General features: G+C 39.1%; 13 protein-coding genes and 1 pseudogene across 19 annotated transcripts in view; 8 read left to right on the plus strand and 6 right to left on the minus strand.

The window, feature by feature from the left end:
- Positions 1–4819: 4819 nt before the first annotated feature.
- LOC102778610 (uncharacterized) lies at positions 4820–15015 on the minus strand. The gene is made up of 5 exons (XM_006792198.3): positions 14870–15015; positions 12534–12872; positions 11328–11453; positions 8468–8800; positions 4820–7813 (listed from the first exon to the last, which is right to left on the minus strand). Exons 1-5 carry the CDS (start codon positions 14904–14906, stop codon positions 7749–7751), a joined length of 900 nt encoding a protein of 299 aa, XP_006792261.1. The 5' UTR covers positions 14907–15015; the 3' UTR covers positions 4820–7748.
- A 10931-nt stretch (positions 15016–25946) lies between these two features.
- On the plus strand, positions 25947–29213 carry LOC102778416 (uncharacterized). Its single transcript, XM_087831562.1, has 6 exons — positions 25947–26027; positions 27756–27797; positions 27880–28149; positions 28249–28488; positions 28677–28892; positions 28975–29213. The coding sequence occupies exons 1-5, from the start codon at positions 25997–25999 to the stop codon at positions 28889–28891; spliced, it is 798 nt and encodes a 265-aa protein (XP_087687688.1). The 5' UTR covers positions 25947–25996; the 3' UTR covers position 28892; positions 28975–29213.
- A 1407-nt stretch (positions 29214–30620) lies between these two features.
- LOC102784910 (tumor necrosis factor receptor superfamily member 5-like) lies at positions 30621–37066 on the minus strand. The gene is made up of 7 exons (XM_087831563.1): positions 36869–37066; positions 36649–36741; positions 35560–35685; positions 35278–35436; positions 35095–35179; positions 34173–34328; positions 30621–34087 (listed from the first exon to the last, which is right to left on the minus strand). The coding sequence occupies exons 1-7, from the start codon at positions 36891–36893 to the stop codon at positions 34063–34065; spliced, it is 669 nt and encodes a 222-aa protein (XP_087687689.1). The 5' UTR covers positions 36894–37066; the 3' UTR covers positions 30621–34062.
- Positions 37067–38202: 1136 nt separating this feature from the next.
- On the plus strand, positions 38203–39454 carry LOC148097710 (uncharacterized). The gene is made up of 4 exons (XM_087831320.1): positions 38203–38530; positions 38864–38905; positions 38993–39042; positions 39151–39454. Exons 1-4 carry the CDS (start codon positions 38306–38308, stop codon positions 39260–39262), a joined length of 429 nt encoding a protein of 142 aa, XP_087687446.1. The 5' UTR covers positions 38203–38305; the 3' UTR covers positions 39263–39454.
- A 2218-nt stretch (positions 39455–41672) lies between these two features.
- On the minus strand, positions 41673–49925 carry LOC102778131 (tumor necrosis factor receptor superfamily member 14-like). The gene is made up of 6 exons (XM_087831608.1): positions 49604–49925; positions 49385–49477; positions 48233–48358; positions 47961–48119; positions 47792–47876; positions 41673–44337 (listed from the first exon to the last, which is right to left on the minus strand). The coding sequence occupies exons 1-6, from the start codon at positions 49653–49655 to the stop codon at positions 44199–44201; spliced, it is 654 nt and encodes a 217-aa protein (XP_087687734.1). The 5' UTR covers positions 49656–49925; the 3' UTR covers positions 41673–44198.
- A 1630-nt stretch (positions 49926–51555) lies between these two features.
- Positions 51556–58427, minus strand: LOC102777837 (tumor necrosis factor receptor superfamily member 5-like). Of its 4 annotated transcripts, none has more exons than XM_087831607.1 (8): positions 58041–58427; positions 57827–57919; positions 56390–56515; positions 56149–56307; positions 55977–56061; positions 53841–53974; positions 52349–52421; positions 51556–51704 (listed from the first exon to the last, which is right to left on the minus strand). In XM_087831607.1, exons 1-8 carry the CDS (start codon positions 58081–58083, stop codon positions 51656–51658), a joined length of 762 nt encoding a protein of 253 aa, XP_087687733.1. In that variant the 5' UTR covers positions 58084–58427; the 3' UTR covers positions 51556–51655. The 4 variants fall into 4 exon arrangements, 3 of the variants coding, with proteins under 3 accessions (XP_087687733.1, XP_087687732.1, XP_006792259.1); XM_087831606.1 differs by having other exon boundaries at positions 51556–52261; XR_015716765.1 differs by lacking the exon at positions 51556–51704 and having other exon boundaries at positions 52358–52421; positions 53548–53974; positions 58041–58423.
- An 8428-nt stretch (positions 58428–66855) lies between these two features.
- LOC148097711 (uncharacterized) lies at positions 66856–70520 on the plus strand. The gene has a single exon (XM_087832490.1). It carries the CDS (start codon positions 67154–67156, stop codon positions 69617–69619), a length of 2466 nt encoding a protein of 821 aa, XP_087688616.1. The 5' UTR covers positions 66856–67153; the 3' UTR covers positions 69620–70520.
- Positions 70521–72259: 1739 nt separating this feature from the next.
- On the plus strand, positions 72260–73819 carry LOC148097712 (uncharacterized). Its single transcript, XM_087831980.1, has 2 exons — positions 72260–72848; positions 73305–73819. Exons 1-2 carry the CDS (start codon positions 72347–72349, stop codon positions 73817–73819), a joined length of 1017 nt encoding a protein of 338 aa, XP_087688106.1. The 5' UTR covers positions 72260–72346.
- A 319-nt stretch (positions 73820–74138) lies between these two features.
- LOC148097713 (uncharacterized) lies at positions 74139–76082 on the plus strand. Its single transcript, XM_087831321.1, has 3 exons — positions 74139–74157; positions 74265–74318; positions 74674–76082. Exons 1-3 carry the CDS (start codon positions 74139–74141, stop codon positions 76080–76082), a joined length of 1482 nt encoding a protein of 493 aa, XP_087687447.1.
- Positions 76083–83594: 7512 nt separating this feature from the next.
- Positions 83595–92341, plus strand: LOC118454275 (uncharacterized). The gene is made up of 3 exons (XM_087832012.1): positions 83595–83860; positions 84416–92154; positions 92274–92341. The coding sequence occupies exons 1-2, from the start codon at positions 83595–83597 to the stop codon at positions 92145–92147; spliced, it is 7998 nt and encodes a 2665-aa protein (XP_087688138.1). The 3' UTR covers positions 92148–92154; positions 92274–92341.
- LOC148097714 (uncharacterized) lies at positions 92194–95226 on the plus strand (annotated as a pseudogene).
- Positions 95227–97407: 2181 nt separating this feature from the next.
- On the minus strand, positions 97408–101083 carry LOC102777553 (peptidyl-prolyl cis-trans isomerase FKBP1A-like). Its single transcript, XM_006792195.3, has 4 exons — positions 100943–101083; positions 100793–100840; positions 100116–100228; positions 97408–98955 (listed from the first exon to the last, which is right to left on the minus strand). Exons 1-4 carry the CDS (start codon positions 100977–100979, stop codon positions 98830–98832), a joined length of 324 nt encoding a protein of 107 aa, XP_006792258.1. The 5' UTR covers positions 100980–101083; the 3' UTR covers positions 97408–98829.
- Positions 101084–105105: 4022 nt separating this feature from the next.
- Positions 105106–117456, minus strand: LOC102777367 (apical endosomal glycoprotein). Its single transcript, XM_087831786.1, has 24 exons — positions 117339–117456; positions 117018–117233; positions 116802–116921; positions 116524–116685; positions 116344–116435; positions 115652–115819; positions 115171–115368; positions 114952–115060; positions 113600–113722; positions 113414–113513; positions 113069–113228; positions 112843–112939; positions 112554–112697; positions 111729–111916; positions 111161–111326; positions 110299–110517; positions 110016–110194; positions 108667–108904; positions 107621–107780; positions 107404–107518; positions 106182–106299; positions 105489–105582; positions 105312–105390; positions 105106–105236 (listed from the first exon to the last, which is right to left on the minus strand). The coding sequence occupies exons 1-24, from the start codon at positions 117454–117456 to the stop codon at positions 105135–105137; spliced, it is 3465 nt and encodes a 1154-aa protein (XP_087687912.1). The 3' UTR covers positions 105106–105134.
- A 15041-nt stretch (positions 117457–132497) lies between these two features.
- The window catches only part of LOC148097715 (macrophage mannose receptor 1-like), a 14239-nt gene continuing 5399 nt past the window's right edge, over positions 132498–141337 (plus strand). For 2 of the 4 annotated variants that reach the window (XM_087831431.1, XM_087831433.1), the window contains exons 1-20: positions 132547–132672; positions 132881–133237; positions 133328–133498; positions 133580–133735; positions 133983–134093; positions 134551–134688; positions 134805–134981; positions 135812–135966; positions 136602–136715; positions 136853–136968; positions 137109–137257; positions 137352–137551; positions 137908–138023; positions 138506–138578; positions 138702–138855; positions 139150–139188; positions 140454–140617; positions 140744–140805; positions 141139–141239; positions 141328–141337. The exon at positions 141328–141337 is cut by the window's right edge and continues 133 nt beyond it. In XM_087831431.1, coding sequence (XP_087687557.1) covers positions 132600–132672; positions 132881–133237; positions 133328–133498; positions 133580–133735; positions 133983–134093; positions 134551–134688; positions 134805–134981; positions 135812–135966; positions 136602–136715; positions 136853–136968; positions 137109–137257; positions 137352–137551; positions 137908–138023; positions 138506–138578; positions 138702–138855; positions 139150–139188; positions 140454–140617; positions 140744–140805; positions 141139–141239; positions 141328–141337 — 2636 coding nt within the window. In that variant the 5' untranslated portion in view covers positions 132547–132599. Of the gene's footprint in view, positions 132673–132880; positions 133238–133327; positions 133499–133579; positions 133736–133982; positions 134094–134550; positions 134689–134804; positions 134982–135811; positions 135967–136601; positions 136716–136852; positions 136969–137108; positions 137258–137351; positions 137552–137907; positions 138024–138502; positions 138579–138701; positions 138856–139149; positions 139189–140453; positions 140618–140743; positions 140806–141138; positions 141240–141327 lie in introns of all 4 variants that reach the window. The other 2 variants (XM_087831430.1, XM_087831432.1) reach the window with 2 other exon arrangements.

Raw genomic sequence — 141337 nt, forward strand, 5'->3', positions numbered from 1 at the left:
GGATTGGCAAATCAGGCTACAATGATCAAAATGAGCCATACAGGAACGAAGTCACCAACCTTCTCAGATCAAAAGGTATAATCACATTTAAAATGACATTTAAATAAATCACATATACAAAACTTATGTGTGATTCTTAATAAAAGGGAATGGAAGTGCTTAGAGTGGCATTCATTTGAGTGGATTTGTGTTTTCAGTTTGAGAATCTGACTTACAAGCAGATCACACAGGACACTAGATCTTCCACCTGGCTGATCATCATCAATAGGGCTCTCTGTGTTGTGACTAATAACGACTATTTTCCTATTCAGAATGGTCATCACAGAAAAACATCCTAACTGCTTGTTTAGCCATACTAGCATAACTTCAATAGTAAATTTACTGTTTTTTTTAACTGTTTTTATTTTGTTTATTTTTGATGTTTTAATAATTTTGTAATATGGCACATTATGTGGATATGAAACAAATTTGAATGTTGTTCGAATTTTGTAAAAAAGCTCATGGTTTGTAAACTCAGAAACATAACATTTTTTGTATGGTCATATAAGATTTTATGTTTTTTTAAAATAATCAAAACCAATGCTGACAGTTACCAACTTTTGACTCATGTTCAAGTATATGAGCAGCTGAAATTGATCACATATCTTCTCACTCCCCAGCCAGAGCATAAAGAGCATATAAAAAGCAATGTGTTTCTTAGAGAACATTAACAATCAGTCTCATAGGCATCTGAATTCATGAACTTTACAGAGTACCTGAGTGACCTCCAGTGTTCAGAAAGGCAAAACACACATCCCTTGCATTTAGATCTAAGCAATGCTTATTTGTCATTCTTTTCTGGTGGCAGCTGGTGTTATTCTGCAAGAGCTAGACAGAGGGAGCTAATAAAATGCTAACTTTGAATCATAAAAGCCAGAAAGATGTACAGTGAAAGAATTAGTAACATAATTATAGCATGTAGCTATAAATGAAGCTGGGACATTATGTAAATATAGATATTGATATAATGCAGGTAAATAATGTAATGATTGATTATGTAATGCAGGGAAAAATATGTGTATTACAGGTTAAATGTTGAGATGTCCCTGTGCAGTGGATGATTTGTTGGAGGGCTGCTGATTAGCTGGAGAGATTGATGTGGGGTTTATGAGACAGGCCTCAGGAAACACCACACAGTTTGGATGATGGGGAGCATTTCAGCAAGGATAACTTTACTTGGTGAATTTTTCAACCATAAAGTATTCTTGCTCTCTTCAGATTCACCAGGTTGCACCCACTTGATGTGTATGTATTACTGGCTGGTTTACATGAATGAAGTGTAACTCTCTGTGGGTGATGCAAACCATTGCTATGGGTTACTTGTTGCAGGTCAAGCTGCCTCATTTCCTGTTGGGTTTTTTCATCAGAGAGAAGACAAATATGCTCAAAGTGTATTTTCTTAAATGTATTAATCAGTTCAAGATTCAAGTTAAAAACGGTAGCCGTGTCTCTTACCTCACTCAGGAGACCCAAACGAACAATGAGCACCACACCCAGGCAGCAAACACTTTTATTAGGCCACAGAAACAGAATATTGGCTCACGTTTCTTTTTCTGGACCTCTCTGGACATCTCTGTATATAGAGATGGCCCTTTTACAGGTAACATTTGCATTACCATGGCAACCACCTCTTGCCTTTGGCTTAGGGCTGTAGAGTTAAAGAAGAGGGAAGGATTGGAAGACCATTTCCTAACACCAGAATTTATGGCCCTCTTTTGTAGGGGTGCAACAGTACTCGTATCGATATTGAACCGTTCGATACAGTGCTTTCGGTTCGGTACGCATATGTATCTAACAATACAAATTTTTTTATTTATTTTATCAACTTTCCTTCTGACCATGCTGTCTGTGTTGAGCGCTCAGTGGATCTGTGCTCGACAGTGCAGCCTAGGCGGAGTAGTCGAATGCAGATTCACTGAGCGCAGGGCAAGCTAGCTAGACAGAAGTTAAGCTCTTGTTGCAACATGGCAAATTAAACCTCCCCCACCCTCATTCAGATCTGGCGTTTGGAACTATTTTGGTTTTCATGTGACGTATGACCCTGAAGGTAAGCACGTCATGGACTAAAGTAACGCAATGCTCAATTACATTGGTGGGAACTAGTGCGTTAGCGCAGTTAGCTCGTTAACGTGTTGGCCGTCCAGCCCCACGCACGGGGCGATCCGCGGTAGCTCGTTAACGGAGATTTGCCGTGTTGTGGCGTTAACGTCATTTCAACGAGATTAACGCTGACAGCACTAGTGGGAACACAACGAATATGACTGCACATTTACTCCGACATCATCCTAGTGCAAAGACAAGTGGAAGCAGACAAAAACAACAAGCACGCTTTTTACAAACTTTACCGGAGTCATTTAGACAGCCGTTAGCACATGATTCTCCTCATGGGGACCTGATATGTTTAATATGCTGCTGAGAATATAGCCCAGAAGAAGTGTATAGTATAGCTTTTATTTTGGAAAGAGCCATTTCTCTGTAATAAACTCTCTTTTCCAAAGATGAGTGATTTCTCGACCAGATAGATTTACTTATTTTTATGACTTTGTTGTTTCAGCATTATTAAATTTAAAAACTGTACTTTTGAGTTAAAATATATATTTATAATTTTAATAAATGACAAATTAAAAAGGCATGAACATTTTTTTTTTGTATCGAAAAAATATCGAACCGTGACCTCAAAGTATCAAACCGAACCGAACCGTGAATTTTGTGTATCGTTGCACCCCTACTCTTTTGGTGTAGGAGAGTCAGCCTTAAAGATTTGTACCTTCTGGTGCCATCACCAATCCAGGCAGACCATCCCCCCTCACACATTCCTCAAAAAAGAAGGCTTCTCTGTCTATGCCTGTTAGTATCTGAGTGTAGCAGTCTAAATCCAAAATTATACTAAAATGCAAATCAGTATGCAATAAAGGCCAAAACACAAATCTGTGCCACAAACCACGAAGCAACATAAAATAATGGGATACATGAACCTTAAAGATAAAAAAATAAATTCCGACATTCCACAGAATTGGAAACACCGCTCTTTGCAAGGAGAAAGCAGTGAGGGAGGAAATAGGTTCCATAATAATAGCCACTTCCATACTGATTCTGCAGCAGTTTTCATTGCCGTCACACAACCTTTGTGTTGTTGGATATATTATTAGTTCCTAAATTATCATCAATAAAAATGAATGTATCTATTTTTGTTCATTCATTCAGATATTATAGCTTATCTGCAGTAGTTTTGACAAAGTAGACAAAGTGAATCTGTGAACTAAGGTGTAGGTCTATTAGGTTATGTTGTGGCGATCCTCGAGTTGGGGGATTTGTGTTCATACTGGAGTGCAAAATTAAAACCAATGTATGATGGACAAGAAAAGTTCAAAGCCATCAGGTGCTCAGTTTAGAAAAAAGAGAAAAGAAGAGGAAGAGAAACAAGCAAAAGATACAGGTAAGCAGATGTGTCATTGGATTATAGCAGGTCATCCTGAAACAATCAGAGTCCGAATACTTTTTTAATCCCTAAGGAAATAATGTGGATTACAGTTGCTCCAAAAAGAAATGGTAAAAATAGTAACAGTAACAGACTAAACTCCAAACAATACATTATGTTACAGATTTTAATATTAAATAGTCATTGTCAGTTGTTGATTTGTCCTGTTCTCATTGTATGACGAATTATGATGGCTGTTTGGTAGCCGTTTGCATACAATACTCTCTCTCTCTCCATATGTGTGTGTGTACAACAGTTTTATGTTAATGTATAATCCTTAATATGTTTTATGTGTGTGTGTGTGTGTGTGTGGTGGTGGTGGTGGTGGGGGGGGGGGGGGGGGGGGGGCAGAGGGAGTGTTCGCCAAGCAGGCTAGGACCGCCACTGCTGTGCAGCTGTATGATATTATATCTTTACCAGGTACACTTTGGTTCAAATTTTTTGTTTTACTTTCACGGCTCAACCACCATTAGCTGTGGAAATAAAGTCCACATTTGGATGACTATGGTGCAGTTTTCACAGTTGAACCATGATAATGATGTAATGATGTTATTTGCATTACTTTGCAATGTTCTCGGTGTTATTAATCTACTTCTGCTCATTTCTGGTAATGTTACCAATTTTCTCCTACTTATTTCCATTAATGGTATAAATTTTCTACTGCTGATTTACATGAGCGACATACTGGGTCACAAAGAGGAGGGGTTGGTTCTTGTTATAAGGTGCTGTTTGAAAGACCAAAGCATGTCATCTGCTCTACTTTTGGGGTAAGAAATCTGTCTGTTGGCGACGTGTGGCACTGTTGCTGAATTTTGGAAAGAGACTCAGGTCAAGGGTTAGGTTTTTGTGCTGATGTTTAAACAATGGGAATTCATATCAATGGGAACTCATATCAATTCAATTGGCAGTCCTGAGTTGAGGTAATAGTCATATTAGTTATGTAGTAATAGGTATGTAATAGTTATATATAATAGTATAATTGCTATTCGAAGAGCAAAATAAGGAAATAATTTTGAAAATGAGGAGTGGAATCACCATTTTAAATAAATCTTTGATTTTTGAAATAATTTACTAATTTTTAAAATGTATTTTAAAACAAAATTATGAACATTTCTTTTTTAAAAAGGTGATTTTTATAGAAAGTTTAATCAATAATCATTAATGGATTAGTAATTTATTTTGAAATATTTATTTATAAATATTTATTTTAAATTAAATTATTAAAGGTGAAGGAAAATCTTAACCTTGTTCAGGACATCTAAAATAAATTGAAATGCGCACAAACAATTTGACTTTGTGGGGTTTTATTTTCCTTTGCAAAGGTTTCAATCAATACAGAGTAATACAGAGTCAGAAAGGCTTTTGACCAAGAAGAAGTACAAACAGAAATACCCACTATGGTCACAGAGTACAATCAGAACATTTCGTACAAAAGATAACTTGTACAGTTGAGGATATTCTGTATTAAAAGAGTATATAGAGATTGTTGTAAATAAACATTGTGCAAGAGTCTTAAATCACACTTATTTGTTCATATTTTGCTACCCAGGAGAAAGACTGTCGTATAGTTTTATAAAGTAGTTTGGAGCAATACCTCTCTAGGCTCTGTGTAGCTCTTTCATTGCCTTGGAAATGAATGCATGGCCTTATATTGGCATTTTCGTGCACTTTCAATCCAGTTATTGTACCTGACTGCTTTCAGAATTATGTTTTTCATTTGTTTAAAACTTAACACTGACCTATGAATCAACTTAGCAAATCTGTATCTTTAGGCACTTTACTACAATGGCAGCATGTTGCAAAAGTACACAATTTGTTCCCATTTCTGAATCTATATTACAAAAACTAACAATACAACTGGACTGACATAAAATATATTTGCACCTAAATTGTTATTCTCAAGGAGCTATTAGCTGAAAACCAATAAGAACACAATACACACCATGCACGTTGCATGAAAAATAAAGGTCATGGTCCCGGTTCCGACGCCATTACCGCAAGCACTTTTGCAGTGTTGTGTTACATATTTTTACTTAAAGGTCAACAAGAGCCCATGTGAATTTAATGAAGAACTAGATGCATCTGATGCAGAGACATGAGTGGGGTGTTCACAGTTTTTTGTAAAATTCCATATTCTTGTGCCTTTTTTCAATCACTGTCTAAACTAATCAGAGTGTAACTAGTAAATGGGATTCCCAAGTGCAGCATCATCTTCAACACTACCATAGACATTGGTCTGTGGTAGTGTTGATACTTGAATAGCTCTACTCAGGACTGCAGACCAAAGCAAACATCACCTTAGGACCATGGCCTGTACCTATGACTCTGGTAATAGAGTTTGGTTGTCCTCAAAAGATATTCCATTAAAAATGGAATACACTGTGCACAACATGGGATCTGTCAATGTCTGGGATACACGTTACTGTTTCAGTTTAAGTATCATGCCATAGCTGATAGCAAATGTTAACATAAAAAGCTAGCTAGTAAGTGAGGATGAGCAGATTTAGGATTAAAGAAAGGTGAGATAGAGTCAACATTACATTGTTATAGTTTTTTTCTGTAACAGTTCCTCTCATTGAATTCACAGAGTTGGTTTCAGTTTCCTGTTTATACCACTGTTATGGCACAAATAATCAGAATCAACAGGGACAACTTCAGCTCTACAAAAAAATACTTGTAACAGGCACTTTTAGTTACTTTGTTGTGACTGCTGAAAAATGAAAAAAGGAACTGTACCAGTTCTCTTTTTAAGGAATGACAATAAAATCCACACCAAGACCTAATGCGTGCGAGCATCGGCAGAGAGCACTGCATTGTTCCTGACAACAAATAAAGGTACAATCCTGGTTTCAAATTCAATGTTTTGCAGGCTCAGACAGGCACATACTTTTCTGCCACTCCTTACTTCCTCATTCATTAGTTCCTCAGTTAGCACATGTTTTCTGTAGATCCACCACAGCACAGTGCAACAGTGCAACAGTCCTGGGTTTCAGGAGTTGCACAAATTGGACATACAAATTGGACTCTCTATAGAAAGCAGAGTCCAATTTGTATGTTTCCCTGAGAGTCTCCCCATTGACAAACAGTCTGAACACACACAAGCATATTTTATGTATGATCTACAACAGCTCTGAAACTCCAGAACACCCTAACTAACCCTAACATACATCTTTTTTTTTCTAGGAAAACAAAACCAAAGTCAAAAATAACAAAAACAACCAAGAGATGCTATAACAATAAATAAATGACAAAAAATGAACTGAACTGGAGATTTTAGTCTTAAAGCTGAAAGCTGAAGCTCTAGCATGTTCCAACTACACTTTTCACATGCAGTATATTCTAAATAAACGAAACTAAGACCAAAGGAAAACATAATAAAAAAAAAAGTAAAATAATTTTGAAAGAATAAATAACAATAAACATACAGAAATAAAATATTCTTTTTTTTTATAAACAATGAAAGTCTTGATTCACTTTCATATTTTTTAGCACCATGTTTTTAAAACTTACATAGTGGTACACACTCTTAATAATTTATAACAGCTGTTATTGACTAGTTACTAATTATTATACATTTTACTTTGCTGTAATTTAGTGATGATGTATCTGTCGCAACATTTTTTTCCACTGCATTCAGGCACTGTTCTAAACTTTTCCCAGAGAGAAATAAATGACTATACCTGATGATACATTACAGCAAATAAGGTTTTAGTAATTTAGATACGATTCATGCATGCCCAGTATAAACTGGGGTCCAGCACTGAACCCTGTTGAACCCCACAGGTAACCTTCAGTAAATCGAAATCAAAGTTAAAATAGTTAAATACTACAATATCAATTAGTACAGACATCTGTCATCAAAGTAACTGTTTACCTTTGTAAATGTTAGATAGCTAACATTTTTTGAATTTTTCTATTTTATTCCTAAATAAATGAAATAAATCTTGAATTTATTTACAAATGTACTAAAAAACACTTTACTGCTATGCAGAACTTTAGTTTAAAGTGTGCACAGACGATCTGAATATTAGTTCAGGTTGTGCTGAGTGCATGTGTCAAGTGTTCAAACTGACTGAAACAGACATTTGAGAGCTCACAAACACACAGTAGTTGTAATGTGACTTTTCATTTGGTAATGACACTAATTACTGTGAGTTTCATTTGGAAAAGCTTCATCAAGAGATGAATCACATTGACTGAACAGTGAACAGATTCACCTTTGCCTTTTCATTCAGATCACCCCATTGTTCTTTCTGGCACACGGGAAGAAGCTTCTGATGGTTTTCAGCCAGCCCTCTGTAAAAGAGAAACACAGCATCAGGTCAGATCGGAGTCCTGACCAAGACCAAGATCACGTGACTGCGTATAGTTAGTATGAAGGACAGAGGATAATAGACACTCACATTCAGAGCTGTTCTTCCTGTTTCCTGAAAACATCTTTGCTGAAAACAATTACTTTGTACTAAATATAGTTATTACTTAGGACTGTAGTTTTATTCTCTATGATTTCATCTCCAAAAAAAAAACCTCTTCCCACTTCTTGACTATTACTGGAGATTAATGCTTCAGTGGGAAATCTGCACAATTGCAACTGCAAACCATTCTGAAATGCTATGAGGTAACCCATTTTGTAACCTGATGTGCTCTTCCCTACAAATGTAACTGCCTGTTGCATCAACACAGCTCACAACTGCTGTCACTTTACACTTTTGTAGTTTACTACACAGGTTCTAAGATTCATGATAGCCTGCATCCTTCTGTCTCTCACACTGCTTTTCATTTCCTGTATAACTCATCAGTTCTTCAGAGTTTTTTTTATGTGAAGACAGACCTTCATAGACAACTTAGTAATATGCTTAAATGTGACTGTAGATGTTTCTTTGAAACAAAGCAAGTTAACACACTAAGACATCATCAGGATCTTACAAGCTCACATCCTCTAATACTGACCTTTGACCCAGAGTGCCACTACTTTCTGTTTCAGGGCCTTTCCATGCGTGTCATACATGGTGCATATGTAAACACCTCCATCTTCAGAGCGAGGACCTAACAAAGTTAGGCTGGCGTTTCCTGTCTTCCATGGATCTTTTCTCATCTCTGTGCGGTCTGTGTGAGTTGTGTCTGTACTTTTCTGATCCTTCTCATACACGACCTTTATTTCGTCTTCTTGGATATGTTTCCACTCCACTTTGGCGGTCTCCGTATTCCTCAGTTTTTTGGATATGAAGGGTAGCAGGACAGACTCTGCTCCCTCTGTCACATCAACAACTTTGAGCTGGCAGACTGAGGGAACAGAGCAGAACATGAGCTGTGCTAAACAGAAACTGTAAATCACATTAAAAACAAACATTTGAAGTATAGTTGAGACGAAAATCAGTGTTCAAATGTTTTTAAAAATCTGATTGAGGAATGGCTTGATGCATTTTCAATCATCCAGGAAAGTAAATCTCCAAAAGTTGATTCAAGTTGATTGTGGGAGAAACGTTTCGTCACTCATCCAAGTGACTTCTTCAGTCTCAGCTGACTGCAGGTTTACCCAAATCTTATAAACAGTACATTTGCATAATGACCATTGATCAACAACCACTGACCAAAAGCCACTGATCAATGGCCATGAGTACCATTCACAGAGAGTTGGGGAATGGCTGCAAGTCATGAGAATTTGCATGATTATGATTAAGGAACTGACCTCCCAGCCCATTGTTCCTTCAGTGGGCTGGTTTCAGTCATTATGCAAATGTACTGTTTATACGATTTGGGGAAACCTGCAGTCAGCTGAGACTGAAGAAGTCACTTGGATGAGTGACGAAACATTTCCCCCACAATATGCTACGTCCAAATGAACAGAATCAACTTTTGGAGACTGATTGAGGAATAATTGTCATTAAGTCAAGTTATTTTGTGTTCCACTATTCAGACAAAAGATAATTGAGAGGTTTCACAGAGGTATATAAAGAGGAAACTGCACAAGACATCAACACTAATTTAAAAACATTAGAAATGAGATGAGGCTACTTCTGGATATTCTCTCACTCACAAGGGGTTGCTTTTAATTTTTCATTTGGCAGGTTTGAGATGCCAGGAATATCCACACAGAGAACTCAGATAGCACAACAAGAATATACAAACTCCACTCAGGTGTTTCCACTCTACCCTAATTAGTCCTCATTGTATCTGTATGTATACATAGCTCCAGCATACCTTTTGTCTTTTGTCAGAGTTTCTGTATTGTCCTCCTCGGGTTTCTAATCCTTGTTTTGTTCATTGTTTTTTTTTTTTACCCTTGTGTTCTTTTGGACTTCTTTTGGCTTTTTGGATTTCAATGCTCTTTGAATTTGACTTTAATAAAGGTTACAATACCTTTCTTTTTGTTCTTTTGAAATGAGGTTTAAATCCTGCATTGGGGGTCTTCGTTGAGAGAAATGTGATTTAATGACACTGAGAGGTCAGTAGCTCTTTTCTGGTTGATTGCACACATGTTTTGGGTCTTTACGGGGAGCCTGATGGAGGAGAAGTGTTTGAGGCAACCTGGCTCTTTCGCTTCTCTGTTACCGTCTCAGCAACACTGTTTAATAAAACTGGTAAGTTGAACAGATGCAGGCTCCATCTTTCAAAAAAACATCTATTAGGAATCACTTATTTCCATGATGTACAGAGTTTAAGCCATAGTACATTTACTTTTGATAATTGATGTCCTTTTTATACAATTTTATGTGTATTGGGGTGTTTTCATGGTGTTTTATTGTTACTTTTCCAAAAGAAATGGTTTTAAATAAATCAAAATTAAATAAATAATTACATTCAATTCAATTCAATTCAATTTTATTTATATAGCGCCATGACATGACATGACAACTATAAAGGTAATAATATTTTACAATTCAGCAGCCAAGAAGAAGTGCAGAAAGCATAATTTCTGGCAGTCTTCCTATAAGTGTCACCACACACTGCTGCTGGACAGGCAGAAGGAACGCTGCTCAGGCTGATTCAGCTCTGCTGCCGAAGGACAGATACAGATACCACACATTTTTATAACACACCTGTCCAACAGAGACAGGTGTGTTATAGGTTTACTCTATCAAGTTATCAATAATAATTTTCCAAAAGTATTTCTGGGGAAAATAGAAAAAATTTTATCTTATTTTTTATATCCAGTCAGAACATGTAGTAGTTGTGTTATGGAACGGCTGTGTGCAGGCAGGAATGGTGGACCCAAAGTGCAGACGCTCGGAGGCACAATGTAAACTCAAAAACAGCTTTAATGCTGAACTCAAAAAGGTAACAAAACTGAGACTCAACAGACAGAACACACAGCATAGAAAACGGTAGATCACGACACAGACAAACTGAAACACAGGGCTTAAATACACAGAGGGAGCAATTAGGGAATGGGTAACAGGAGGGAAACACAGCTGGGGCAAATCAGGCCTAACGAAACAGGGGAAGCAAAACCAGATACATTAACATGGACCTTCAAAATAAAACAGGAAACAACACAGACTGAACTAAAGACACAGACTCACACGCAGGCACTGCAACAGAGGGAACTGAGACGTAAACCATAAGACAGAACACAGACAAATAAACCAAAGACTAGAAATGATAAATAATATAATAAACTCAAACCTCTGGGTCAACGACCCAGGCATCCTAACAAGTTGGGGCTTCTGTAGAAACTTTGCTCGGTGACATCAAATGTAAAACTGAAACTGTAAGCACCGTTCCTTTAGGAGCAGGCCAGGTATGCAGCATTTGTTACTATGGTGATCTATAAAGGGCCACCCACCCACTCACACACTACTACACCCACCTGCTGTTTTCTTCATCCTTTGATATACAAGACACATGAAAATACTAATGCCAATAGCCAGGACAAGCACCGGAACCAGGACCGCTGGGAGAACTTTGGGCCAGATTGGAGGAGGAGGAGGACGCTCTGTAATGAACACAAACACAACCTGAACATGATGCTGAATGTTTTGAAGAATTCATTTATAATTAATATAAATTAATTGTTAATAACAATGCTAATTGAAATGAATTTTAGTATGACCTCTCCTTCAAATGGATTTAAGATTTTTAAATCTTATTTTGATTGTTTTTATAATGATTTCTGCTGATGAAATCACAGTTATATGTTGGTTTATGCTTTTTAAACAGAAGTCTGACTTTGGCTGTGTTCACACTGCAGGCGAAACCGCATCAAATTCGACTTTTCTGACCCCATGCGATCCATGTCTGATCATGGTATGACAGTTTGAACAACAAAAATTCGATATTTTCAAATCTGATCTGGGTCACTTTCATATGTGGTACTGAATCCGATACATATCTGATGTTTTAGAAAGTGACTGCTGTTTGAATGGCCATGTCGCATTAAATCCGCCTTTTACATCACTGACAGAAGACAGACGCCAATTATCTGCGCCTGGCAAGACATCATGATCGCTTCCTGGCCATCCAGTGTAGCTGTTAGTGAAACTGTTGGGAAGACAACGTTGGAGAAAAGTGAACATTTTATTTGTATTGTATAATCTGCAGATTCTGACAGAAATCTGCAACTATCCTTTGAAGCACCGCTCCTCTCTAAAACAGCAATAAGGATAATTATTAGGCCATATGTAAATAACAAAATAACTTTATTACTTAAAGCAAAATTGGGAAACGTAAAGTCCGAAACAAGTCTTTATATGAAGTGCCATCAGTCAAACAATACTGTTTGGTCTGGGTCTAAACAGAGCACATTGTGTGTGACGTCTTCTTTTGCGCTTTGAGGGCCGTGAATGGTTCACACTAGAGCGTGTTTGCTGTCGCATTTTATTTGTAGTGTGAACAACCAGACAAAAAAATCAGATTTGATCAAAAAATTGGAATTGAGCATTAAGACCTGCATTGTGAACGTAGCCTTTGATCTTCTCTGGTTATGTTGACCGTTCCTGAAAGCCTTTCATCTTTGTAATGTTGGATGGCCACTTTTCTCTCTGGTCACTCTCTAAGGGGAATCTACGGCACTGACCTTTGACCTTTAGTTGCACTTCAGTTTGGTTCTGTTTTTGTCCATGCTTGCGTACGGTGCAGGTGTAGATTCCGCTGTCAGAGAATGTAGGTTTTCTCAGAGTGAGGCTGAGGTCTCCGGTCTTCAGGGCGTCCTTTTGAATGGATGTTCTGTCGACGTATTGTTTATTTTGCTCTGTAGGATCATCACCTTCCTCTGTGCGAACATGGATGATTGAAGGATTCAGGTCATCGCGTCCCCACACAACTACACCCTCTTCAGCTGGAACGGGAAGCTGGCAGAGCAGAACGACAGACTCCTCCCCCTCATACACCTCGACTCCTGAGACATACTGGGAAACTGAGGACACAGAAAAAGGTTAAATCAATCTGAGTTCCATACTAAACAAACAATGTGAGCCGGTGTAGAGTTATCTGTAGCTCAATTGTGCATACACATGAAAAGAAAGTCCAGCTTTCCTGTTTCTATTCTGAAATTTAAGAAACTACAAAACGAAAACGGTAGTGGGTGAACTTCTGTCCTGAGTTCCTGAGGCTAAAAAACAGACTGGAGATTAGTTTCTGAAAGCAGATCTGAGTTTTGTCATAGTTAGGGGTGGATCAGGTGACACTGACTCATTCCTTAGTTATGAGGTCAGGCTGCTGGAGGCTTCCCATGATGCATTTTTTCTCCTTTCCCATTATTTTAATTCCCTGTGCATTTATACACCACTACAGGATGTCATTACCCTTGTCTTTTCTCTCCCTTTTTTGTTGTTGTTTTTCCTCCTTCACACAGTCACCAAGTGCTGGTCATAGGGGATCATCTGACTGTTGAGGTTTTGATTCTAATACTGTAGGTTCTTTACAATATTAAGCTCCTTGACGTGACTGTTGTTCTGAACTAGTGCTATATAAATAGGACAGAATTTAAATGAATTATCTTAATGTTTAAAAAACAAGTGGAAAAGTAGATACAGCCGAACTGAACCAGAATTGCAAAACTAGATTACAAAACTAAGACAGAACCTATAGAAATAAGCTAGAAAATATCTACTAAAAACAAAACTGAAAAAACATAACAATATACTAACTATGAATCAAGCAGGAATTAGTCAACAACAAACAGAACTCTTAGGTCCATAACTCAAAGATGGAGGACCATGACAATGTCACTTATTCAATATAACTATAGTATAAATCCTCAGAGGTATACACACTGTGTGAAAACTCTGTCAGCACATGTAAAAACATGCAGGGGGAGCACAGGTGTGTAAATCGAGTAAAATAAGGAAATTTCCTGCCTCAGAGCCGCAGCATGACATGACAGTAACTACTATTAGTCAATATACAGCGATTCTCTGATGTTCATGCATTTTCTTTTGTGACCTTTAGATGAACAGAAATGTTAGTTATTGATTATTAATATAAATACAATTAATTTAATAAACATTAATAAACTAATGCTATGCTTTATACTGACATATAGAGAACACAGTCTGTCCAGGACCAAGTCTTCTGCCTAATATCATAATGTTCCACATGCATTGTAATTTAATGAAATATATTTTCAAGTAGCCTAATAAATGTGTCACTGCATGCACATCATCATCATCTGTCAAGTAAGAGAAGCAAAGTACAATTCAGTAGGCCAGGTTTCAACAGCATTGATGCTTATTGATGACCTGGGGTCGCCAGTTTCACAACGGCAGGGGAAACCCAGTACAAAATGCATGCACGCAGTCAAGCAGTGGACTGGCAGGGTTTTAATAGGCTACCGACTTTAATAAATACCCAGTATGACACTGCACAATACCAGTACATTGGCATGTGCGTATTTACCCAAATGACCCAGTTACTGTGTAATGCGGATGCGTGCGATGCAGATCATGTTTTGTTCTTCTGCACTCTGCGCCAGTAAACAACCCATATTTGAACGCAGAGGAGTCCTGCTTCCACCTGAGCTATCAGTTATATCTGTGTTGATATCTCTGTGAAAATTTGAATTTTCTGAATTTAAATATTTACCCAACTGTAAGTGAGGGAGAGGGATGACAGAGAGACAGAGAGGTTTTGAGGAAAGAATGAAAAACGTAAGAAAACACGCACACGGGAGAGAGCCGGAAGCAGCGATTAAGAACTGATACAGATGCTCACACAGACGACTTCATGTTCTTAACTTCATACTGGCATTTTAACAAGTTATATCTGAGTAATCTTAAATTGTTACTGTGGTGAAATAACTTGAACTGGACGTGAAGAATCGCCACACTCGGTGCGTGTGTGCGCCAAGTGAGTATTTCAACTGTTGACTGATCAAACTGACAGAAACAGAAAGAGGAATAAAGGTGATGTTACCGAGCAGAAGGGAGACAAGCAGCACGGTTATCCTCATCCTCCTGGACGACTCCAGTTTAATCTGACAGACCGAAGAACCAGATTAAAGTGACCGAGAGGAAGAAAACAGATGAACAGACCTCCCTCACCTTGCACTAGTTCGCCCTTCCCACAATGAATCCACCTTTACTTTCGGATGGAACCGGAAGTCTGATGCTTTCACAATACAATACATTTTTTAAATTATGTATTAAGTAATTTCACTAAAGAATGTTCTGGGCTTTTATAAAGCCAGTGAATTCACCGCATCATTATATTTGACCGATTCTTAGTATTGTTATTCTAACTGTTTGATGTTTAGTAAAGACGCTGGATTCGTGATTCTTTGTAAGCATTTACTGTAACTGAGGAGACATTGCATGCAAACAGCATGACTCAGGGCTGTCTTAGACATTTTTACTGGCGCATGCGCAGTGCACTATTCGCTTCGAACAGGTATGGGAAACCCCCGTTTTACAATAACACTGGTGAGATGTTCTTTCTTTAGCTAGGACTGTATAAATGACTAACAACATCTTCAGCATAATGCATTAACAATAGATTCTAGTTTATAGCATTATAGCTTGAAAATAATCATTCACTTCAAACCTGAAACTCTTTCACTGGTAAGAACATAATCAGCATTTCACTTTGTCATCATCAAGTTACATGTAGTTTCCATGAATAGCAATAGCATTTTTAAACAGTCCATCTTCTACGCCCTAGTGTTCATATGTGAAGTTTTGGCTTGCAAACTCTCCCCAGATCATCTAATGTAAGAACTGCCAGCCAGCTGACAGGACTGTTCAGCCATCTACAAGCCTTTTTTGTACACCATCTGGAAGTTGTACCTTTGCAGTCTCAGCATCATACGCTGCAGTCTGGCTGGAGCTGACTGTATGGGCTTGTTTAGGATTGTGACTTATGGCTGATGATCAGTTTAGATTTGGAGCTGTGACGTTTTCTAATGTGTGGGCATCTCATTAATTGCTTTGGTCTTCACTGGATCAGGCTTTAAGCCTTTGCCTGTGAAAACATGTCCAACATAACAGACTTCTTTGAGTAGGATTTGCACTTTAGGGGTTTAAGTCCCAGTTTGACTTCCCTCGCACGGTTGAGTACCATTCTGAGATTCTGTTAATGCTCTTTCATATCTCTTCCACCAGTGATTATGTCGTCAACGATGACAGCACAGGGGTATCCAGCAAAGATCTGCTCTACTGCACTCTGGAACACCTCACTGGCTGAGTTGATTCCATACGGCATTCTGAGAAAGCAGAATCTGCCAAATGGAGAGTTGAAAGTTGTGAGCATGGATGACTTGAAGTCAAGCGTTATCTGCCAAGACGAGCATTTCACATCCAGGACAGAAAAGACTGTGAAGTTAGGCATTTGTGCGCCCACTGCCTCTATGGTACGCATAGGGTGATGCAGGCATTTCAGAGCTTTATTTAAATCTCTTTGATCAATGCAATCTAATGTCATCTGAATTTTAGAGTAGAGGTTGTACAGCTTGATCCACTACAAAGAATTGCAGAGGGTATTCCTTGCCTCCAGAGTGACACGAGCGTTTAGCTGTGCCAGCTGTGCCAGCTGTTTGATTTCCTTACCTCCATATGCCTCCAGTTTGGTTTTCTGTGATGGCAGGAGTTTTCCATCTTGTTTCAGTTGTACAAAAAGAACGGCTGGAATGTCATTACATTTAGCGCCGCTCTATTGGTTTTCTATTAATATGCACAGCGGTGAATATGTCATTCCTATACAGAAAACAGGGATTCACAGAGTCTACATTGACCCCATTCACAAAGAACATTTCCTCATCACTGCTGGGCGCTTGCATCTCAACACTGTTTACAGATCTCTTTTTGAATCCCCTTGTTTGTGATGACTTGCAGCATTTCTGGAAGTGATGCCATTTTTTGCATTTATGACATTACTGCCATATGCTGGGCATTTATCTCTTTTTGCCATGTGGCTTCCTCCACAGTTGTTACAGTTAGTTATTGCATGTGCAGCACTCTGTTCAGATTGTGTTGAATGCTATTCCTTTCCTTACACAGTTTCCGGGTCTACACTAACCATACATTTACTTACATACAGAAATACATCTTTATCGTATGTATTTCTCCTCTTTGTTATTTATTCCTGCACAGCTGGCTTGGATCACCCATAATTTCGTTGCACATGTACAATGACAATAAAAGTCTATTCTATTCTATTCTACATTTAACATTTAAATATGAATAAACGTATACTGATATGGAGTCAGTTCATTAAAAGTCACTTATTTTCTCCTTCATAGTTTCAGTCGAGTGTTTAACGGTGGGTTAAAAGTTGCCTCTTTCAGTTCCGTGATCACACTTACAGAAAACAGGGTCACAATGACACAGATGTGTTATTAGGAGTCATTCTTTATTCCCACTACACTTCATAAACACTTTTTCTTTCCAGTTTTATACTGAACACTGAAATGTCTGCATTTGTTGAAACCATGACTCATTCAACCAGTAGAGGCTTGATTTTAACATTTACTGAGCAGCAACCTTCAAAATATATGCTGGGTGTTCACAGTAGAATTAAAGTTATATTGGTGGTACTGGATTCAGCTGCAGGTTGTGCTGTGCAAACACTGACCTTCTGTGAATGTTTTTATAGTCAAAGTTTTTTATATCTACTATTTATTGTGTTATTGTGTTCTCCTCATTCTCCCAAATAATTGATAAGTACTGAAAAAACCGTGAGAGTGACACAACAGTTTCTTGTTTGAAGCTGATGGTCAGTTGAGTTCTTCCGCTGTGGAGTTTCCCATCTTCTTCTTCCTGGTCCTGTGTGTGTGTGGGTTCCCTCAAGATACTCAGTCTTTCTCCCCCAGTCCAAAGACATGTATATAATGATAACTGCATGAATGGCGAAGAAGAAAAAAGAAAAGAAGAAGAAGAAGAAAATGGCAGCTGACAAACCGTATCCATGCAAACGCTACACATATGCAGGTGTAAACATAGCAAGTTACAGAAACAACAGAAGTAAGATCCAAAGTGTGAGTAACACTGTTTGTGTGGACTGAATAACGTCACCACACCATGAATATGAAACTGAGCCGAGCAACAACTTCTGCACCTCATTTCTGCTTTTCAGATCTTCACATCTGTTTTAGGAACCCATCATCACACTGAGCCACTTCAGTGCACATCATCACTGAACACATTGTGATGTTTTTTAAACCCACCTGAACCAAAGAACCTGGTTTGTTATGTTCAGAAAAAGAGATCCTGTCAATTAAGACAGAGGCAGACAGTGAAAGTAACAGACTGACACTGGACCAACTACAGCAAAATGAAAGCAAACACTGAAAAAAGGAGCAATGAGGAGAATCAGAAGTGGCGAGGACGTTGATTTTAGTGGCTTTAAAAACAAAGGGTGTTAGCAGTCGTTACCAGTGATTTTGTGGTTCTGTGGTTCCACCTCTGCTGCTTCCATGAATAGCAGAGCGGGTTTGTGGCTTTCTCTTGTGTTGATGTTGTTCTGTAAGTGGGCCATGACTATCAGGTTCAGAGCTAACGGGTGATAGTCATTCATGCTTTTTACTGCTGCACTCATCGTACATGTCTTAAGGCACACTGGCACCAAAGCCTGGGAGAGTGAAATGTTATCTGAGTTTATGAGCACACTCTCTTATATTATTCTGGCCTGCTGCTTCATGGGGGCTGCTGCACTTCAGTGGCCTCGTCTTCACACCCTCCAAAGCTATTAGCCTGCTATTTGTTGTATTTAGTGTGAAAATAAGATCCTTTTAATTTAATTCATTCGAACAAACAGATTTCACACTTTTGTGTTATGAGTTTCACGAAGTCCTCCAAATTTGGTGTTTCAAGTAAATGTGTACCACTGTGGACAGTAGAGGGCAGCAGAGTGCCTACCATGGGACTGCAATAATGATATGACTGTATAAGCTTGCCTTTCAGACGCCACCTCTCTAGGGACATCTCAGGCCCTCTAAGGTATGGAGGCCTATCTCCCCCACCACTTTCCCTACCAGTGGTAGACACCCTCAGACATCGGTGCGTTGGTGGTTCTTTGTGTCTGGGGATGGGCGTCCGGGTACCCACTGGCTCACTCCTTGGTGGCTGCTTGTCGGGGCCTGGAGCATGGAGCTCGCTCGGGCCACTTCGTGGGTGGGGTGCCCTCGGCCTCTCGGCCTGGGGCTCGGTCACTCTGGCACAGCTGGCTGCCGGCGGAGCTCACAGGCACGTCACTGCAACCCCCCTGGCTTCTGCTCCGTGGCTGCCGAGTGACCCCTCATCTGGGGCTCTCCTCAGCTCTTTCTGGGATAGTGGCGCGGCTGCCCCCACTGTTGGTCTTCCTTGGTCTCTTGTGTTCTGAGGGTCTCTGGATGTCTGGAGTCTTGATCTCCTCCATACCTGCTTCATGCCCTGGAGGACGGGGCTGTGGCTCCTCACACCCTCTAGCAGATCATTACATGAAGGAACCTTTTACATACAAGCGCGCTCATGCTCACAGGTGTACACACGGGTGCTCACACACACAAACTACACCCTTTTTGGCTCCTACCTCAAAGCGCACTGTGCGCTGTCGATCTTACGTGCTGCATAATAATGTTTAATATTTAGTTTTTACTGTTATATTCCGATAGATCATCGTGATGTTGTTTATTATGTTGCTCTTTTTTCTTTCTTCTGCTTGTTTTCTCTTTTTTCTTTCTCAACAGGTGATCCAGGTGATTGATATATGTATTTTTTTGTCTGCTTATTTTCTCTTTATCCCCGTCCCTCTTCCCCGCTGTTTTTCTTTCCCTTTCTTTTCCCCAGTCAAATCTGTCCCGTATTTAACAAGTGAAAATAAAATAAAATAAACAATAAAAGGTGAATCAAATAGACCATTACAGCAAGGCTGGGATGGTCCATTTGGTAAAGTAAATCCGTTGGGCATCTTTCTTCGCCTTTAATTCTGATGGCAAAAGAGCCAAACGGGACAGGCAAAAAAAAAAAAAAAAAAAAAAAAAAAAAAAGGTTGCCTTTCTGACCAAACTGATCAGCTGATTGGCAGCACGTTTCATCTACTCATTATTTCTCCTTTTTTAAGGGACCTTAATCGTTTTTCATATCCACTGTTATATGTGCACTGAACTGTTTCCAATATGCTGGATTATAGTCTCTATTAGGTATGTCCTTATGAAGTTATATTGGTTATTCATTTTATCTATTTATTTTAATTTTTTGACTTATTGTCATGACAGGTTATTGTCATGCACGTGAGTAGATGGACAAAGTTTGCTGACCTCAGCTGGCCAGTGGCTTCAAACCCAGGACTTTCTTGCTGTGAGGCAATGGTGCTAACCACACACCATTGTTAAGGCCTGTGAGCTGGTTGTAACAGTGCAAAGAGAAAATATTCAGTCAATGATCATGAGTAGAACAAAATGCAGATTTAGGGCAGAGACATGGACACAAGCTTCAAAACAAACAGTTTTGGAGGAAATCGCAATATTTACTTTGTATTTGTATTTCTGTAATACCTTTAATCCCAGTGCTGCAGAAAACCTAAAATGAGAGGGTTCTGCACCCTTGTTGAGAGGTGACTGGGAGGTCTTAAACTCTCTGCTCAAAGCTGTTCGCTCCCAAAGAGGATGATACTGGTGTAAGAATACTGGACATTTCTTTAAATTAGTGCTAAACTCAACACAACTCATTGAAACATGTTATGTTTTATCTGCACGACAATGTCGTTTTGTGACTTTTCTGTAGTTTTGTGTTCCTGGTTTTGGAAGAATACAAAAGTTTCTAAAACAGATGGACGGCTTCTGTAAAATATTTTTTCATTTGTGATCGACTAATTAACTTTTTGTTCTTTTTGTTCTTTTTTATTTTTATTTTCAATTAATTATTTAATAAGAACCTTAATTCTGAAACTTGGTGGGAGACGTTTAGGAGACCTAAAAGAAAATGGATTTCTTCCAAAACCACAAAATTACAGGTTATCGTTGCTAACATCCTTTATTTTTACAGCAACTACAATACATGTCCCCAGCACTATTTACTCTCCTTATTTTGACAGTTAAAGACATCAAAAAGTATCACCATCTGTAGTCTTGTTAGTCTGTTCAGTGATGTTCTCTGCAATCTCGCTTTATGGAAAACTGAATTAAGCCGATGACCTGAACCAAAGCATTTGTTTTTTCCTTTTTTAAATTGATATTTCTGTAAATATTTGCTTTTATTTGCTGTGGATGACCCCGTGTCAGTCTGTTAGTCTCACTGTCCACCTGTGTTTTTATACTCTGTATAGAACAAATACAGATGCGCAGGGTCACCTGATGCTGTCTGACTGTTACCCAGCTTTTTAATGTTAAAGAGGGATCACAGAGTGAGTATATGATATCCTGATGTGGTTTAAAAACGCTGCAGTGTGTTTTTGAAGGTTCAGTGTTGATGGTGTTGAAGTGACTATGAGTGAGTGCGGTCAAAACAGATGACGATCTGAAAAGCAGAAGTGAGGATGAGGAGCCCGTCCTCAGGTCAGCTGCTTTTTTTGGCTTTTCCAGTAGAAACGTGAGATTGAGGAATTCAGAGACTGAGCTATGGGAAAGTTGGGGAGCACTCAGAAAAACTAGTCAATCTGAATGAGGATTTTCATTTTCTTTCTTTTCTTTTTTTAATCATCTTTCTATTTCTTTTCTTGTTCTTTCTTCCCATTTACCCTTTTCTTACTCAAGTAAAGGTAATATGTATCACTAATAGATGGTTTATCACCTGTTTGTCTGACATAAGACATTGTTCTGATTGGATATTATTCCTATTGGTCATGTGATCTATCACAGTTGATTTAAGATGGTACTGCCCTGTGCTTCATGATGGCTGCAGCCCCTGGATTTTGACAAACCTTATTACTGATGAAGAGTAGGTGTGCTCGAAATGTCTGAGAAGATGCAATAAATAAGGAAACTGGAGTTCTGCAGTGAGTGAACTGTTATTTCTTTTCTATTCCCACAAACTTAACGACCCGTTTCAGCCACAAATATGATACTTTATGGAAAAAAAGATTAAATAACAATTCAGTTTGATTTATATGACAACAATACTCTTCTCAAGGTGTTTTCATGGTAAGGTAAAGACTCTACAGCACACAGTGATAAGCCAATCTCCTTTTAACAGCACTCCTTTTAAAGTGGGGAAGAAGAACTTTGAGCAGAAGTTTAACAGCACGAGACTCAAACGATCATCTAGGGGGTGAAAGAGAATCTAGAAAGTTGCATTTGCTTCCTGGTAGTCAGATATCGGTGGAATCTGTGTCTCCAGATGCACTGTAGAAATGAGCAGCTGTGTCACAACTTTATTAAATGCTGCCTGTAAATGTTAAACTGGGGAACCAAATGTCAGATTCACACAGCCTCCTCCAGCAAATGTTGAAATGTGTCTGAAAACCATTTAAAGTGACAACATCATGAAGCTGGTTAAGATTCTGCAGAACAAGTCAGCCTCCTTTCAGGAAATATGAAACAAATGCACGTTTACGTAAAAGGGTTAGTTTTTAAACCCTGAAAGAGAAAGTATTCCTAAATCCTAAATGATGACCCCTTATAAATATTAAAGGGTTTGAATTTATGAATTAATGAGATATATTTTCATGTATTGAAACTTTACATTCATATAATGTCTTTATACTACATACTGACACAGGTGATCATAAATACAATAACCATACAGTATGAACTTCAGTTTCTTGTAAAGCATTTAAAGTCTTGTAAAGTTAAAAGTTGTGATGGACTCAAAGCATTTAAAGGTCTGTTGTCTTCTCCTCACAGATGTTCACGGATGGCAGCAGAAAATCTTTTTGTGTTTCAGTGTAAAAAAGTGTTTATGTGCTAAAGAAATAAATATTAAAAATAACACATAATGCAGTTTGTTTTTCTCAGAGGTTATTAAAGCAGTGATGAGTGAGCCTGTTGTTTTACCCACACTGAGGTCACACAGGAAGCTGTGTTAGTGTGGTGCTGATTTCTGATGCTGCAGATATTTGAAGCTTTAAACTGCACTCAGAGGTGACGTGAACGGGTTTCCTGACAGTTTCTGAGCTCTGACAGTGAAACAGAAGCATGGAGCTCAACCTAAGGACCTTCATCTTCTTCATTGGTAACTATTTTGTGAACATGACTGATGTTATCTGCTCACAGAAAATAAAAGGTTAGCTTCAGTGTGGGTGCGGTTTTAGAGCCTCAGCAAATAAACGTGAGCAGAGCTCTTACTGAGGGAATCGTGTTGGTGCTTCATCGAGGACAGACACAGAAATGGACTTAAAAAGCTTTATGTGATGGGTTCTCGATGATATCAAGTTATATGCTTGTGATTAGTTCCAGGTAAAAAGATAATTGATTAGAATGAGGTAGTGCGGTTCAGCCTTCAGCTAAACTTACTCGTGTTTATTGCTGAAACAATATGGTGGACGGGTTGAGTTTCATACCTGTACCCTCACACAACCTGCTCGCATTCACACATGTAGCAGAGGAGCGGCGTCTTCATGAACACACGGAGGGCTGACGCTAAATAATGTTCTGTGTTCTGCTGTGTGTCCCACACAGACGCCAGGGTTATACAGAACATTAGTTTATGATTACCATCATTATACGATATATGGTTTTATCTACATTACATAGATGCAAGAAGGAAATTCTCATATCTGTTAATGTGCATGTTAGCTGAAGCTGAAGCACTCAAGGCCAAAATAATTAAAATCTTTAAAAGAGAAACATGGTGCAAAGTAAGCACAAACCTTCAAAATGAATTAAATAGCTTTATGTGAGTGCATCCAGATAAATTATAATGAAAAACATTGCACATTGACTAAAAGTGAACGAAAGCTTCAACAATACCAATACTTTGTGTTTGTGGCTGACCTGCACCCAAACGAGCTGCTCACTCTTCGACATCTTTTCAATCCTCTCCTGTTTATCCTCCTGTTGGACTTTCTTTCTCTTACCGAGAGAGCCTGTCTTTATTTCCACCAAAGAGTTTAAGCTCATTGAAATTTAGGAACAACAATCTATAAGCAAGGCTGGTATGTTTGCATTAAGTGACTGCTTGACTGCTTGACACATAATGCTCAGATATGTAACAGAGTTTTGAGGGGATACATGTCTTCTCTCTGCATTTTGGAAATGAATGTGTGGTTTGTGATGGTTTATTTCTCTTAGGGGTTTTGTGTAAAAGATAAGTTAGTGTTTATCTGGTCTGCTCATTGATATTCTAAAATAAAGCTTCAAAGAGAAAGATTTTATTCCAAATTTAAAAAAAAAAAAACAGTCAGTGGATTTAAATGCTTCCTGGAACAGTATCTCTTCTACAGTTGTTTTACAGTTTTGGTGGGCATTGGTGTTGACCTCAGCTCTGTCTGAAATGAGCCATGTTACTTCCTCTTCTTTTAAGATTACGTGTTCATTTTCTGGTTAGTTGCTCCTTGTAAGCAGAAGCTTTGTGTGCCTGAGACGACCACAGTGGATAACCACTCTCTGAAATTTTGAGTTGTTGTATTATTGACTAATTTTAATACAAGGGAAACTGCTGAAGCTTAACAATTAATTTGCTTATGTTTTAAGGAATAAAACATTTTTTGGTTAAAGTATAATAATGCATTTGATGCTGACTTCTTTCTTTTACTTTTTCTTTTATTTGTTCTTTTTTGCTTGTCCTCTCCGGCAGCGTAGCGATCAGAATTGTTGTCTGAAGGTTAAACAAAATGTCCAAGTGGAGCATTATTGCTTTTGCTATACTAGTCCACTTGATATGCGTACTTTATTAGACTTTTACAAACATTTTTTTTTATTTTGAGTTATTACAGCCCGAATAGACAATACCGGGAAAAGGAAAGAAGAGAGAAAGAGAAGAAGAGGAATAGAGAGAGAGAGAGAGAGAGAGAAAGAGAGAGAGAGAGAGAGAAACACTGATAAAAAAAGCAAGCAAAAAAAACAAAACAGCAGGGAAACCACAGAGACAACCAACATATGCATACGTAGCAGTAAATAATAAATATTAAATGTTACTAAGCAGCACACAGTATAAATGACACATGACATGTTTAGAGGCAGCAGCCGACCGAGATACTGTGCATTTGTAAGTACCTGTTTAGACAGCTGCGTGAATACTTGTGCAAATGTGCAAATCTGTGTGTGTGCTAATAAGGTTTCTCCAAGTATTTAATGGTAGGTGTGGGAAGCCCCAGCCCTGCTCCCCAGGACATAAAGCAGGCACGGAGGAGACCCAGACCCCAGACTTCCATAGGTCCCCCAGAGCACAAGAGCCCCAGGAGGACCTGGAAGGGGGTCACCAATAGTGCAGAAACTACAGGGGGCCCGCAACAACCCTGCAGGCTCTGCAGGCAGCCGGCTATGCCCTAGCAGACTAAACCCCGGGCTGGCTCCTAAAGTCTGCATGCCAAATATCCTAACAAGATACTAACCCCAAGTTGCTCTCTGATGCATCCGTCGGAGTATGAATGTGTGTGAATGTTAGCTAGAAAGCATTTAAAGCATAGAACAAAATGCTTGTGTGAATGTGGCAGGTTGCATAAAGCACTTTGAGTGCTCAGTTAGAGTAGACTTTATGTAAGAATCAGTCCATCTACCAAATCAGTCCGAGGTGGGTGGGGGCACAGGCAACTAGCAGGTAGTGTGGTGGGGGTAAATAGGCCTGACAACAACTACTATAACAAGAGAGAGATTGATCTAATGGGGCAGCAGAGGCTGTATCAAGACTAATATGGTCCAACAAAGGATTTTAATTTTGATGGTTGATAGTGGGAGATTTCTCCAGTGTTTCACATCATCTTCTATTGTTCTCTGGACTGGAAGGAGAATAAATCTGACAGCCTGGGGGAAATGATAACACAGATGAATGCGATGCTTCCCACTTCTAAAGGATAGCGCTGTCCTCCTGAGACATTTAAGGAACTGAGAGAACCTTTAACATGGAGCACTGATACTGAGGTCACAGAGAGGAGGAAATAAAAGTCCCAGTAAATCCCTAGATGTGCTAACAGGGAAGTGGGGAAGCTGAAGTTGTTTATCTGCTCAGTGTGGAGTTAAATCTTCATTAAGACATCATGAAAACTTCATCTGTCTCTCTGCTACTCGGTGAGTCAAACACAGAGCTTCTATCTTAGTCATTTATTAATTAATTCAGTATAGATCCAGCACATATGAATAATGGAAAACACATAATTTCAGAGACAGATTAAAGTCTCCTTGAGATTAGTTGAACTTCTCTCTCATACTATCTGTTTGAGTTTGAGGGTCACTCTGTCTCTAAAACACAGAAATATGTTTGTTTTTAGTTAATACTGCTTTGAAAAACATCTAACATTCACTATAACTTTAAGAGGCACATTTTATCTTCTATTTCCTACATTTCTGTTACTGTTATACTGTTGCCTCACAGCAAGAAGGTCATGCATTTGAATCAGCCATTTGACGGGGTCTTTCTGTGTGGAGTCTGTATGTTCTCCATGTTTTGTGGGTTCTCTCCGAGTACTCCAGATTGTCCCACCATCAAAGGGCATGCATGGGGTTAACTGGTGATTCTAAATTGCCTGTATAGGCTGGTATAGGCTCCAGCACTCCCACAACCCTGAAATGGATAAGTCGATTAGAATGAATAGATGGATAAAATTTTCCAGCACCTAGTGACATGGTGATGTCATCAATTAGGCTGCTGTGTTAAGTCATACTTTACCTGACTCACATGTTATAGGAAGGTGAAAGAAACGACTTTGTTGTTGGAATATATAAAGTTGTGTTTGTATTTGTTTTAGTTGTATTTGTATGAGCAAAATTATGTAAGAATTCAGTTAAGTATTAAACCGAAGTTAGACGAAAGACAGTTTTTGTTAAGACAAATGTTGTAACTTTGGTCATTACAGTCACAAGGAAAGATGTAAGGGCTGAAAAAAATGAAGTGAAAGTTTGGCCTTAAGGAAAAAAACAGAAAACATGTGAATCGAACCAAACCTTGCTATGTTAAGGTAATAATAAAATAATATTAGTAGATGGGAATCCAAACTTTATTTTAGTCTAAATTTTAATTCTAATAAATATTCTCAGCTTAAGTCAGTTAAGGTGAACATGAAAATAAAGATTTGCTCTGTTTTCTGTTCCTACTTTGTAGAGGGTGACTTTGCCTCTAAACAGAAATTGTGTACAGTCAGCGGTTAAAGTGAGATACAGCAGGTGGGAAAACCCCAAAATCAGTTAAAATGTCTTAGTGTGCAGAAAAGAATCATAACTTACAATAATTTCTATTGCGAATTGCGGTAGATTTTATAAATGTACAGGCTGTGATCAGCTGACCTGCTGCTGCTCTGAGGTTTACTGCTCTTTGTGGATTTACACAACTAAATTTATCAAGATGAAAGCAGATGTTTCCTGAGGAGTTCTTGTGAAATTATTACTAAATGTCAATACAGTTCAATAAAATCTAATGTAGACAGCTCCAAAACACAAGAATCAAGGTGCTTTACATTGTAAGATGAAGATTCTTCAATTATACTGAGAAAACATCAGATGACCGTCTATGAGCAAGTGTGGGGAAGGAGACGGGACCAAAGACATGCTGTAGTAGTAATAACTAATGAATAAATAAACGAGGGGAAAAAAGATGACTCGAGAAGAAAACCTCACCATGATCGTTGGGGTTTTCTCTGTCAGTAGGTGACTGTTTTGGTATTATATAAATAAAATGTAACTGAATTGAATAGTCATCCCACAGCTGTATTATTACCCACAGCAATTTTAATAACTACTAAAATTTACTTAGACTCCTCTCTCTCTGACCTTTGACCTTTATTGACTGTCTTCATGTTGCAGGTGTGTGTGTGCTGCTGCTGTCTGCACTGACTGTTTCTGCAGGTGAGTTTATGGAAGTGAAATTATTCACTCGACCAATAATACAAATACATTTAGTCCGTCTGTGTTTCTGTCTGTCCTCCAGTCTCTCTGTATGTCAGCCCAAACCATCAGCAGTTCTTCAAAGGAGACCGTTATGTCTCCCTGAGTTGTGTCGATGATGGTCAGACAGCTGATGGATGGAGAGTAAAGAGGACCAGAGGAGTATCCACTGAGGGCTGTAATACAGCTGCAGACTTTAGAAGGTTTAATAATTCCTTCTGTGTTCTGGATCTCTCCGTCTCATCTGGTGGAAGTTTCTGGTGTGAAAATTTATCTGGACAGAAGAGCGATGAAGTCTCCATCGCTGTTTCAGGTACAGAAAGCGATCTGTTCCCATCTGTCTTGCTGTCACTGTATGACTCTGCTTTGTGGACCTCTGTCTCTAAATGACTCTGTTTGTCTTGCTGGTCAGAAAAACAGTTGATCCTGGAGATCCCGGCACTTCCAGTGAACACAGGAAGTAATGTCACTCTGCTCTGCAAACCCAGAAACGGTTCAGCAAAAAAATCGTATTTCTTCAGAGATAAAGTCAAACTTGGACATGGACCTGAAGGAGAACTGATTCTCCATAATGTGCAGCAGTCTGATGAAGGGCTCTACTCATGTTCTACTCTTATTCATCAGTCTCCTCAAAGCAGGCTGAAGGTCAAAGGTCAGAGCAGCGACATCACTCCTGCTGTAAAGATATGAGTCGGGGGCAAAAAAAATCTAAAACTAATCCCTCTCTCTCTTTACTCCAGGAAGTGAGAAACTTAAAATAAGAAAAGCATTCATTCACAAGCATAAACTAAACTGCTGACCTGATAATAAACTGAACCATCTTCATCATATCTCCTGCAGAGCCTCCTCCTCCCCCTCACACAACCATAATGTACACTCCTTCACCTTCACCCTCACCCTCGCCCTCTGGTAATACTGAGCCTTCGGCCTCTTCCTCTCTTCGTCCTCGTTCACCCTCTGTGTCTGTACTAAGACTCTTCTGCCACCTGCTGGTTTTCTGTCCATACTTCATCTCTACCATCCTGCTGCTGTTGATCTGCTGCAGCAGGAAGTGAGGTACACTCTCTTATCTTATTTCAACACATACGCCAATCACCCACTTCAGTTCAACATCCTGATTTCTTAACTCTGCCCACAGGTAACAAACATGATGTATCCATGGAGACGACCGAGGAAGAGGATTGAAGCTGCAATATTTTCAGTGTTTCAGTGATTTCTTTTTGAATCTGTTGCATTGATGTGTGTGGGGTTTTTTAAGGGTCATGATTACACTAAAAAAATCAAACATTTGTGAAATATGAAAATACTGGGCTAATATAAGTGTATTTATGTTTGTTAAATGATTTATAATTATTGGTTGTATTTGTATTAAAGGAAATTCAGATCAGCACATCTTTTTTTAAACACCTGCCATATGAAACACTTGTAGTTTAAAGAATCATGATCTGATTGCTTTGTTGTGCAAAACACATTCACTTTTCCGAGAGAAGCACTATGGACTCTCTGTAGGCTCCTTTTATTAATATTTTTATTGTATTTATTGATTATTTTTATGTTATCTGTGTGGATATTATGCTGGAGCAGACAGGAGGAGGAGGCCATGTTGGCAAAAGATAGAAGGAAAAAGAGGAACAGACAAAAAAAAGGGACAGAAAGAAAGAGAAAAGAAGTGGGGTGGGGGATGAAACAAGCAGACATGCTGGTCTCCAATTGCTGCATCTGTAGCAAAGCACACTTATACGCAGTGCCTGAAAGAGAAAACAGGGAGAGCCAGAGAAGAAAGAACCAGGAGACTCCGGCCATCCGGAGTCCCCCATGAGTGCTGAAAACCCAAGGCCACACATCGCTATCACAACTGTGCCTCCACCCCAGCAGGGGGAGATGGAGGCACCAGACAGAGCTCCCACAGCCAAGAGCAGGAGAGGCAGGGCAGTGATGACCAACGAGGAGCAACAGAACACAGGTAAACTGTTAATTTGGTGATAAATTCAGCTTTTATAGTTCAGAAACAGTGCTCATACATTATATTATATGACTACTGTTTTGAACTGTGAATGTTAAATACACTATTTTTATATCTCATAAACCCATATTTTATTTATATTTTAAGAAAAAAAATTCAATGACAACAAGAGCTCTGAAAAACATTGCGATTAGCGCAACAGAAGGCTGAAGAAATAAGTAGCAACAAACGGAAACAGCTGGAGGAACATTTTGCATCTAGCAACAGGTAAGTATCATTGCATTGTTTTTATTTATATTTTGAACATCTTGTATGGAATTGTGGTTGTAGTTGTTTGTGACTCTTATGTTCATATTTGAGCTCGTCTTGTTGTAAAATGAATACGGGACCAATGAGGTGCTTTCTCGAGAAGAATAAAAATGACCTAAAATTAATGGTGAAGTCTGTAGTTCACCATAAATATCTCTGAACATTTGGACTCCACAGTATAATACATGTACTTAGCGTGAGGCATGTGCAGGAAATCATGTATATTATGTCAGGGCTTCAAAACAAACAGAACAGCAAAAAACAAACAAACAAAAAACAGAACAGATGGACTGACACCTCCACGTCCTCTAAAGTCATCATAAAGGCTGATTTTTAAATGCACAGTAAGCAAAGCGAGGAAGAAGTTTGGGATTAGACAAAGTCATTACAAGTTTTCTTTAATCTGAACTGTAAATTTCAAGGAGTCTGAAAACTAATACCTTACTTATGTTAGTACTTTACAGTTCAATTCTTCAATTATTCTTGTAAAACAAGGACACAGTATAGTGGAGAGGAGAGTAAGTAAAATTTATTTACATTTTGTAACTTTTTACAAATAAACTGCCTCACAATTATACAAGAAAGAAAAGGATAACATATCATAAAGATATAATACAACATAAAATACCAAGCTTTGAACAAAAATGTGTTCTGCTGCTCTTTTAAACGGTTAGCACAGGGCTCGGCAACCTGCGGCTCTTTTGTCCTTATACTGCGGCTCCCGGTGGTTTGGGAAAATAAATTAGAAGTATTTAGCTGAAGTGTATTTTATTTGTGTTTAGTTCTTTTTTTAACTTGTAGTTCTAAATTGGAAGATTATTGTGATTTTGAAATATAAAAATAAAATTATATCTTATTATTTTTTCACCGTTCAAAATAAGCGTCACACTCGCGGAAGCCGGTGTACCCGCCGAAACGCCGTGCATTTATCGAGACTTTCGACCCCAGGTAGGCCAATTATGGATCTTCGGATCCACATTATGTCAGCAGCTCCACCGTGAACTATGTTAAAACAAACACCGTTCACGCCTCACAGATGACAGCTTACAGTCCTGCGTAAAGATGAAAGCCCCGATTTGCAGATGCTGTGCACAGAGGTTCGGGACCATAAGTCTTATTGTAAACATATCACGTCAGACTCGACGATGTTTGCATGAACACGCTTTTCAGCATCTCTTTACTGACCACTTTTCACACACGGTTGCTGTACGCATACAGCCGGCTGTAGCTTTTCAGCTCACAGCCCGACAACACAACAGCAGAGAGAGCACAGACTTTAAGGCGGCGAGGCGTGATTGCGGGTGCCGCTCAGGTGCGTCCGCCTCCCCTGCAGCGGCGCTGCAGACCACGCCCCGCCACACACATTAACCAGGTAAAATACATATTTAGGCAGAATTTTGCAAATATCTATTTTTTTCAGCAGCATAGTGCTTTTTTTCCAATTACTTTTTAAAAGTCAGGTCAAGGCTCCAAAAGCCCAAAGGCGATATAAGGGTGGCGGCTCACAGCAGTTTTTGTTTGCTACATGGATCATTTTAGTTCAGCTGGGTGTCTTTCCTTTTGTTATATTTCTTTAAGAGTTCAAAATGTGTTAATTACATAAATAAAATGTAATTTTCTCTGTAGCACTTCATGGATTTCATATAAGCAACACACCTTAGTTGCTCTGTGGATTCTTTTAAAAAGCAGTTAAAAACTTTTCTGTTCAAACAAGCCTTTTGTTGATCTACGTATTTTATATTCTTTACATTATTTACATTTGATCTTTTACATTGTGTATAATGTCTATTGATTGTATTGTTTATTTTAATATTTGTGTACAGCGCTTTGTGACTGCCTGTCTGTGAAAAGCGCTTAATAAATAAACTTTACTTACTTACTTTAGTTGTTCACACAAAGCATAAAAGTAACAATATATAAAACAATATATACAGTATTATCTTCATTTTAGATTTCAAAAAGTATTTGCGGCTCCGAGTGTTTTCCTTTGCGTGGAAACCGGGTCCAAGTGGCTCTTTGGGTGTTAAAGGTTGCAGACCCCTGGGTTAGCAGAATCTGTACAGCATGAATGAGTTCTAATATTTCGGTCCAGAGGAATCACATGAAGCAAACAAGGAATCTGACCCAAAACAGATCCCTGCGGTATCCCAGAAGGAACAACTGTTGTTTCAGAGATAACTGAATTCATAAAAACACTAAAAGATCTCCCAGACAGATATGACATGAGCCATTTTAAAACATCACCAGTAAACCCAAACATGTCCTTAAGCCTGTTTATCATTAGCTTAATTACAAAACAGTGCAAAAACTTATTGCACTCAGACTTTAAAAACACTGGCACGTGAGGAATATTGTGAGAGAAAAAATTGTTAATTGTATCAAACAAGACTTTAAGAGTTTTCTTTTCTGAAGCAATAAGATGTGAAAAATATTCTATTCTGGCATTTTTTGACCTGTCATTTAGTGATGAAACTGATTCTTTAACATGTAACTCATGAAGCTGGAGCTTGGACACCTTCCACAAATGTTCCAACTTCTACAAATACCTCCTAAAATAATAAATATGTTCATTTTTAGTAGTACAAGTACAAAAACTTGAATATTGGACAATTCTTTGTTTTAGGGGTCCTAGTGGGTCAAAAGTAGACCTACATTCATTGTTAAAGGACAAAATAAATGTATGAACGTCACTATGAGTCATGTTGGCACCAAAAAAGGCAGGGACCCTCTCAGCAGGATTGTGATTTATAATCCACCTTTGAATCATCAATTTATGAAGTGAAGGATCCAGAACAAATGACAGACTAAAAAATATACAGCTACAATATACACACTACATTCAGTCTGTCACATGTACATTTTTCACACATACATCGTTTGTTTTTAAACCCAGGGAGAAAGCAAGATGCAGCGTGTGGCCTTTTATATGTGTGGAGCCAGAAACATGGTGCTTAAAGTTCAAAGACTCAGCAGCTGAGTTACCAGATCCATCGATATGAAGGTTAAAATATCTCAGTATTACAATCTTCCCCAATGTAATGATAAATGATGAAAGGTTGCCGAATTCAGCTGAAAATACTCTGGCAACACCAGGAAGTCGGTAGACTGAAATACAATAAAAGGTTTTCAAAGAACCGACCCTAATCATCTGTAACTTAAATGAAGAAATAGAGTCTGACTTCATCAGCCTGCATGTGAGTCTGCGCTGGTACACAGCAGAAAGTCCTCTGCCACATCCCCAAAGACACCCAGTTACAATGACGGAAATGCCAGCTGTGCAGATCTCCTCAAAATAAACATGATCCATGTCCTGCTGCGATGTCTCAGTCAGGAGCATGAAGTCTGGAGACTCCTTGATGAAGAGATCATTTAGAATAAGTGGTTTGTCTATAATGGAGCGAGCATCAAGCAGAGAAAACCAGATTGGTGATGGCTGGTTAGCACCCTCAACAGATGACTGCAGCATCACTTTGATTAAACAGCTGTGAATGGTAAATGGTAAATGGCCTGCATTTGTATAGCGCTTTTCTAGTCCCTAAGGACCCCAAAGCGCTTCACACTACATTCAGTCATTCACCCATTCACACATTGAATGTGACTGGCAAGCTACATTGTAGCCACAGCTGCCCTGGGGCGCACTGACAGAGGTGAGGCTGCCGGACACTGGCGCCACCGGTAGGCAAACATGGGGTTAGTATCTTGCCCAAGGATATTTGACATGCAGCCAGGAGACAGCCTGGGATCGAACCACCGACCTTCTGATTAGTGGCTGACCTGCTCTGCCACCTGAGCTACAGCTACAGCATCAATCTGTGTAAGTGCCACGTTGGATGTGAGTCCCGAACCAGGTGAAGCCATCATCGATGTCAGGACATCAATCCTGCTAGCCAAATGGAGGAGAGATGGCGAACATGAGGTCCGCATTCTCAGGCATCATCGGTAGTCCCTGAGCAATTATTTTTTGCTCTTATCTGGTTTCCTTAAAAAACAGAGTTATTAACATGTTAGTGACTGTAGGTGCTGTGCAGAGGGAGCAGATTTGACACTGGTTAGATGGCACTTACCTTGCTTTCACAAATCCTGTTGTCACAAGGCAAATTGCTATTATTAGTAAAAGCACAACAGATGAAATAAAAAAATAACGATGTCTTGATGCGCTTTCACAGACAACGTCACTGGTTGAGCTTCCTTCTTCAACTTTAATCTGGCTCTCAGAGCAACTGTGGCAAAAAAGAAATAAAATATAAATAAATCATTATTATCAGTGTTTATTTGTGTTTGCACTGTAAAGATGTTTGTAACAATGTGACCATCAATATTAACTGTTTAACTGTCCTGTCGTCTGTCTGTGGCTCAGATATGCAGGTTCCACTTTAATATCTAGTTACCTGTAACTACCCAGTACTCTATCTGCGATTACCCAGTTCTCATCATTTTACTAACATTTTATTGGCATGTCATAATTCAATTTTCACACAAATCATGTAAATAATCATTATTGCAATATCTATAGAAACACAGTCAACAATCAACGTTTTTTAAACCTTTACTTTGTCTTTGTAGCAAAATAATTAAACTAAAAAAAAGAGAGAGTATAAGAATGTAGCAAGACTCTGTAAAACAAATAATTAGACAATTATTTATCACTATGTGACTTTCACACTATAGAAAGTCACATAGTGATATTTTTATTAAAATCATGATTATCATCAGTACGTAGTTACATACATCTATTTTAGTCAAGGGTAATTAATAATTGATAATATACGACTGTATATACAGACAAGAGAACATGACCACATGGTGTTGCTATAGCAATGATATTCTGGTATGACACTAAATCACATGGAAATTTATGTTGGTATTACTGCAGGCAATGTGATGTGACACAGCCCAGGATATTGGAGATTCCATTAAGACACTGATGATCAATAGCTGAGTATATAATACACCTTTAGAGGGATTTGAATATAAATCATGACCCACGTTTTCCAACCTGTGCAGTTCACACCGTCCTTGGAAAAAAAGCCTGGCTGACAGTCTTCACACACTGTGTCACTTCTGCTGGTTCCTGAAAGAGACACATTCGTTGTTACACACAATCCAGAAAAAAAAACTAAAATCACAGTTTATCAGTTCATCTAAAAAATAGACTTTAAACTTTCTTACCAGGTTCTTTTATCCTCTGACCAGCTGCACACTGTGAATGTTTCTCTGCCAAACTACATCCGTTACTGTCTGTCAAACCTTTGCAGTGATATCCATTTAAAACGTCACACACTGTGTCAGTTGTTGCTGTACAGTTCTGCTTGACAAAGAGACCATGGCCTAAAAAAACAAAACAAAAAACATTAGTGTAAAATGATGTTTCTGTAATTTACTTTTAAATGAAAGCTTTATTATTTTTTTTTTCAATCTAAATTTGACAAAGGATTTCTCATCTGACTGTACCTGTGTCACAGGCAGTGCAGGGGAAACAGTTATACAGGCCATTGGGTTGGTTCATAAAGGTCCCCAGCTCACAAGAACGGCACTGAGTTCCTGAATATGCTGTGCAGTCTCTCAGAACAACTCTACCTGCAACATAACACAACATTTATGTCAGACGTTTAGCATTTAACACAGAGTGAATCTACAGTTGTGCAGTTGTAGTGTTGGGTGTTATATACAGTAAGTCAAGCAGCTACAACATTACAGATCTACAAATTCAATGTGGCCCAGTTTCCTGATCCAGTGTCACAGCAAAACGTGTAACAGACACATCGGTCCACTGTGTCCCTTTCATGCTTTACCTCTCCAAAGTGTGAAATGGACACTTATGCAGAAGCTGCAGTAACAGCAGAGGGAGATATTTTATTTCAAGCCAACATGAAAATAATCATGGTAAATAATCATGTTTAAACAGACATTACTAACACATTTACATGTAAATCTTTCTTAATTTTTTTAAGAACCATGGATTGTACTTCATAGGTTTCTTGGTCACTACCGACTTCTTGCCTTTACATATATTGTCTCCCGTTGCTGGTGATGCAACTTGTGCTTCATTTTACTGCTTGTGACAAATAATAATAAAAATAATAAAACACATATTTCTTCTTTTAAATTTAACTGAGATGCAGGAAGTCAATATTAATTACCTGAATGCAACAAAAAATATCTAATAATAGACGGGCGGCTCTACACTGGGGCAAGAGGGGGCTTAAACAAATGTCCTGCCCCATTAAATCAAACTTTCAGAAACTGAGAAAGAAAAAAAATAGATTACCCACAAACTGAATATGGACAAGATTTACTACAGCATCTGAAAAATGCACTGGAAAAGGCACAAATGTCATGGTTTCACCTCTCGTTCGCTCTTTCCCTTCGTGCTCTTTTTTTGCACAGGCTCACACAAAACTCAGCAGAAAACCCCCTCTCACCCTCCCCCCAGCTAAACATCCAATCACTGTTAGTATATAAATGATAGGTTTCTCAGTAGGCAGAGCAAAATGGTTTCCTTGGTTTGTGCACATTTGCAGTCATCGCTTTTCTTCCTACCTTTGTTGCACATCGGGCAGCACTGTCCATCATTTGTTTTATATTCCTTTAGTTGACACGATAACACGGGCACCATGAAGACGGCAGCATATCCTACAGGAAAACACAAGAATATTAATATCCTGGGATAGACATATAGCTCAGTTAGCTCACAACCTAAGCTAAAGGTTAGCTTAAGCTAAAGGTTGTGTCGTATACACAAAAATGTTGCTGTACTTACCAAAGATAAGCAACGCAGACAGCATGATATCACATCCTAACACGCTGCTCTGTAATACATTTGTAGGCTTTATTTCAATAAAGTACTATACAAATCTAACAGAAACAACTCGAACTTTCGTTACGCTTTCGGTTGTGATTGGGCGTAACAGGAAGAAAACTTAGGGAACAAAGAGCCAAAGTCAGTTGTTCTGACAAAACGTCCTACCCATCAAGCTGCCCTACTTGTTGTTACTGCGCATGCGCACAATTCAAAACGGCCATGTTTCCGGTGTAAATAGTACACGCCTATTATTTCATCCTACCCCGATCTTGTGCCGATCTCGTTGCTTTCGAAAAAAGGTTTGTATTATAAGTTTTACTTCTTTATTACAGGTGATAATTTTTTACCTTAAGCTGCTCATTCGAAGTCATATTCCAAGTGTTTATTTTGTGCTTTTAAACTCCTGCAAACCTTCTCAATTTATTTTAGTCCTCCTGCAGTTACTGGACACCACGCTCCGTTGTTATGTCGAAGAAAGTACTATTGCACCACATACTTGTTAATTGCGTGATAACGTTGTGTAGTCGTTTTATTTGCTTTATGGATTCCGAAGCCATGTTGAAATTGTCCGATTTTCTCCTTAGTTATGGAGAACAAATACGAGGAACTGCTCATGTTTCTGTCTGCTGGGTCCTACCCATCGGAATATGATAAGTCCCAGAGGCAAACCCTTAGGACAGGGGTGTCAAACTCAAACACACAGTGGGCCAAAATTCAAAACTGGAACAAAGTCGCGGGCTAACATTAATATTTATTGAAATATATTTATTCCTCCAGATATAAGAATGAATCTTTTCTTATGGACTGAAACACGTTTTGCTGAAAAACTGAATATGGAACAAGCAAAGCTTAATACTAAACAATATATATATTAGCTGTGTAATACCAGTAGGCCAGCTCTGATAGTAATTTTGTATGGCTTTGCGGGCCAAATGTAATTAGGCTGCGGGCCAAATTTGGCCCGCGGGCCAGAGTTTGACACCTATGCCTTAGGAGATACGCCGCAAAATTCAGGCTGAAGGGTCAGTATTGTAATGTAAATAAATAACTAAATGTAAATATTGGTTAAATACATGTTATAATTAATTTACATTTTTTAAATATAGGCGGAGTGCTCTTGTTTGGAAACAGGAGAGTGATAAAAACAAAAGAAGAAGCCATGGGACTATTCCAAGAGTTTTATTCAAGTCCCATCGGTGGACACACTGGTGTATTCAAGACTCGAACTGCAATTTGTTCCAGATTTTACTGGTATGGCATGTCGGTTGACATTGGGAATTGGGTATGTATTTTTAAAGTTAGGGTTAGGGTTAGTCTGGAAATGGATCTGCCTGTCAGTAATTTTCTCTTTTTCCCCACCCGCTGTACCTTTCCTATTTCTCTGCGTGAAAATGCATGTTTATTGTGTTGACTTTTTTCCTCTTGTGGCCCGTCGGCCTTTACCCAGCTTATCCACTAAAAATCTCATGCATGCCTGAGCTAACTTATCATATTTTTCTTTTAGTAAAGAGGCTATGGCGTGCAAAGGATACTGGGCGCTTGGAGTCAGTTGTTGGACCATACAAGTTATTTGATTCCTCTTTTCGAACACTGCAGGGGTCACGGTGGCTTTCTGATGAGGTAAGAGAACTTATCATTATTGATTCTGATTTTGAAGTGCTGCTCCTTCTGAAGCATCTGCAGTGCAGACACCATTAATAGTTTAAAATGTGCAGGTAGGTCGGGGGTTTTATATTGCAAAACTCTGATAAAGTTTCACCCATTCACTTCAATAGGAAAGATTGTTATCAACAACAACACAGATGTTGTGACATCTGTGACATCACAATTACCAGTTCCAGTACATGCAGAAAGAACCTTTATCAGCAATTATATTCCTTTCCAAATTTTTGTGTACAGCACTCAAGCAGTTACCTCAGAACTTGTTGTATAAACTCTGACTTTTCAAAACAGGTCATTGATGCATACCTGCACCGTGTCATTGAGAGACGAAAGGTAAGTAAGAAATGTCCTTTGCCCACTTATTTTGAAGTAAAAAAAAATGTATTTACTGTTCTATAACATTTTTGTATACTTATACAGAATGCTGCACACCTGCTCTGTTCAGTAGTTGCAAGCTCGTTGTTTTCTGGGCAAAACAAAACAAAAGAAACACATAAGTCTTAGTATCATTACTTGCTAATCATGTTTAAAATGTTGACTAATAGTATTCACCAAACATAATATGAGCTATTTATTTTTCCTTTCCAGGTGCAGTGTGAATCTTGCCAAAGATGGGCACATTTTGCATGTGCAAAATATAAAGAGAGCAACCAAGAATATAAATGCAAAAAATGTAAGGAAAACACATAACAACTTCTAATAAAAACAGCTGTCCCCTCCATGTCTCTTTGCATTCTTTGTCAACATTAGATGATTGTGTGCTGGAAGCATGTTTTGATAGTGTGATTTGGCCATCTGAACATGCTACCTAAATAAATCCATGCAGGAAGCATGTTTTGATAGTGTGATTTGGCCATCTGAACATGCTACCTAAATAAAACCATGCTGGAAGCATGTTTTGATAGTGTGATTTGGCCATCTGAACATACTACCTAAATAAAACCATGCTGGAAGCATGTTTTGATAGTGTGATTTGGCCATCTGAACATGCTACCTAAATAAATCCATGCAGGAAGCATGTTTTGATATTGTGATTTGGCCATCTGAACATGCTACCTAAATAAAACCATGCTGGAAGCATGTTTTGATAGTGTGATTTGGCCATCTGAACATACTACCTAAATAAAACCATGCTGGAAGCATGTTTTGATAGTGTGATTTGGCCATCTGAACATGCTACCTAAATAAATCCATGCAGGAAGCATGTTTTGATAGTGTGATTTGGCCATCTGAACATACTACCTAAATAAAACCATGCTGGAAGCATGTTTTGATAGTGTGATTTGGCCATCTGAACATGCTACCTAAATAAAACCATGCTGGAAGCATGTTTTAATAGTGTGATTTGGCCATCTGAACATACTACCTAAATAAAACCATGCAGGAAGCATGTTTTGATAGTGTGATTTGGCCATCTGAACATACTACCTAAATAAAACCATGCTGGAAGCATGTTTTGATAGTGTGATTTGGCCATCTGAACATGCTACCTAAATAAAACCATGCTGGAAGCATGTTTTAATAGTGTGATTTGGCCATCTGAACATGCTACCTAAATAAAACCATGCAGGAAGCATGTTTTGATAGTGTGATTTGGCCATCTGAACATGCTACCTAAATAAAACCATGCTGGAAACATGTTTTAATAGTGTGATTTGGCCATCTGAACATGCTACCTAAATAAATCCATGCAGGAAGCATGTTTTGATAGTGTGATTTGGCCATCTGAACATGCTACCTAAATAAATCCATGCAGGAAGCATGTTATTAACGTCCTAGCGACATAACTCAAAGTATTGAAGTGTGGTTTGGCCATCTGAACGTCCAACCTATACGACGGAGCCATTAACCACTTAAGGTAGCATATTCTGATAAGGTAGCACGGATTGATAGACAAGACTATAAATTTACGCTACGGTAGGATGTTTTGACAAGGTAGGACGTTTTGTCAGAACACCGTCCCACACTGACGATTCGCATGACTTTTGTCGACAAACTGAAGATATTTTACTTATGTTTTATAAGGATCATCTTCGTTTAAACAGAGACAATAAAACAGAGAGTTTGAAGGAAATCGTAGGATTTAATGTTTAATTTGTACACATTCCAGCGATTGTTTTACTCCTGAACCCGATGAATATGTATGAGTAACACGAGACAGACTGAGGATCGCGGAAGTATTCGTAGCCGAAGATTTTACTAATGAATAATGAAGCTGGGATTTTTATTTGAACCTGTACCCCGATTCGTATTTGCCACTGTGAAATAAAAAGTAAATAATTTATAGCCACATAGAGGGTTACCATTAATTAATATTTAGGTTTTAAGAGTAATTATTTAAGAGGGAGTGTGGTGGTTAGTTTGGTGAAACGTAATCTCCAGATGATGAGACGTCGTGGTGTATTCACTGCAAAGAGTTGAAAATCCAGTGATGGATTGGATAAAAGAGCACAAGAAGTATAAAACAATTCAGTACTATCATTACTTCAAGTATAAATAGATAAGACAAGTAAAAACAAACAAACAAAGAACAAGTGAGTGTCTTTATATAAAATTGACAGTCACCTCTTCACTGGTATTATTAAGCAGCATCAGTACAAAGCAGTGATTGGAGAAAACCAGCAGTTTCAACAGCTACGTTATCTTTCAGGACATCCTGATGTCTCCCTGTCTCCATCCTCACAGTCTCCTCTTCCATTTGATTAATCTTTTTTGTATGTAGACTCAAATAATTTGTGACCTCATAATGATCAACACGGCAGTAGCTTCACTTACACTGAATCTTGGAAATGTGAGGATGCAAGAAATGAAATAAAACCAGCTGTCTGTGATACCAACTAACATGTTAACTTTTTAAAATGATGTAAACTTTTTAGAAAACGTGTCCGTGAATCTGATGAAGAACTACTGTACGTCTGCTGTACACAAGTTTGTTGAAGGTTTTCTTTATTGTCTCTATTCAGTCAACCTGTTTATGAAATATTCCCCATAAATACATTACAAGGATAAATATAAACTTGTATCTACACAAACATCTACAATGAATTCCACAGAAAATGTGTATAGCAAAGATAAAAACATTACAAACTGCTCCCCTCATTTGTTCCATAATGCTGCAGTAAAGGTCTGATCATCTCATAAATATCGCAAAGTGCTTCACTACAGGATGCTGTCATGGTTCTCAAGATCTGGAGAGGTTGTGGTGTGTTTGTCTTTTCTCCCACCAGGGCAGAACTGGACCTTGCTTCCCCGCCTCTGAGCCCGCCCTCAACACATACCTGTGGCTTGTTTACACTGATGCTGCTCTGGCTTCTCATCACATGTATTATTACTGGTAAACTACTTAAGACGGCAGGAGAGGCTGCTTCCTCACGGTATTGTCACACTACCTAGCGTCAGTGTAGCCTAGCCCTTTGAGCATTCTTTGTGATTTCCTAGAGCTTCCTCCTAACATTGTTTCCCTCTGTGTACAGGCCTTCTGGATTCCCTGCCCATCTTCCCTGCTGTCTGGATTCCTGTGGATGTGTGTGAGTGAGCATGAGCATTTTGGATCAGACTATCTGAGTGAGTTGTGGATTCAGTAGAAGAGGAGCGTGTGTGCGCCTTCCTTGGACCTTCCCTCCCCTTCGGAACCCCCTCCACCCCCCCTGTAGTCCCATGTTATTTGTCTCACTGTATATATGCATATATCCTCACTTGGTGCCACATTGTAAATAAATCCTTCACCTTCTCTCTAAACTTAAGAGTCCTGCGAGTGAGTTCGCTGCTTAATAATCTGTGACAGATACGAAGAAATTAAAACACAAATTTACCCAAAAGCAAGTTTAAAAAGTTGAGTTTTTAGCTGCTTTTTTTTTTTTTTTAAATATTCCACAACAAACACCTCACTGTTGTCTTACCTGCTCCTTTGACCCATTCAGTACCTCTGTTTCTTTTCCTTCCTTCACAGAAATAATAAAAAAAGACATAAAAAATGTCATTTCCTGTGTTGTTTTGAGTTCCATTTTTGTCTGAGGAAAAAGTTATTGACAGAAAATATAATATAAATCATGATGTCAGTGTTCTTTGTCATCCTCACATTGCTTTTAGATTCCAAATTTAATCACTCCGAGTGCAGCTTCAGGTTAAAATCACACCACAGAAGGCGAATCAGCTTCTATTGGACAGAACACTGAACTTGGCCAACAGATTATTTCATCCAGCTTGTTTTCACTGTAACTTTTACTCTTATTGCAGTTCTTTTCCTCAACTGCTTCTCCCACAGTCTTTGCTTCTTTTCATCAGGTTTGCTTTGAGCTGTTTGCCTGTAAGCTGTGACTTAAAGGGCCGTGAATGAAAAGTGAACCAGCAGGTCACTAGTTTGTTATGGTCCTTTCCATTTTACTTCAAATTAACACAATATTCAGAGTTTATGAAACATTAATTAAAGTATGTTCCACAGTTTCAGCATCAACCAAATACATCATAACAGCCATCAAATCTGTTAGTTTGATTTTAAAAACTTTATACAAGACTGAACAGAATTGTATATGATTTATGAATATTTATATTTACATTACATGTTTGTATCAATCTGGTACTCTGGTATGTCTTATAGCAAGAGAATCAACCACGCTGGCTGATGTGTCCTGGTTTACAGCTCCTGTGTTTCTGTCTTCATGCAGTGAACACCTTTAGATTCAGTCAAGTCCCTCCACAGACTTATCTGATGTTGCTGTACATGAACTCTTTTCCTTCAGCCCAAAGCCCATCAGCACACACAGTACAGAGGATAAACTACATTTCTGCACTGTTTAATGTGATACTCTACATCTTAGTCCTTTGTGACTAAATACAGCCTCTGACTTTGGACACATCTGTTTTCTATGGTTAGTTGTGGTGCCAAAAAAGTGATTTTCAGTATTTTAGCCTATAATGTATAAAAAAAAAATATGTCAAACGTTTCCATCATGAATGATATCGAGTCATTTTGAACCACAAACAACATTGTTTCCACAAGGTAGAAGCTGCAATCAGTTTTTGACAAAGTGTCTTTTTTATATGCTTCATGGATCCAGCTAAAAAGCCTCATAGACATTAAAAATGTCTTTTTAAAGAGAAGTTGGGTCAAGAGGCTAATAGAAATTGCAACAAATATAACATAATAGTTTTTTAGACATTTTAAGTGGTCAACAACCAGACTGATTATAATTTGGGTACAATAATGCAGTCATAAAGATATTTGCAAAACAGGTAATTTCTTTATTTTATATACAACTCCTTCATAAACCGTTTTGACTGCAGTCTACCTTCCAGTATAAACAAAGACATTACACATACATACACAAACACCAGAAATCGCCTTTTGGAACAACACCGTGATCCAACTGCACCTGTTCAGTTGTCAATGCTGGGTCTTCTGGCCTTCCCAGCTAAAAGTCTACTAATGGTATAAATAAATTGCTCATGGTTAGTGAGTTCAATTTTCTTTGTAAAAAGATTTTTTTTCCTTCCTTCCTTTTCTTTGGTTTATTATCACACAAAGAAAATTAGTGTTACAGCAGGAAAAAACCCCCAAGCAATAATAAAAAGGCAACACTGTTGTTAAGGCTTTAAACTGAAAAGTCAACACAATGCAGACGATGCACTAACCTGTCACAAGGCTAGCAAATGCTACTGAGCAAAGCAAAAAAGGTAAAAACACAGAGTAATGTTGACTAGATGTTCTCCCACAGACAACGTCACTGGTTGAGCTTCCTTTGACCTTTATCTGTGTGTTTGAGCAACTGTTGGAAAGGAGAAGTGAAAGAGAAAGAAAATCCAAATAAATCCACGTGACGGAGCAGGACCATAGAGAATTATCAAGATAATAATAGTTATAATATTTTAATATCCTGTCATATGTTTATGAAAAACTGAATTATGCAGGTCTAAATATCACATCAGTACTGCCAACTTTTAAGTTCTATGTTAATTATTATTTTATTTTAGGAGCCTGACATCAAGTGTAACAGTGTACTGAAATCTGTAACGTGCATTGTACAAGTACATGGACTACAGTTAGTGTTCCTTCTGACAAACATCTTGTGTTTTCACTCTAAACACAAGGAGTTTATGATAAAGCAGAGCTCCTGTTTACATCTGTAATGTGTTTGAATGTGGCCATCAGGATTAACTGATGCCACATCTGTGCTGTCATCTGTCTCAGTCTATTGAAGGAGAGGTCAGAGGTCAAATGTGACATGGTGTTTTACATTTGTGGCAGTTGGCAACTCATTTAATTAGAGCATATAGTTGTACTGCCCCCTAGTGGAAGAGAATGTAATTGTTCTGCCCGTGACTCATGCCGGACGCTTCGAGTACTAATCAGGTGGAACCAGATAATCTTCCATAGCACACCTGATCATTTCTCATGGCACACTTATGTGCTGCGGCACAGTGGTTGGGAAACACTGCTCTAAGTTATGAGGATTTTTGTCAGTTCTACACTCCAACAAGGTTTTATCAGAACTCATTCGAAACCTTTCAAGCTATCATGTTTACAGACAGAACGGCACACATGCACACACACCCTATTAAAAACATGACCTCCTTTCCAGAGGTAATCATGTTTATCTTCTATACACAGTAACTGAGACACCACGCTGTTACTATTAATTAATCTCTGATAATATATGACTGTATTTTAAATTATACAAACTTTATTTTCAACAAATTCAAAGTATTTATTCTACAATTACAACATTAAAATCAAAAGTTGGCTAATTTTCTGTTTAATCAGCTAAATCACTGGTTCTCAGGTTACTAAAGGGGGGCAAATCCCAAAGTCTCGTGTGGAGGTGGGTAATATATCACTGAGATATGAAAATATAGAAAAAAAAGCATTGAGTTTTAAAATGGTTGCAGGTAGCAGCATTTATAACTGTAGTGCTACCGTCATCAATGTCAGACTACTTAAACTGAAGTGTGAATCTAACAAAAGAAGACGTAAGTTCAAAAGTAGCGCAGGTAGTATTTTCCCTGGAATTTTCAAATAAAGTATAAAAAACTTTTAAAACTGTTATTAATAAATCAAAAAATATAAAAATAAAAAATATTTTCTATCTGGGGCAATTTATCGTGTCAGGATTTTAACCAACTACTTAAAGTCCTGCTTTTCCATCATGTTACTGCATCATTAATTTCCACACATTGTTTGCTCCTCCTGTTATATACAGTCTAACTAGCAAGTGCAGCTAGTGACTGCTCCTGTCTCCTCATGTGTCTTCATAGCCTCGTTCTACTCAACGGAGTGTTTTCCACTTTTTACAAACAGATTTCCTGCATGTTTTCTCCTGTGTTTGCTGGAGGCTGCTGAAGTAGCTCCATTTTTAGTTACTAAATCATCATTGAAACACTGCTCTTACATTTAGACATGCATGGTTTTGACTCCTTGTCATAAACACTAGGAAACAAACACATAATGTTGCTATAGCAACACACAGTATATACAGTGGGGCAAAAAAGTATTTAGTCAGCCACCGATTGTGCAAGTTCCCCCACTTAAAATGATGACAGAGGTCAGTAATTTGCACCAGAGGTACACTTCAACTGTGAGAGACAGAATGTGAAAAAAAAATCCATGAATTCACATGGTAGGATTTGTAAAGAATTTATTCGTAAATCAGGGTGGAAAATAAGTATTTGGTCACCTCAAACAAGGAAAATCCCTGGCTCTCACAGACCTGTAACGTCTTCTGTAAGAAGCTTTTCTGCCCCCCACTCGTTACCTGTATGAATGGAACCTGTTTGACCTCATCATCTGTATAAAAGACACCTGTCCACAGCCTCAACCAGTCAGACTCCAAACTCCGCCATGGCCAAGACCAAAGAGCTTTCGAAGGACACCAGGAAAAGAATTGTAGACCTGCACCAGACTGGGAAGAGTGAATCTACAACAGGCAAGCAGCTTGGTGTGAAAAAATCAACTGTGAGAGCAATCATCAGAAAATGGAAGACATACAAGACCACTGATAATCTCCCTCCATCTGGGGCTCCACGCAAGATCTCATCCCGTGGGGTCAAAATGATCATGAGAACGGTGAGCAAAGATCCCAGAACCACACGGGGATACCTGGTGAATGACCTGCAGAGAGCTGGGACCAAAGTAACAAAGGTCACCATCAGTAACACACTACAACGGCAGGGAATCAAATCCCGCAGTGCCAGACGTGTTCCGCTGCTGAAGCCAGTGCATGTCCAGGCCCGTCTGAAGTTTGCCAGAGAGCACATGGATGATACAGCAGAGGATTGGGAGAATGTCATGTGGTCAGATGAAACCAAAGTAGAACTTTTTGGTATAAACTCAACTCGTCGTGTTTGGAGGAAGAAGAATACTGAGTTGCATCCCAAGAACACCATACCTACTGTGAAGCATGGGGGTGGAAACATCATGCTATGGGGCTGTTTTTCTGCCAAGGGGACAGGACGACTGATCCGTGTTAAGGACAGAATGAATGGGGCCAAGTATCGTGAGATTTTGAGCCAAAACCTCCTTCCATCAGTGAGAACTTTGAAGATGAAACGAGGCTGGGTCTTCCAACATGACAATGATCCAAAACACACCGCCCGGGCAACAAAGGAGTGGCTCCGTAAGAAGCATTTGAAAGTCCTGGAGTGGCCTAGCCAGTCTCCAGACCTCAACCCCATAGAAAATCTGTGGCGGGAGTTGAAAGTCCGTGTTGCTCGGCGACAGCCCCAAAACATCACTGCTCTTGAGAAGATCTGCATGGAGGAATGGGCCAAAATACCAGCTACTGTGTGTGCAAACCTGGTAAAGACCTATAGTAAATGTTTGACCTCTGTTATTGCCAACAAAGGTTATGTTACAAAGTATTGAGTTGTATTTTTGTTATTGACCAAATACTTATTTTCCACCCTGATTTACGAATAAATTCTTTACAAATCCTACCATGTGAATTCATGGATTTTTTTTTCACATTCTGTCTCTCACAGTTGAAGTGTACCTCTGGTGCAAATTACTGACCTCTGTCATCATTTTAAGTGGGGGAACTTGCACAATCGGTGGCTGACTAAATACTTTTTTGCCCCACTGTAGTGTAATACCGGTATTATTGCAGATGATATGATGTGGCACAGCCCTAGTCCCAAGTATATGAGAGATTCCATTAAGACATTGATGATCAATAACTGAATATATTAAACACTTTTAGAGTGATTTTATTATAAATTATGACCTACACTTTCCAAGCCGTGCAGTTCACACCGTCCTTGGAAAAGAAGCCTGGCTGACAGTCTTCACAAACTGTGTCACTTCTGCTGGTCCCTGAAAGAAACACATTCATTGTTACACAAAAAAAATCTAATTTATCAGCTCATCTAAATAGTCTTAGACTTTAATTTTTCTTACCAGGTTCTTTTATCCTCTGACCAGCTGCACACTGTGAATGTTTCTCTGTCAAACTACATCCGTTACTGTCTATCAAATCTTTACAGTGATATCCATTTAAAACGTCACACACTGTGTCAGTTGTTGCTGTACAGTCCCGCTTGACAAAAAGACCATGGCCTAAAAAAAACAAAACAAAAACATTAGTGTAAAAATATTCTGTAATTTACTTTTAAATGAAAGATTTATTTTTTTAATTTAAAATTTACAAAGGATTTCCCATCTCACTGTACCTGTGTCACAGGATGTGCAGGGGAAACAGGTAGACAGGCCGTTGGGTTGGTTCATGAAAGTCCCCAGGTCACAGAAACGGCACTGAGTTCCTGAATTTACTGTGCAGTCTTTCTGAACAACTCTACCTGTTCAACACAGCACAACATTTATGTCAGACTTTCACCATTTATCCCAGAGTGAACCTAAAGTAGTGTTGTAGTGTTGGGGTGTCTTTACGATAGGTCAAGCAGCTTGGAAATCACAAGTGAACTGAGCGATACAACATTACTGATCTGAAAATTCAATGTGCCCCTTTTTCCTGACCCAGTACAGTAAAACATGTAATAAACACATTGGTCCACTGTGTCCATTTCATGCTTGGCCTCTCCAAAGTGTGAAATGGACACATGCAGTTCCAGCAACCTGAAGTAACAGCATAGGGATATTTCACTTCAAGCCAACAAGGAAACAATCACAGGAAAGTGGGTAAACAGACATTGTTAACACATTTACATGTAAAGACATACTATCCATCTTGCTTAATTGTTTTAAGAACCCTGGAATGTACTTCATATGTTGCTTGCTCACTACCGACTTCTTGCCTTTACATATTTTGTCTCCCGTTGCTGGTAATGCAACTTGTGCTTCATTTTACTGCTTCTGGAAAACATTTTGTGAACTGTGTCAGTTCTAAGTATCAATAAATTTATCTGACTGTTGGAAGAAAAAAAAATGAAGACAACAGGTTTTCTGGGTCAATAACACATAAAACACACATATTTCTCCTTTTATGTTTGACTGAGATGCAGGAAGTAATTATTAATTACTTAAATGCAACATAAAATATCTAATGATAGATTGTGTTTTCATTTAACACAAATGTTTAAAACTTTTACAAAAAAAACAAGGTTGTCATCTGTATAAGCAAACCCTTCATTTCATGTTAGAAACACTTCTGTCTATCGTGTCATTTCAAAAACGAAATCAAGCAAAGATCAAATATTAAAGTCAGGTCCTCTTTATTTATCTGTGGTTTGTTTAGTTTTTTTTCTTTCTTCTATAAAGATATTATGTTTCAGAATGATCTGCTTTTAGCTTTGTACACATTTCTGTCAAAACAATAGTTTAAATACTACAAAGAGTTTCATTGCTGTCATCGCTTTTCTTCGTACCTTCGTTGCACATTGGGCAGCACTGTCCGTCATTTGTTTTATACTCATTTGGTCGACAGGATAACACGGGCACTATGAAGACAGCGGCGTATCCTACAGGAAAACACATGAGTTTTAATATCGTGGGATAGATATATAGCTCAGTTAGCTCACAAGCTAAGCTAAGGTTAGCTTAAGCTAAAAGCTGTGTCGTATACACGAAACTGCTGCTGTACTTACCGTAGACAAACAACGCAGAAACCATGACATCACATCCTAACACGCTACACATTTGTAGGCTCTATTTCACCAAATTTCTATATAAATCTAACAGCAATGATCGCTTTTGATATGGGTGTAAACAGGAAATCAATAGTGATGTGCGGATCGATTCTGAAATATCGATTCCTCCGATACCAATCATTTATGTTCTAGAATCGATTCTCACATTAAAATATCGATATTTTAGTAATTTAGGGTAAATTTGTAGTTTATCATTAACAGGAACACAGTGGAAAGAAACTATATCATTCAGATTGTCTACATTCAAAGGAACTACTTCCTCTTCCGCCTTTCATAGTCATTTGCGAAATTACGGCTGTATAAATGTCTTGCAGCCGCTGGCATGCGCACTCACAACAATGGCTGAGCGTAATTGGAGTCATATGTGGACTTATTTTACCTCCACAAACAGCTGAGACGTGGTTTGCGATACATGTGGCAAAAAAGTGAGGTGTTGTGGACATACTAGGGAGACATTCAAAAAGGCTGTTTGGGGGGGGGGGATAAATTCATTTTACAGTGTTTATTTATTGGATAAAATACGTTAAATGTCACCGTTATTATTGGCCGGCCCGGAAACAGCGGGGTTTCCAAATTCAGAGGCTGCTTCCACCTGATGACGTCACGAGCTCCCTCGGTGGAGTGAAACGCCGCCGTCTGCTCCTTGCTATCTAAAATATAACCTGGCGCTGGCGTGAACTCTCTACCATCTCACACTTCTGTTTAATCAGTTTTCTGTTTGACGTTTATTCAGCTGTGTGAAAACCCCAGAGGAACCCACCCAATGGATTAATAAAGTTAAATTTAATTTAATCTAATAACTTTAATCTCAGCCAAACCGATTTCCTCACGAACAAATCAAAAACTGGAAAAGCCAAACAACAACATTTTTAAGTTATCAAAGTGACTTATATATCATGTTTAACCCGAGTAACGAAAGACCGCGGGGGTCTGAAAACAATGTGTCAGATATTTCAAGTTTACACAGCTACATTCTCACCTGAAAATATATTAAAATTCGGGATTCTCCCGGAAAAATCGGGAGGGTTGGCATGTATGGTTGTGGCAACATCACTAACCTTGTCAAACACCTCAGAGTAAATCATATCACAGAATATGACAAGCGTATATTGAGGCAAACTGAAGAGGAGTAGAGGGACAGGTGCTGCTAGGGCGAGATCAGACGTCTCTCACAGAGTCCTTTAGTGCTGCAGGCAGGCAACGTGTTCAAATAGCGCATAACTTCAGTTTTTTTTATTTCTATTTCTATATTTTCATTTCTATATGATTAACTCTGCATTATTAAGTGATGAGAACAAGTAATCTGATATTTGGCGAAAATTTGAGATACAATAAATAAAATACGTTTTTGTACAAAGTATCGGTATCGGATCAGTATCGTCGATACCACCCTGAATATTACTTGGTATCGGATCGGAAAGGAAATCAGTGGTATCGCACATCACTAGAAATCAATTCAGTGTTGGAAAGAATGAGCATCAACGGTTTTTGTGGCTTAAAACAGAAACCGAAAACAAGCCATTTTATGACGTTTGAGGGCAGATGGGGATCAACTTCGCTTAGATAAATACAAAAAAGGGGAGAGGGCTTGAAGGAAATCGTAGGATCTAATAGCTGTGTCCCAAAACCAGGTATCCCCGACAGACACCGCCCTTCGCGGTCTACGTGGGCCGGGTCATTCGAAGACCGAGAAGGCCGGAAGTGCATGGCTGTGAAACTGGAGATGTGAGGGTGCAGGAAATGAAATAAAACCAGCTGTCTGTGATACCGACTAACATGTTGGCTCCTTAACTTCATAAAAAGATGCAAACTTTTTAGTGTCCATGAATCTGAAGAACTACAGTCTGCTTTACACAAGTTTGTTGAAGGTTTTCTTTATTGTCTCTGTGCAGTCAACCTTTTTTTTTTATGAAATATTCCCCATAAATACATTACAAGGATAACTATGGCAACGTAAAATGTTACGCTTTGGGATTGAGAACGTGTTGACTATGAACTTTCATCTACACAAACATCCACAACCAGTTCCAAGGAAAATCTGTATATGAAAGATAAAAACATTAGAAACTGCTCTTCTTTGTTCCATAATGCTGCAGTAAAAATCTGATCGTCTCTAAATATCGCAAAGTGCTTCATTACAAAATTCTAAGACATTAAAACAAAACTTCACACAAATACAAGTTTAAAAAGTTGAGTTTTTAGCTGCTTTTTGAAAAAGATCACAGAGTCCACAGTGAACATTTCACTGTTGTCTTGCCTGCTGCTTTGACCCATTCAGTGCTTCATTTTCTTTTCTTTCCTTCTCAGAAATAAAATAAAAAATATAAATACTTTCATTTCCTATATTGTTTTGAGTTTTATTTTTGTCTAAAAAAGTTATTACTTGACAGAAAATATCATCTAAATCATGATATCAGTGATCTTTGACATCCTCACATATATACATCTTTTAAAAATGACAATAATTAAAATCACTACAGCTATGGCAATCATAACTAAAACCACCACACAGCCAGTGATGGTAACAATTTTTCCCCTTTGTTTCAAACATTGAGCATAAGCCCTGGAGTTATCATTTGGTTTAGTGACTCACATCTGGAAGGTACAGAGGGGGAAAAAAATTAAAAAGTTGTTGCACTGGAAGAAATCACGTGTCCATGTCTGCTCTGAAGTGTCACTTACTTAGTGCGTGAGTGACAAGGTGTTAATGTTCCACTGCTGCAGTCAGAGCATCCACTGTCTGTGGAGGCTGTTCCTGCAAAACCACAAATATACACCGTTTTATACTTACAGGTCATCTTATGAAGGAGTGTCTGTTATGACCTCATCTGAGTCATTCTTTCATTCTGATATAAAAAAAACTCTGAAACATCTAAAAACATTTCTTTGTTTTTCTTAAGCTGTAAAAGAATGAGCGAGTGCAGCTTCAGGTTAAAATCACACCACAGAAGGCGAAACGGCTTCTATTGGACAGAACACAACAGATTATTTCATCCATCTTATTTTCACTGTAACTTTTACTCTTATTGCAGTTCTTCTTTTCCAACTGCTTCTCCCACAGTCTTTGCTTCTTTTCATCAGATTTGCTTTGAGCTGTTTGCCTGTAAGCTGTGACTTAAAGGGCCGCGAATGAAAAGTGAACCAGTAGGTCACTAGTTAGTTACCATTATACTTCAAATTAACACCATATTCATATTTATGACACATTAATTAAGGTATGTTCCACAGTTTCAGCATCAACAAAATACATCATAACAGACATCAAATCTGTTAGTTTGATTTTAATAACTTTATACAAGTTCAGTTATTCAGTAAAGTCCCTCCACAGACTTTATCTGATGTTGTTGTACATGAACTCCTTCAGACCAAAGCCCATCAGCACACACAGTACAGAGGATACATTACATTTCTGCAATGTTTAATGTGATTTGATACTCTACATGTTAGTCCTTTGTGACTAAATTACACTTTTAGTGAATATATGACTTTGGACACATGTTTTCTATAATTAGCTGTGGTGCCAGAAAAGTGATTTCCGGTATTTTCCAAAAAGTGATTGCCCCCATTTAAACCGTAATAAATGACCTTTTGGCCTAAAATGTGTAAAAAGTATGTCAAACATTTCTGTTATGAATGATATCGAGTCATTTTGAACCACAAACAACATTTTTTCCCACAAGGTAGAAGCTGCAATCAGTTTTTGACAAAGTGACTTTTATATGTGCTTCATGGATTCAGTTAAAAAGCCTCATAGACATTAAAAATGTCTTTTTAAAGAGATGTTGGGCCAAGAGGCAGAAATTGCAACTACTTACCAATATAAGCAAAGACATTACACATTAAAAACAAAACAAAAAACATACAGAAACACCAGAAATCACCTTTTGGAACAACACCGTGATCCAAATGCACCTGTTCAGTTGTCAATGCTGGGTCTTCTGGCCTTCCCAGCTAAAAGTCTATTAATGATATAAATAAACTTCTCATGGTTAGTGAGTTCAATTTTCTTTTTAAAAGGACATTTTTTTCCTTCCTTCTTCTTCTTTGCTTTATTGGTACACAAAGAAAATTAGTGTTACAGCAGGAAAAAAAACCCCTAAGCAATAACAAAAAGGCAACACTGTTGTTAAGGCTTTAAACTGAAAAGTCAACACAATGCAGACGATGCACTAACCTGTCACAAGGCTAGTAAATGCTACTGAGCAAAGCAAAAACGGTAAAAACACAAAGTAATGTTGACTTGATGTTCTCCCACAGACAACGTCACTGGTTGAGCTTCCTCTGACCTTTATCTGTGTGTTTGAGCAACTGTTGGGAAGGAGAAGTGAAAGAGAAAGAAAATCCAAATAAATCCACGTGACGGAGCAGGACCACAGAGAATTTTCAAGATAATAATTTTATGTAAATTGTTATAATATTTTGATATCCTGTCAAATGTTGATGAAAAACTGAATTATGCAGGTCTAAATATCACATCAGTACTGCCAACTTTTAAGTTCTAAGTTAATTATTATTTTATTTTATGAGCCTGACATAAAAATGTAACAGTGTATTAATATCTGTAAAGTGCATTCTATATGGGCTCCAGTTAGTATTCCTGCTGACAAGCATCTTGTGTTTTCACTCTAAAAACAAGATGTTTGTGATAAAGCAGAGCTCATGTTTATGTGTCCTAATGTGGCCATCAGGATTAACTGATGCCTCAACTGTGCTGTCATCTGTCTCGATCTATTGAAGGAGAGGTCAGAGGTCAAATGTGACATGCTGTTTTACATTTGTATAGGGTGCTTTCTATGTGTTGATAGTACGCACAATGTTTGTAAGAATTATACACTCTTAAGTCATGAGGATTTTTGTCAGTTCTACACTCCAACAAGTGTAGAACTGACAAAACATTTCAAGCTATCATGTTTACAGACAGAACGGGACACATGCAGAGGTTTCCAGAGGTACTCGTGTTTATCTTCAATACACAGTAACTGAGACACCACCATGTTATTATTAATGAATCTCTAATAATCTATGACTGTAGTTTAAACTATTCAAAACTTTATTTTAAACAAATTCAAAGTTTTTCTTGTACCATTACAATATTTTTAAAATAAAAGTTGGCTAATTTTCTGTTTAATCAGCTGAATCACTGGTCCTCAGGTTACTAAAGGAGGGCAATTCCCAAAGTTCTGTGTGGAGGTGGGTAATATATGACAACTGAGATATGAAGATATTGAAAAAAATACTGTATGTTTTTTAAATGCTTACAGGCAGCAGCATTAATAACTGTAAGTAGATGAAGCATCCTTCTTTTCCAGGGAGCTAGTCTCACCAATGTCAGACTACTTAAACTGAAGTGTGAATCTAATGAAAGAAAATGTAAGCACAAAAGTAGCCTAGGTAGTATTTTCCCTGGAATTTTCAAGTGAAAGTATAAAATAATTTTTAAAACTTGAGTTTGAAATTAATTAAATGGCCTTACTCTTGTAAAAAGTTAGGAGCTGCACAATATTGTCATATTGTTACGACCCGGCTCAAAAGCCGCAACATAAAAAAGGAAACGAATACCAGAGTGTAGGTGAACAGAGGTTTTATCTTAAAATGGAATATCAGGTTGGTTAAAATGGCTAGTGCCACCAAAGCAAAGACTAGTGAGCTCCCTGGGAAGCTTGCCTCAGGTATGCTTTTATCCACACCTGACTAGGTATGGCCAATTAGCACCAGCTGAACACACTGAGCAGATTAGAGGCTGCAGAGGGACGTAACAGATATATTAATATTAAAAAATATTTTCTGCCTTGGTCAGTCTATGCTTAAAGTGTATGCTTAAAGTCCTGCTTTTCCATCATGTGACTGCATCACTAATTTCCATCCACTGTTTGCTCCTCCTGTTATATAGAGCCTAACTAGCGAGTGCAGCTAGTGACTGCTCATGTCCCATGTGTCTCGTTCTACTCAAAGGTGTGTTTTCACCCTCTTCTACCAGTTTGTTGTTTTCACTTTTTTCCAAACAGTTTTTCTGCATGTTTTTGTCCTGTGTTCACTGGAAGCTGCTGAAGTAGCTCCATTTTTAGTTGCACACTGCTCTTACATTCAGACATGCATGGTTTTGACTCCTTGTCATAAACACTAGGATACAAACACATATTCTTGCTATAGCGACACACAGTGTATAGTGTAATAACGATATTATTGCAGATGATATGATGTGGCACAGCCCTAGTGCGAAGTATATGAGAGATTCCATTAAGACATTGATGATCAATAACTGACAATAAAATAAACACTTAGAGTGATTTTGTTATAAATTATGACCTACGTTTTCCAAGCAGTGCAGTTCACACCGTCTTTGGAAAAGAAGCCTGGCTGACAGTCTTCACACACTATGTCACTTCTGCTGGTTCCTGAAAGAAACACATTCATTGTTACACAAAAACATCACAATTTATGTATTCATCTAAAAAATAGACTTAGACTTTAAACTTTCTTACCAGGTTCTTTTATCCTCTGACCAGCTTCACACTGTGAATGTTTCTCTGCCAAACTACATCCGTTACTCTCAATCAAATCTTTACAGTGATATCCATTTAAAACATCACACACTGTGTCCGTTTTTGGTGTACAGTTCCGCTTGACAAAGAGACCATGACCTAAAAAAAACATTGGTGCAATTTGAAAACCTTTTTATTTTTTAAATTAAAAATTGACAAAGAAGTTTCCATCTTACTGTACCTGTATCACAGGTATTGCAGGGGAAACAGTTAGACAGACCATTGAGTTGGTTCATGAAAGTCCCCAGTTCACATGAACGGCACCGAGTTCCTGAATATGCTGTGCAGTCTCTCTGAACAACTGTACCTGTTCAACACAGCACAACATTTATGTGAACATTAAAGCCACATTAAAGGTCAAGAACACAAACGCACAGTGAATGCACAGTGTATTAAATCTGGGGTGAATCTTTTTAGAGACACATTTTAGAAAACTTTAAACACCACAACAGACTGTGTAAAGTTACTAAGCAACCACCAGCTGGTACTGGCAAAATAACTGCCAGAATATAATAGTTTCCTCTGTACTCCTACTATATTTTGAAATTTTTTATATTTCAAGAACAATTGGTGTGCGCAATTATTGCAAAATACAAAACTGCGTGCATGTGCTGTGGAGCAGATAACAGTATGCACCACTTACAACTTTTTCTGATAGTGGAGGAGCCTCTGCTCTGTGAACCATCTGCATATTTCACGTAATTATTACAACAACAAGATAACACAGACTAGTAGCTTACCTAGTCATCTTTTGGGCATTATGAAGAACTAATTGTTGATAGATAGAGAAATGTTTCATCACCGTTTCAAATGTACGTGTAGATGAAAAGAATCAACTTTTTTCAGGTACTAATAGATGGGTATAAGAAATTGCCTTGTTTAGAATTGTACAATCCTTGTGTGCATCATTATTTTTTCACACAGTAGCAGTTTCAAGATGTGACCAAAAGAGGTCATTGTGTGTCTCTTGTATGTATTACTGTTGGGTCTACCTTACAGTATAAACTGCTTTGAGGCGACTGTAGTTGTGATTTGGCGCTATATAAATAACATGTGAATTGAACTGTGAATATGGGGATCAAGTTATTTTTAAACCTCTACAGCTCTGGTACATTTGAAATGGTTATAGTGTGCCACAAAGCCTTGCATTACCCCACATTTCACCCTGTGCCAACAGTGCTGTAGAGGCACATGCTCAACACATATGATCATATGAAATGACGTTTCAGTATGTGTAAGATGAACTGAGTCGAGGTGGACTGGAGGTATGAAAAAAAGGTTTATCTCATCTGAAAGCGCAGCTTAATAACTTGTTTGTGTGCTGCCCCCTCAGACAAACAGTTACAATTTATTTACAATACTTGTGATGTTTCCTGAAAGCTATTATTTGAACTGTGTCAATTCTAACTATTTATGAAGGTTAGTTGACAGTTTCAGGGGAAAAATGATTTAAAAAAAAGAGCAGATTTTCTGGTTTATTAACTTAAAGAATTATGAGATAAAAGAAGCAGCTGTAACATCAACTAAAATAGACGGCTCTTTATTTACTCTTTATTCTCACAGTGGGAACTCACATAATGTGGGCGAGTTTACTTCTAGAAAGGTTTTCTTATCGTACCTTCTTGGCACATCGGGCAGCACTGCCCATCCCTTGTTGCATACTCCTTTGTGTGACAAGACACCGCAGAAACCACGGAGGCAGCGCGACATGCTGCAGGCAAGCACAGGATCAAGACGCTGTGATAAGTATCCTCCACACAGGCTACAAGCTAAGCTAAGGTTAGCTTTACATAAAAGGCGTACTGCAAACACGGAGCTGTTGTTTGACTTACCAAATACGAGGAACACAGAAACCATGATATCACAGGCTAACATGCTGCCTTATATCGCGACTAAAGCAATTCTTTTTTAAATAACAGTAACGCTTTAAAATTCTGTAGTGAAAGTTAGCTTAAACGTTGCTCTTCGTTTAGTGTGGGCGTTCATGCTGAAAAGCTATCAGTGTTCTGAATGGTTAACTCTGGGATTGTGAGGCTGCTCCTACGTTTGCGAAATTTCTATTGAGGGACCATTTCTAATAAAAATTCCGAGCAGTGTTGCCAACTCCTCAGTAAGGAAAGCTGTCCTAAAAGTCGCTAGAAGTCGCTAAATGACGTCATCGCCTAATTTGCATAATTGGTCATGTTAACGTAATTGTAACCTACGCTGTTGGAAAGAGAAATAACATTGTGGAAGAGACATAAAGTGAGCAAAAAACGTCCTAAATACATTTAGAATTTATTTACAACTACAAATTAAATTTCTTTTAGCAATTATTTTTTTTTAATGTCACAATTCCAACCCTGCTCCTTTAACCGGGCTTCGACTGGCAAAAGTGACACAAAATAGGCACTCTGGTGGAGTTACTTTGTGTGTGTGTGTGTGTTTATAAGTAGTTTTAAACCTTGTGATCCACAAAACAGCATAACGGTAAAAGAAGAACTGCAGTCAGTGCGGGAGCAGCGGCTTCGCTCATGCACGGTTCATTTGCAGTTTGGACGCGTAGGTGTGAACATCTCCTGCAGCTGGGGGAGGACTATCCTCCGCCCGTGAGCGCTTTAGCACGGGTGAGGTGCCCACGGCAGCACCGCTGCTTGTTGAGAGTAAGAGCAACGCGCCCTTTCACGTCAAAAAGTCGTCATAAATAAGTCTCCAATAACACCAGAAAAAGTCGCCAGATTTGTCGCTAGTCGCTTTTTAGAAAAAAAAAGTCGCTAAGGGGGTCTGAAAACCCGCTAAATATAGCGACAAAGTCGCTAAGTTGGCAACACTGATTCCGAGAGTAAAAAACTGGAAGAAACTTTAAACGTAATCTGGAACGCACCGGTTGTGACGTACTGGATGGAGCACGACGACGTGAATTCATAGTGCGTTTTTGATTAAATCAGAATTATTGAACTAGGGCGTATTCCGACTTCCAAGATGAGTGGATGACGGTTTGTAGTGGGACAGGGCCAGAAAGACGGAGAAACAAGGTGATGGGATGGAAGTGTGGTGGGGGCACAGTGCCCCAGTTTAGAAGAAAACAGTTCAGACAGAGGTAGTATAGTCCGGAAATACGGAGCCCCGCAACAGACATTGGAGGAAAAAATAATAAAGATGAACTTTTGCGAGATCAAAAGTTGAAATTACTCACAAGGGAATATGTATGGTTCCCATATTTTAAGAAATGTATTTATTTATGCAAAAAGTGAATTAAAACTAGTAATAGGTGGTTAGTTTGTGATATTACTCTGACCTAAATTTGCTGCTCTTGTGTTTAAGTTTTTGTCCCAGTGGTAGGTGGGTCACTTTGCATACAACTGGGTAGTAATTTATAGCCAATACCCTGTGCTGTGTATGTTTTTTGAATAAAAATTTCAAGGAAATGCATCACTTTGTCTTGAATTTTTATTAGTGTAAATGTACGATTGCATTTTGGTAAAAGGAACACACAAAATATTATAGTTGAAACCTGGACAAGAAACAAAAGTGCCAAAGTAGTACATTTTTATTCATCCTAAGACCAGTCTGGTACTTTGGTCCACCTCTCTCTGTACTGCTACTACTACAGTATCAAAGGAAGACGTCAGTGAGGGGAAGAGGCTGCGATATACCGAGCTGAAGGCAGAACAGGAAATCTGGAGAGCAGCAGTTTGCCCAGTGGATGTCAACTGCTGGGTTTCATCACTACAACCACAGACACACTTCCCAAACACCCTCAGGGAAATTTCAGGGACTGCTGAGCACTGCAGTCTAGGGCTAGATGAGGAGAAAAAAAACCCATCTGGGCCCTGAGATGTTACGGTAAACACCCAGATCTGAACAGCCTGAGGTAGGCCTCTCTCAGCAGAGGGTGTATTGTGAGTAAAATACACTCCCTACTGAGGGTGTATTTATGTTGAAGGACACAACTGAGGAGGGGAACAACTGACCAGTGAAACTGTCTGAGCATCCAGTTAGCATTAGCAAAAAAAACAAAAAAACACTAGTAAACCAACATGAATAATATAAATTTTAAAAAAAATTTCCTCACATTGCAAAGCCATGACATAACATCAATCCTGGACCAACGTTATTATAATAATGGCAGAACAAAACCAACACAGGGATCTCAGATCTGTAACCACCATCCTGTAATAACTGAGATCGAACTGGGTGTAGAGGAGTATGATACAGGGGGTGCGCAGAAGTGGTGTTTCATTTCTGCTCAGGCTTTTTAGTGGCCAGGAAATGCAACATAGTTGATATGAATGTTTATGATGTGTATAATCCTGTTCTACAAGCAGCAAGCTGACTATAAAGAAGGAAGTGAGAGCAAAAAGAAGATTGTACCAAGGTGGACAAAGGAATGTGATAAAGTAATTAAAAGCAATTAAAAGCTGAAATAACTTTTAAAAAAAAATAAAAATAAATCTTACTCAAAATAAAAGGTCACAAGAAGAATTATTAAAAATGCAAAGGGAGACAAACACGGTAAGGAAAAAGACAAATTCTTGAAGTCTGATCAGTGGTTAAAAGGATGAATTCCATTAAAAGAGAGTATGGTATCCAGTATTAAATGTCAGGGTAGCTACATGATAAATGGACTGGTTCTGCTTTTCTACTCAATCTGAGCACTTAAAGTGCTTTACACAACTTTCCTCACTTTTTGTCCTATCTAACATTCACACACATCGGAGAGCAGCTTGGGATTAGTATCTTGGATATCTTAGGATACTTGGCATACAGACTGGAGTAGCCAGGGATCAAACCACCAACCTTCTGATTAGGAGATGCCCTAAGAGAATGATGAGAATGATGAAGCTATGACAGCTATCTGGATCTATGTTACGGTTCCATAAAAGGTGCGTACACATCTGTGGCTGGCCCCGCCCTTGGATCCTCGGATCACAACATGGTGCATCTCCTGCCAGTTTATAAGACTGTGCTGAGAAGAGAGAAGGTGAGGAAACACCACATAAAGGTTTGGAGTGACGACGCCTCTTTAGCCCTGCAGGGCTGCTTTGACTGTACAGACTGGTCGGTGTTTACAGAATCGTGTAGAGACATTAATGAACTCACTGACGTTGTCTGCAGCTATATCTCCTTTTGCAGAGACATGATAACATCAACATAGATCCAGAGCCTTAAGAAGCGTGTGGGACAATTCACATACTGATATAAACTGCTCAGTGTTTTCTTCACGTCGCAGTGACTAAAACCGAAGTGAGCAAAGCAGAAATCTTCTGTTCACCCCTGTCCTCAGGGATGCGGTTTCTCTTTGCACAACAGCCAGCATGATGCCTGCCCTGTCTGGGGATCGTCCGCGCTAGGAGATTGTAGACGGTGCCTGAAGCCTGGTTGATGTCCCCGCAGTTAGCTGGGCTTACCATATGGAATGTGTTGAGGGGTCATGCAGGAGCATGGTTCCCAGCACGCTTCCCAGGAAGACGATGACGTGCTGGACATCAGCCTGGACATCTATGATTTGTCACCATGCTCCAGACGTACCAGGCAATGTGCCTGGCGGAGCTCGGGTCGCTGGTTCCTGATGACAGCCCGCTGGCACCTGTTGTTAATGTGGTCAGTCCCGCTGTGCAGCGCTCTCCCTGGGAAGAAGGATGGCTTTGACAGTAGTGGCATAGGGGCACCTATGGCTGACCCTCTCTGATGTCCCGGAGAGGGACAGGGCTGTATATATGGATGAACCAGTGTCTACAGCTGGGTTATTCAGACATTAGGTTTGATCTGAGGAAGAAGCAGACAGAAGCTCTGTGCAACATCATTCCCAGACATCAGGCGAAGCCCAAGCCCACAGCTAGCTCTCACAGACCCACCACTCCTCTGCCGACTGGCAAGAGACCGGCACCCACTGTAGCAGTGGGTGTGCCGCCAGCGGAAGCACATCCTCCAGTCTGATCTACATGCCAGTCAGCCTGAAGCAAAGGGCACCGGCGGGACCCGACGCCAAGGAGGAAGAAGCCTCAGCCCTCCCAGTTCTGTTTCTAAGTGAAGAAAGAGTCCAGTGGCAGGGAGAAGCTGCTTTTACCCCTCTGTCGCCGTCCAAGTTCTGTTCAGGTTGTCAGCCCCAAGCACAAACCCCATGCCTACAAAATGCCTAAGGCTGTAACTCTGGAAGGTTGCCTGCACCAAAACATATGAATGTGCATATTCCCATGTTACAATCAATAAAGAGTGTTTACTGTCAAATAATCACAAATACTCAGCATGCAGGAAAAATGAGCCAGGTCAGGCAGGTGATGCATTCCCCTGCAGACACACTCGGGGACGACATGCCCCACCGACGGTGCTGCACGCCCGCTGGCTGGCTGCTCACTTCCCTCAGTGACACACTTGCGCCCTCTCCGTGGGTGCTGCAAACTGTTGCTATGGGTTACCAGTTGCAGTTCCAGGTCAAGCCGCCTCCTTTCTGCAGAGTTGTAAACACTACCATTGGCATCGAAGCAGCAATGATACTGAGGGAAGAAATAAAGGCGCTATTGCAGAAAAGAGCAATATGAGTGGTCCCCGCATCAGAGACATAAAACGGTTGGTACAGCTGTTATTTTGTTGTTCCGAAAAAAGTTGGAGGACTTTGTCCCATCCTGCAAGCTGTGAGTCTTGAACAAGTATCTATGAATGTACAAGTTCAAGATGCTAATACTCAGACAGCTCTTGAATGCAGTCACCCGCGAGATTGGTTTGTAACAATCGATCTAACAGATGTCTGTGAAGGTCCTCAGTCATCCAGGTCATCGTAGTCAAAGGAGCTTGCAAAGAAAAGCGTCTGGACTTCTTTAAGTTACTTGAAGACGTTTCACCTCTCATTTGAGAAGCTTCTTCAGTTCTAAGGTCAAATGGGTGGGAGTCCCAGATTTAAACCTAGTGGGAGTGTCCCCCCACAGAGGAACAAAAGGACCCCCTGATGATCCTCTAATCGCCTGAGCCAAGGTGTGAAACTGGGTGTGGGTCCCAATCAGCTAGAGTTTCAGGTGAGCTCATTGTGAAACCTGGCCCCACCTTATCATGCGAATTCCTGAGGTCAGACGGCCCAGGATGCGAATTCCTGAGGTCAGGAATTCGTGAGGAATCCTCAGGAATTCGCATGATAAGGTGGGGCCATTGTTGTTTTGTTAATATGTTACCTTCTTTGTCAGCGAAACCATTTACCTTCAGTGACAGCCTTCCCGGGAAACTCTGAACTGGTCTGCATTCCCTGAGGAAGGAGTTGTCGGGTGAAAAGGGGTGTTTTACTTCATTTTTAGCAGAATCATCATCATTATATCAGAATCATTTAATAAGCATTGCATTAAACATTGATTGAAGTTATTGACATTACATTTAACCTTTTTATTACAGTGATTGTTATAACCTGGTGTTAATCTTTTATTTACAGGTGTCAGAACAATTATATGATCTCTTTTTTGCAGGTGTAAACATGATCACCTTATACATATGGCAGTTGTTGCTTATTAAAGAGTTGTGCCCGAGTTAATAAGGGTTAAAAACTTCAGTCAGCGTTATGACTGGCTGATCCATGGTGTGGGATGACTTTGGGCTCAGGAGGTTGCACGCGCTTACATAACACTGATATTATGTGATTCTTTGTGATTTTTATTCAGTTATATCTTTTAACTAAACTTTGCTTTGTTTATTTGTCTCTGTTGATTCTATGTTGATGTACTTTTTAACATGTTCAAAATAAAGATTCAATCAATCAATTTATTAAGTTTTTAAGTAATGGCAGTTCATTAAACCAACATGCATTTAATATTGTAGCCCTGACTCAGCGTATTATACACAGGTCAACTTGATCATTTGGAAAACCTTGCAGCTGTAATGTTGTGTCTCCGTAGGGGACAGTTGGCTCCGAGGAGAGGCGCTGGAGCCAGTGTCTGTCCTCGAGACGAAGAGAATGTTTTTCTTGATGTGTCTAAAGTTGTCAATATTGACTGTATTGTATTATCTGTACGCATGAGGGGGCGTTCTAATACCCTGATTTTTATAAAACAATGAGTGTGTGGAGTTTGTATTGAGATCTGATGCTGTCTGATGTATGGTGTCCATCTCCCACGCGTGTGTTCATTAAATCATCGTTTGACTTGACCCGGCCGGACCAGTGTTGTTATTTTGGGTTTTCCTCCTGTATCCCTCCTCAATATTTGAATCCGTAACAGTTTTGGGGGCTCGTCCTGTGGTATTGAGGGGGAAGTTTTGGAGGTTTGGACGGTCCGAGGTGGTCGAACGGGCAGGCACGAGCCAGTGGTCTGACGTGAGTGGGCAGGCCAGCACATCTAAAGGTAAGGCACAACCTGTTGAATGTAAATCCAAACTGTGCCAAATTGGATTGTATAAATTAAAAGTCTACTCACTGAAATTACTGGTGAAGGCCTGTTTTGATTTTGATGAAAAATCTCATGAGTGTTGAAATTTGAAATAAGCTTATAAGAAATAATTCTGAGTTAGAGGCTCAAGGTAAAAGAAATAATACTGAGTTAGAGGCTCAAGGTAAATGAAAATAATACTGAGTTAGAGGCTCAGGTAGCTTGATAGGGAATTGGTCATTTTGTGAGTTAGAGGCTCCATTGGTTTAAAGGATTGCATCTGTGTTGGCCATGTTGAGAGTTAGAGGCTCCATTGTCCATAACGTTGCATCTGCGTCAGTCATACTCTTGTTTTAGAGGGTTGACGGCGGTTTAAAAGTATTATAAATTTTGTTAGAACGGTGGTTGGAGGCCACTAGGAGGCGCATAGCCCGGAGGTTACGCTCCCTCCTGGCCGCGGACGCGCAACCTTGACCTGTCGGCGAACAGGGTTAGTTCAGTTGGTCACTGTGGAGCTTGGGGCACTCCAGAATAACTAGGAGTTAGAGTCTCCTTATCTGCGCTTTTTTGGGCACTGTAAATTGACTTAGGGACTTTAGAGATCAGGCCAGATACAGTTAGAGGCTGATACTGGTTAATTGATTACAAAAAAGTTGGACTTTCTTCGGTTGGACCCGTTATCTTAAATTTGTCAAAATTGTGTAGGCGCTAAAACTTTCAGGCCTGAGAGTGAGTGTAAATATAAGACGTCTGTGTAAAATAAGATAGAGAGTTGAATGTGAAACGAGGCTGTGTGTGACGATAGCGTGCTGCAGCGCTGCGTGCCTGATTGGATTGTGTGTGTGAACATGCAAATGACGTGGCTGCTGTGAGGTACACAGAGGGCGTCCATTTTGTTTAGAGTGTGATTGACTGTTATGATTATGCTTTGCAAGTATTGTTAAAGCCCTGTAAATAACATGCTGGGTTTGTGTATTATGACAATATAAATGAGTTTTGAATATTGCTGTGAATATATGATTAATGACTGTGGTTGGCATGTTTTTCTTGTGTTCCATGGCTGAAAAGTGGAAAGTTTAAAATGCTTTTGATTCAAGCAAGATATATATGAAGTTATAAGACTGTGAGCGTCTTTTTCTTTCAGTGTGAGACTATAGACAAGTATGCTTGATTAACCCAGTTGCTTTCTTGTGATAATATAAGATATAATACATATAACTCTGAGTTATTGTGGTGTATGCTTGAGGTGAGTGTTTACAATTTGGATCAAAATTGGAGTGAACTAATTTGAGACAAAATTTAAGTGTATTTAGAAAACCACACATTTATTCCCCTAGAAGAATCTTAATCAATAATACCTTTAGATAAAATTGTTAAAAGGTTATGAGCTGTCTTGATACAGAGAAAGTGGAGTTTGTCACCCTAAAAAGGATGGAATGATGCTCTACCTCTGTGTTCAAGTCTAGACATAAGTTTAAGTACATATGAGCCACTAATAAGCGTGACATAATCCATAAGGAATAAATAAATAAAAATATATTTGTTGAATAACTTTAACAGAAGTGAATCTATGAGCACGCAATAAAGTGGACCTGTGAAAAGAAAGAAATTCATTTACATTCACACATATTTGAAAGAAGAAAAACCCCACTCAATATTGATAAATTCCTGTTCATATAAAGTTATAAAAAACCCTAAGAATGTTGCGATCAGCGTCCTGTCACATTGAAGTTACAGGGGTAGAGGGGCGTCTGGAGGTGAATTGTGACTGCTCTGCACAGACAGAAGAGGGAGATGCCCCTTATGAGGTGTCAATAAGTTCAGAAATACATGTGGACGACTTAGATCTATACATTAGTCGATGTTTACTTTTATTTAAAGGGGTGATTGAACTAGCCATACAGGCGGATGACCCCGAGTATGAAGTCACAGAGGCGGCTATGTTTGTTTTCTCCATGGTACAAGCGGTAATGACCGGTACTGAATTTGATATGCTTTCTTAAAATTTGTGGAGTTAGTGGTGGAGAAGTCCCGAAGTGAGAAATTATTTGAAAGGAGATAATTGGCTTTTTGAAATTGTGTGGCTGACATGAATTGTTTGTGACTGTGTGTTTGAAATGGTTAATGGTGTCTGGAGTAAATGAGACTAAGTGGAGTTTAATTGTTTAGTGTTGAAGTAAAATAAGTAAAATGGTGAACTATTGAGGAGTTTGGGTTTGACTGGTTCATCACTCTCCCACCGGTTAAAATAAAATGGTGTTTATTTATTAGTATGTGATACGAGAGCGCCTTGACGCAGGTTTTGTGGCAACTTGGTGTGGTGTGAAGGTGTTAAACTGTGTGGCTGTAGCGTGCATAAAGTACAGCACACAATGTATTTGGTTTTATTAAATTAAATGGGAGAGTGAAACATTGTGATTGAGTGTAAACATTAATAAAACCACGGTCAACTCTCTGACGCACTGGGTTAATTGTGTGTCACCGAGCAGGTCTGGAGGAGACTGTGACCGTTGGAGTGGTGAGATTAATTCTGAGAGCTCTCAAGGAGACGTAGTGGGGTGACCCAGGAGGAGGAGTCGAGTAACGTCATTGAGAGGGAGGTAAGCCTGTGTTTCAGGAAAATGGCAAACAGCTCCAGCGCGACATCTAGTGGGTCTAGGGCATTTAGGCCTATGGAGGAGCAACTGCAACAGCTAAAAAAAGCCATTCGCTTGGCTTTCCCTGGATCATTAAAAATAGCGGAGAAAGAATGCAAAATGATGGATGTGGAGGTAAGGAAAATTATTGCCTCCCAACAGAGAGGGCTGGAGGAGAAGATAGCCCTAAACATTGTGTTTAAAACGGAAGGAGAGAGATGCGAACAGAAACTGGAACAACTGGAAAAGGAAACAGAGGGACGTTCAGTTAACCGGAAAGCCAAAAAAGAAATCAAGAATTTAAAGGAAACCCATGCAAAGTGCTGTAAATGGCTGTTCCTGTGGAATGGAGCATCATCTTGGATGATGGAGGATGTCATGGAGGAAACAGGAGACATGGAAAATGTCATGGAGTCATTGAAACAGCTGAAGGAGGAAAATAAAAAGATAAAGAGCCAAGTGAAGGATTTAATGTCAAACCCAGAAGTTGTTAACAAACCTCACACACCAAAATTATATACTTGGGCCGCAGTATCACCTAGTGCCCCATCACATTCATACATCATGCCTGTGATGACTCTTGGTGGGGGACAAGTTCATGGTCCAGATGGACAAACTGGAGTGGTTCTTGGAGGAATAGCGGACGTTGAATATACCACCCCACCTACAGTTCGTCCCAAAGAAAGGTCAGTGACAGTTAAATGTCAGCCCCAAAGTGGGGGAGGGAGAAAGGTAGCCTCAGCTGCAGATGAAGGCTTAACCTCGCCTGCCCGCCCACCAAGTAAAGAAAAAATGTCAGACTCAGAAGTAATAATGGAGAAACAGCCAAGTTACAGTAGACAGACTGAACAGACCCCTAAAATGGAGGATACAATCTCAACGGAAGATGGAAGTGAACGGTCAACCTTTCAGGAGTTGCCAACACCAGCAAGAGAAGGGCAGACCCAAACCAGTAGGTCGGAGAAACCTGACACAACGGCTAAGGACAGAAACTGGAGAGGAGAAGTCTATGGCCGGATGCATGAAAATCCAAATGCATTAACGGAAGTAATAAAAACGCTAAAAGACGTCAAGAAAAAACTGACTGAAGCTAAGCCAGAGAAGGAGAGTGAAGATGGTGCGACTTCATCAGAAGAGGAGAGTGATGAGGAAACAGACAGAGTAGTTCAGTCAGACTCAAATGTAGGCAGAAATTTGAGATCGGCACGTGGAGGAAGAGTAGTGAGAAGGCCTATGTTTCACAGTTTAAGAGGAAGACAACATGCGGTTCGCTATAAAAAAGTGTCACTAGAGCCAGGAGCTGCTGGCCCTAGTTATAATCTTCCTTTAATAGCAGGTTCAAAAAATGAACCACTGTACCGCCCATATAAAATAAGAGATTTGGAAGCATTGGTTAAACAACTTCCACCTATAACTGAGGGAGGAGCGAGTTGGTTAAGAACATTAAGTAGATTGACCGAAGGCCAGGAACTTGCCATTGGCGATTTCCGTGCTATTGCTGGCCACTGTATGCTCGGTGGTGGGCTAGCTGATGTAGAGGCTATAGCCCATACAACTCGGTATGCAAATGATCTGCCATACCATGAAGTGCAAGGTGCCTTATCTGACGCAGTTCGTGAGAAGTACCCAACCCCTAATATTGGAGCTATACCTAAAATAAATTGGGACCCCCAACATACACCTAGGGAGTTTTTAGCAAAAGCCAAAGAGCAGTGGTTGTCAGAAACAGGTATCCATCCAGGTAATGAAGGTGAGCATCGTGCGTGGTTCCGTTCTGCGGTGCTGGCAGGGCTGCCCAACCAAGTAAAAGCTGACTTAGAGAAAAATCCAGATTTCGCTGTAGCAGACTCTGTGCAGTGGGAAAGACATGTAACACATCGGTTGCAGGAGGAACAAGATACCGCGAACAGACAAAAAAAAGAGTTGGAGGAGGCACAGGCGTCCTTGGTCAAGTTACAGTTGGCAGAAGCAAAAAACAAAGTTGGAGAGAAAAAGAGAGAGGAAAAGGAGAACGCAAAGAAAATAATGATAGCTGGGCCCCGGCCTGGTCCCGTGCCTGAATGGCCAGAGGCAGACCCGGGTCTGTGCTCTGATGGCAGGTGGCCCGTCAATGCACCAAGGCAGCGTCAACCCATAGGGAATTGGGGGACCGGTGGTCCGCAAAGAGGGCGTGGTGGATCAGTGAGGGGAGCGCAAAGAGCTCGTGAAACAGGGAATCCCACTAACATGCCTTGGAATGTCTGTTGGAGATGTGGAGCAGAAGGACACTGGACTAGAGATTGTCCAGAAAATGTTCAAAGCTATCAAAGGAGAGGCTATCCACCCCAGGCACGTGGAACACAAAGAGGGAGAAATGGGTACAGGGGAGCATATCAAGCCCCAAACCCAAGTGCAGCGCCAGTCGCTCAGTACCCAGTGGCTGACTGGGGCTGGGAACAGCAGCAGTACTGAAGGAGCCCGGAGAGACCAAACAGCATGGGCATGGCAGACCCTATGCTGTCAATGACTGTGGAAGGGACAGAATTGCCCTTTCTAGTGGACACTGGAGCAACATATTCCACATTGAGAGCAACACCAGACTGTGCCACACTTTCCTATCACACAGTTAATGTGGTGGGTTTTTCCGGGGTTCCAATGACTCTGCCGTTGACCGATCCAGCCGTGACAAAGCTGGGAAAGCAGACTGTGAAACATCAATATGTGGTGTCACCTCAAGTGCCAGTGAATCTCATGGGCAGGGACCTGCTCGTGAAGCTGGGAGCTACTATCATGTGCTCTGCAGATGGACTGTCTGTTACTCTACCAGGAGGACAGCATTTCCCGTGCCTGGGAACAAACTCAAAGACTCAGTATCTGCTTCAGAACTGTGAACAACCCAAAGCCGACATTTACTGGGGAAGGCTGCTGGAGGAAGGCATTCTAAGTCAATTCCAACTGTGGAGACCCTGGATAATGAGCTTGGCAGTTTACTCCCCACCACGAGATCCATACCACGTCACTCTTTTTTATGACAGGGAAAATGATGACACCTATCGTGAACTATTCCAGTCTGATCTTGAGGGTCAGAGCTGGAATGTGCAAACAAATAACATTTACATTGGGCCAGAAGGTGTAGCCGCGGCTGTAAAATTAACTGATGAACAACTGCCTTGGTATAATGTGGGAGAAAATTCGGCCCCTCACATTACATTGGCGGTCCACGAAGGTCATGGAGCATGTGATCTGGGACCAATGGTCAGGCGGGCGCTGGACGACGCAGGGTGGCAAAGCACCCAAATTCCAAATTTATGTTATGCACCAAATTCTAAAATCTATCGTATAACTTGTATGTCTAATGATGTAGTGACCCTTGAACATCAGGAAATTTCAGAAACATATGGAAGAGAGAGAACAGATCATCCTGAGGCAGTTGCTCAACTGTCAAAACTGCCTGACAGTTTGTGGTCCAAAGGGCCCGCAGATGTTGGCCTGGCCACCTGTTCGCCTATCTTGTTCCACCTGAAATCAAACACACCAATCAACAGACCGCAGTATAAACATAAAACTGAAGCAGAAGAAGGAATTGCAGAAACAATTGAAGGGCTGTTAAATGCCGGAGTGTTAGAGCCATCTTACTCACATTGGAACACACCAATTCTACCGGTGGAGAAATCTGGAACAGGAAAGTATCGTATGGCACATGATTTGCGTGCCATTAATGCCATATTGCACACCAACACTGTACCTGTTCCAAACCCTTACACTGCACTATCAGATATTAAGTGTGACCAAAAGTGGTTCACTTGTATTGACCTAGCAAATGCATTCTTTTGTCTTCCACTGCATGAGTCACTCAGAGACATTTTCTCATTCACATACAGAGGCAAAAAATTCAGATACACACGTCTACCACAAGGTTTTGCACTTTCTCCTGGCATTTTCAATCAGGTGCTCAAAGAGGCCCTGTCAACATGTAATTTGCCAGATGGATGTACATTGATTCAATATGTCGATGATCTTCTCATTGCAGCCCCGTCAGCAGCGGATTGTGCGGCAGCCTCGCTCGTCGTGTTGAATAGATTGGCGGAGTGTGGCTTCAAAGTGAGTAAAGAAAAGTTGCAATTGGTCCGACCTGAGGTAACATTTTTGGGTCGGGTAATCGCACACAAATCAGTGGGTTTAATGAACACACACAGAGACCAAATTCTGACACACCCAAAACCGCGAACAGTGAGAGAAATGCTTTCTTTTCTTGGTTTGACAGGTTACAGCAGAAAGTTCATTCCTGATTATGTAGGTAAAACTGCCCCTTTAAGGGGCCTACTGAAGCAAGTTGGCGTTCGAAATCTTAAGGCTGAACTGCCTTGGACGTCTGACACTGAAATCGCTTTTATTGCATTAAAACAGGATCTGTCAAGAGCATCTGATTTGGTTACACCTAATTATGATGAGCCATTCTATTTGGATATTTCCGAAACAAACTCCGTCGTAAACGGGGTGTTGTTTCAGAAAAAAGGAGGGAGTAGGGAGGTTCTCATGTATGTTAGTATAAAACTACATCCAACAGAAGCAAGACATCCCACATGCACACAACATGCAGCAGGGGTTGCCAAAGTCATTCAGAAGACAGCACATGTAGTGAGAGGACATCCACTAAAAATACTCACTACACATAGTATAGTGGCGTACGTGAACTCACAAGCATTTAGTATGACGCCACGGGCACAACAGAAATTGAGTAAAGTTTTGGAGGCTCCAAATTTGACATTCACACATGAAGGAACTAACATGGCAGATTTAATGGGAGCAGGGGAACCACATGACTGCGTCAAAAGAGCACAGGTTGAAGAAAAAATTAGAGAAGACCTGAAGGCGGAACCTATACCTGGAGCTGAGGATTGGTTCACAGATGGATGTTGCCACAGAGATGAAGAAGGACTAAAAACCGGCTATGCGGTGGTCTGTAGAGTAGGAAATGAATATCAGGTCAAAGAAGCAGAAAGGATTGAGGGACAGCAGTCGGCTCAGAGAGCTGAAGTGATAGCCCTAGCTCGAGCTTTGAGGTTAGCTAAGGATATGAGAGTGAACATCTATACAGACTCAGCGTATGCATTCGGAGCAGCGCACGTGGAGCTGCCTCAATGGAAAAGAGCAGGATTCAGAACAGCAACCAACGCACCTATTTGCCACAAGAAGGAAATGGAGGAACTGGAGGAGGCCTTGGGCGATCCAAGAGAAGTGAGTATCATAAAATGCAAAGGGCACTCACAAGGAACCAGCATGGTGGCAAAAGGAAACCAGAAAGCGGACGAAGCCGCAAAGGAGGCAGCAGGCTATAAAGGACGGAGACAAATGATACAGGTAATTGCAGAAGAGGAAGGGCCAATTAACCAAACGGAGGAGGTCAAACAGGCCCAGGAGGAGGCATCCCCAGAGGAAAAGGGGGTGTGGAAAAACAAGGGAGCCTGGCAGGATGGAGGCTTGTGGAGGGGGCCAGACGGGCGTCCCGTGCTAACAGACGAAATGGCGAAACAGAAGGTGAGCGAGGCCCACGGACTTGGACACGTCGGAATAGCACAAATGGAGAGAAATCTGTGTCACTGGTGGCACCCCAACCTCAGAGAAATGATAAGGGAGAAGGCCAAAAGGTGTCTAATCTGTGGAGCACACAATCCCAAGCCAGGGATCAAACCAGAATTGGGTAAGTTCCGGATGCCTGAGAGGCCGGGAGAGGAGATTGTCATTGATTTCACTGATATGATTGATTCAGGCCCTGGTGGTCTTCGTTATTTGTTGGTGTGTGTAGATGTACTGACCGGCTGGCCAGAGGCATGGGCGACTAAAAGGGAAGATGCGAGGACCGTGATCAAATGTTTAATCAATCATTATATTCCTCGACATGGGTTCCCTAAAAGGATTCGATCAGATAATGGAACCCACTTTAAAAATCAAGATTTGGCAAAGGTGGAAAAAATGTTGGGAGTTCAGCACAAATTTGGAACAGTGTATCATCCTCAATCCCAAGGGAAAGTAGAAAGGATGAATTTAAATTTGAAAAATAAATTAGCTAAAATCTGCGCGCAAACAGGGCTCAATTGGGTCGCGGCCCTGCCGATTGCGTTGATGACCATAAGATGTTCTGTTAATCAGTCCACAGGTTTCACGCCATACGAGCTGCTGACTGGGAGACAGTTTCCGGCACCTTGGACGGTGGGCCCGGTCGAACAGGGCACGAGAGGGAACAGGTCTCACGCAGACTATTGGAACGAGCTAAAGGCGCTTGTGTCCAGCTTCACAAAGCAGGCGGCTTGTGAAAAACCCCCAGGAGAAGGAGAGGTCCCAGACGCGAGAGTGGTGTGGCTGAAGGTCATCAAACGGAAGTGGAAGGAACCTCGTTGGACTGGCCCATACGAGGTGTTTGCCCGGACGGCGAAAGCGGTTCAACTGAAAGGGAGAGGCGACAACTGGTACCACTGGTCGCAGTGTGCACCGGCACACGACAGCTGGGTGGAAAAAATTGCAACTCCACCCAACACAGGTGAAAAACAGAGGCAGAATAAACCCTCACACCTGTGCAACGGGCCGACCGGTAGTCTATCTGGGAGGCCGAAGAACGAAGACCAGCTTAGGAGGAAGTCACCGCGACAGCAAAAAAGGGCGGTATCAAATTGAAGATTTTACATAAAGGCTTTGATAAGAAGAGTTTTGAACTTGTATGTAAAAAAAAAAAAAAAAAAAAGACAAAAATAACAAAAAACAAGTCATACATGATACAATGCCATTACAACAATCAGAAACCTGTGATGAGAGAGAAGTTACAAAAATTAACAAAAGGTTACTTCATTTGATGTTAACTATGTTATTAATCACCGCTTTATGTTTTTTGGTTTATTTGTTGCAGACCGGCCCACGCAGACTGTCTGAGCACGGAGGTCATTCCAGCCCAGTCCCACTCGATATACCACTCAGTGAACTCAAGTCGCGGGCGAGAATGAAGCGCGAAATCTCTGGTAAAAAGGATGAGTGTCTCAGCACTTATGGTGGTTTAGAATTAGATTATGTTAACGGCTCCACAACCTCTTTTACGTTTGATTTGTGTGATGTTTTTAACTGTAAGGGCTCGAGCGGCAATTGGAGAGGATACAATGTGTGGATCTGCTGGGATTACTCAGTGAGTACACACTGCGAAAGGGGAAATCGGCCTTATGACGGGTGGTGTAGGAATTGGAATCAGGTAAAGGGTTATACTGGGGAAAATTGGGAACCGTCAGAATTAGGACCAGGAAATGAGCTTAAACTTCAAAGGGATTACAGTCCATCTAAAAATCTGTTGACTTTGTCATTGGGGAATTGGCAGCGGGAAAAACCTGTATATTTAGTTGTGGGCGTGGAAACTGCAGGAGTTGATCCAAAAAGGTTAATTAAAGTTAATTTCTTAGGAAAACACAACATAGTACAGTCAGTTAGAAAAGAAACAGCAACACCCGTGACTTTCAATCCAATCAACTCTGTTACTTCTTTTACAGGCCAGAAAGGAAGCGGGTCGTCGGAGGCGGTACCAGAGGAGCAGGAACCAAACGGTAGACGGGTCCTGTCGGTGGACTACAGCACATTAAAACCTCGAGATTTGATTGAACGCGCCACAGGGTTCAGTGACAGTAACATCTGGCTGGACTGGATGGCTCAAAATGCGAAAGAACAAAAATTGTCTAATTGTGTAGCTTGTGCTTCCGCTAGACCGCGTTTGTTCACAGAACCTGCGCCACTGCATCCAGAGGATCAGTGGGGCTATAATTGCATGTTGCGAATGACGAGAGAAGTAGTGAATAGTGGGAATTGCACTGTTTTGTCCAGTTTATTTCCCCCTATCCACAAATACACCCAAGTAGGACCGTTTATGCCTAGAAAAGATAATTATACGTGTTTTAAGTTCTCCACCGATAAAGTAAAGTATAATTTGGGAGAAATTGATCCCAGTTGGTGTTCCGTTACACACATGGGGAGGACCACAAATAATGTAAGTGATGCATCTACATTGATTGGAACTTGGGCCAGGAGCGGGCTGTATTATTATTGCGGCCACAAGACTCTTTTGGTTCGTGTTCCTCTGGGAAGCGTGGGGACGTGCGCGATGGTGAGACTAGGAGCGCCACTTATGCTAATTGGAAATCAGGTAAAAGCGACCCCACAGCGCAACACACGCACATTGGCAGCCAGACGCAAGAGACACATTTTGCTAAAAAGACAAATTGATGGAACACATGTTTATGACCCTAGAATGAATTCACCAACCTGGATCGACTCCATTGGAGTGCCCAGGGGGGTTCCAAGTGAATATAAACTTGCTGACCAAATAGCAGCCGGTTTTGAAAATCTTCCAATAATCTCTGCTTTCTTTCCAGTGACCCCAAACAAGAACGTAGACAGGATTAATTATGTTCATTATAATGTGCTGAGACTCTCTAACCTGACCAGAGACGGGATGGAGGGGTTAGCGGAGCAGGTGGGTCCCACCTCATTAATGGGTGTGCAAAATAGGATGGCCCTTGATATGCTATTAGCAGAAAAAGGGGGCGTTTGTGCCATGTTTGGAGATCAGTGCTGCACCTTCATTCCAAACAACACCGCTCCGGACGGCTCAGTGACTCGGGCTCTTGAGGGCTTAAAGAGCCTGTCTGAAACGATGCATGATCACTCAGGAGTTGACAATCCGCTGGAGGGCTGGATGGACTCGGTGTTCGGACGGTGGAAAGGGCTTGTGCTTTCGGTCATGCTTACTTTGTCTATTTTGGTGGGTATTTTTGTTATTTGTGGGTGTTGTTTTATTCCTTGTGCCAGAGCATTATTAGAGAAAGTGATCATAAGGGCAGTGGACCCTGGAGTTGTGACTCCCATGTCCATGATGCCACTGATGCACGTAGAACTGGCTGTGTAGATCAAAAATTGATATAACATTTGGTGTTGTGACCTCTGGATTCTCCTAGAGGTCAACAGAGGGAATTGTCGGGTGAAAAGGGGTGTTTTACTTCATTTTTAGCAGAATCATCATCATTATATCAGAATCATTTAATAAGCATTGCATTAAACATTGATTGAAGTTATTGACATTACATTTAACCTTTTTATTACAGTGATTGTTATAACCTGGTGTTAATCTTTTATTTACAGGTGTCAGAACAATTATATGATCTCTTTTTTGCAGGTGTAAACATGATCACCTTATACATATGGCAGTTGTTGCTTATTAAAGAGTTGTGCCCGAGTTAATAAGGGTTAAAAACTTCAGTCAGCGTTATGACTGGCTGATCCATGGTGTGGGATGACTTTGGGCTCAGGAGGTTGCACGCGCTTACATAACACTGATATTATGTGATTCTTTGTGATTTTTATTCAGTTATATCTTTTAACTAAACTTTGCTTTGTTTATTTGTCTCTGTTGATTCTATGTTGATGTACTTTTTAACATGTTCAAAATAAAGATTCAATCAATCAATTTATTAAGTTTTTAAGTAATGGCAGTTCATTAAACCAACATGCATTTAATATTGTAGCCCTGACTCAGCGTATTATACACAGGTCAACTTGATCATTTGGAAAACCTTGCAGCTGTAATGTTGTGTCTCCGTAGGGGACAGTTGGCTCCGAGGAGAGGCGCTGGAGCCAGTGTCTGTCCTCGAGACGAAGAGAATGTTTTTCTTGATGTGTCTAAAGTTGTCAATATTGACTGTATTGTATTATCTGTACGCATGAGGGGGCGTTCTAATACCCTGATTTTTATAAAACAATGAGTGTGTGGAGTTTGTATTGAGATCTGATGCTGTCTGATGTATGGTGTCCATCTCCCACGCGTGTGTTCATTAAATCATCGTTTGACTTGACCCGGCCGGACCAGTGTTGTTATTTTGGGTTTTCCTCCTGTATCCCTCCTCAATATTTGAATCCGTAACAGAGTGCTTTACATCTGCTCTGGCTCTAACTTACCACTCTCTCCTCCTCCATCTGAACTGTGTCCCTAAAATGCCGGTGACTGATGAGTGATCTTCTAAATAAACTTTTTGGGAAACAAGGAAGAGTCTGTTGTTGGGTTGTGCTTTTGAATTCAAAAACAGTCAAGCCGATTCCAGCTCATGACATAAATGAGGCCCCTGAAATAAAATTGGCTTTAGTTCAATTAAAGTCTGTAAATCTCACACGATCTCAACAGCTGAGGGATATAAAAACAACAAAATGGGCCAGCAACATTTATGTGAGCTAGGGTGATGAATACTACATTGCTAAATTAAATTTATGAAGGTAATTTCAACACTTGGTTCTTATACTGTGGTATTGCTACTTTGACTGAAAGCAAAAGATGATGAATTTAAAGTAAAGTTTGGGATTTAGACTGGGAAGACAGCAGAGGTTTTCTTTGTGTGTCTTTGGCGAGACTTTCATGGGTCTTTGAAATGTTTGCCACTAGAATGTGGGACAAACAAAGGCAGGCCAAAGAAAACCACTTGTGACAACACTGTTGAGTGAAAGCTAGATGGAACATTATAATACTATAATGCCGAATAGTACTGCTTTTGAATATGTTAGGGATTTCCAGTTGCCTCAAACTGAGTGGAAAGTTTTTAACAAAACTGGAACAAAGTTTAAGGAAGTGATTGACTTTCAGAATAACGAGTAACAATAAATCTTTTTTTGGTACTGTGATTTCTCAGCCCTGAAACTGAGGTCAAACTCAGGTCAGTGGTTGACTTTCATTTACCACCAAATTGTTCCTCTTAAGACTCAACTTGTTTTATTTAATATCCAACTGATTTCCCATCATCACTGCTCAGAAAAGTGTCAATTAGTGTAAATATCCAAAATATGAAGTTTAAAGTTACATCACTGTGAAATCACACTAGTCTATACTGAAACGATGTTGAAATCATGACTGAAGGTCAATGGGACTTCAATGGTATGAAAACCAACTGTCAGGTTTAATTTAACTGAATATTTAATTTAACCAGTGTTGGGCAAGCTACTTTGAAAAAGTAATTAATTATAGCTACTAGTTACTTCTTTAAAAAGTAACACAAATTATTTGTGCCACTCCCAAAAACAATTTCTGTCCACTATAAAGGAGAACATCACAGCCTGATACCTGCAGGTCTGACAGCAACAGGTGTATCACTCCTCCTGTTTTCTACCTAGAGACACCGTTTACACTGTAATCTACCTTTGGTGGCTTTTTAGCAGCACCTGTGTCATTCAGCAGTCGTCTCATTGTTCTGACACACAACACAAAACTATCCACTACGCTACACACTAACTACACACTTGGGGTGTCTTTTGTTTTGCTTAATTTTTTTTTATTTTTGGGTCAAAAGCAGAGAGTGTTTGCTAGCGCTGTCCTTAGAAAGTAAACGTTATGAAAGTATTTAGGAAAAAACACCGCGTATATACTGTTTATCATGACTCTGGTTTTACGTGGCCTATCAACACAGTTTAAAAACTCGTATATAGCACCTTGTTGCTTTGTCATCTTGAAGTGATCAAGTTTCTTGTTAGTAACGGTAATGGCATTGTAACGATAGTAATTAGTTCGATTACTTGTTACTGAAAAAAGTAACACCGTTATTCCCATCACTGAATTTAACTGAATATATATGTTGAAGTCTGACATTGATCCTTGATCATATTTGCACCCTAACACAATACTGAAACAGCAGCGAGGTCACTGCTAAAGTGCAGTAAGACTTCAGTGGTATTTCTGCTGATACACAGCAAATTACTAATAACACTTTAAACTATTGTGCCTCTTTATGTATGGCCAGGATGAATGTTGTGATGATGCTGTTTTAAATATTTTTAACCTTTTTAACCTTACCATTAAACATTAGGATTCTAACATGTAAATAACAAGAGGCAGCTTCGCATTAAAATCACAGGTTTATTCATTTTATTAAATCAATATTAAAAATGTAGAATTTTTTTGTTTTTGTTTGTTGTTGTTTTAATTGTATGATATTCTGCCTCCAACTGGTCTGGATCATATCTGTAAAGGAGAGTCCCACTCAGTCACTCCATCTACAAAAGAAAAAACCAAAAGCAATAAGTGAATAAATATAATGAGAAAAAAAAAACATAACAAACTTTTATACTCACTTATTTATTCATTCAAGGTTTTCTACTTAATATGCATCGTTGTCGTTTTATGGTCAACCATAAATTAAGGACATTTCAACAAAATTTCTCAGAAAACTCGTGACTTTTCTATATTGGGAAGATGGGATGTACCACAGTGAGAGGAGCCTGGTGGAATAGTCCAAGTGCAAATATCTTTAATCTGAAAAGTCAACATTTGTTTTCAGTGTCACGTTTCTAAGCCCTTACATGCCTTGACCTTTGCAAACAGCTCAAATGACTAACTCTGAAAGCAAAAGTAAATAGCTGGTGAAACACCCCCAAAACAGAAAGTTTAAAAAACGTACAAAGCATAACATGTCCCGTTACAGTGACTCAAAACGAAACTCACGGGCAGAATAAAAGCTCAGATGGGGACGCAAACTGTGGTTTTCTGGATGACACAGCTGTAAACCCAGATGGTGTTGGACATCCTCTGAAGCAAAGACGTGTACCTTTGTCTTTACGTCGAGGCAGCAGGAAATCACACCAAGAGACAGGTGAAAAGCATAAATGTGTTATTTTATATGTGGCAGACTTCAGAACACTTCATGCACATCCAGAGTGAGCTAAGGAGTTTCTTTTATATCTGTTTATATGTGACCAATAATCAAATTTGATTTGATTAAATGACAGATTTTAATGCATATTTCTTCAGTCAAAATGTGATTTATGCGCAGACTTTTGATTGATTGATTGATTGATTAGTAATTTATTTCAACATGTGAACAATATACAAGTACATTTAGAAAAGAAAATAAGAAAGAAAAAAAAATACTGTACAAATTACATACAAAAAAAATTATTAATTTACATGTTGAAAGGGAGTGGGAAGAAGTAAACACTTATTTAATCCCACCCCTTTGCCATAAATTATCAGTTAATATTTAGTCAGCTTCCTTACTGATATAATTTGTAATAAAAACAGTGAACAGATTTCTGATATACTATATACTATAATATCACATCATGAGTTGTTTTTTTTTTTTTTTTTTTTTTTTTTTTTAAATAAAGACATTCACTTAATTTCAATATTTTCCTTTTCTTTATAGTTCGAGAAGATCATATTTTTATAACTCTTTTTGAACAGTTTTATGTTTGGACATTGCTTTAATTCCATATTCAGACTGTTCCATAGTTTCACTCCATGAACAGAAACACAAAAGCCTTTTCTTGTGGTACGTACCTTCATTGTTTTGAAGTTACAAAATTTTTTTAGCTTTACTTCAAGAGGTTATCATAAAGTAGGGCTATTAACTACTAGGAGTTATGGCCATTATTACACATAAAGCATAAAAAAAACTTAATGATGAGAAGTTGTTTTCGTATTGCTTTTATTTTGACATAGCAAGAAAGTAAGTGCTGTATTTTGTGTGTTGTGTGTGTGTGTGTGTGTGTGTGTGTTCATTTCTAGATTTGGCTATTAAATAGTCTGTTTGACAGATGGCAATAATGTTACTGTGCACACACTAAGTTAACCTAATTTGGAGCTATGAAGACACACAGAGCTGCATGGTGTTGTTTAGATGGACTTGTTTTGCATGTTTATATTTCCTAAAGATACAGTTAGAAAATACTGATGGAGAGATGCACTGAGGAGAAAAGACTTTCAGCCAAATTCCTCTGCATATGAGCAACAATTGCTGTCAAAGATATTACTCGTAAAATAAGACACCGGTTAGCATTTTGCACTTCTGCTTTTCCCTTGTTGTTTCTCAGTCCCCCATTCTCTCTTCACAGTCTCTGCATCCTCACAGATACAAGCAAAGGAGTGCGGAGTCGGGAAATAGGAATTCAACAAAACTGAACCAGAGTCGTCATTTCAAAGCCAAGTAAGTAAGACACAACTGCATGGCGTGTCCATTGTTTAGTTATAGCCTGGGCCTACTGCTGTATTAATGACATCTTATTTATTCATTTAAGATTTGGGTCTACAATACAGTCCACAATATAACATACTGCTGGAGAGACAGCAAGTTAAAATCTTGTCATTTGCTTTTATGTTTATTTTTGGGCGTCCTGTGTTATGGTGCTTTGAGTTTTTGGAGTTTTCTATTACAAATATTCATGGTTAGTTTCTTTGTTTTCATCCTTGGGCTATTCTTATTTACAGTTTTGCTATCTAGTTTAGTTCTTGGTTATAGTTTGCTTATAGTCACTCTTTCAGTCTATACCACCCATCTCTGTGTAAGGTGTTCTCATGCTTTAGTTATTTCCTGGTTTATTTTGGAAACTCTTGTCTCATGTATGTTGTATTTAGTTTTGCTTCACTTTGCAATCTGCCTCCTCCTCTGTCTGCTTTTGGGTCCACACTTGAACCAACTCCAAACATGACTGTATCACCATTCACCTTTTGCACTTAGAGAAACATACTTAGATGGTACTAAGCTGCTGCCGTGATGCCACAAGTTGACAGGGAAGCTTTTGTTTTGGGGGTGCTTAAAATGTAAAATGGAAGCAATTTACAAAAAGGATTTGAAATGATGACTTTATGTCTTTCTTTAAAAGAAGAAAAAGGCTGCTGTTAATTCAACAGATGCCCACAACATGTGGTAAAAGACTTTTAGGCTTAAATCGGGTTAAATGAAGTTGAAAATGTAATGTTTTTTTTATGTTGTTTCTGTTTAGCTGCATTCAAATTATTATGCATATATTACAAAGAGAGCAGAGATGTAATTCAAAGCAAAAGCCTTTTCTATTTTGGAATAAACTGAACATTTATCTGATTAAATACTCTGATTGAAATTATTTTGTTACTTCTACACATATATGAGCTTGAGCCCCAGACTCCAACAGCCAATGCAGTGTATCCCAGGAGCAAATCTGTTTTATTACTCGGTTAAGTCTAATGACTTCAGTGCTGAGTGTATTTGAGTAGGCAGTGACCTGTTTTTTAGTTTCCATTGGAAAACAATATTACTGTATCCCGCTTTTTTCAAAGATTCTTTTGGTAAATATGTCACTGGCTGCAATTGTGTGCAAGCTTTTTCACCAGTCTACTGTTCTTTACAGCACTCTCGCCCACTATTATTTATTTATTTACTTTTTTCAAAAATGACCTCTGACAAGAAAGCCTAATTTCTGCTGTTCAATACCAGAGAAATTGAAACTTTTACAAATTATGCCAAATTGCAAAATGCCTAGCTATGTCTCTAATAAAACCTCTGAAACTTTGTTCAGCGTCAGGCAATGTTCATATGTTGATTCATGGTTTTCTTCCATTTTTGATCTAGTGCAGAATATTTTTAAGGGATTATCTGCTATAAAAAGCCAGGATAGAAAAAAAAATTCCTTTTTCTGTGTCTTAAAAGGTGCCTTCTGTAATGCTTACACCTCTAATGAAGTCTTACAAGTGTCAGTTTTGTTTTTATACATTGTAAAAAAAAATGTAACAGTTTTTTTGTTTTAGAAATGTGGCGGGGTTCATTTCCCGAGGGGGATGTAAGCTGGCAACATAAACAGGGATATGTGGTCCAACTGGCCCAGGCGGGTGATGGTGAGGCTTTGTAGTAGCTCTGTTTAATGTTGGAGCAGACTTTATCCTTTTCGCAGATGTAGCACAGTTTACATGCAGGTGAAATTTGGGGAACACTACTTTTAAGTCCACATGATTAAAGACATCAGCTTTAATGTGTGCTGCTTCTTATTCATCTTTCTTATTCAGGTGGGTGCGAATGGCATTATGTAGAAGGCTATGGGCTGAGTTAGATTTAGCATTGGAAGCTATATTGCCGTGGTCAGAATAGCTTGAATCTCGCGGGGAAGAAAAATCTCACAAACTCTAAGTCTGTAGAGCAGTGATTGTCCACAGTCTTAGTATTATTTGCTCATTTTTCATTAATATAAAGGGAAAGACCACCATCTTGCTGTTGTTTCTTTGAGTTCTGGTTTCTGTGTTGACAAGTGCATTGGGTTTTGCTGGGTAAATCCATAACTCTGCAGCAGTCCCCAGTGAGTCTATTATCTTCCAGCTGTAGCCTCAGCTCATCCCTTTTGTTAATAATAGTCGTTTGTGAGGAAAAGGCTGGGCAGCGTAGGTTTGTGCAGTGTTTTCTTTACCCTTTCTCACTCACCAGCTTGGCAGGCTCGTTTTTGTTTCCTGTATCACTGCCTCTGCCTTCTATCCCAATTGATCCCAGGATCCTGACTTGGGAGATGACCTAAAACAGCGCTTGAGTGATACTTTTTGCCTAAATGCTCTGGCACTGCCTTGGGGTAGTCTGTGATCATTAAGTTGTTCTTTCTTTTTTTTTTTCTTCTAGAAACCTTTCTTCTAGACACCAAAACATCAAAAATGGGTAATGAATTACCAAAGGAGAGTGACATGGGAAGCTGCCTGAGATGCTGCAAATGTTTTAAAGTCTTGCCTCCATGCAAATCATTTCAGAACTTATACCAAAGTACTATTCATGGGCGACACGTACATGTGTTCAATGGAGGTGAATACTACAGACCAGTTGGTTACAATGACGCATATGAGTGTGATTATTGCTTTAATAAGCCAATCAGAGATCAAGAGGAAATGAGAAGAGAAGAGGAGAGGAAGAGAAGAGAGGAGGAGTGGAGAAGAGAAGAGGAGAGGAAGAGAAGAGAGGAGGAAAGGAAGAGAAGGGAGGAGGAGAAAAGAAGAGGAGAGGAGAGGAAGAGAAGAGAGGAGGAGAAGAGAAGAGAGGAGGAAAGAAAGAAAAGAGAGGAGGAGAAGAGAAGAGAAGAGGAAAGGAAGAGAAGAGAGGAGGAGAAGAGAAGAGAGGAGGAGAGGAAGAGAAGAGAGGAGGAAAAGAGAAGAGAGGAGGAAAGGAAGAGAAGAGAGGAGGAGAGGAGAAGAGAAGAGGAGAGGAAGAGAAGAGAGGAGGAGTGGAGAAGAGAAGAGGAGAGGAAGAGAAGAGAGGAGGATAAGAGAAGAGAGGAGGAAAGGAAGAGAAGAGAGGAGGAGAAAAGAAGAGAAGAGGAGAGGAAGAGAAGAGAGGAGGAGTGGAGAAGAGGAGAGGAAAGGAAGAGAGGAGAGGAGGAGAAGAGAAGAGAAGAGGAAAGGAAGAGAAGAGAGGAGGAGAGGAGAAGAGAAGAGGAAAGGAAGAGAAGAGAGGAGGAGTGGAGAAGAGAAGAGGAGAGGAAGAGAAGAGAGGAGGAGAAGAGAAGAGAGGAGGAGAGGAAGAGAAGAGAGGAGGAGAAGAGAAGAGAGGAGGAAAGGAAGAGAAGAGAGGAGGAGAGGAGAAGAGAAGAGGAGAGGAAGAGAAGAGAGGAGGAGCAACAGAAAGAAAAACTGAATCAAAGACTAAAAGAATCTCACCAACAAGCTAAAGAGCAGTTTGAGAAAAAATTGAGTGGCCACATCTTAGATGAATGTGAGTCCAAGCGAGATGTTCTAACAGGACATCTGGATAAGTTTGAAGCTAACTATAAATCAGGCAGTGACAGTGATGAGTTTCTTGAAATCCTCTCGGTGAAATGCAGTCTCCCAGTTACAAATCTCAGTCTGACTCAGCTCACAGCTGATCAGCTCAGTGAGATCCTTTCAGTCCTGGACAAACTTCTGTTTGATGAGTGGATTAGTGCTCCTCCATCCATCAGCACTCTGCAGCACACTCAGGTGTTCATCACAGAGCTCTGTGCTCTGTCTCTGGAAATATCTGAAGGGGTTTCCCTACAAACCATCTCCAATCATATGCAGTCCCATTTGGGATCCATCAGCCAATCAGCAAGTGGTGTTTTTGAGAGTTTCCTCTTGACTCAAGCCCTGTATCTGAACCTGATGCACTTTTTCCATGACGGTAGCAGATCTGATAATGATGCTGTCCTCATAGCCAAACAATGGGCAGAATATGAGATTTCCACTGAGAACCTCTTTATAATTGAATTCCTGAGCACCCTCACATCATCACTGCAGAGTGCAGTTGGAAGAGCCTCTCTGTTTACCTTAAAGATGGAAATCCAGTGTTTAAAGCTTCTCTTATCCACACTCACAGATCTAAATGTAAAAGAAGCCCACTCAGAATCCACTGAAATGCTCCTCAAATTTGTGCAAATGAACCAATGGACTCCAATGGAGGCAGTCACTCTGCTTAAAGCACTGTCACAGAAATATGCAGATGATGATTCCATAACTCAAATCCTTACCTTGGTACAAGTGTATGACATACCACCAGACTGGATAGATGACTGTGGGCACTCTCTAATCCAGCTCCTTGAATCTGCTGCTCCTGAGAGATTTTGTCAGGATTTCCAAAAGACTCTAAGAGGAAAAGATGAGAGCAGTGTAACTGCAGTTCTAGCAGAAGCAAAGATGTTCTGGAATTTAAATGACTCTGTCATTGATATGATAAAAAACATTAACACTGGTGTCCTGAAATATACAGAAAATGTACCAAAAGAAGAACCTTTTATGAAAGATTCATTTAAATGTGAATCTTTGAATATAGACAACATACAGAAGTGTCTGTGTCAGCTCTGCAAAGCAGTGTTCAACATAACAGGCTGGTGGCCCACAGTGAGGCAGATGGTGCGGTGGTGTGCACTGGTGCTGACTCAGAAAAGTGGAGTGGTACAACTGGTTGGTGTGGAAGAAGACCCATGTGTTACAGCCATGTTTGCAGCCATGCAAGTCTGCATGGGAAACAAACTGGACATTGTGCTGAGCTCTGATGTTCACTCAGAGGAGCAAACAAAGGAGTGGTCTGACTTCTACAAGCAACTTGACATTTCACTCAACACAAACATGAAGAGGACTGATCCATCATTCCAGGATGTCTATGAAGCAGACATTGTTTATGGTACAATGGATGATTTTGTGTCAGATTATGTTCAACATGGCATAGAGGCAATGGAAACAGGGCATACACAGTTTAGTCGTGGATTCATTATTGAAAAACAAAGTCTCAGTGCTTTCCATAATCTGGAACTTTCAAGACTCAAAGACGATGACTCCCTGGTGTTTGCTGCAGAGGTCCTGCAGAACCTCATGAGTAAATTTCACAGTGAAGATGTGGAACTGAGACACATGTTTATTAAGGCCCTTTTTCAGGTCCTCCACAGTACCCTAAACAAAAATACAACCACTGGCAGTAAAATCATCACCATCTCAAAGAAAATCACAGGAAAGGAATTGCTTTCTAATGAGATCTTCATTTTGACCTTTCTGGAAAATCTCTTGCAAGTGTTTGCTAGAGAAACAGAAGCTGTTAAAAACATGACAGATCCTGCAGGCAAATGGTGTTTGGATAATTTATTTGCCTGTGTGGAACAATTCCAAGACTTAGACAAAGAAACCAAAGAAGTCTTCAAGATGGTTTCAAATCTTGGAAAAAACCCACTTTGGTCACCAGTTGAGGTCTTAAACCTTCTCGAAGCATTAACTATCCACCACCATGATCAAAACTGTATTTTCATCTTGAAGATTTTACATTTGATGGAAACATATCAGGTTTCTTCCAAGTGGAAAGATGAAAACAACAACTCTCTCCTTGAGCTCATAGATTCATGCACAACTAAGAATCTGATCCAGCATCTAGACAAGAGCCTTAAAGATGAGAAAACTGAAAGCATTGACAACCTTTTTTATGAAATACGGCAGATGAAAGAAATTGACGAACAAACACTGAGTAAATCATACAACATAGTAACTCATGTAACAAACCTCATCAAAACTGGTGAAATTAAAAAACACACAGATATACGGCGAGCTAGGACTCTGAGTCACAGCATGGAGACAGAGGACCTTCAGGAGATCCTTGCAATCTTATGCAATGCTGTACACCTCCACAAAGCTGAAAGGAAGTGGTTTCCAAGGACAACTCAGATGATAAGCTGGTGCCTGTTGGCTTTGTCTGACACTGGGAAGCTCCTGGAGATGGGAACTGGAGAAGGGAAGTCTTGTGTCATAGCGATGTTTGCAGTGCTGCGTGTGCTTAGAGGTGAAAAGGTGGATGTGGTGTCCAGCTCCTCTGTGTTATGTCAAAGAGATGCTGAAGAATGGGCAGAATTCTACCAGTCCTTTGGCATTACAGTCGACACAAACACAAATAAAAATGAGGATAAATATCGGAAAGAATGCTATCAGAAGGACGTGGTCTATGGAACCATTGAAGCCTTTGCTGCTGATCACCTTCGCCAAATATTTGAGATGAAGGATGTGAGGCCTGATCGTAACTTTCAATGCATCATTATTGATGAAGTGGACTCACTGCTGCTAGATCAAGGAGTGCAGCTGACATACCTGTCCAGCCCCATGGTCTCCATGCAGCACCTGAACATTATTCTCACCATGATCTGGAGCCATGTCAGTCAGTATGGCTTCCTATCTACAGGACACCAGACATTTGTACGAGGTCCTCCTGCTTCATTCTTCAAGGCCATCTTTGACTCAATAAACACAGAAGACACTGAAATTAAACATCCAATGGACATTTTAGGTATTGCTGAAGAATCCAACATTGTGCCAAAAGGATTTACAGAAGATATCTACAAGAGTGAAAACGATGAAATTCTCAGTAAACTGAAAACAGTGAGTCAGGATGCTATGGTTGACTTTTTCAAAGAAATTGAAGACTATGTGCCTTACGGCTTTACTGTTTACACGCTAGATGACAAGAGACTGCTCTGTCTTCAAAAGTGCAGTCCATACAATGACCGGGACATCCCAGAGCTTTCATTTCTTGTCTTGGAGGAAGGATTGTGTTGTCCTCTCTATAAGTCAGAAGAAGTTCTCATTAAGCCCATTGCAGAATTGATCTCTGAGATGATTCAGTACACCCCATGTGAAAACAATAAAGCAAACAATAAAATCAGCATTCCTGGATTCTTAAAGAATCTGGTGGAGAAGAAAGTCTCAGTGTGGGTTCAGAATGCCTTTCTGGCAATGTTACTGAAACAAGGACGAGAATATGTCGTAGAAAATGACAACGTCTGTCCAGTGGACTTCAGATCCACTGGTATTGTTGAACTGAATAAGAAATGGGGTGATGGTCTGCAGCAGTTTGTGGAGATTAAACACCAAGTCAAACTGAGCACAATTTCAACAGTGACAAACTACATTTCCAACGTTTCTTTTTTTGAGAAATACCAGGGAAAAATATACGGAACAACAGGAACACTGGGGAGCAAAGCAGACATTCAGTTTTTGCAGGACCTGTATCCAAATCTCTCTGTGTGCAAAATACCAACATTCAACAGGAAGAAGTTATTTGAGGTCAAAGGTACTCTGAAAAAAACTGCTGAAGAATGGAAATCTGAAATAAAACATGTGGTCACAGCTCAGATTTCCCCAAATTCATACAGAGAAGGAAGAGCAGCATTGGTAATCTGTGAAACTATCAACAAAGCCAAAGAGATCTATGAAGAGCTGAAGAGCTGCATCCCAAATAAAAAATTGATTCTCTACTGCCGCAGTGACAGAGACAGTTTGAGTAAAATAGACAAGGAGCTTCATCCTGGTGATGTCATTGTTGCCACAAACCTTGCTGGGCGTGGCACAGACATTAAAGTGTCCCCAAAGGTGAACAATAATGGAGGATTATTTGTGATCCTCTCCTTCCTTTCTGAGAACACAAGAGTGGAACTCCAGGCTTTTGGACGAACTGCACGCAAAGGTAAACCTGGATCTGCTCAGATAATCATTTCCACCGAACACCTGCAGCCATCTTTTCACCCAGTGTCCTCTCTGGAGGAAGCCAAGAGCACAAGAGACCGACTTGCAGCAGAAAAGATAAGTCACATGATGAATGATGTTGCTGAGATGAAACTGCGGGAGGACCTGTTTTCAGAATACTGTGAAACACTTCAACATATTTATAACACCACTGATGGAGACGAGGAAAGAGCTGTTGTTGCCATCATGAATGAGTTCTGGGGGATTTGGCTGCAAACTAAATCAGAAGAAATTGATCAGTTGAAGAGAAATGAACTGCAAGAGAGTCTGAAAGCTGATTTGTCAAAGGCAAAAAGTCAGTCTGAAAGTCAGACTTCACCTTGTTCCAGCATTTATCACTACATCAAGTTTGGAAATATTGCACTGGATGAAAAAAAGTGGGATATTGCAACCAGACTGTTTGAAAAAGCCACGACAGAGGATAAAAGCTGGGCAGCTGTAGCTTTTTACAATCATGCATACTGCACTATACAACAAAAGAAATCAGATTACCTCACTAAGGCCATAGATGATCTAACAAAGGCACAGGAATCTTTGAAGTTTCCCAATGAGGAACTAATTGTCTGTCTTCAGTTTGTAAAAATGTCCTCTGCTGACTCATCCAACAGCAACACAACCAGCCTGGAAAAACAGTTATCAACCAGGTCCACAATGTATAGCTACTTTGATAAAAGCATTACTGAGGCCATCCAAAAGTTACGAGAAATAAGAGAGAAAGGGAGGGATGGAATGGCTCAAAAATCTCCGACGTTCTCACTATTTTCAGATGCTGATGAAGATCTCCAAATTGAAGCTCACAATCTCTACAGTCGAGGTCTGAAATATGTATTTTCTGTGGAAGAAAAGCCTCGTTTCTCATGGGAAGGTCTGCTGGTGTTCTTTCTTGGAGTTTTACAGATTGTTGGAGGAGCACTGCTCACTGCATTTACATTTGGAACATTTGCTCAAGTTGGAATGGGACTCATTATTGAGGGAATATCAGACTGCATCACTGGTATTGAGGCCATGGTGACAGGAGAATTCAGCTGGAAGTCATGGGCTATAGACAAAGCCATTTCTATTGGAGTGTCTCTCATTGGGTTTGGAGTTGGAAAACTGATTTCAAAGGGCTTCAAATGTTTTAAAACCTTAGTTAAATTTGGCAAACAACTTAAGTCAATGCCAAAATTTCTCTCTAGACAAGCTAAAGATGGCTTCAGTAATGTTTTAATGACAAATATGAAGAATGCTGTAAAACACACAGCTAAAAAAATTGCAGAAGAACTCATCACCTATGAACTGGGAAAGGCAGAAGATGAAGTAATTAAAAAAATATTAGAAGAAATTAAAAGCAAGGTGAAAGAGAGAACTGATCATGAAGTGAAATTAAAAATAGAAAAAGAGCCTTCATCTTCATTAGTAGACCTCATTATTCTTTCACAACTTGAGGACAAAAAACAACTTCACGATCTCCTGAATGATGAGAGAAGAAAGGAAGAGCTGCTGGCCGTTTTCACAGAGTTAAGCAAAACTGCAATACAGCCATTCTATGCAGACCTCAGCTGGCAGAACAGATTGAATTCATCCCTCTACAAAGTGATTGAAAAAACTAAATCACACACTGGAGGAACAGCAAAAGCAATTCTGACAGTTATACAAGGTGTCCACATGGTCACACTGGCAGGAGAAGCCATCAGTGCAGTGCTCAGCCTGTCAGACAAATTCTTTTCAAATTTTCATGAACAGCTGAAAATATTTAAAGAAGAGCAACAAAAATCAAAGACTGTGAATGTAAGTGATCTGTCTGCAGAAGACATTAAATTGCTGAAAGATTTCAAGCAGGATTTAGCCAGCACCATCAGTACTTTATTGGCTGATGCTTTGGTGGAAGTTTTCCACCAGAAGTTCTCCAGTCACATTGTTTCTATTGTTAAAGACCAGGCAAATGGTGTTATTGGTAAATATGTGAGAAAGGGTTTAAAGAGTGACAGAACAGAGGAAAAGCTCAGAGCAGGACAGGACAACAGATACATTGCATACATGCCAAAACACCCAAATTCTAACCTAAAAGTTGAAGGAGACGCAGGTCAGCGCTCACGATCACATGCTGAAAAGATCAAGAACTCCACGACTGCAGGCACCATCCTTGATATCAGAGTCCTGTCAGAAGCCACTGGCACTAAAGTTGTCATCCTAACAGAGGACAGCAATGGAAGACTTACCAAAATGCAGGAGCTGAGCCCAGACACTCGACATGCCAATCAAACTGTGACCCTGATCTACAGACCAAAGAGTGACCAATACCCCGATGGCCATTATGATGTGCGAATCAATAACCAGACAGTGAGCATAGACAACAAAGGCAAGAGCTGTCTGTTTTCTGCTTGGGCACGTGGAATGAAACCACAAGCCAGTGAAGAAGACATCACTTTGGAAGCAAATCGTCTTCGATCTGTGGAGGCCGATGCTCTCCTCAGTTACCCAGGCCAATGGGAGTCTTTCATCAAGCGGAAAGAATTAACAGAAACAATCAGGGGAGGGGACTGGTACATGTTAGAGGGAGCTGCACCCAAACGAGCCATAAAAGAAAGCAAAGAGTTACGTCAGAAATTAGTTGGCCAAGTAGAAAAATACAAAAACTGGCAAACACATGCAAAAGGAAATAAAGGAATTGGAAAGTTCATCAATGCAGATCACCAGCCACCAGTCAGTAGCATATTGAAGGCCAGAAAATTGAACCAGAATAGCAGATTAGCAGAAGCCATGCTTGAAGTGGCAACAAACTCATCTACTGGGAACATTTCTGATGTACACAAATATCATGGCCGTGAACTTCCAACAGTTTATGTGCCTGCAGAAGTACATCGTGAATTTCCCAGTACAAAATCACCAGCCTTCAGAGACCTTTTGACTAGAGCCATAAGTAATGATGATGTTGTGGGTACTTTCAAGCTGACAATCCTTGGTTCAATGCCAAGATTCTGGTTGGATAGTAGCAGGAACTTCAAAAACATCCAGAATACAAATATAAACAAAAGCAGACTTAAAGATTTTGAAAAAAGTCTTCCACACCACAGTGAAAAGATGGTAAAGGAATGGTTTGACCAGCTTAAAAACAAAGGTGTTATGACAGATGACCATCTAACTACTATTAATAATTGGATCGCTAACCAGGGCTACAACGATCAAAACGATCCACACAGGAAAGAAGTTGCCAACCTCCTCTGATGAAAAGGTAACATCAAATTTTACATCATATTATATGTGATTCATAATGAAAGGGATGGGAGGTACCTGGAGTAGCATGCATTGTGGTAAGCATCTGACCAGAGTGGATTTCTGTTTTCTTTTCAGTTTGCGAGAGAAGAGAATGTGACTCTTACAAGCAAATGAAGTACAGTGAAAACCTGTAGATCTTCTACCTGCCTAATCATCATTATCAGATATCGCTGTGCCTTTGGTTTAATTTTAACTTAATTTTTGTGCTTATCACAGAAAAAAAGAAAGTCCTAACTGCTTGTTTAGCCATTATAGCTTAATGTAGATCGCAAACTTATGACAGGTTTTGTTTTTTGTTTTGTTTTTTGTTGCGCACAAAGAGCACACTAAAATGATGCAACAATTTCTTGTAGTAAATTACTAATCCCTCTGAAAGGCTTCTAAATCATCCACAGAGTACCTGAGTGCCCTCCAGTGTTCAAGAGACAAACTACACATGTGTCATATTAAGATTTAGCAGCTTGATTTTCTTTTTTGTTGGTTGGAGCACAAGGTGACAGCTGGAGTGATTCTGCAGAGCCTGACAGTGAAAGGAGCTCTGGAGATAAAGAAACTGCTTGTGATGAATCACAGAAGCTACAGGAAAAAAAAAACCTGCATGTAGTTCACTGTCAGCAGCATCCTATTCGTTATCATGCAAACGGTGTGTAATTTTTGTTTAATTCAGTGTAACTATGAAGGTGGTAGTGAGGGAGGGGGGGGGGGGGGGGGGGGGGTTAACAGTGAAATTATAAAATATATTATCTCTATGGAAATGTTTTTACACAATAGTGGACAATAAAACTGCAGGGAAATGTGCCAATATGATATTACATACTTTAAAAGTTTATCTAAATGTATTTAAAACATATTGGTGAAAACGGCCTATAAACATAATTGGCCACTGTTATGAACATTCTGAAATAAATAGAATTACACACAAGTTGGTTGTCTTTGTGAGTTTTTAATTTGTCTTTGCAAAGGGGTCAGAGCAACAATACAAATTTAATCAAGATTCAATCAACCAGGTTCATTCAAAGTCATCACTCTGTGTCATATGGAAACCATGCTGCTGTTTTTAGATGGATTAGGCACCGTTAGTGTGAAGCAACAGTTATAAGAAACAAATGTCAGGTTTACGGAAAATTGGACCCAAACACAGGGCTTCCTGATTACTCAGTTAAATTTTCAGTCTATTTCATTTCATTATTTATTTGTGTTCTGTCCAGATCCTGGCTGTGGGTGGGATTCAGGGTCCTCTTCCTGTAATTGAATCTAATGGCATGCTAGTGGTTCGAGTCTCTCTCTGATCTTTTTTTGTTTTACTTTGAAAGAGCTGCTGGCTGTTTTCACAGAGTTAAGCAAAATTGCAATACAGCCATTCCATGAAGACCTCAGGTGGCAGAACAAACTGAATTCATCCCTCTACACAGTGATTGAAAAAACTAAATCACACACTGGAGGAACAGCAAAAGCAACTCTGACAGTTATACAAGGTGTCCACATGGTCACACTGACAGGGAAAGCCATCAGTGCAGTGCTCAGCCTGTCAGACAAATTTTTTTCAAATTTTCATGAACAGCTGAAAATATTTAAAGAAGAGCAACAAAAATCAAAGACTGTGAATGTAAGTGATCTGTCTGCAGAAGACATTAAACTGCTGAAAGATTTCAAGCAGGATTTAGGCAGCACCATCAGTACTTTATTGGCTGATGCTTTGGTGGAAGTTTTCCACCAGAAGTTCTCCAGTCACATGTTTTCTATTGTTAAAGACCAGGCAAATGGTGTTATTGGTAAATATGTGAGAAAGGGTTTAAAGAGTGTCAGAACAGAGGAAAAGCTCAGAGCAGGACAGGACAACAGATACATTGCATACATGCCAAAACACCCAATTCTAACCCAAAAGTTGAAAGAGAGGTAGGTCAGCGGTCACAATCACATGCTGAAAAGATCAAGAACTCCACGACTGCAGGCACCATCCTTGATATCAGAGTCCTGTCAGAAGCCACTGGCACTAAAGTTGTCATCCTAACAGAGGACAGCAATGGAAGACTTACCAAAATGCAGGAGCTGAGCCCAGACACTCGACATGCCAATCAAACTGTGACCCTGATCTACAGACCAAAGAGTGACCAATACCCCGATGGCCATTATGATGTGTACATCAATAACCAGACAGTGAGCATAGACAACAAAGGCAAGAGCTGTCTGTTTTCTGCTTGGGCACGTGGAATGAAACCACAAGCCAGTGAAGAAGAGATCACTTTGGAAGCAAATCGTCTTCGATCTGTGGAGGCCAATGCTCTCCTCAGACACCCAGGTCAATGGGAGTCTTTCATCAAGCGGAAAGAATTAACTAAAACGATCGGGGGAGGGGACTGGTACATGTTAGAGGGAGCTGGAAAAGTCATAAAAGAAACCAAAAAGGTACGTCAGGAAGAAGTTGGAAAAGTGAAATTATACAAAGAATGGCAAACATATGCAATAAAAAATAAAGGAATTGGGCATTTCATCAATGCAGCTCACCAGCCACCAGTCAGTAGCATATTGATGGTCAGAAAATTGAACCAGAATAGCAGATTAGCAGAACCCATGCTTGAAATGGCAACAAACTCATTTACTGGGAACATTTCTGATGTACACAAATATCATGGCGGTGAACGCCCAATCATTTACGTGCCTAAAGAAATACATTGTGAATTTCCCAGTACAATATCACAAACACACTTGGCCAACACAATAAGTAAAGATGATATTGTGGGAACCTTCAAGCTGACGATCCTTGGTTCAATGCCAACATTCTGGTTGGATAGTAAAAAGGACTTGAAAAACTTTCAGAACAACCCAATGAGTAAAACCAGGCTTGACACCTTTGAAAACAGTTTTCAGAAACACAGCACAGAGATGGTAAAGACATGTTTTTTTTCTGCTTCAAAACAAAGATGTTATGAGAAATGACCATCTAACTACCATTACTGAGTGGATCAATAACCAGGGCTACAAAGATCTAAATGATCCACACAGGAATAAAGTCACCAACCTCCTGTGAAGAAGAACATATTTTCATAATTTACATATGATTCCTAATAAAAAGGAGGAGTAGAATGGCATAAATTTGAGTCTATTTGTGTTTTCTTAACATTTCAGTTTCTAAGGCCTGAGATTGTGACTCTTACAAGCAAATCAAGTAGAGTGGAAATTATGGAGATCTTTCACCTACCAGATCACAAAGCTCTCTGTGTTGTGAAGAAAATTATTTTCTTGATGTTTTGATATTATACTATACTATAATACTAATACTATAATACTATATTTTCCTATCTACTGGTCATTGTAGAAAAAAGGGATAAGTAATAACTGCCAGCAACCAGCTAACATTTGTCACCTTTGAACTCATGTTCAATGAAATTAGCAGCTGATCATGTAAGTTCTGATTCCCCAGCCAGAGAACAAAGAGCACACTAAGAATGCTGTAGCAATCTGTTTCTTGGAGTACAGTAATGATTATCCTATAGCCTTCTGAATTCATGAACTCCAGAGTACCCTCTAGTGTTCAGAAAGGCAAACTACACGTCTTGTACTGAAGATCTGTTTATTTTTCTTTTCTGCTACGATGCTTCTGCAATAAAGAAAGTGATTGCTAGATGTCACATACGCTAAAAAGTGAAAACCTGTATGTAGCTCCGGAGAAAGTGGAAAATAATGAATACTATAGAGTTCGATCTAATATAGGAAAATCATGTTATATTAAATGAGCTAATACAGGTAAATTAGTAAGTGGAAGTGTAACGGGCTAAAACTTATCATCTGGATCATTAGCTGGAGAGCCCGTGACTGGCTGCAGAGGTGGGCTTTGTTAAATAGGCCTCATAAAAGCCCAAACACATATCAAATGACCGGGATCCTTTTAACAAAGATCGTTCCACTTGATGGATCCTTCTTACATAAAGTAATCTTGAGACATTCAGATCCACCAGGCTGTGCCCAAATATTTCTGTTTATTGCTAAACTCTACTTTGTTTCTCCAGCATCTTGTGCATTACAGTAAAAGTGTAGCTATGCTATATAAATATATTAATGGCTGTATATCTGTATATGTTTGTTGCTAAATTCTACTTTACAGCTCAACAAATCAAGATCAGAATATACAATGAAAAAAAGCACAGTGGCACATGAGATGATGTGCTCTAACACCTGTACTTGAGTAAATTCACTTTGATTTTGCAATATATTCTTCATGGTATTTTACGCAATGCTGTTTCGTTATGACATAAAAAACGTGTTGATGCTTGAAATATTTCTATCATCATAAAAATTTGCTCAAAACTACAGTGACTTCCTGTTTCCACCCGTTAGGTGGTGCAGGTTACTAGGGGCATAAACTGCAGTAAATATCAATACTATTTGGGGTTTATTTTGTTGTTTTTTTACACAACAGACTATAAAACAGCCAGTGTCAAATGATTTGAAATCTTATGACATATATATGATGGTAGCTTACTGAGTCTAAGTGAATGCAACTCAATTATTCTCCACTAGATGGCGGTGCATCATGGATACAAACATGTAGACGAGATCAAGGAAACTGCGGCACCTGTGTGACTTGATGCTAGGCTCTCAACACAAGCAGGAGCACCCTGGGTGTTGCTTTGCTGTATTATAAAATAGCTATTACAGATATATTAGCATAATTACATTAAATTATTGATAAACTTACTAAAAATAAACCCATGAACTCATTAGTGTATATATAAGACATCAAATAAATGGATATATATCTTAAATACTATTGTCGTTACTGAAGAAGCTGTATAATGAATATTAACATGTTCAGTTAGGCATTAATATGATAAAACTTAAACAATAACTGCTTTTAATTACAGTAATGCAATGCCTATTAGCCTAACAATACTCTTCGTTTATAGGCACTTTATAAAAACTCATCTCTTTCCTATATAAAAAAAAAAAGCACTTAAAGTATTGCTATAAAAAAAATGCAATTCACACTCCTGGTCAGGATTTATCATTAAACTGCTACAGATCAGTTTAACTCCAACCAGTAAACCCACAGAGCAGAAATCTTTCAAGGATTTCAATTTTGACATACGTTTAAGCAAGCAGAACAAAAACACATTTTTAGTAATTTAGAAATCTGCACCAATTCTTGGAAATACAGCAGTCTTCTAAACTAGAATTCCCAAAGAGACTTGGTGTAGCAATGAATGAGACATTTATAGTTTACGCTTTTAATTCAAGAATGCAGTTCCCAAAGATAAGACAAATTCCAATGGATGATACAGTGAAGAAAAAAACCTCACTACCAGTAATGTGACTGTATTATGACAAAAGACAAAGACACTTTGTAACTTCAAAGATACAGGAGGAAAGTTAAAGGAGAACAGGTTTCATAAAATGTAACCAACAATATAAATGGCATGATTATGTTTGAAACTGAACAGGTCACCGTGCATTACTATTTCCAAACATATAAAGAGTTTCCTATTTTCTTGGTTGTTTAAGCTGTCAAATCAATGCTTTTATTGACGGGATAAATCTACTCAGAAAAAAATATTCCCTAAAAGGTGTTATATGTGTTTTGACAGGGATTACCACATTACTTTAAAACTGCTTGAACAATATGAAAATTTCCTAAAAAGGACTGATATCCAACACGTTTTGAAATGTTACTTGGTTTTTTGGCGTGCTATCGTGTGCCCTTTGTGTTGAGTAATGGGTAAGATGCAGATAATCAACAACTTAAAAATTTAACAGGCAAGTGGCAGAAAATAAAGCTAAATAAATCCTCAAATTTCACTTAGCATCCAAGACTGCATTAAATTGTCATTTTCAGGTTACCAATATAAACTGGCCAGATTCAGCAATCATATACTTTAATACTGATTTTTTTTTTCCGTCCAATGCCAGTTTAAATTCATCTGAAACCTATTAAACAGGCTTTTTTTTGGCAAAGACTTTCTACATAAAGTGAGATGAGATCAATACTGCTCATATGCATTTGGTAAATATGAGCCTACTGTTTAAAAGGTCAGTAAAGTCATTTACCAACACCTGTAGATGACTAATTAGTTAGATTTTCAGTGCTGTTACACAGAGTTAAAAAAACAAAACAAAAACAAAAAAACCCAGAATCTATTGGTCACTTCAGTGGAGAGATTGAGCATGGTCAAAGAAAGAAACAACTGAAATAATTTTATTTAAAATTCACAAGATAAAGCACTGGCCTTGGCATACGACTCGACTTCTGTTTTTCCAAGGTGCACTTGGTGGATTTTTGATTTCTTTGAACAGAGACATTGCTGAATTCTGGTCTTAAGCTGGGTTTTTCATATTTATTGAACAGAGAGAAGTATTACTTATGTCATCCAACTTCCAGCAAGAAAGCTACCAGCATTTCCCCAAATTATTTTACTACTACTTCAAATTTTAAAGACTTCACAATCACCTTAAGACGCTTATTTTCCTGTTCTCATTTGTCTCAAATACATCTACACAAGATGTATTTGAGACAAATTCTTTCTGCAATAATTAATCAGTGTTTGTGAATGATAATGACAGCACCTTTGATCAAACTGTTAAATGTGGATGGAAAGGATGAGGAAGAAAAATGAATAGTAACACTCAATTTAAACCCTCAGAATTTCAGAAGCTCCACTTCAAAGATAAGAGTGGCATTTGCAGGGATGGTGGGTGGATATCCTCTGCTGCCATACGCGTAGTCCGGAGAGCAGGTCAGCTTGGCCACCTGGCCCAGGCTCATCTGTGGAGGAGATGAAGACCAAGTTAGATAGGTGAGTGAAATGAACAAAGTTTACTTTGTTTTAAAAGCCCTCCCAGTGATTGATACAGCTTTGAAGATGTGTTAAATAGAAAGAAAGAAAGAAAGAAAAAAAAAAAAAAAAAAAAAAATCACACAAGTGAATATAGTTCATTAGACGTTTCACGCTGGCTTAAGTGAGTGAAGCCATATGAGACAGCAACAAACAACAACAAATACTAGGCCTGAAGGCCCCAGATGAAAATTGCCTGTATTTTCTGTTACTGTAACGTGCAGCATGAACAGTTTTACTGTGTGTGCAGCAGCTGCAGTTTGCATGACTGATTGCTCTGCACTGCCTGTTTGCACCTTGCACTTTTTAGTGCTTTACTACTGTGCAGCAAGTAGTAGGCGAGTGATTGCGGAAAAGGCAGTGTCTTCCTTGCAAATTTCATGCAACAGCAGCAAGTTGCTGGCAACCAAACTGATCGCAAAGTGGGTTTTTTTTTTTCTGTGTAGAAGATTGTGTTTGTATTTTGAAATATTTAAACTTATACACCTCATAACCACAGTAGTCTTTTGGCCTTTGTGCACTTCATGACTAAGTTAATAAGAAACATGAAATAAAAAGCAAAAAACAACCAATCCTAATTACGGTCTTCGACATACCTTTATGATACAGTTTTACCTCATAATCTAGCCAAGCAATGAAATCTCTGGTATTTTTGGCAGACCATTACTTTATTAAAAATAAAATTCTTTTGAAATGAAAATGTAAAGCAAAATAAGTATGCAAATATTAAATAAAAATCTATATGATAAAGCATAAGCTCTAAAAAGCAGCACTGAAATAACAGAATTAAAATGGCTTGCTAGCAAACATCAGATAAAATGGCTCAGAGTGTAAAATGTAGATAATGGATGGCCTGGTTTCTGCTCATATTTGCAGCCTCTGATAATAAAAGGCAGCAACATCTTAACAGATTCATTTGTGACTTACAATAATCTTACACAAACGCTAAAGTAAGCCACGGTGATATTTTTGTTTTGTTATTTTTGAGGGGGAAATGACTCTGAGCTATTGCCAAAACGAAGGCAACGAACGTATTTTCATGTGTTTAACATAACATTGATCAGAATTCAAAATTCAAAGCTCCACTTACCTGAGCTACACCTTCATCCCAACCACGGATGACTTCACCTGCGCCCAGTTTGAACTGGAAGGGTTGTCCTCGGTCCCTGGAGGAGTCGAACTTCTTGCCGTTTGTCAGGGTGCCTGTCGGAAAGCAGCCCCAAATTAATAAAGTCAAAGCCTGATAGCCTCTGCGAAGCCAAAAGATACAAATTAAAAGATTCGAGTGACTGTCATGTTGTATTCACACACAAGGTGACTGGGTAAAAATGTACTGCTGAGGGTACACGGTGCAGCTTAGTTTGAGCAGGAATTGTTCGACATCTTGGGACGCCGGGAGCTGCTGTCAGGATGCGGCTAGAATAGCTCACATTAGCACAAATCCTTAAATAAAGACACGTTACCCTAGCGGTAGTTTGTCGTTTCTCGCATTTTATTTATTGTAGGTATTACGTCGCAATCTTAAAGGTGGGCTATCCGCCCCCTCAATTCCAGGCGCTAAGCTATGCTACGCTACGCTAAATTAAGCTAAGCTAAGCAGTGCTAGCTACAGAATTAGCTTGCTGCCACCAATCAAATTCTCATTTAACTGTCCGCAGGTCCACGAAATGAGAAATGATGCTTATTACAAACCCAGTTTATACTAATACATATTTATTTTTTCACCTCGAAGTAAATGAATAAATGGTCAAAAGAGGCGAGGCTTACCGACATAGTGAACTGAAACTGTCGATCCTTTATTTGGAAAACTCTTTCCTGAAGAAAGAAAACGAAGGTTGATATACACCCAAAGGCAAATATAGTTTTAAAGGGACGGAATAATTGGAACTAAAGAGGGGAGGACAAAAAAAGCTTTACCGTCTCCTGGTCTGAGGGTTTCGACGTCTACTCCCATTGTTCTTTCAGCACAGTTCTCCCTCTGTCTGTCTTCCTGGTACTCTCTCTGATTGTGAGCTCGTTCAATGAAGCCGTCGAGTATAACGTCCCACGTGGTTTGGTGGGCTAAAAGCCGTAAAAAAACGCGACTCTCTTCAACAGCTGCTCGATGTGTCTAGATGTATGCCACGGTGGGAATAAATAAGGAGCCTTAAAGCCAATCTTTGGCTTTAAAAATGCAATTTACTGTTTTTTTTCCGACCTTGTGGGTTCGTTGAGCGGACACAGGGGCGTAGTAGTGACATTCTCAAACCCAAGCAGTGGCCCCATGAAGATCCAGTTTTCTTTTTTTTTTTGAGTAATCAAATAAATGAATCAAAATGGGGAAAAAAGGGCCTTCGATGTTCTAGAAGATATTTTATTTTTCTCTTGCACACACAGATTATTACGTTATGCAAACAGGTAATCTTGAAAGCAGGTGTCTGTGAAGGTTCTCAGTCATCCAGGTCATCGTAGTCAAAGGAGCTTGCAAAGAAAAGCGTCTGGACTTCTTTAAGTTACTTGAAGACGTTTCACCTCTCATCCGAGAGGCTTCTTCAGTTCTAAGGTCAAATGGTGGAGAGTCCCAGATATAACCCTAGTGGGAGTGTCCCCCCACAGAGGGACAAAAGGACCCCCTGATGATCCTCTAATCGCCTGAGCCAAGGTGTGGAACTGGGTGTGGGTCCCAATCAGCCAGAGTTTCGGGTGGGTTCATTGTGAAACCTGGCCCCACCTTATCATGCGAATTCCTGAGGTCAGATGGCCCAGGGTGTGAGTGGGCGTTAAGGCGTCTGGGAAGGGATCTCAAAACTGGATTATAGATGGCAGAGAGTTGGTGTCGTAAACCACCGCCTCTGTTCAAAGATGGTCGCTCACAGTGGACATAGATGGCTTCTTTCACTCCTCTTTCAAACCATCTGTCCTCTCTGTCCAAAATGTGAACATTGGCATCCTCGAAAGAGTGTCCTTTATCCTTAAGATGCAGATGGACAGCTGAATCTTGTCCTGTGGAGGTCGCTCTTCTGTGTTGTGCCATGCGCTTGTGAAGTGGCTGTTTGGTCTCTCCAATGTAGAGGTCTGGGCATTCCTCGCTGCACTGTACTGCATACACCACATTGTTAAGTCTGTGTTTTGGCGTTTTGTCTTTCGGGTGAACCAGTTTTTGTCTGAGTGTGTTGCTGGGTCTGAAGTACACCGGGATGTCATGCTTGGAGAAAACCCTCCTGAGTTTCTCTGATACACCGGCTACATAGGGGATGACAATGTTGTTGCGCCTGTCCTTCTTATCCTCCCTCGCTGGTGTCTGATCTTCTTTTCTGTGCCTCTTTGCTGACTTTAAAAACGCCCATTTAGGATAGCCGCACGTTTTGAGTGCTTCCTTTACATGTGTGTGTTCCTTCTTTTTCCCTTCAGGCTTAGAGGGAACATGTTCTGCCCGGTGGTGTAGGGTCCTAATTACTCCAAGTTTGTGTTCCAGAGGGTGATGGGAGTCAAACAGGAGGTACTGGTCCGTGTGTGTGGGCTTCCGGTAAACTTCGATGTTGAGGTTGCCATTCTCTTCAATGTGCACAGCGCAGTCCAGGAAAGGCAAACAGTCATCCTTCGTGTCTTCCCTGGTGAACTTGATGTTTTTATCCACAGCGTTGATGTGCGCAGTGAAGGATTCCACTTCTTGTGTCTTGGTTCACCCGAAAGACAAAACGCCAAAACACAGACTTAACAATGTGGTGTATGCAGTACAGTGCAGCGAGGAATGCCCAGACCTCTACATTGGAGAGACCAAACAGCCACTTCACAAGCGCATGGCACAACACAGAAGAGCGACCTCCACAGGACAAGATTCAGCTGTCCATCTGCATCTTAAGGATAAAGGACACTCTTTCGAGGATGCCAATGTTCACATTTTGGACAGAGAGGACAGATGGTTTGAAAGAGGAGTGAAAGAAGCCATCTATGTCCACTGTGAGCGACCATCTTTGAACAGAGGCGGTGGTTTACGACACCAACTCTCTGCCATCTATAATCCAGTTTTGAGATCCCTTCCCAGACGCCTTAACGCCCACTCACACCCTGGGCCATCTGACCTCAGGAATTCGCATGATAAGGTGGGGCCAGGTTTCACAATGAACCCACCCGAAACTCTGGCTGATTGGGACCCACACCCAGTTCCACACCTTGGCTCAGGCGATTAGAGGATCATCAGGGGGTCCTTTTGTCCCTCTGTGGGGGGACACTCCCACTAGGGTTATATCTGGGACTCTCCACCATTTGACCTTAGAACTGAAGAAGCCTCTCGGATGAGAGGTGAAACGTCTTCAAGTAACTTAAAGAAGTCCAGACGCTTTTCTTTGCAAGCTCCTTTGACCTTGAAAGCAGGTGTTTCCAGGATTTTTAAAAACTGAGTTGTAAAGGATGTGCCTGCAGAAGATCAGAGTACTTCAGTCATCATCCTAAAAATTAAATCTTTTTCTTTTTCTTTCTTTTTTTGTGGTGAAAGTATTTTACTCGACTTGGATGGGTTTTTGATTTTGGATAGGCAAAAATAAATTAGGATGCACCTTGAAATAACAGAACTGAATGTTTTTTAGTTTAATTCTGTTGAACAACCTCTGGACCATGAAGTACAGCTACTGATCAGTGTAAAATGGATTGTTGCAATTAGTCAGAATTAGCCTATGATAACTCAATAAATTATACCTTCTATATTTGTTTTTAATAATAATGGATTGGATTTATATAGCGCTTTTCAAGGCACCCAAAGCGCTTTACAATGCCACTATTCATTCACTCTCACATTCTCACACTGGTGGAGGCAGCTACAGTTGTAGCCACAGCTGCCCTGGGGCAGACTGACAGAAGCGAGGCTGCCATATCGCGCCATTGGCCCCTCTGGCCAACACCAGTAGGCGGTAGTGTCTTGCCCAAGGACACAACGACCAGGACAGAGAGCCCGGGGATCGAACCGACGACCTTCCGGTTACAGATACCAGGTCAAAAGAAAACAAATTAATTCTTTTTTATTTACATTTTTATTTTGATAATTGAATATTTCCCATGGACAAGTTGGACAGTTGGACAGTTGTTAAAGTGGGTGAACTCAGGACCAAACATCATTCTTGAAAATATGCATCCCCCATAAGGAAAACCTTTTACATGTAGCACTTCAAGCACTTCAAGTGTATTTTGATGCTAATATAAACATAGAAAACATGTGGAATGGAGACCGCTGCACCACTGTATATTAGCTTGACACTGTAGTAAACCTCAGTAATGTGGTCAGAAACTGAGCCGCTACCCTGAATCTCTTGTGGGCCAAAAAACAAATGTTATAAACTGTGGTCCCCTTTTCTGGACTTTTTTTTGAAAGGCCCACGACTATTGTTCCTGATTTTTGTTTGTTTGTTTTATGTTTGGTTATGTGTTTTTTTTTTTGTTGTTGTTTAATGGTCGAGGAGAGAACTAGAATGTAAAAATTCTGAAAGTGCTTTGTATTATACATTGCACTGAAACCTTTGTCTAATAAAAAGACTTGAAAGAAGCTGCTGCTTTTGGACATCATAAGATCCTTTGTAGAAAAAGTGCCCTCTATTACACAATGACAGGAAAATGTATAGTTTCCTAAAATAAGAATACTATACGTTTTTGCAAAGGTTTTACCTCATCATACAAGCAGAAGCTAGAGTATTTCCTTCAATGTATTTTTCACTAATTCACTTTGATTTAGTGGCGACTTGCTGGCAGCAGCTTTACTTCTTGCACCTGATAGCCATTTCCCCTGTTTTAGTTTTTCCTGTTACAAGCTAAAGATGGGAAAATGGTTCAGAAAATTAAGAGTAATGCTTCATTTTTAAATACAATGGCTGTCTTCTTTTAGTGTTGTTTTTTTTTTTTTTTAATGTGGATAATTTAAAAGGCAAAAGATTGTTATGCCAACCTGCAGTATCTTCAGGGCCCACCAGGGGGATGCATCCTACACTTAAGGAATTACTGATTATGTTCTCTCCTGAGAAAAGTCCCACATGCACATTCTAACGTAATTTACTTGATTTCATGAAATTAACATCTATTCAATAAAGAGAAAAATCCTTTCGATTTTACTTATTTTATTTACTTTGACAGAAAAACATCTGGCCTAAGCGTCAGTCGATGAAGTGGTGGCCTCCCTTGCTTGCGGCGATGGATCATAAATCTTGTTAAAGAAGGAGAAGTCAGATTCAGTGCCATGTTGCGTGCCCTGAAAAGAAACATATTTAAATAATCTGATAAAAAAACAAAACAGGATTCCTGTTACCACATCATGTTTACTTACATCTATTCTGCAGTCATACAGGTCAAACACTGAGTTCTGGTTAATCGCATCGTCATCGTTCACAAATAGCTGCTGATTCCTGACCACAAAGTACAAATGTTATTGAACATCAAAAACGAGCAATCACCATTAATGTGCACCTGATGTTGAATCCCTAATCACTGTTGTTAAATTTACATTTTATTATGATTTTGGTTCAGCATAACGAGGACGATGAAGATGATGATCCCAGCAAGAACAATTAGCCCAACTGCAAGGCCGACAATCATACCTGCACACAAAGAGAACCATGATGAATGCACATTCAAACAGATGACTGTTTTTCCAATATTTCACTTTCTGAAAGACGAAGCTGACAATATTCAAAGATGTTCTTCTTATCAGTGAAGGCAGATAAAAGCACATAAATGAGCAGCACTGTCTGGTCATTGTTTAGTCAAATACACACTGTCCTGTGGAGGTAAACAACCTAGACATATATAACTATTACATGTATCGATTTTCAGTGTTTAGTCCTGTTTGATTTGTTTTAAAAATTAACTTCAAGCTGCCAAAATCAAATGATAAATATTCGTGACCCATTTAAAGTATTGGGAGTAAATACTAAACAATTGGGAGTAAACCTTGCTTGGCAGTCTGTGCTATAAAGTGCAAAAGAAAAAAAAAAGAGACAGTGTCTGCCCCAAATATTAATGCAAATAGGTGTTTTGCTATGGTCATTGGGGATAATATGTAAACCCACAAATAATTTGTTGTTTTTTACATAAGAAAAGCATTTTTCCACAGTACAAGAAATTATTTTCTTCTAGTTTTCTATGAAAAACATAGTAAGACGTATTTATGAAGTATCCTCCGGCGGCCTATAGTTACCCTTATTGTCAAAGTGATCAATGGGAGGCTCTGTGTAGCAGCTGCCTGGAATGATGGTGATATCATCAAGAGCAACGTCCCCACCTGCCGTCCTGCCTCGCTGATACACAAACACAAACTGTGGCGAAGGAAAGAGAGAGAAGTTTAAAGGTTACATATATATCTAAAAAAAACATGAAGCAGACTGTAGCGAGGCAATGTAACTGTCAAATATATACTGCTGCCCACCTCTGAGCTCACACAACTGTGTACAAATCACATAAGAAGAATAAAATTACTTCCATGCAAAAACAAAATTATGATCCAGACTGCTTAAATTAAAGGGATTTGTATATCACTGTATGGGTGTATATGAGTGCTTAATTCCATGAATGAAGTCGGTGAGTCGCAGGTTTAACAAAAGAACTGCTGTAATGACAAACAATCTGTAATTTAAATGTAAATAAAGTCTTAAAGCCCATAAATACAAGTGCATTTACAGCATGTATGCCATCGCCTATAAATTCAAACGTTTGCTCCTGACATCTGTCACAATCCCCAGACAATGAAGGCTTTGAGAGAAAGTGAAATACTCAGCCACAAATTATATAAATCCTCAGTAAACCCATTCAAATACATAATCTCTTAAGTGCTGCTGTTAGGTTAATATTTCAGTGTTTTGTTAATGCTGAGGTTCATGAAGGGTTTGCATAAAAATCCTTGTCAGACCTTCTCTGCATAACTGACATTAACATTTTGTCCATCCATAAGTAAAATTATCATTAAATATTATAAAGAACCAACTGAGAAGAACTGTTACGCATCAAAGAGCAAAGTTAAAACACGGGGATCCACATCTGAAAAGCACATAGTTTAAATCCTGAGTTACCAGGACCTGGGTTTGTTTACGTCCATAGGTACAAAGTAGGTAACCACTGTACAACCCATACCCCTATTATTATTATATGTATATATTTTTTAAAATGGAGTAATTTTAGACTTCTAAAGTCAACTACTGCCTTTGTTGACAGTCATCATGAAAATTGGCTAATGGGCTTTATCAAAAAGCAATCATAAGAGTTTTTGTTCCAAATGTGTTACTTGTGTCCACCTGTGAATCATTTCTCTGTAATGGTAAGTAATCTGTAATGTAATCTGCTGCAATATAAAATCAACATTTCATTTTTCACTTTTATATTTTGTGTATTTCTCCACATGAAACTTATCACAAGCTCAGTAATACCCAGAATGCTTCATCATGTGTGACAGACACATTTGCCATCTGCCACTTTTCTCCCTTGTTTCCTGTTTCAGTCCACTTCAATAGGCCTACTTCATCACCACCAGCCTGCATTTTCCTGCAAGACAGGATGACACCCATTTATTTTATGTAATGCAGAAAATTTCATTAGTATAATAATATTGTTTAATATTGATGATCTTCAGATAGAAGTATTTACCTGTTATTTATATAGACACGGAGAGTCCCAACATGGTTTCCATACATGTGGTACCAGAATGTGAGACAGTGCCCTCGTGTGGAGGGCTGTAAAACATCACTGACCAGGAAGGATGAGACTCCCCACTCACCCACAAAACTGTCCACGTAAACATAGTGACCTGATGGAAACACAGCAAGCACATTCACATTAACAATAGCAGCAAGTGTCATGAAAAACTGTGATTTCAAACAAGCATGCATATCAAAATAATGAACAACAAAAGAATTTCCCTCAGGATAAATAAAGTTCTTCTTATCTTATCTTATCTTATCTTATCTTATCTTATCTTATCTTATCTTATCTTATCTTATCTTATCTTATCAGATGGTATACTTCCTTTAGGCCATAGTGCTGGACATGGTGGACTTGCTGACTACAAATCTGGTAAACTGATACTTTTTTTCCAATTGTACATATAATAAGGTTTACGTATTTGTACACAGTCTACCGATGACAAATTATTCTATATAATCAATTCTGTCTCTATGCGGAACCTTATTGGTGATTAAAACTGCTACAATCAATATTTATATTCTATTTAGAATTAATCTAATTAATCTATTTATATATCTGGAGACTATCATAGCCTCAGGCAACTAAGAACTCCTCCAGGTTCCTTCAAGACCAGGGGAGACCCAAAAGAGACGTAAAATAAAAGTGAATGTTAGATTCAAGAACATCAGGTTAATGCAAACATTGAATAAACTTAGCTCTATATTTGCTGCTTGTGTAAAAAGTGACCTCCTGCTAACAGTTTTGTCGTCTGGTTTACAGCTTGCTTCTGCATTAGGCATTGAGCCAAGTGTTTCATGGATGAAAGTTCAAACAGTCAGTGCTCATTTGCTATTTCTCACGAGCCAATAATTGTAAAGTGCTTTATTCCCACAATGATTCTTTATGAATGCTGCTTGAGTCACTCATGGTGTATAACTGAACTCATGGCAATTGTGTTTTTCATGCATCTGTAAAGTTCACTTTTTGTCTCTATCCGGTATAGTTACTACCTTGTGTGGAATTAGTAGTGTGATCCACACTGGGTCCTGTATGTGGGTTCGGGGAACCACCACTGCCACGGAGCCAGTCTCCCTGGTCGACTCCTTCACCCAGGTTTCTCCAGCTACACATCGTGTCCTCAAAGTCACAAAATCCACGAGGAAGACACTGATCATCAGTCAGCTGTACATCATCAATAGCCATGTCCCCCTCCTGTGTAGGGCCAGCCTTCACACCTTCCACCACAATCTGAGACACAAAGCATGTACACCAGATTTTAAAAAATCTTAGTGGAAGAGTTATTTTAGTGTTATTTTATATTTTTGTATCATTTCCGTGACACTGCACTGTTGTACACTCAAAGTACTGTTACCAATTAATGTGCTACAATTTGTGTTTGCCCAAGAAAATAAACTCTCACAGTAATATGTGTTTATGCAGTTTTATGTGATCAGGTTTTGAAGTATTGGTCTTCTGTTTTTTTGTAGATTACTCTAATTCACCACATTATTACCAGGAAACACTTTAATGTTTTCTGAGAACAACTAGTGCATGGGTTTCAACTCCATTTTACAAAAACAACAGACTTTTTTCTGCACAACACAACGATTAAATGAAAATATGACACCTCTTATTATTTTGAATATTTACAGATGTTGTTCAAACACAGTCAAATTAAGCAGCATATCAAAACAACATAAAGAAAATGGCTTACAAATATATACAGTTGTAGTAATGAAAAAAAAAAAAACACTCCCAGAGTTTACTTGTGTAACAATACCACAATGTAGTGGAAGTAAAAGTACAGTGTCATCAAAAAAAAAGAACAACCTCAGTGGTGAGTAATAATACTGATTATGGGGACATAATGACCCACAGCAGGGTTAAACCTGTATTAAAATGTACTAATATTTTATAATTACTGAATTAACAGAAAAGCATTAATTATGTTTTATATTAGAATAAGGTGAAGCTCATTTAACTATTTATTACTTTTTAAAATAATTCAATTACTGAAGATAAGTTGTTTTTACCAGTAGGCAAAGCTGTTGAAAAAATATTGAATAAAAACAACTAAAATAAATATATTTCCCCCTGAAATGCCAAAATTTGAGTGTGAAAAATTAAAAATGTATTTAGACACTGTACTGCTTTTTTTTTGTTGTCTGTGCATCTATTTGTTCACACGTTTATTTATGTAACTGTTTTTGTGCCTCTGATCAAGGCACTGGTTTACAGCTGGAGCGCTGCCCTCTGCTTCAGTACGTACCGAATACACAAAACTAATTTTCTCACTGGACTAAATAATGATGACTTAAATTGCTCTGTTCACTAGTTTGGATGGATCTTTGTGACTCACTCTGTAAGGATGAAGCCGAGGCAGAAGAGAAGCCTGAGCAAACCTCCACAGAAGGCCCTGGTCTCCTGTCTGAGAGAAAATCAGAGCTTCCTTCCCATCTTCACTTTGCTGGTAAACATTTAGTGTCCCCATTCCTTTGCCATACATGTGGTACCACAGCTGCACGCAAGATCCTTTGTCTGAAGGACAAGAAAAACCACATCTGAATCCCCTGAACTGTTTTGGCCCTGTTTGAACGCAGGCCCCTGTCTGCATTATATAAAAATACTGCTGAGTCTCTCACCTGCTGGGTACAGAGGTGAAAACATTGCAGCTTTCTGGCCAGCTCGGTCAGTAGAGGATGAAGGCAGGTAGAAGTAGTGACCCGTAGGTGTGCTGGTGGTGTGGTCGCTCTCCGGTCCTGTGTAAGGGTTGTGAGTATATCCCTGATGTCTGATCCACTCAGAATCACCGGCTGCTTGCTGCTCCCAGTTACAGCTCCCATCCTCAAAGTCACACAAATCTGTACAACATTATTACATTTTAACTTAATCTGAGGACATTAGACATGATAGTTTTCGATTAACACTGTAATATCAGTTGCAGTTAATTACATTACTGTCTGCTTGTTAGCTATATGTGCTCCCTGTGCATTGGATAAGACTAGTTCTGCTGCAGTTTCAGTGAGCTGCTAAACTATTATGTATTTTGGTCAGAGAGCTTCTGTTTGAAATCTAATAGAGCAAATGAATGAAATTGGAGTCTAAACTTCAGTAAACATCTCTTTGGAAGGGGTGGATGTTGGGATGATGGAAGTTTGAAACATCAGAGAGAGATGCAGCTGACAGAGGACGAAATAGAAATTTGGCAGCTTCCTCACAAATTTTGGAGGGCTTGTTTTGGTATCTGGGGAGAGGAGAGTGTGAGGCAGGGCAACTTGAAATGCCCACGTGAAGTACCTGGTATGTTTTTATACGCTTATTGCATCATTTTTAAAATGAATACTTGCAAAATGACTATTAAACCCCTACTTAGCATTTTATTTGATCCATACAGCTAGTAAACTGAAAAGGAACATTATAATTACTTAACATGTGTAGCAAAAATAGCAAATAACAGACATTAATGTGGTTGCTTGGAATTTTTATCATTTTCAGCTCCATTACCAGAAACAGGACATGCTCCAGGACTCAAGGAGATGTCATCGATGGCTATGTCTCCAGCCTCTCCCCCCACTGCTGCCTCCAGAACAACCTGGTGGACTTTCTGCACGTTCACATGGCTCTGAACCTGCAGCCACTCATCTCCTTGGTTTCCTGATTTTTGCCACACCTACAGGAAAGACAGGATGTTGATTCACTCATCCCAATAAGGATGTGAGGAGGATTTTTGCAACACAGTGTTATGCACTGAAAGTGTGCATCTTGCATTCATTATGCCATGCATTAATGTGATTTTGCAATCAGCATTTCACAAGAATGTGAAAAGTATAATAACACAGAGAAAAACACAGTGGAAACAGCCGCAAATATTTCTCAATCGGCCACACAGACGTTTTTTCCCCCTTTTTTTCCTGCAGTAAAGGGAAGTAACGTGTCCAGACTAAAACGGCATGACTAACAAAAAGAAAAAAAAAAAAAACCTAAGCGGCCTTCTTAAGGCCTCTGCCATATTTTTTGGCGTTCACTGGATAAAACAAATTGAGAAAATGACTAATTTTATGCATATTTTTACCAGAGTTTTCTCTAAGGGATCAGATGTTTGCAGGAACATCTTGAGGGAACCCACAGTGGCTCCAAACATGTGGTACCAAAATGAAAAACAGTATCCTTTTTCACCAGCAGGTGGAAGCAGTGAAGACTTCAGCTGGGCTGAATCACCCTTTATGCTTGGTGAGGAACTCTCAATGTAAAGGTATTTCCCTGTGAAACAAAAACAAGACAACTTCAATGTCTCAACCTTTTAATAAAAAATAAATTTGCAACTTATGTCCTAAGCTTGCATATGTGGCGTGTGAGGAGTGATGCTCCACTTTCACATTGTCTCACACTGAGTCATAAAAAGTTTAAAGGGAGAATTTTAGAAACCAAAATTTGAGAAATGCTAAAAGTAAAAAGAAATAGACATTTTGTAAGACTATAATTTTATGTAATCATGCCACTGCTTCAAGCAATACAATACTATTTCTTTTTGGTTATATAGTCCCAAAAACTAAGCTAATGTTTATAACAATTTATGAAAACTGCCCAGTTAATCAATTTTAAGCTTTAACTGTGGAATTAAGATGCACCATCTTGCAGTTAGTCTTACAGGATTTGTCTTTTATGTGCATTCTGCCATTTTGTGATGGACATTACTCAGTCTGTCCTGTTCACTCAGGTCTACTTGTTATCATGTCAACAGTCAATTTGCATTAATGGTCACTTGTGGTTATAGTGGCTGATGCTCAGCAAAGGTTACAAAGGCCAGCCTTGAAGGACACAAGGCATCTGGCACTTGCATAAATATGCAACAATATTGTGACTAGCATAATGAAAGTTTTGCATGAGGTAAAAGGACCTTTGCTGCTGGTGTGGTCTCCTGCAGGCCCGGTGTTAGAGGTTTGAGTGGGACCTGCCCCGCTAAGCCAGTCCAGCTGATCCTCAGCCCCCTGAACCCAAGCACACAGGCCATCTTCAAAAGAACAGCCAAAGGATGCCAGAGCTAAGAAGGGAAGGAAAACAAAAATAATCCGGGAAGTCTGAACATGGCACAAAAATGGATATAAAATGATACATGCACCACACTCATTCCCCTACCTCTCATGTCATATATTCACTAACAGTCACTTTGAATTAACTTTATTTACCTGGAGGTTGGTAGGGTTTTTCACAGTTTAGGAAAGAGATATCATCCACAGCAACAACATGAGAAGCAGCTGCATTATTCACGCCACTGAACAAAACCTGGTGACAAAAAATGGTCAGGCACTTTTTAATGATTAGTATTTATTATTTATTATTATATGAAACTCATTTGTTCTCATTGCTTCCCGTGTACATTTTTCATTGTTGAGAGGAGGCAAAATCAAACACCTTATAAGGCTGCTGGTGCAGGCCGAGAGGCAGATGCTCCGGGCTCCAATGAGAGACGGTGCTGTGACTACGTGACCACAAGATTGCTTCACTCCCTCCAGCTTGCTGCATAAGCACTCTGAGTGACCCAGCGCTCTCTGCACTGATGTGGAAGTGAAACCTGTGTGTAGGAAAGAAGGAAGGAAGAAGCAGAGAGAGCGTTGGATTGGGAAGACACTTGCATGGTAGAAAGAGGGGAGGGGAGCTTTGAAGCATTGAGCAATTCATACACGGACATATCCATCAAATATATCCATCAAAATAAACAGATTCGACGCGATCATTTGTCTGCGCATCACTGCTTACCGAATCTGGCAGTAGGGGGACGAAGGAGACAGCGGGGGACTCTCGAGTTGAGCTTCACTCTGTGTAGACCCCTTACTGAAATTAACTCTCATGTAGTAGCCTGAGAATAACAGACACCTGGTGATTAAACACGCTGTGAAGTGAAGCTATGACAATAACATCAACGAACTACTTAATAACAGCCACCTGTGTCTGCAGTGTGATCAGTGGGTGGCTCAGTGTTGTTACTGGCTCGCTGCCTCTGCCACTTGCTCTGTCCATCGCTAACATCAGTCCATCGGCACTGATCATTCTCAAATGTGCACGGACCTGAAGGGTTCAAATCAAGAAGTAACACTGCTGTGGAAATCACTCGCTCAAGAGAAGTAAACTGCTTTTAAAAGATTTTGTGTTGTATGCAGGTGCGTCAGTCAAAGGAATTTCTGCTGATAAAACAGTCACAATATTCATGGTCATCACGGCCAAAGAAAAAACAAGTGCTGGGCCCAAACACAAGCCTCAAAAGAAAGAAGCGCATAACTGATCCAGTTTTCTCCTGTTAAAGGCATACAAGAGGTTTTGGTGGCAATTACAGTGCTGTGAAAGCGTTTTGCCCCCTTCCTGAGTTCAAAAGGCAGTTTTGATGATTTCATTTATTAAGGGAATAAAAGCTATGCAAACCTACTAGCCTCCCATATATGAAAAGTACTCACCCCTTAAACCTAATAACTGTAAGTCACCACCCTTGGCAGCAAAGCGTTTGCGATAACGAATCGTTCACATTGCTGTGGAGGAAGTTTGACCCACTCTTCTTTGCAGAATTGTTATAATTCAACCACATTGGAGGGTTTTCTAGCACAAACAGCCTATTTATGGTTATGTCAAAGCACTAAAATTGTCATCAAGGCTTACAAATCACAACACTGCATAAGTGTGCGAGGACTTAAATTTCTTCTTTCATTGGCGCTGAAATTGCACATGACCTGTTTGGGGATAAGTGTGCAACTCATTTCTATGCAGAGTCCATCTGTATCTGATTTCTTGCGCTTATGAAAACTTTCCCAACTATTCCAGTGCTTCTTTTTTATACAGCACGGCTTAAAAAAATGAATATTTGGCATAAAAAAAGCCTGAGAATAAAACTATCTTTATACAGTGGATAAACACTGTAAGTAACAGTGAAATTTCATAATACTGTTTGGTAATATTTACTCCACCATATTTACTGTCAAAATGTAAAAACACTACTCATAATGAAATTCAGCAGCACCACAACATGCAGGCTTTAAAATGGGATGAATAAACCATTTTAACCATTGCAAAGGAGGAATTTTTTTAAGGATTGTCGCAGTAGGCTACATTAGCATTTAGAGGACTACAGAAGTGTATTTTATGGCAGCGTTACTGTTTTAAATGACCTCTCCAACTAGCCACATTCAGGAAAAACAGTGATTAGATGGCCTTTTCTCAATAGTTTTTTTTGCCACAACTTTGATAATAACACTTTTTTCAAGACAAACTTCTTGCTAGAAACACTGAATACAATATGCAGCTCTCACCACAGCCGGCTTCGTCTTCCCCCTGCGGGCAGTCTAGATGATAGTTACATTGTAAGGTAGCCAGAATACACACTTTTTCCGGTGACTGCCAGCAAAAAAACTCATTATCCTGCATCAGGAAAAAAAAGCGACAAATACCCACTGTGTATTTAGACTTGTTTATAATTTATGTTTTCTAAGTTTGCTATCACATAAATAAAGTCAGATTCTGCAGCTTACCTGACAGGGGTTTATTGGTGCAGTAGAGGTCAAGTGTGGAGAAGTGGGTGTGTTAGAGGTTGATGGTGGGGCAGAGGTCGACGACAGGTCAGGTAGCTCGCTGTTGTCGGGGTCAAATACACAATCCCTGGAGAAAGATACATCGTCCAGTGCAACCAGACCTCTGGGACCGCCGCCGAGCTCATACCTAAAGGCAATCTGAGGATAAAACAGAGATTAGACTGTGGCCTTTTAGCTATTATTCTGCTAGGGAGCAGCTCTGATACAACACATAATTATATTGTACATATAAGAAGTATTCATTCATCTACAGATACTTTCACTTTTATGCAAAGGCCTCAACAGTCTTTTTGGTCTTATAATTCCAATAATGTCTGTAAGCTTCAGGGATTTAAGCCTATTATTTAAGTTGATGTCTAACAGCATTTATACACATGAGGCAGTGGCTGCCATTCAATTAACTGCTTGTGTCCTCACTAACCTTGCTGCTGGCTGCGGAGGACAACGTAACCTCGGCTCTCTGCCAGCTGTAGCTTTGTGATGCTTCCCTGGTCCATAAAACTCTGTCGTCACTACCGGACCGTAGAGTCCTGGACTGTGCAGTTAGTCGGCCTGAAGCATCATTCAGGCTGAAGTAGAAGAATCTCACCTGAAAGTATTGCAACAGTACCATGAGCATAAAAAGAACGGGCTGACGACAGGATGGTGTTTGCTAAAGAATTCTTGTAGACTCAGCAACCTGCAGGAGTAGTTAATACTTTACTGCAATTACTCAAGATAAGAATCAGAAAGGTAATAAAAATATGTGTAGATAAGCATTGTTATTACTGTAGTATAATTACAGAAGTGTTCAGCAGTTTTTATTTGCACTGTGCCCCATAATTGCTTCAAATAGATGCTATTAAATACATCAAAGGTTATTATTATTATCTCCTGCAGTTTGTCAATCTGTCAAGATTTTGTCCCCATCAGCTATTACTATTATCTGTATTAATGAAACCACTGCAGCATATTAAGAGCTTATTAACTGCCTGCTTTTTCTCCCCATTTGACATTTTGGTGATTTTCTTTTAGCTTTTATGTAGCTTTGTGACATGACTTGTCAGTAGCCTAAAAAACACAAGGTGGTGTTTTTCTGTAAACAACACTTTAATTTACATACAGTAAACTCACAGTGCAATTAAAGCTGGGCAATAAAGTTTTGGACAGAATCTCTGCTGTCTCGCCACTTGCAGTCAGGTGAGTTCCAGGTATAATGTAGTGACCTGTTTGGATAAGAGGGGATTAAACAATAAAATAAATCACAGCATTACTGATTCAAAGCAAAGATAATTCAGACTTTAACTCGCAGACCTGCATCAGAATTTTGTGTGTGGTCCCTGTGAGGTCCGTGGTGGGGCCAGGCGTCCTCTCCTTTGTGATCTGTCCACTCAGCTCCGGGTGTGTCCACATCACTTGCTGCCCAGGAACACAGACCGTCTTCAAAGCTGCAGCGCTCCAACACACCTTGTAGCTCTACGTAATTAGCAGATAAAGAAAGAAGTGAATAATAAAAAAAAATAAATGTAATTAAAACAGGAAATTCAGTTTCCAAGTACAAAATCTACCACAGAGCATTTTTCTTTTCTCACCACAGTTCTTTTCATCAGACCAGTCCCCACAATCATCGCTGAAGTCACACACATGGTTGGTGTCCACACACACGCTGTTGTTGCATGTGAACACACCCTCAGGACACTGAGGCTGTGGCTCTAATAATAATTTTTAAAAAGATAAAAAATAAAAGTTCAAAAGGGACAAAATAGTAAAGAGGACATCAGAGCGCACAGGCTGAGCAGGTAGCCTACCAGGCAGGCTGCAGTTGGTGAAGTCCACATCATCAATAGCGATGTATCCGGGCATTTCGAAGGTCCTGGAGGCCTCAAACAGGATGGTGAAGTCCTGAGGTATTCTGCCAATCGTTACTTCACCGTGTTGCCATGAATCTCCGTGGTTACCAGATAACCACCACAGCCTGGTGGTCCTGGATCCCTCCTTCAGTAGTATGTTCAGCTCTTCTGCATCTGTTGATTGATTGATTGTTGCAAAGGTTGGAATAATTTTTTTGAATTGTATTATTTATTTATTTATTTATTTATTTGCTGAAGACATAGATCCTATAAACATACCCTCTCCATACATGTTGTAGAAGAAGTGCAGTATGCAGGTGGTGCTAGCCTGTTTCATGAAGGGACTCTGGAGGGTAGCAGGGCTCATTTGATCACCCCGGATAGGTTCCACTGCCATGTACCAACCTGGATGCGTCAGATCAGAACCTACTTAAAACTGCTGATTGTCTACACTTATCTCAGTGTGAAACTGCATAAACACAAGTGTTGCTAAGACTGTACAAATTGTACAAAAAGACAAAAGCCGGCTGAGATTGTAAGAAGAGTCCAGGTTTAGGAAAAGTAATCTGAGACAGTTTGATTTGACACTTGGTGTAAATGTATTATTATAGCTTTAGTGTGTGTATTTGGCCTTGCCAAGATTATTGCCCAGAGTGTGGTCCACGGGTGGTCCTGTATTCCCAGTAACGTTCCTTCCTCTCATCCACCGACACTGGCCAACACTGATGTCCTCCCAGTTACATGTGCCATTCTCAAACGAGCAACCCGCAAACCCTAAATTTGTTTCATTAACTGTGTCAAAAAGAAAACAAAATATTTTCTGTAACTTGCTTTACTAAGAAAAAAGGGAATGCAACAACAACAAAAAAAAGAATAGCAGTACCTTGACAGAGGCCTGGTGTGAGACCAATGTCATCAATGGCAATGAATCCTCTGCCAGTCTCTGCCTCGATCAGCAGCTGTTTTTGAGAGAGCATGTAAATATGTATATAATATTCCTGGGTTCTAATGTAACAGCTAAATCTGTTTGGGATACCTGGAAAGGTTTGGACGTCTCTACAGACTGAGAGAACTTGCCCCAGCGGCTCTCACTGCTGTTACTGTGGAACATCAGATCCTCGTCTGACGGCCCTGAACGTATGAACACCTGCAAAGTCCCGGAGTCGCTGATGGACAACAGGAAAATTGTTTTAGTTGAGAGAGAGAAAAAAAGAGAGATTCTTGTTAAAAACAAGAAATGTACATTTTTCATTTCCAAAACTAATAATGGCATCTTTCTGCTACAGGGTTAAAAGGCTGCTGGTTTCACTGTTGGTAGTGCAACTCTATTTGGAACAAACTGAACTCTGCCACAGAATATTCTCAGTCTTGCACAAAGTAAAGCAGGTGATTCACGAATACATGACATTTGTGCACACTTCTTGAGGAAGTCAGTGAGGAAACTACACAAGATAAACAGGATAAAGTGCAACCTGATTTTTTTTTGCTGACCTGTTGTCCATGTGGTACCATAAAGTGAGACAGGATGTGGTATCTTTAAGTTGGATCCATTCAGACACTACCTGTGCAACACTGCTGTGACTTTGGTTTGGTGACGAGCTCAACAGGAACCGACCTCCATGCAAAAAAACCAAAATTCACACAATAAATAAATACAGTTAATATTTAATGCTACTGCCTTTTGTTGTTTTAATAATTCAAACTTGGGGTACACCAGGATAAATGTTAAAAGATTAAACATATCATTTTCTAATGATATTAATGCAGTTGTTAAGGTTTAGATATTTATAAATAGAGAGCATCTAGAATTTAGAAACATTACATGTAGTCAGTTAGGAGGTTAGGTCAGCAACAGGACATAAGTCAGGAATAAAAAAAGAGAAGTATGTTTCAAGTAACTATGTTATGTCAGTTAAACATTAACTTCAGTTCACATAGATCAGGTTGCAACATCATCAGGTTGCAACATCAGCAGTTTTTGATTATAATTAACTAAGTTTCAGATGATTCACACCATCTGTCACATTTTGAAACTTCAAACAAAGACAAAATGTTCTCTGGGAACTGAAATCCACACCATTGGTTGACTTTCTGAGTGTTTAGCTTTAGCTATTTGTAAAGCAGATAAGAGCAGTAAGGCTGAGCCTAAACCGTAACACTAGTGTCAGCTAGAAGATATTTAAGTAGTGCAGAGCTGATGGGAATCCCAAGAGTCACCACTTTAATATTATACATAAAATATGTAAGCAAATAAAAAATGTTGGTCAGTGCAGTTTTAAGGATTTAAATGTATTTTAAATAAGTCTGAATACTGTCTATGCCAATGCGGATATCAATGAAAAACTGAGCTGTCAGCCACTAGAATTTGAACCAAAATGAATACTTTCTAAACCAAGAGTGGTTTCTTGATTGTTTTATTCAATATGCCCAAATATAATATGCAAAATGTGCACACAAATCTCCCTAAAAGGCTCAAAAAGCTGATATCATCAGACTAAAATGCAATGGAGGTCATATAAACCCTCGTAAGTCTTGTAGCAAGTCTTGCAAGACGATGGAAAATCAACCCAACATGTAAGAATCTTTATCCAAAAGTATCAAAGAGAACTGTTGGCTTATCTAGTTTTTTCCCCCTGTATATCACATTTTTGTGGCTAAAACCTTGACTCAGTAATCCTTGTTTAAGGCCGTACCCTCCGGGCTCTGTGTGGTATGGTCTGTAGGTGGACCGTGGAAGCCTCCTCTGGCCAGCACCCAGTCATGTCCGTCTTCTTGGAGGATGTTGACCCAGGTGCATTGTCCAGACTCAAAGTCACAGCTACCCGGAGGACTACAGGCTCCGTCCCTCACAGAAAAGTCATCGATTTTCACTGTGGTATTCGTGCCATGCACATGAACAGCCTTAAACACCACCTGATCAAGCAACACAGTTGTTTTAGGTAGAATTCCCACAGAAGATAAAGAAAAATACAAAATGAAACATACTGGAAGAATAAGACTGTCTGATTGTCAGAAAATAAAATAAATGCTTTTACATTGAATTTTGTAGGTGATGACACCGTGACCTCTGCCACCTCCCACCCTGTAGAGAGCCCTCCAGTCTGCTGCCAGAGGACATCACCAACTTCTGCGCTTTGTCTTATATGGATAGCGAGGTTGCTAGATGAGTCTGTGGGTAACCAGTACCTAAAAATAGTACATTTACATTAAATGCACAGTAATATGTGCACCAATCTTCAACCTCCATTTGTAAATCTGTGATGGATCTTTGAACTCACCAGAAGCGCACACACATTTCTTTAACTGAAGGTAAATCTGGTGTGAACAGCTCAGCAATCTCATCCTGTGTAGAATTTACCATCATGTAGAAACCTATAAAAACAAAATTTGTTTTTTGACAAAAATGCAAAGACGACTGTTGACTGGGACATTTCTGAGAAACGATGACTAAAATCTGAGGCAGAGAGCAATGCTGCTACTTTCAGAGAATTTGTTGAACTCGTATGACTGATTGTGAAAATCAGCTTATGGCAATTTATAACATTCCTGCTTCAGTGGTAAAATATTGTATTGTATTATATTGTCTGTATCTTTAGCTGCCATCTAAAAGGTGTCAAGCACTGCAGAGGATTAGCTAAAAGAAGAGCCAACACCTCGATAATCCAGCAGGCCTGTTAAGTAACAGAATCCTTTTTTAAAATAGAGTTGTATGAAATATTAGATATAACACATCAAATACAGATGATTGGATTGAGTAATAAAACTATGCAGTATTTTCACATTAAAACAATGTGTTACATTATACAACAAATTCCTTCTTGATAATCATTTTACAAGATGGTGAGTCACATTTTTATTGTGACTTATTATTGTAGAGCTCTGATCCACAAGTTGATATCAAGGGACAAACTTAGGACTTACAATATATTACCATTATAGTTACAGCATAAATATTGTCCTGTTGGAGTGAGACCATGACTGCTCAGCTCTGTTAATCCCGCATTGTGCAGGGACACTGTGTCACAGTTCAGCACTCACCATTCTCAGTTCCATATGTGTGATCCACATGATGCTTTGTTCCTTTTCTGCGAATCCAGCGACCCAAATGACTCACATCATTCTCAAAGCCACACAAGTCCGAGTCAAACCCACACGCATCTAAATGGTGTTTAAAACAAAAAGGTTGCAAAGTTTTATTTTATTTATTTATTTGATATTGATTTGCTATTATTTGATGATAACTGGGAGTACTGAGTTAATGTTTACATACCGTGATTACTGCAGGCCCCCTCTCTAACTTTAACATCATCAATAGCAATGAATCCTTGACTGCTGGTGTCTCTTTGACCACTAAACACAATCTGTGAATTAAGGATGATGCAAAGTTTAATGCTGCCAAAGTGCTACATTAAATATTTCTGAATTAGAGACATTTCTATTCAGAGTCAGAAGCTAAAAAATAACTTGAAAATTGACTGACATTTTTATGGCATGGTGAGGTTTACCTGTACTATGTCATTCATGCTGAGGGTTACTTTCGCATTCATCCACTCTGGATTCTGCGTTCCCCGACGAGTCCAAACTAAGTGTTCAGATGATTTCTAGAAAAAATTATGTAAAGGAATGTGAAGAAATCTGAAGATGATATAAAGCACAGCCTGAAACTGAAGGTTCAGTTGTGTTAAAATGGTTACATACTGTTTGAACCAGCAGATCCAGGTTTGACACTGAAGGCCCGAGCATGTGATACCAGAAATCAACACAGATTGGTGACGCACGAGTAATGACAGGAACAGAGATGACTGCTTTTTCACCATCCTTAGATCCAAATCCATTAATAAGTAGAAAGAAACCTTGATAGAGAAGGGAAAATGGATGAAGATGAGAATAAAAGGCTGGACTGTTGTGAAAACAGGAGAATACTGTATAGGCTGGGTGGAGTGGATGGAGATGGGTGTCAGAGGTGACAGAAGCATACCAACAAGAGAGAAAGGAAACCTTTACAAGTTTGTTGTGAGATGTATAATGTAATCATGTATGGTTTGAGATGGTGGAACTGACAAGAAGACAGGAGGCTGAGTTGAAGGTACCAAGATTTTCACTGGGAGTGATACACGAGATTAGAAATATGTACATCAGATGGACGGCTCAGGTTGATCAGCTTGGAGAAAAACCTAGAGAGGCAAGGCTGACATGATTTGGACATTTGCAGAACAGGGATAGTGGATATATTGACCGAATGGTGTTGAATATGGAGCTTCTAAACAGGAGAATAACAGAAAGAGAAGTAGTGATGTAGTGAAGGATGACATGCAGAAGGTTGATGTGACAGATGAGGATGGTAAGGTCAGAGTGAGTTGAAGGCAGATGAGACACTGTTGTGACCTCTACAAGGAACAGCCAAAAAAAGAAGAAGAAGAAAGAAAGAAAGACTTTCTTTAGAAAAACAAGACAAAGGATAATTGAGTATCAAAGTTGTTTGTGTCACTAGACTTCTGTTATAAATGCACTGCTTCTTTGCTTATATTAGTGTCAATAATGAATACCTTCATTATTCCCAACAGTATGATCATACTGAGGTCCATCCCATGGTTGCTCAACTGGAAGTCCAATACTGAGAGTCCAGTTCAAATCATGATTGACCTCCTGGACCCAGTTACACAGACCTGTTTTTACAAGAGAGTATTAAAACACTATATAAGTACATGAGCAGGAAAGAAAAAATTGACATACTTAAATTGAGAAAAATGCATGTAGGAGTGGTTACACATTCATATCTATAATATTTTATAGTTATAGTTATATAACTATATATGTTATAGATCATATATAGTGATGGATGTAGCCAATGCATACTAAGCAAAGTCGTGTTATGAAGCCCGGTGTTTTGAACTGGGCATGAAGGAGATGGGATACCAATAATACCAACAAATATTGTAAATTCATTTATATTTCTTTATTGTTCATTGAGCTAAGTTGTGTCCATATATTTCAAAGTCACTGATGATTAAAAGAAAAACACAATGGCAATGATTATGAGCTTTTAGTTGTGGAAAAAGCTCTTAAAGGTAATTTTATGTCTAACATTTTCATTATCATGACCATAATTTGTAAGCTCTAATGCCAGTAATCATAAGAACTTGAATGGCATTTCTTTTTGTAGCATACTATTAACAAATGAAGCTATTTCTGCTAAAATTCTGGTAAATTTTGCACTTTTACCTTCTTCAAAGGTGCAGTCCATGGCAGAGGCAGGAGCACTGGTCATGGTGGTGGTTGGGTATGGTGTAGTGGTTGGAATGAGGTCATCACAAGACATGTTCCTGATTATGTGAACGTCATCCAGGGAAAAGCTGTCATCTGTTGAGGCGGGACACCTGGCTTGTAAAATAATCTGCGATAAAGAACAATAGAAGTTTAAAACTCTGCGCTGATTTATCATTGGTCAATATTTTCAGGGGAAAATCAACATAAAAAATGATGCAATTCTTACCTGGTGAGGGCCTGATGCGCTATAATCCACCCTGTCTCTGATCCAATTGTTATTAGAAAATCCACTTGTATTCCACACAGCACGCAGTCCAGCAGGCTCATTGACAAACACTGTCAGTGTAATGGCTGAAGGCCCTGGGTCATCAAGAGAATAATTAACTGTTATTTCTTTGTTTATACTATGTTTGTTATTAGAGGTTCTCTGTTTGGTTCTTAGATATGTTTACTATTTATGTATAAGTTATTTAAAGTTTTATTATTATTTTAGTATTTGGAGCCTTTATTTGTTTCTTAATCATGGAGTTTATTATTTCCCTTACTAGTTTCCCTTTGTTTCATTCTCCCGTGCTATCGCTTCTGTTGAGGCGATGCTTAACAGAGGAGTTATTTCTTTATCTCTACATTCATTACTGGTTATACTTTATTAATTAGTTAACTCTTGTGCCTGGTTTTGGGTTTGCTCCCTCTCCTTCTGTCTTGACTATCTGCAGCTGTGACTTGTTACTTTGGTATTTCCACCCCCCTCATGTGTATAAACAGTCTTTCCTCTCAGTTTTTTTTTTTCTAGAGTTGGTTGAACCACTTCAGTGTGCTGTTCTTGACTTTAACTTCAGCCTCAATAAATGGCTCTGCCTCACTTGTCTGTATCAGATCCATGCCTCAATAATCAACACATGACAGTTTATTTAGGGGTTTAAATAACGGCTGAGAATTGATCACAACGACAAGGAAATAAGGTAATAAAAACAAGAGACAGCAATTTATTTTTCTAACACAAAGCACCACTAATGATAAGACTTTTGTTTGGGTTTTTTAATGAATGTAAGTGAAGGTTCAACTGCATGCTAATTTGCACACAAATGCTTTTGCTACTTCAATTTATGGCTGCTAGTAGTTACATTGATGCTATTATTTTGTATCCCCGTTTTTCCTTAATGGACACATGTTACTACAGTAGATTCACTGATCTCTTGACAGGTTGAAATAAATTTTCCACTTACAATGTCAATGTTGACAACTGTACTAAGATCTGGATTGAGTTTTTTCATGACTGGCATTGGACTTAGCATGAAATTACTGTTACACTGTGTAATTAACACTAACATGGTGTGACTGACATTAATGTTGGTAGTTTCTGTCTTTAAGTTATTGTAAAGTTGATAACTATTCATGTTTGACTGCAGAAAAACAGACCTTATGTTGTTTACACCACATATTTGCAAATTGTTAATAAAATAAGATTAATATAAAGTAAAAAAAAAACTGTACTCACTAGTTGATAGCCATGTTCCAACATAGTGCCATATCTCCAGACAAGCTTGGTCAACAGCTGCCATTGATTCACTCTCCAGTTGGGCAATTTCTTCTTTATCAGAATTGGATGCCACGAAAAATGCAAAGTGGCCTGAAAAACATATTTATTTTTTAAAAAGTTGCATCTTCTGACATTTCCTAAGAAGTTGAAGGATATCTTCACTTATAGAGCAAATGCTATAACAGTGATATTGAAGTGAGCCTGTAGTTAAAGTACATGTGTGACATGTAACTTACCTAAAGCAGATTCTGTGGTGTGGTCTCTGGGTGGAATCATTGAGCCATCACTTTTGCTAGAGAGCCAATCCCACTCAACTCCAAACTCTGGGGGAGGATTGTTGACCCAACCACAGAAGTCCCTCTCAAAGTCACAAAAACCTTCAAAGAAATACAAAGACACATTATACAGCTGGATACACACAGTGTAATCAAATCAAATCAATCGAACAAATAAACACTACGATTGATTTGTTATCTAAAATCTACAGTGGCTACTTACCCGTCGGAGGACATGCATCATTCAGGACTATGAGGTCGTCAATGGCAATATCTCTGCTTGGTTCATCCCCAACTATTGCCTCAAAAATCACCTCGAATTCAAAAGCACAAATGTCGTGTCATAGCTCTGTCTTTTACATGACATCCTTTAAAGTATAATTGCTAAAATGATGAAAGTATGTGTTTCATTATCCTTGAAATATGTAAAATGTCTATTTTTTTAATTACTTGACAAATTGCATCAAAATGGTAAAAACAAAGACACAAGGAAAAAGCCATACAGGAGAAAACATAATTAAAAAAATCAGTTAATCAGTTATTGACATCAGCTAATTGACAGTGGCAATCTTTATATATATATATATATATATATATATATATATATATATATATATATATATATATATATATATGTATATAGTATTAGATGAAGTGTAACAATATTGTGCCGGAGGAAAAAACCTCAAAACAGTATATATTTTTATATTATATTATTAGACAAACTACAGAAAATGTATAAAATGACATAAAAAACAAAAAAACATTGTGTTTATGTGTACATACCTGATATGTGCTATGAGGACTGAGAAGTGTCACTCTTCCATGCCTCCAGTGCTTCCCCTGATCACCTGCTCTGGTCCACAGCTTGAGGGGATCTTTGTGGCTGCTGAGGGTTTGAAGATACACATTTAGCTCTCCCACGCCATTTCCCTCCATGTAGTACCAGAACATTAGGCATTCCCCCTTTGAAGGGGTAGGCTTGAGCACCGCGCTCGTCATTGCACCTCTGGACCCCACAGGATGGCTCCACAACTGGGCGCTCAGGTAATAACCTACAAATATGTGGCGTTATCATACATTCTGCTTTATTTTGAGGACATGCATAGTTATATTTGTGCACAGGTTGCTTAGCTTGGAAAGGCACCGTGTTTATTAAATCACTAACTATATCATGTGTGACAATGCGTCATCCTCAAAAAAACATTGCAGGTACTTTCAAATAAGATCAAATATTTCTACTGAAAACGTATCATGTGCCAATAAACACAACACATGCACTGCATCTCTATTCCTGCCTTAAACTTCAAGATTGGAAAGGAAACAACAAATACTGACAATAAAGTGGACTTTGGCCTTGATAAAATGTAATTCATTCATACTCCCCAGAGGATGAATCATGTCACTTCAACTGATCTACTGAGCTTTATTCCAACAACACAAAACATTTAATATATGTGTGGTTTTGAAAATCAACCGTATATTGTTATTCTAAACATTTGCATACCTTGATCTGTCCCCAGTGTGTGATCCACTCTGGGGCCTGAAGAGAGGGCTGGTTGGGACTCTCCGGTGATCCGGTCCCAGCTGAAGTTTGCAGATTGGTGAGGCAGCAGACCACAAAGGGAGCCCTGGAAGGTGCACTCTCTCTCTGGTGGACAAGAACCATTTTCGCCGCTGAACACCACTACGTCATCAATGGCTATGCTCCCTTGTTCACCTCCCGTAACAGCTTCTATAATAAACTGGAAAACAGGTATACATCAGATTTTGTTGCACAAAATATTTTTCCAGTAGTATTTCTTGAAAAAGATTTTGCCAACAGACAAACAAACAAGCTATAGCAATTACAAAAACATCAGTTATACCTGTATTGGTTTGTCGCTGTTGAAGGTAAGATCAGCATAATGCCATTTGTTTCCTTGGGTGCCACTTCTCATCCACATAACTGTCTCTGGCTCACCAGAATGCTTTGCAATAAACTTGAGTGAGCCTGATGATGAGAGAACAGCAATACATTTAATGTATCTCAATTCATTAAAATACATATTGTTATCTCTCTGTGCATTTAGATTAAATTTGCCTCCAAGTGCAGTTATGGACAGCGGTTCACGTACCAATGCTGTTGCCAAATATGTGGTACCAGAAACTCACACAAAGCACTTGATCCGCAGGCTGAGGAAAGCTAATGAGTCTGGCTGCCGATGAGATGTTTAGGTTTCGTTTAGCTTCTATGAGCATGTAGTAGCCTGCAGAAGAAAAACAAAACACAACAGGAGATACACTCAGAGCAATCTCATAAACTTTGAAGTGATGAGTGAGATGGAAAAGTCAAGTTATACACTCACTTGAATTTACTGCAATTTGTAATAGATGATACATAAATCTTACACGTGAGCAGATATTTAAGATAATGACTGCGTTATTAATACTACAGAAGAGCACATGACCTAAAAGACACATCAGAGGCCATGCATAGTACTCTGGATGGTTTTATAGTTTACTTAAACTGTGTTGCTATATAGTTTCATGATGGCTTTAATATTATTCATTAATCACAATATTCCAATCCATATCTCCCAGGAAGATCCAAAATATTAAACCTATGTGTTAATGCTCAGTAGGCTACTCACCATTCCCAGTTGGGCGATCATATCCACCTTTACTCTTTTCCCACAAGAGACTGGCTCTGTAGTCATGGTACCATGCACAGGTATCCTTTTCAAAGTCACATGAAAGGTGGTCTGTACCTCCAGCTGGGACTTCCCCCTCTTTACAGTATTCAAAGTTGATATCATCCAACATAACATCCAGTTTTTCCAAAAATGAAAGACTGAATGAAAACAGTAGCTGCAAAAAGAAAAAGACCTTTACTCTTCATTTGTTCTGAAAAGTCAGTATTAAATTCATAATCAACAATTAGAAAGTATTTTTTCACCCTTATAAGAGAAGATTACTGCATTTCTTTGAAGACACCCCCCCCCCCCCCCCCCCCCCAACAATCTCTTAGTTATGATTGCAGAGGGTCAAAAATGAACAAATGGTTCCTTAAACTCTCTGTACTGTGTTTGTACACTGCTGCTTTTAAGTACAGTAGGACATTACTGAAAACATGACACTTTCATCTTGCCACGCAAACACGGTTGAAACCCTGATGTCATCCACTGGGTTAAAACAGGTTCCAGTATGGCTGAAAAAAACTGACGGATGTTTACATTTTTTACAAGTACAAAAGACGTCTATTGGGTCCATACATGACAAAATGAGAAGAATAGATTAGATTACTAAATTAAAAGAATTAAAGGCATATTTTTTAACAATGACAACTACTTTGGTCGATACGTCAGAACAAACAGCCATAAAATTAGTATTAAAGCATCTTCATAATGCTGAGTGCTATGGTTTTGCATTTTTAGTGAAAGAAATGCTTTATTGTTCCCCCAGATGCAGAGGTGTTCCAGAAGAACAGGAAACAGTTAAAGATCAGATAAAGATCAATATAATATGAGGGAGGAACTAAAAAGATATTAACCTTAATTAAATGTTTGCTGTTACTTTCTATGTATAGGTTAAAGTCTACAGGATGCTTTGCTAACCTTGTATCCTCCTGGCTGATTTCCAATTAACGCTGTGGCATTCTCCCAACCATCTGTTTCACCAGAAATCTTCAGTAAATCTGTTTCAGTGTGGTCTCTGATCACTTTTACTGTAAGAGCTGATCTTGATGGGAGCGATGATGATTCTTGATCATAAATATGGTACCAAAACCTGAAACATATTAACAGACAGATTACATAAAAACAGATAACTGCTGGCACGGGGCATTCTGATATGCACTATCAATCAGGAACTCAGCTGTGGGACTCATATATTAATGATTACTTTTTAGTACCTAATCTGGCATCCCAGAGCAGCTCCCTGGTCAACAGAATATTCCAAATCAGCATCTGAAAAAATCCCACCTCCTTCCTTACCATCTATATGCATTACATGACCTGTGGCAATCAGAAAAAAAAATCCAGTGTTAACAGGCTAAATCTCATAATCAAATGAAAAATGGATCTCAGTAGTTTGTGCATCCACTTTAAAATGTGCCATCAACAATATGAGAGGAAGTTATACTAATCACCCCATGAACTTCCTGTGGTATGGTCCTGTCCAGGTATTAAGGTAATGTTTGCCATCTGCCTTCTCCAGGAATAAGAGGTCTGACTAACATCTTTCCAACCACAGGAGTGATCCTCAAAGTCGCATGAGCCTTTTAGATGATATATCAAATTATGGATTTATCATTGAAAGCTACAAACTAAAAGTGCAAAGAAAAAGTTCTGATGTCAAGCTTTTACATAGCATCTCACAACCAGTGTTTGTAAATTAACGAACAAATTTACTCATGTAAAAAGAAAAACTGTAACTTCAAAGTAGAACAGTAAGTAGAACACATGATCGCTTATATTTGTTTATTTGTGCTTTAATTGTGTTTACATTTCTTACAGACTGCAACAGGTACAAAATAATGATCATGATGTAGTCAAAGAGTTATAAATCTTAACAGATGCACGAGTTACTCAACACATGTTAAACTGGCCATGTGCATGAGACAAGGACATCACAATTTCTCCAGTAATGTCTGGGAAATTTTAAATAGCTGACACTAAAATATAAATTTAAGCTTCAGGCTAACTTGTGTAGAACGACCACATACCACAAAATTCCTCATCAGAGCCGTTGCCACAATTCTTTGAAATCACAGTTGAGGTCAGCAGGAACACGTTTACCAGAATTACTGTTAAATTCCTCATCAGGACGAGACGAGATGATGACTAACAGTACTGTGAAGACAGTTTCATTACAAGAAGATATCAAGGAGACATGTTTATTGGTGCATTTTATTTATATTACTCTTATTCATACATTTTAAAGCTACTACAGCAAACACTGCACAATTTGTCATAGGTTACACGAGTCATGAGTGCTCTCCCTTACTGTTATACCCCTTATTTCCTCAGGATGTACAAAAAATATAGTGCAAGCAATTTCAGATTAAAGAAACATACCTGAAAGCAGAGCAAATATTTGTTTCACATCTAAACAAAGATGACAAGAGAAATGTGAGGAGTCCAAATAAAGAGAAACATCTCAATATCATAACCAGGTTACAGTGTAAGTCCAGTATTTCAGTTTGTACCTGAAATATTGGACATCAGCTTTTATTACCACAGCTGAGCTGAGATTGTGAAACCTTATCAAACACCAAAGTCCAGGGTGTGCTCAATGAACTATACTGCATGTCTATCATTTGCTTGTAAATCATAACTCGTAATGCATGGCTAACTTATATTTTGTAGATTCCAAAAGCATTTAATGGCTTGAGAACATGGTTTAGGGTCAAGCATTTAACTTTTTTTCTTTTGGTCTTACTAATGTGTCTTGTTGCTATTAAAATTGATATAAATATACAAAAGTGGAGAGCTCTCACTTTTTTTGTGAAGTAAACTTCCTGTTTAAAAGCTGTAATGGTCAAGCCTGTTGGGTCTGATCTGACCTTCTAACTGGGTCGGCTCCAGGAAAATCTGGACAAACTAATATAAGGATATAAGGATTGTTTTTTATACTTGGATAGCAATTGAAATAACACACCTCTTACCCTTGTACATCACATGTAATTATTCCCTAATAATGCTCTGCCAGGCCTTTAAAGCAGCCACCATTAGTTGCTGCTTGCTTGTGAGAAGCATGCTCTGTTGAGTTTAGATCAGCTGACTGACTTGGTTATTTAAGAACATCTTAAATAACCAACAGCTTTACTTTATCCATTTGTGAAGCTCTGTCCGATCAGTTTTCCAGGGTTTGGCTAAATCTGAGCAGAGAGTTCATCTGGATGCTTCTATCATCAATAGCATTAATATCATCAATAAACACCAGTTACCCAGTCCCACTGGTAGCCAAACATGCTGATACCATAACACTGCCTTCACCATGTTTGTCGGATAATTTTTCGGATTGTTAATGTTTTTCTCTTTCTTTGCATTTTTCTTTTCTTAGTTTCATTTCTCCAAAGATTTTTTTTCAGAACCGTGCACTCTATTTTAGATATTTTATGTCTAATCTGGGCTTTTTGTGTAAACAATAGTTTGCATGTTGTTGTAAAGTATTTGTGTTTATATTCTTGAAGGTATTTCTTTTGAATGACCCTACAATAATAGTTTTGTTTCTAAATATGTTGGAAAAAGTATTATTTTCTTTTTTGCTTAACAAAAGCTCGAGCTTTATTAGTGTAGCAGCTTCATCCAGGCATCATAAAAACATCATTGTGGTAACAAAGGTTCATACTTCAGCACAATGTGCCACCACAAAAAGGAGAATAACCAAAGGGGAAGTGAAAATACAAAATGCAGTGATAGATATTAAGGCAGAACTGGAAACAAAACAAAACAAAACAAACCAAACAAAAAAAAAAACATCTGAATGCCTACACCGTAAAGCAGGACATTATGTTACTACACTCAGGATGCACACAGTGTTTTCTTCATTAGCGTGACTGCAGCTAAGGAGGTAAAGCAAATTGGCGGTTGCCCCCCCCCCCCTCCGGATCTGTCATAACATTATGAATTATAGCATCGGTAGCATCAGTCACCTCAGCTTCATTGGGTGAGACACAGGGTAACCATTCACTTGCACACATTTGCACCTACAGCCATTGGGTACGTTACTTGTTGGCTTAAAAGCCAGAAAACCTGGAGAGACTCCAGGCAGCCTTGCAGTGAACATGCAAACTCTACACAGAAAATGCATTATGAATTTAATATACGTGTACAAATAAATAGAAGCACATTTCCTGCTTTTGCCTCTTCAGAGCAATATTCTTAATTTGTAACAAATATATCACTGAGTGTGATAGTAGACGATCTTGGGCTGTGTAGAATATTGCAGAATGCCTTTATCCTGATAACATTGTTACAGTATTATGGTACTGTAGTACTGTGAGGAACTTTGTGATTCTGACCCCTACTTAATCATAAGGAAGATGTCAAAGGCAACACTATAAATCCATATGTACTGCATCAAAGCTTGTGAATTACTGTTTCTCTGGGTCACTAATGCTGATTCATGAAACATGTTTAGCAAATTCTCTTACGCATTTCTTTCTTCCTATGGAGGGGAAGTGAATGGGACAGCTTTTTGCCGTGTCTGGAGTTTAACAGAAAGAGTGTGTGTTTGTGTGCTTTTGTGTATGTTGCCCTTCCTTCCTTCCTGTCCACCCATGTACCAGTAGCAAAATGTTGAAATGTGCCAATGTGAAACATGAGACTTTCTCAATGAAGGGGGGGGTGGGGGGTGGGGGGAAACAGAGTCATGTCAGAGATATTAAGGTTGCCTCCTTTTCATGTTCAGGCACATAAGTCCTCTGCTTGCAATGCATGGACATTGTCTGCTGCTCTGAGACTGGTTGGAGGAATGATGCTCCCAAGAATATCTCTAGCAGTCTTTGGCCTCTTCATCACAACATGCCAATGCTCAACAACAAATGGTACAGTATAAGCTCAAACATTTGATTTAACGATTTGTCATGACCAAGCCTTGAGAAACCCCACAATTTTTTGGGAAATATATTTATATATTAGGATGTTTATTGATTCAAACACGGCTTTTATTAAAGGCTTGTTTGAATCCATACTGGAATAAACTTTGTGCAATAGGCTGATCTTTTTTTTTTTTTAAAACTTTCCCCTTTGCAGATTCCCCATTTTCACTCATGAACAAAGCCACTGGTTTTTGTTTGCTGAAAAAGTATAGCCGCTGCCTTGACCTACGCTGGACGACTGATGACCGGCTTTATGTTACCACAACTAAAAAATGCCTGGGAGCTCAGGGCAAAAGTATAGGGAGTGAAGTGAGCCTGTATGACTGTGATGAAAAGAGCGACCTGCAAAAGTGGGATTGCAGGAATGGAACTCTGCTCGCCCTCAAAAATAATAATTTATTCATTGAGATGAAAGCTGATGAAACAATTGCTCTCTCAAAAACAACAGGACCAAATAACCAGTTCACAATTACAGGGACCTCAAGCGGTGCTTGTACAAGAACATACAGAGGTATAGTATAAAACATATGCTTTTATGTGTAAGTGTGCATTTGTCTATAGCCACTTGACCCAACCTGAATCCTTTTCTTTTCACCTCCAGAGTTATTTACCATTGAGGGAAATGCATTCGGAAAGATCTGCATGTTTCCCTTCCTTTACAAAGACCGGTGGTATGGAGACTGCACTACATTTGACTCCTCAACAAAGCGACCATGGTGTGCAGTTGAAACAAAAGTTGAACGTGAACAGTGGGGATACTGCCCATCCACTTGTGAGTTTGTCAAATTTCAACATCACTGGAGTGAAAATGTAAGAATTATTTGAATTCATTTTTTTTTCTGTCAAAATACAGCCACAGATCACTGGAGAAAAAATCCCATAACAGGAGCATATTACCAGTTGAACATACAGTCATCTCTGACTTGGGGACAAGCGGATACCAGCTGTAAACAGCAGGCTGCCTCCTTGGTCAGTATTGTGGAGCCCAGTGAGCAAGCTTTGATCTCAGGTGAGGTGCCACCTGGTGGATATTTGCCAGAACTCAAACAGATGCAGCTTTTTGAATTTTAAATGAAATAATCAAGATTTTGGATTTCAAATACTTTTGATATTGCATGAACCTGCACTATATTTTAGTATTTATCTGTCTTATTCCTACCAACTGACTATTGTAAAGCTGATATTTTAATTCAGGAAAGAAAAACAAGTGCTTTTCTTTTTTTGTCCCGCTGTCTCATAAACACTTGAACACACAGCATTATTGGGAGCAGGGAGAAAAAAACTTTGGATTGGGTTAGTTTTGGACCCAGAACATGGTTGGCAGTGGACTGATGGCAAACCTTTCCGTTATCTGCGATGGGATTCTGGTAAGTCCTCCCTGCAAGGACGAAGTTACTTTCAGCAATAATCCTCAAAACATCTGAGCGATCTGGAAATTAACTGAAAAGTTGCAGAAAATTACAGTGTTAAGCAAATATAATCTGTTAGCCTAACTCCTGTGACAACTAGACTCTTAGGGTAAAAGGTTTTTCAAGAATTCATGTACATAATTGTAAGAAGTAAAACAGTCTAAACCTAAAAAAACAACAACAACTAAATATTCATTCATGTCTCCAAGTTTCTGCTAATTATTACACATTTTTATCTTTTTGAACTAATACAGTATTTTCATTTTCTATCCCTCTTTTGTTAGTTTTTCTAAATGCTAAATACTACCAATATTGTTACAAATTACTCAAAGATTTAAAGTACTCCTAAAATTTTTATTGTGCATGATTGGGTCACGTGTGAGTGTTAACCATCATCATTATTATCTTGATTTAGGGAATCCACTTCCTAATCCAGGACACAACTGTGCAATTCTTGACACTGCTGGAGAGCACTCTTGGCAAAGTTCATCCTGTACCAAGAAAATGGGCTACATCTGCTACAAAGATGGGGTCCCACCAGCACCTCCACAAAGTATATAAAAAAATTCTATTCTGTTTTACCGCGATTTGAATATTTCTCTAGATTGCAGTAGTTTCTGGGGGACATCAGAAGTGAAGTTCTTATATATTTGTTCTTTTCATCATCAGTTGAACAAGGATTTTGCTCAGCACCTTGGATTCCCTACAATGGCCACTGTTTTCATCTTCAGCGTAATACTCAAACATGGTCTGGCGCTCAGAAAGCTTGTCGTGCAGAAGGCGGCGACTTAGCGACCATCCGAAATGTGGAGGATCAAAGCTTTGTGATCTCTCAGCTTGGATACGGTATGTGGCAATCATATCTCCATGAAATAATGTTAATACAAAACAGATTCCCAACAGCAAATATATTTCATACATTTGACAAGGTGCACATGTGCTGAGATTTCCAGTTTGTAATTCACTAATAGCATCATTAAACTCTTTATTGTTGTGGCAGGATATGGTAAACTTTAGGGATATTTTGTGGTTTAAAAAAAGTACACAGGCTTAGGTCACAACATCTTTATTTGCATTTAATTTAAATCGTGTTTTTTTTTAAACTCTAACTAAACTGTCTATCTCACCTAAACCTAATCAAAATGTGTATTCCACCTAATCCAGTTTCTATTTACACCTACTGAGTTTATTCAAGTTTGTCTTTAATCAAAACCAAAATGTTTACTAATACATAAACAGCCAGTGAGTACAAAGCGAGTAAGCACTCAATAATATATGAATAACAGTTTCACTTCGTAATATCTCTGAGATAGTGCTGTATTCATCTCTATATCATAATTGTTTTTACTCTGGCAAATAATAAAAAAATACTGAATTTTGTATAAAAGACTAATTATTAAGAAAGCCTTAACAGATGAGAATGACATGCACACTTTACACATAATAACTGGCAGCATGACTGTACATTTAGGAGTGACAATAGAGATCATGTCATTCATTCAGCTCTAGCTTGCTGCGAGTCTATGTCAAATATTTCCACGCATGTGTGAGCTGTTAAAGTACAATCCAGACAATGCCTCTCGCTCTTTACCAGTCTATGAACTGTACAAGTAATTTTCAGTGTAATGGGGAAATTTGAGCTTCTGGCTGATATTTGGTCCATTATTTTTCTGTAGCATCCACTGATGAGCTTTGGATTGGACTGAATGACATTAGGACAGAGGGACTGTTTGATTGGAGTGACCACTCTCATGTGTCCTTCACCAGCTGGGAATATGGAAAACCAGGAGTCTCCACTGATGGAGATAACTGTGTTCTCATCAGGGGAGAGGTAAGACCTTGTGCATATTTATTCATCTATATATGTTTAGCTAGACAAATCATGCATGGAGGAAGCATAATCCACTACCCTTGATGTATCGATCTTCAAGAAAAAGTTTTGTAAGAAATATTAAACTGTATTTTTTGTGCTGTTTTTAGAGTACATGTTTTACAATACTGATATTTTACACATTTTTCTACCGTTTTAACTTAGTTGTGTGCTGCAGAATATTTTCTTCCGACATTTTTCTTCATAGTTTCCACACTGGTTTACAAAGTTGAATGTTATGAAATCTGTATCTTAGGTGTGGTAGACTGGTAAAATAGATTCACTGTGAGAGAAAACAGGGCAAGACTCCTTTAGAATTAGAAGGCAATGAATTTACTTCTATAGCCATGTGTCATTCTTACGAAATATCTAAACTTTAAAACATTTCATGATTTGAAGGTTTTGGGCACGTTACAGGCTTTTTGGATGTGATAGTGTTTTACTGCACATATAAGCACTTTGAGTGCTTAGTATTTTGAGAAATATACCAAAGCACCTTGGAGTAACTGTAATTACAGTGCTTTAAATATTTGCATTTTATCCATTCAGCAATCCAGCCCACAAATCAAGTGTTTACAATGCTTTTGTTCTTGCAGAACGGGAACTGGGCAGATCGGTCATGTGATGAGCAACATGGCTTTATCTGTATGAAGCAAAGTTCCACTGAAAGCACTGGAAGTGAACCAGATATAGACATCGGATGTAAAGCTGTGAGTAATAACAAAGCATGATTAAGGTTCAAATTTCACTTTGTAAAAACAGTAGTACATTCTAAAAAAATAGATTAAAAATAGATAAATGAAATTTTAATGTACTCCTCAGTTGTGATGTGTTTACTCTCTTATAGGGATGGAAAAAACATGGCTCCTACTGCTACTTTGTAGGCACTGAGACAAAGACTTTCAGTCAAGCTAGTGAAGACTGCAAGAGTTCAAACTCATACTTAGCTGATGTTTCAAATGGGTAAGAAAACAACCAGTTCATTTTTGTTATAAATCACATAACGACTTCTTTGGGAAATCCACAAACATGCATGCAGATGCATGTGCTGCACGGTATATTAAAAATGACAAGAAATCTATGAATTGTATACATTTTTGCAGGGTGGATAATGCCTTCCTTGTCAGCTTGGTGGGGTTGAGACCAGAGAAACACTTCTGGATAGGGCTCTCAAATCAAAAAAATATTGATGTTTTTGAGTGGACCAACTCACCCACAGTAAGGTTCACTCACTGGAATAGTCAAATGCCAGGTATGGATGCATCTGAATTTCTGTACTTAAATATCGGGAATAAACTGCAGCCCAATAAGTTGCACATGACTATTGCTTTCCTCAATGCCCTAAGGTTACCAGCAGGGCTGTGTTGCCATGACAACTGGGGTTTTGGCTGGACTTTGGGACCTGCTTCCCTGCACCAACAAAGAAAAATATATCTGCAAGTACATGGCAGAGGGGATGGTTCCAACTGCTCCACCACCAACTGTAGCTCCTCCTAAATGTCCAGAGGGTTGGACTCGAGTGGGAACGAGAGCTATGTGCGCTAAGGTACAACCTTCGGTCAGCCTTGAGTGAACTCAAAGAAACTTTGTCTATTGTGGAGTATTTAGCACTGGCACTTTACAGCAATGCGATGTCAGCCAAAATATGCTATAAGTATGAATGTGAGTGTAAGTGGGTCTCTGTGTGTTAGTCCTATGATACACTAGCAACCTGTCAGTTTTAAGAATCTCTTCATTCATTACGATGGGGACTTGTTCTTTGTGTTTTGCATTCTATTTCTCCTTATTCCTCAGGACTCCATTCAGTGTTGTGCTCACAAAATTAAATTAAATTCAATGACCTTCAATGCATGAACTATCTGCGGTTGAGAAATTTACAGAGTTGTTGTCTTGCGTTTGAAGTTTTTTACAGGTCCTCGCGCAGAAGAAAAGACTTGGTTTGAGGCCAGGGATTACTGCAGGGCCATTGGAGGAGATCTGCTTAGCATCCACAGTTCTGCTGAGCTACGACTGTTCAGGTACAGCATGACTCAGTCTACAATAACAACTACTGTTTATAATATCTTCTGTCAATTATTTTCCAGTCTAAATCATACAACCATTAGTTTATCCTAACATAAGATCAAACTCTAGACAATGATCGTCTACGTAAAATAATCCTGTTTAAAAATATTCAGCATTCTGGCAAATATGTTTCACATTCACACAACACACCATGTTGGTGTTTTAACCTACTGAAAAAAAGCATTCATATAGTAGTAAATGTCACACCTACTTATCTGGCCTGTGTTCTATGCAGTAGCAAATTCAGATGCACCATATTTTCGACTTTCATCACCTGAAGTACCATATCTTGCCTGTAGGGTGAAAACGTATGGACATGTTTTAGCTGCTTCTCTGATGAGACTGACACCATCAGCTAACTGCTAATGTAGCTAAAAATGTTTGTTTTAGTACTTTAGAAGACAGTGAGAGTGTCGTTTCTTTTTTTGTACAGCAGAGGTGGAAAAGCCTGGATTGGACTTCACATTCCTGAAACAAGCACTGGTTATGCCTGGTCTGATGGAAGCCCAGTAAGTTAATGGCATTCTGTTCTTGTTGTTCTTTTGTTTTTTTGTCATTAAATCATTAAATGTTATTTTAATAAAATATTTACAATTACTCAACATAATGTTGTTGTTTCTTATTGTTAACAGCTAGATTTCCAGCACTGGCAGGAAGGAGAACCAAACAATTTCAACAATGCAGAATCTTGTGCTGAGTTTGTGATACATAACTGGGATGACGAAGGTTCTTGGAATGATTTGAACTGTGACAGTTACAATGACTGGTTGTGTCAGATCCGTGCAGGTATAGTTGACTGAATGCTGACCAGTCTCAGTGCTGGAACATTTTTTAACTAACTTTCATATGCATGTTCTTTTCTGTCTTCGGGGGTGAAGAGATTATTGTTAATATTCACAATATTATGTAATTTTAGTGTATATGATTGGAGAAATTGTCACTATTGTTGAAACACATTTCGGACTAAAAATAATGACTGCATTACAGTATACTGCAGTGTAGACTACACTGTGCCACCACATGTTTACTGTTGCTTTCCTTTCCTTTGAATAAAATGGACTTCTGTCTGTGTTCTTGCAGGAGTGACTCCAAAACTACCTTCGAATAATACTGTGGTGGGTAAGTTTACATGAATTAACCTCGAACATAACCTGGGTGAATAACACATATGCACTACAACACCTGGATTGCAGATCTGCCCGAGTACAGCTTCATCCTTTTTGGTGGTTTCGCATTGTAGCTCAAACTTGCAATTTCCCAAAGCAGTCTGATAAATCATTTTCATTGTTACCTTTCAAATAAACAAACTTATACTATAAATTATAAACAGTATTTTTATAGAGCATGAGACCAATATAGAAAAAAACTAAGGAGGAAAAAGAGAGGTTATATTTAAAGATAAGGACTGCTTAGTGACACTTCATAAACTGATTACATGTAATCATCAGCATTTTTACATATTGGATTTGTATATGATGTGTTTTGATAATTTCTATCCATTTTCATATTGTGGTGCTCATGATCAGTGTTATGTAAATGTAGTATATTAATTTGAATTTAAGCATGTGATGCTTAGATTAAGCATCCACCTTTTTACCAACTTTAAAGGTCTAGTATAAGGACAATATACAGTATACTGTTAGTATAGCTGTGAAACATCTGCATACATCATGTTGAATTCAGTTTTGTAAACCCACAAAGTGATGAAGTGATCAAAACCTGCACACTAAGAAAATCTACTGGAGAACACATTAAAAATTATTTGGTGGCGGTGTGGAGGCAAAGTCACGCTCTACTATGTGGACAACTAAAAATGGTTATTTTAAAAAATGTTTTTAAACTACTTGTGTCCTACATAACAGATTTAAGCAAAGTTCATTCATTAGGTTTAGATTTAGATTGGAATACCATTTGTGTTCTCATGTAACAATAATATTATTTTAGAATGACATTAATACAGGACAAGGTTCAGTTACCTTTGCATAAAAAATAGATGGTATAATTGAGTGAGTGTGTAATGAACTTGAATTAGTATTGAATTAGTACCTTTTTTTAAACAAATATATCTGTACTTCTACTTAGGTAAAGAATGCTTGTACTTTACTTGCTCCACCTCTGATAATGACATCACTGAAGAAATTAATGAATAAAAATAAATTTTAGTTGAAAAATATTTGGGATGATCTGAATATCAATGGGATAGATTTTACATTTTATACCTTTTTATTCATTGTGTACCTTCAGCCCTCTTCAAAAGTCTGATGTGGCCACCAGGTGTTTTAGTTGCTCTTTTTTAACGTTGGGTCTCCTTGGACAAACAGATCTGACCAAAAGATACGGTAGAACACTGACAAGTCTATCAATGTATTTCTAAACTTTTACAGAATTCAATACCACTTCGGATGGTTGGCTGGAGCGGAGAGGGAATCAGTATTTTATTAGCAAAATGTCAATGTCCATGGAAGATGCTCGTCACTTCTGTCAGCAGAGGCACAGTGACATAGTATCTATAACCAGTAAAGAGGAAAATGTTTTCCTATGGAAACAGGTAAATATCTATGTATTTAATTTGTACTTTTTTGTTTTGTTTTATTAATATATTAGAGCAGGCCGAAAACATTAGAATGTGACACACACTAGAGATAATTGTGCATATTTATGTGTGTGTCTACAGATATCCAGAAGCTATGGGCGTTATTATATAGGTTTGTCTGTGGATCTTGATGGGTCAGCTTGGTGAGTAATCATTAATGCCATAAGGGGAAAAGGGAGATTTTAGGCCGACTCATGATCATTGATAAGAAGTGCATTTCCTATTAGATTTGTAATGAGGTACATTTCCTTTTTTTACTGGTTAAGTTTCAGATATCAGTTCAAAAGACCTGTCATTTGATCTAAAGAAGATTTTTCTTTTTCAGTCATCAGTGAACTGAATCCATGTTGTCACATGTTTGTTTATTTATTATGGAATAGAAATAGTGACACCATAATACAAAAAAGTCTAACATCAAATTATGAATATTTTCATATGATCCAATTAAAAATTTAACTATAATGCTCTACATTAAGGTGGATGGATGGTACTCCGGTGTCATTTCGAAGATGGGATGAAGATCAACCCAGCACTAGTGGCTTTGATCAAAACTGTGTTTTTATGTCTTATCACATGGGTGAGTAAAAATGCTCTGAACGCTTGAATTGAAAAATGATCAAATCTAGACACGATGTCTGGATTAAAATAATTGATTGATCTTATAGGCTTCTGGAG

Source organism: Neolamprologus brichardi, chromosome 18, assembly GCF_056152115.1.
Source record: "Neolamprologus brichardi isolate AB-2024 chromosome 18, ASM5615211v1, whole genome shotgun sequence".
Taxonomy (NCBI): Eukaryota; Metazoa; Chordata; class Actinopteri; order Cichliformes; family Cichlidae; genus Neolamprologus; species Neolamprologus brichardi.

Bases quoted from the DNA above. Each gene is read 5' to 3' on its own strand.
- LOC102778416 (XM_087831562.1), top strand. From the start codon at position 25,997: ATGAAAACTTCATCTGTCTCTCTGCTACTCG. The intron at 26,028-27,755 runs GTGAGTCAAACA...TTCATGTTGCAG, and splicing joins ATCTGTCTCTCTGCTACTCG to GTGTGTGTGTGCTGCTGCTG. The intron at 28,489-28,676 runs GTCAGAGCAGCG...TATCTCCTGCAG, and splicing joins AAGCAGGCTGAAGGTCAAAG to AGCCTCCTCCTCCCCCTCAC.
- LOC148097710 (XM_087831320.1), top strand. From the start codon at position 38,306: ATGTTTATTGTGTTGACTTTTTTCCTCTTGTGGCCCGTCGGCCTTTAC. The intron at 38,531-38,863 runs GTAAGAGAACTT...TTTTCAAAACAG, and splicing joins CACGGTGGCTTTCTGATGAG to GTCATTGATGCATACCTGCA. The intron at 38,906-38,992 runs GTAAGTAAGAAA...ATACTTATACAG, and splicing joins GTGTCATTGAGAGACGAAAG to AATGCTGCACACCTGCTCTG.
- LOC148097713 (XM_087831321.1), top strand. The intron at 74,319-74,673 runs GTGAGTACACAC...CTTCTTTTACAG, and splicing joins GGATCTGCTGGGATTACTCA to GCCAGAAAGGAAGCGGGTCG.
- LOC102778131 (XM_087831608.1), bottom strand. From the start codon at position 49,655: ATGTGTAGCGTGTTAGGATGTGATGTCATGGTTTCTGCGTTGTTTGTC. The intron at 48,359-49,384 runs GTACGAAGAAAA...TGTGTTGAACAG, and splicing joins CTGCCCAATGTGCAACGAAG to GTAGAGTTGTTCAGAAAGAC. The intron at 47,877-47,960 runs GTAAGAAAAATT...TGTTTCTTTCAG, and splicing joins TCAGAGGATAAAAGAACCTG to GGACCAGCAGAAGTGACACA.
- LOC148097711 (XM_087832490.1), top strand. From the start codon at position 67,154: ATGGCAAACAGCTCCAGCGCGACATCTAGTGGGTCTAGGGCATTTAGG.
- LOC102777553 (XM_006792195.3), bottom strand. From the start codon at position 100,979: ATGGGAGTAGACGTCGAAACCCTCAGACCAGGAGACG. The intron at 100,229-100,792 runs GTAAGCCTCGCC...GCTTTCCGACAG, and splicing joins AGTTTCAGTTCACTATGTCG to GCACCCTGACAAACGGCAAG. The intron at 98,956-100,115 runs GTAAGTGGAGCT...TCTCCTCCACAG, and splicing joins GGGATGAAGGTGTAGCTCAG to ATGAGCCTGGGCCAGGTGGC.
- LOC102784910 (XM_087831563.1), bottom strand. From the start codon at position 36,893: ATGCTGTCTGCGTTGCTTATCTTTG. The intron at 35,686-36,648 runs GTAGGAAGAAAA...GTTATGTTGCAG, and splicing joins CTGCCCGATGTGCAACAAAG to GTAGAGTTGTTCTGAGAGAC. The intron at 34,329-35,094 runs GTGGGTCATGAT...TTTTTGCCACAG, and splicing joins AACTGCACAGGTTGGAAAAC to TTGCTCTGAGAGCCAGATTA.
- LOC102777837 (XM_087831606.1), bottom strand. From the start codon at position 58,083: ATGTTAGCCTGTGATATCATGGTTTCTGTGTTCCTCGTATTTG. The intron at 53,975-55,976 runs GTAGGTCATAAT...CCTTCCCAACAG, and splicing joins AACTGCACTGCTTGGAAAAC to TTGCTCAAACACACAGATAA. The intron at 52,422-53,840 runs GTTAGTGCATCG...GTGGTTTTGCAG, and splicing joins ATTTACTAGCCTTGTGACAG to GAACAGCCTCCACAGACAGT.
- LOC118454275 (XM_087832012.1), top strand. From the start codon at position 83,595: ATGGGTAATGAATTACCAAAGGAGAGTGACATGGGAAGCTGCCTGAGA. The intron at 83,861-84,415 runs GTGGAGAAGAGA...GGAGAGGAAGAG, and splicing joins AGGAAGAGAAGAGAGGAGGA to AAGAGAGGAGGAGAAGAGAA.
- LOC148097712 (XM_087831980.1), top strand. From the start codon at position 72,347: ATGGAGGAACTGGAGGAGGCCTTGGGCGATCCAAGAGAAGTGAGTATC. The intron at 72,849-73,304 runs GTAAGTTCCGGA...ATCAGTCCACAG, and splicing joins AGGGATCAAACCAGAATTGG to GTTTCACGCCATACGAGCTG.
- LOC102777367 (XM_087831786.1), bottom strand. From the start codon at position 117,456: ATGGCAGTGGAACCTATCCGGGGTGATCAAATGAGCCCTGCTACCCTC. The intron at 115,061-115,170 runs GTAAGCTGCAGA...TTCCTGATGCAG, and splicing joins CACCAATAAACCCCTGTCAG to GATAATGAGTTTTTTTGCTG. The intron at 106,300-107,403 runs GTATTACTGAGC...CCTTCGCCACAG, and splicing joins CACATGATGAAGCATTCTGG to TTTGTGTTTGTGTATCAGCG.
- LOC102778610 (XM_006792198.3), bottom strand. From the start codon at position 14,906: ATGAGGATAACCGTGCTGCTTGTCTCCCTTCTGCTCG. The intron at 12,873-14,869 runs GTAACATCACCT...CTGTGTCCTCAG, and splicing joins GCTTGTCTCCCTTCTGCTCG to TTTCCCAGTATGTCTCAGGA. The intron at 7,814-8,467 runs GTCAGTATTAGA...TCTCTTTTACAG, and splicing joins AGTGGCACTCTGGGTCAAAG to AGGGCTGGCTGAAAACCATC.